The sequence below is a fragment of the Mastigoproctus giganteus genome, chromosome 8, assembly GCF_048544385.1.
Source record: "Mastigoproctus giganteus isolate SK-2022 chromosome 8, ASM4854438v1, whole genome shotgun sequence".
NCBI lineage: Eukaryota > Metazoa > Arthropoda > Arachnida > Uropygi > Thelyphonidae > Mastigoproctus > Mastigoproctus giganteus.
The window spans coordinates 210,258,212-210,380,107 of record NC_143582.1 but is presented as its reverse complement, the minus strand read 5'-3'; the positions used below and the strand labels follow the sequence as shown (position 1 = coordinate 210,380,107).

Sequence of the window (121,896 nt, the reverse complement as noted above, 5' to 3'; positions counted from 1 at the left end):
TCCAGTTACTTTCACACACTAATTGAGAGGTCACTTCCACTATGAGCGCCTGGTCTGAAACTATGAAGATCAGCTACTCATTTCCACGAAAACGAAAGCCTTGCTTTGATTATAAGAGGGTTGCGACCATCCTTTGTCGATACGAATGCAATAGCAATCATTCAAGACCCGATATAATCAAGTAGTATGTGAAATATGTTTTAACGTATAAGAATATTAATCATATCGGAATTTCTGAATTGGAAAATATACTGGCCAATTATTTTCGAGATTGGTTTGGTAAAATTCTTTGAATTTATTCCGAGCTAAGGCAGACAAAATTTTGCATCAACCGAAATAAACGTTTCGGCTCACTGACTTTCACATTTCCCGTAAGGTCACCACGGTTTGATGTTTTTTTTTTTTTTACATTCTGCGAAAACCGAATTCCCTCGGAGGCGGCAGATACTGTCGAAACGGCTGCAAGGATGGTCGTAATCCTCTCATGACACATGGCAATAGCTTTCTTTTTTCGTGGAAAGTTGAATAGCAGATCTTCGTAGTTGAAAACCAGGCCGCTCATGTAGACCTTATAGATATTTGCGAAAAGTTAGCCGTTGCGACTTTTGTTTGCCTTAACTTGGTTTAAAGAAAAGAAAGTTTTAACAATAAACCAATCTCCACTAAATTTTGGTTAATTATAGTCAGCCACAAGAAAGAGATAGAAAATTCAGCGACGTTTAAAACAAAAATTTCATCAGAGATCCAAAATACGTGTTTTAAATTTTATTGTTGTTGGCAGATGTTTATAGATTTACAGTAGAATACACTTATTTTTCTAGTGTAATTTCTTTAACACTTGTCACATATGCTAGCTAAATTTTTGTGAGCATCCTTTGCTTATTATGCTTTGCATATTTCCGTTTTGACTTTGAATGAAACTGAATATGAATTTAAGCCTAATATGCATTCGTTACTATCCTTTTCATTATTTTTTGCATTTATTTTTTGAGTATGAGACTCACCCCGTGGAAACCAAATTGAATACTGCGATTATTTAATTTAATAAGATGACTGGGAATTGTAGTACGAGTTCACAAGATTTCAATTTTAATTTAACAAGATTACAGTGGAAATAATAACTCAAAAACAGTTTGAGGAATGAATAAAGATCATACCAGAAAATTAAGAAAATATTTTATTATAAGTTGTACGATGTAAAGGTAATTAATATACCAGCGACTTTATGAATACGTTCAAATAATAGTGTTATATTTTTTAATGAACCACATTATAATTTCCTGTCTATATTGATGTTTGTTTATAAACCACGAAACCATGATACTATAAAGAAGAAAACTTCAGGACACTGTTTAACTACCGATGGCTGAATTAGTTAGCAAATCCGCTAATTATGAACGTCCTCTAGCGGCTGGGAATGAAAACAGTGATAACAATATGAGTAATATTTATAATAAGAAACTTATACCGTATTTTGCATTAATTTCGTTCAGAATAACCTACCTCCAATTAAGAACTGCGTTTTTAATTTAGGGTATATATATATATATATATATATATATATTTTTTTTTTTTTTTTTTTTGAAGAGTACAGTACAGTAATATCACCACAAAATCTGGCGTTAATGTAAAAGAAGTGTGCTAGTAAACGTTGGCAATTTTAGTTATGTTCTGAATGCTGCTTTATTCAGTAAAATAAAAAGTATTGTGATCATATATGTGCACGATTGTATTTTCCCATTAGCATGCATCGTTGAGTGTCACTGCAAAATATTCCTACTCTAAGCTTCCTTAGTAGCACGAGCGGCAGTGAGAATTAAGGCAGAAGAAAGGTAGAGTAATGAGTGTTAGTTTCTCCCATGTACCTGGGCTGGGAAACCTGATCATTACTTCACTCTCGTTTAGATTTGGCCCCTAGAAGTGTCAGGAAAGACACTCTCGTAGTCCGTCTTGGTTCACTTGTGGCCCTACGTGGACCGATCCCTAATTGTCAAATGTTCGGGTCGGACGCGCTCTGACCTCCCTTGGGTGGCATTCCATCGTAGTCTTCTCCCTCACCTCGATAAGGAGACATTAGGCGTGAGCGGTCCGTTGATCCAAAGTCCAGATTGTACTATTGGAGAGAAGAAAAAGACATATAAAGAAAAATCATGATTGATTTATCTTCACTTAACGAAGTAATGTGCTTCTTTTACTTAAAGAGGCGATAATACAGTAGCCGTATCTTATTTAAAAGTAAACAAAGCAATCAGCAATTAACCTACTTAACTTAATAATTTGTTATATACTGTATAGGTAATTAATTAACTTGTGGAAGTCATTTGGCAATAAATAAATAAATAAATAAATTCTTTATTGCTGATAAGTACAGAACATGTACTAGAGACAATAATACTCATCACGGCGACATGGCCAGGACTTTTACATTATAATATTGAGATTAATTGGCAAAACATTTTTTTACCATTACATGGAAATTATTAGTTACACAAATTAAACATGTAAAAATGAAATTATAATAATGAAAATATCAGGACTGAACGTCATACGGAGGAAGTTATCCCAGTTCCACCGATGTAATCCACTCGAGGAGCATGTGACGGTATTTGTAGTCGGTAGCCATTTTTTGTAGGTCGACTCCAAGACGGAGCAGTGCCTGAATTTTGGGGAGTGCCTGGGCAGGTAGGAACCGACTACACAGTTTCAGCCGGTTGTATTTGAGGGTTAGTGTGGGCTCTGACCTCAAGGATGGCTGAGGATTGTGCCACTGACAGAAATCCCAGATGTTTGGGGCATTTATCACTCCTGTGTACATTTTTACTGAGGTCATTAAACGCCTGCTGTCAGTTAACCTCGGAAGCCTGGGTACATTTAGCTGCTCAGCCATGTCAGTTGTTCTCAATTGAGGGGGTCGGCGATGCTTATTTGTGGCCCATTTCAGGATCCAGTATTCACACGAGAACACCGGTTTTTGAAGAGAGGGCGACGCAGATGCCCAGATCTCAGCTGCATATAAAATAGCCGGATAAACAGTGGCTTGAAGATATCTGGTAGTGGTTGCGGCATCATTGGAATGAAGTAGGTGTTGTTTCGCTCTCCAGCGTAGGGTGTTAAATCGCTTCCGGAGGTATTCCGTGTGAACATTAAATTTCAGCTTCGGATCAAAATAGACACCGAGATCCTTATGGCAGGTAACTACTGGGATGAGAGTACCTAAAACTGAAGGTTGGATTATTGTTGGTTGGTTTTTCAATGAGTATATCATTATTGCAGATTTTGAAGGGTTAAGGTTTAATCCAAACATCTTCAAATAAGTTGAAAGGTCGGTCAAATTCTCTGTGATGGAAGATGTAATTGCCATTGGGTTTGCAGACGGTGGGATTAAGGTCAGAAACTTTATATCGTCGGCATATATTATAGCATCATCACGAAGACGCATGAAAGGAATCAGAATGGCTGAGAAGAGAAGGCCAGACAGGACACCACCTTGTGGGACTCCTGCATTGATTTTTCTTGTAAAGTGGGTCTTCTTCAAAGTGAGGTGGACACTTCTATTCTTCAATAAGGCAGTGAGGAAAGCTAGTAGGTCTCCATTAATCCTGAAGAAGAATTGTAGAAGACTGAGTAGGGCTGTGACGTCTAGACTGTCAAAAGCAGCTTCAATATCGGCGTACACTATAGCTAATTCAGATTTATTTTCGAAGGCTTGAAGAATTGATATCTGTGCGGCCATGAGGTTTGTTATGGTGGATCTATTTTCGACTGCGAAATGGAACTGTTTCAGCTTCTGTGGCATCAGCTGTTTGTTTAATCCTGAAAGGAGTGCCTTTTCTAGAAGTTTCAGGAGGGTGGAAGAAGTTGAGATTGGTCTGAAATCTTTTAGGCTTGTTGGTGCTTTAACCTTAGGTAGTGGCCTCACAGAGTATTCATTCCATTGAGCAGGGAAACCTCGTGCGGAAAGAACTGAGTTGTAGATTGAGAATAATGCATCTAGGATATAGGGGCTAAGGCATTTAATTATGAAATGAGGTATCTTCTCACAGCCTGCGGTACTAGACGGATGCAGGGAGTTAATTGCATATATCAGTTGCTGTCTTGTGATGGAAATTATGGAGAGGTCATCAGTAGCTGCAAATTGAGAGTTTTGGAGAGGGATTTCGGCAGAAGCGGACTTGGTTTTGAATCTTGAAATGTAGTCCATCCAGTTATCTAGATCAAGATTTGAATTAATGCAACTGTGTCTTGATGAGTATGGCGCTTTTCCTTTAGACAAGGTAGTATCGGTGTATCTCTTTATTGCTGATGCCTTGAGTCTGTTGAACATAGCTCTTGCTCTGGAGTATAGGATTCGATCTTGGGTTGTGCCAGAGATTTTCCACTGCCTGTGAAGGTACTGCTTGTTGTGGAAACTGCGCGCTAGATCTTTGGTCCACCAAGCTCTAGTTCTTGGAGAAATGTGTACGGTTTTGGCTGATGCATAGAGGGTGACTGTATTTATCCATCTTGTGATTAGGTCAACTGCGAGGGTTGGGTCACATCCATCAAGCACATGCCATGGAATAGACTGCGCTGCCTCGACGCACTTTTTTGGATCCAGAAAATTCGGATAAAATATGATTTTCTTTTCAACAGTATTACGGCAATTGAAGCTGGGCATAGGCAGAACAAGAAGTAATGCAATTGGGTTGTGATCTGAATTGAAGGACGTTTCTGGTGGAATGTCGACTCTGCAAATTCCAGAACATAGAATCAAGTCAAGGCGATTGGCGCCTCTCGTTGGCTCCTCATTGATAATCGTGAACTTTGATGGAGAGAGATTGTTCATTAGTCGTTGAAGGAGAGGGCTCAGGTGAGGTGGAAGGTTAAAGTCGCCGCAGAGAATGTGCGTAGCAGGAGGGTGTAACTTACTCATTATCCAGCTGGTAGCATCGTCAATTGTTGCAGTATCTGGAGCTGGGGGAATGTAGATTGCCACTAAATCAATTAAACAGGCATTAAACTTCACAGTCACGAGTATTGCTTCATAAAATAAGGAGTTGCTAGATGTGACGTGCACCAATTTCAGGTTGGAATTCTTGACGAAGATGGCAACACCGCCGCCTCTAGATTGAGATCTTGATGTGAAGAACGATGAAAAACCAGCGGCCGCAGCATAGGCTATTGACTCCTGGTCAGGTTTAAGCCATGTTTCTGATAGACAAATTACATCCATGCTATTGGACAACAAGAGTTGTTCGAGAGTTTCAAGCTTATTTCGGAGGCTCCGGACATTTTGGTAGAAAACTCTAAGGGTGAGTTGAAAGGGAATTTTTTTAAGTGCTGATCTCTTTGTAGATGCTTTTGAACACCTCAACAGATTAGGCCTGGTGGAAATTATACTGTTAATTGAAAGTGATTGAAAAGCAGGATTATGTGGTATTACATCGGTATGTTTATTAGCAGTAGCTGGGGCAAGAAAGTGATTGGAGCTGGATATGTGGTGCGGTGGTTTTCGACAGTCGAGAGACACTAGTGTTGTTTCACAATTAGTTAGTCATGCAGGGGAGAGCTGTGTCATCTTTCGGTTTTGGTCATAAGATGAAGTTGCATTGGATGGTTTTGGGTCTTTCGATTCATAAAAAGGCCTGATTAGAGTGCCAACTGGCCATACAGATGTGGATGCAACTGATCTGAATGCCCGACTTTCGCAAACTACTCTAAAGGACGAATAATTTTGCGTTTTCTTGAGTAAATTTGCAGATACTTTGGTATGCAGTTCTTTACTTATTGCAGCCTCAATTTCCTCAGCAGTTGTCAGTGGCCCCAGTCGGGAAATAAAAAGACTTCTGTGCTGGGAGGTGGAAGGCTTGCTCATCGATCTCAGAATAGAGGACGTGGAGGTACCAATCCTAATCTGACCCTTTTCCTTGATATTGGCAGGGTGACTCTTAATTTGAAAGGGTGACCTGGGGAAATGAGGGTTCTGATTAGCTGCTAATTGAGATGAAACAGAACGGGTAGCAGCAATTTTTGCCCAAGATTGTTTGTTCATGACAGGTGAGCAATGGCTGCTTTCAGACAGCAGCACAGATGGTAAAACTGAGGTCAATTTTGAAGGTGGGATGCTAATTTGGTGGGCTGCCACTTGTGGATCGCACCTCTGTTCAGCTTCTTGACACGAATTCATGACTGGGACTTCGCTGCTTGCTACATTAGGGAATTGAGATTCCTCTGAAAGGTGATTGGCTACCTGAGTATTTAGGCAACATTCTAATTCAGCGGAATCGTGTGAGGTCAAAATATCTAACTCTGCGGATTTGGTGGTGGATTGAGTGTTGATTCTGTTAACTGGTTCATTTTGTTTGGAAAACTTATGAATTTTGAAGCATCCGGTTTTGATTTGCGTATTAGTATACAGATCGTTAAGAGCAGACATCAGTTTATCTATAAACACAGGTATGAAATTTCTTTGCAACTCATCTGCTACAGACTTGCTTATTGACTCATTCTGCGTTTCAGGCCTTGGATTGTCCTGTATGGACAGTGCGGCCGTTGACACTGTTCCTGGCAAAGAGATATCAGTTTGGATCGTTGCATTATTAATGCTCCGGGCCTGAGAAACAGTTAATTTGTCTTTGGTACACGACGGTTGCAACAAGCTTTGCGACGAAAAACTTATCTCATCCCTGATACACCCTGGTGTTTTGCAACTGATTAACTTGGGTGTTTCGTTATGACAGTTATTGAGAGTATCCGTAGGGAGGATCGACTTAGCGGTATTACGATTCTTTGAAATTACGTCAGATGGCACATCTCGCGACAAAAGTTGTATACCGGCCATGTTCTTCATATCAGAATTTTCGTTCATGTTGCTGCACATCTCGCGACAAAAGTTGTATACTGGCCATGTTCTTCATATCAGAATTTTCGTTCATGTTGCTATGTTCAGATTGCCTGCTATTGACTGCTTCTATCCCTTTTGAGTTAAGTTTCATTTCGTGCAGGTTGCAAATTGAAGCGTGTTTGTTCCTTGACGTCCGCATCAAATTATAAATTGTGGTAACTTGTTCGCTGAGTTTTTCGTTCCGTTGTTTTTCTTTTTCAGAGCTCATTATGAGTTCTTGCTGAGTTGTTAATATCGTCCGGATTTGCTGTTTTAAAAGGTCCTGGTTGGTAATGACCGTATCTAGTCTGTTTTGTAACCTAACTATATGGGATTCCAAGTCGTAATGCTTTGTGTTGCTTTGACTTATTGACGAGTTTTGCTCTGAACAAATTTTTTTAATTAACTGTAGAGTGTCTGTACAGTTGTTGTCTTGTAAAGTGAGTTTGGGTCCAAGGGTTTCTATCTCTGAATCCTCAAAAGAGACTTCGTTATCTGATAATTCATCAATAATCTTAGAGAGCGCTTCTTTTCGTTTCTTTTCAGATATTTTCTCGGTTCGGTTTGTCTCTGTTGCAGTACAGCCAGCACAAATCCATTCATTTTTTTTTTCTTGCTTCATTTTCTTAAATGTACTATGCGCCACTGAGGCACATTCGAGACAATATTCCATTTTGCAGCTTATACAGAAAAGCGTATTTTTTACCTGATTCTTGCAGATCAGGCATGTCTCTGTTCTCTTCATCTTCAGTTACTGAAAAAGCTTGCTTATTCCCCGAGAAAACTTAAAACACGGTGAGTTCAGTTTTCGTTGCTCTTCTAAGCCGATTTCTGCGTGACAATCACACAAGGGCTGGTCTCCGAGTTTCTATAGCTTTAACGGTGTTATTTGTGGCCGTCAAATTTGTTGGGGCAGGAAAATAATTGTCTGCTTACAATAATGTTTATGGTTCAAGTCTCTGTTGGAGTTCCTTTGTCAAAACGACCTTGGAGTAGGTACCAAAAACGACTCCCGTTCAAGGTCTTAGTGATTGCTTAGTATAAGCTTATGAGCAAGTATACATCACGTGCGTTGAAACTTGGCGTGGCCAGCATTAAAATTATAAAATACAATTAAAAAGTTACCTTTTGACTTCATTGCGGAAACGACATGTTCATCCAAGAGCTCACCAAATTCTGAGAACGGACGTACAAAAAATTATCATACTTTGACAACTAAACACACAAATTTTTGATTAAACACAGAGTACTAAAAATACACGGCAGCGTGGTTACACACCCACGTTCACTTTCAACCGTATTATAGTACCTCTATTACTTTAATACGGTTTCAAAATTTTTGTATATCAAAGAAAACCTTTGGTTATTATGCAACATTTTTTTCAATATATATAAATATTTAAAAAATTAATTAAACTTATTATTAATATAATCCTAATAATTTAATAAGAACGTTATCTCTTAATTGTCTATTTATTTATCTATTCACTTCGGCTATTCTCCGGGCTCTTCATTTTGCAGTGGTGAAAGAATAGCTGAACTAAAGCGTTTTTCTTTTTAGCATAAAAAGGAGAATGTAGAGCTGCATTCCAGGTTGAGATCATTTCTTGATAATATGGTAATTCCACATTTCAATTTCAAAAATGTTTGATGCCGCTATTAGATCTTGTTAAGACGTTGGGTGGAGGCGTATCAATATTACTTTCTTCGACATGCTTTGCCTGCCAATCGTCAAATCATATCTTACTGCACATGATAGTAATCTACCTGAGTACTTTTCATAATCTTCAAACCACTTTGGAAATCCTTAATGTTTCTAGCCAGAGGTCTCCCGGCACACACCATTCGTACTGGAAGAGATTGCATTATTCCATGAATAGACGTTGTTTTCAATGGCCTCGTAGTTGTTAAAGCCACACCAAAATTCCTTCAGTGTTACAGAATCGTCACTAGTGTTTTTTTTTTTTGGCGACCTCGCCAAAGTTGGCCTTTACACTTTAGGGTTACACCTTGATCCATGGGCATTGTGGTTGTGTTCAGTAGCAAGGAAAAATATTTGCATATCCTGTGGCAAGTCATCAAGATAAAAGGATGCCCTGGAATGTTGTCAAGGATAAGCAATTTCCCATGTGTTAGATCATTACGAACACTGATTTCTACCCGATGTGAGAAAGACATTGTTTATACCAACTACGTTACTTACGAAGGCATGCCAACAAATAACTTCTGCCTTGTCAGCCTTCAACCCATTACGTTGGTGAGTACCATAGTTTCAAATAAATGAATTTTCTGTTTATACTCCGTGTACCGCGCCGTCAGAGGAGTTCGCAAGATAGAAAGAATACAAGAAACAGTGTATTTAGCAGTCACGCCCTGTATTAAAACCCAGACAATTAACTGTTTCCAGCCGTCTTCGGTTAGCACAGTGCATATAATCCCCGTTCTCTCCACACTTAAAATGGCCCGGGTTCGAATCCCGTCAGTAACACGAATTTTTTTATGGGCTTTTTTTCAAATTTCAAAACATGGCTGAGTTAGTGGATCTCATGCGAGAGTTGCATGGTTTTTTGTGGCGGAAAGTCGGGTTTCGTCCAGCAAACCGGCAAATCGACTAGAGAACATACGAAATTTATAGATATAATATATACGGGATAATATATTTGTCGCTGATGTATCTTAAAACTTACAACAATCAACCAACTCTCTCTTCTGGATACTCGTTTTCCGTTACCTGTGTCCTCGCGGATAATCTGCGTGGGTATAGTCGCTATTCTCCCCACACCGGGTTCGAATCTCATTATTGGCTGAGTTAGTCGATCTGAAGAGTGGATAGTAGAGACTCCCCCCCCCCCCCTCCAGAAACTTAGGTTTTTTTGCTCGGCAGAACAGGCAGATCTACCAGAGAACACGCGTAGGTGTGTGTGGTTTAGATGCCATTGATTGACGAGTGGAGCCTAAGTTTTTCTTAAGTTTTAGGTTAGATGAGTTATGGAGAGAGAATTGCTAAAGCAGCCTTGGTGTGTCATATTGACCATTTTGAAGTCAGAAATCAGCTTGATTTCTTCTGCCATCAAGTAGTTTAACACGGGGCTAGTAGTGTTTTGCATAATGGAACAGTGAGTTCCTGTTGGACATATGTCAGAGTTGGATTATTTAAATAGGTTCTGTTTTATTTATTTATTTAATTATTAATTATTTATTAATTCATTGATTGCGGATGAATCTTTATATAGGGATACTATACTGAGAAGAAATAGGCAATTTGAAGTAAAAACTAAGGACTTTGTCAAAGAGGGCCGGTAAGTACTAATTTGGTAGCTAGAGTAGAATTAAGTTAAGTTACTAGATGCAGAGAAGGAGATGGAATGGAACTTAATTGGATTGACTCTAAGACCACTGAAAGAAACCCAATAATAAGTTTCTAAGGGCGATCCGGAGATAAATCTGTTTATTGAATATTGTAAATCGGGAAAGAAAAGCATTAATAATATAATACCAACCTTTGTTGCACAAGTTAGGCAGTTGGTGACTACTTTGGAAATGGCATTCATTAGATTTTTAGTTTCTTTAATGACGTTGTCGACCTAAGAAAGCCAAAAGAGGTCATGTTAGTGCCATATTTACTCATAACAGTGCAGTTTCTTTATTTCAAATCAATCAGAGAATATTAATAAAGATTGGAAGAGTCACTGATCCAAGAATGTACATGTAAATATTAATATTTGCATAAAATTAATAGTGATAAAGGTAGGTCTGATTTCTTAATTGTTATTTTTTCCAAAAAATAATTGCTATTTTTAAAGTGATGCCACTGGATTAAGAAACACTGAATAATGTTAAACAGATAATCTTCTCTCGCATTAAATGTGTTTTTTAATCCAACGAGACGATTCTCTGTCTCGTTGGATAAAAATACGGGAAAGGATGCGTAAATCTGATTAATACTCATATAAGATTAGGTGACTTAGAATTATGCAGTACAATCAGGTAATCATTGCATTGATTTTCTGGCCACAGTTGTCGATGCGGAGAGTTTTGTAAAGTTTAAAGCAGAATTGGATAGCCACTGTTTTGCGACGAGGAAAGCATGTGCGCTAAAAAAAGTAGTCATATTAAGTTCCCCCGAGAACCAACTCATCTGCCCATGTGTATTACGTCCATAAACTGCATGTGTTCCCCGGTCGATTTGCCTGTTTTTCAATATGAAAACTCTTGAGTTTCGGGGGGGGGGAGGACTTTGTTATCAAAGCCTGAGACCGACTAACTCAGCCACGGAGTTAAAAAAAACAATGAAAGTTCTTTGTGTCGTTGACGGGATTCGAACCCGGGCCTTTTCCATCTGATGTGAGGTGGACAGCAGTTATAATCACTGTGTGCAACCTTCTCGACTAAGGTAAGAAGAATAGCGAATTTTTTTTGGTAGATGCATGAAATCCGCTTTTCATTTATCCGTTATAATACTAAAAAGCCAACTTTCTATACGTTTGATTATAGAAATAACGTCCGATCATCCCACTCTGCGAACAATTTATTAACTTTATTCATTTCATGTGATGTTTCTTTACTGACATTAGTGCAATAAAATCCCTGAATATGCAATGGGGTTTTCGACTTCGTTCGTCACGTGGGAACGGATTTTCAGTTAAGACGTAGATTGATAATTTAGCCTAGGAATTTTATGGGAATAAAACTGTATGCGAATAATGATGAGAATATTTAATTAGAATCTAAAACGATTAATTATAGATTTACTCTTCCGTCAAACTTCTAAATACCATCGCTGATAGCAGAGCAGATATAATCACCGTCCTCCCCACACTGGGCGGAAAAGACCTTCGTTCGAATCCCGTCATTAATGTGAGGAATTTTTATGGATCTTTTTCTAAACGTGGCTGAGTTAGTCGGTCTGACGCAGGCGTTGCTTGGCTTGTCTCCCGGAAATTGGGGTTTTTCGTCCAAAAAAATAGGCAAATCGACCAAAAAATACAAATAATTTAGAGACACTATATGCTGATGCCTCGTAGCCTTAGTTACTCTGGCATTTAATACACATACGCGTATTCAACCATCTAACTTGATATTTGGTTTAAACACATTGCCAAATTTAATATTCGCCCCCCCCAACCATCAACGTGTCCTTTGAATAGTAGACGGCGCCTCCGTAGCCGGGTGGGAAGGAGCAGCAGTGCGTAGCACACGCTTCTTGATTAGACCTGGGTTCGAGCCCGTCACCACCAAATACGGAGGATGCGGATAGGTCAGGGAATGACCACGGCATATCCCGGAGAAATATGGCCTGAGTTGCTAATGCTCCTAAAAAAAAAAAAAAAAAAATAACAAACATAAATAAATTTGAATAGTACATGCGGTAGCACAGTGTTTATAACCTCGGCACAATGGGCGGAAAAGGCCCGAATTCGAATCTAGTCAATGACGCAAAGAACTTTCATGTTTTTTTTTTGTTGTTGTTTTGTTTTCACTCCGTGGTTGAGTTAATCAATCTCAGGCATGGACAGCAAGGTTTTCTTTCCTGGAAACTCGGGTTTTTTTGTCCAGCAAAACAGACAACTCGACCAGAGAACACACGTAATTTATGGACATAATTCACATGGTAGACGAGATCGTTCTCGAGTGTTCCTAATATGACATTTTTTTATTTTTTGTCTTTAGAATATACTTACCCCATTTGTAATTTAATACTCCATCTATATTTTGAAGGATCAAAAAAAAAAAAAAAAAATCGGTTAGTTTTGGTTCAGCGTCACCAGCTGCCCTTTTAATTCCATTAAAAGAGCAAGCAGCTAGTAGTAATGCTTATTGCTACTGGATTTCTGAAATGCAATCTAGTCGCAATAATACTAATATGATCCTTTTTCTCAAACTCATCCTAGTGTAATCTCTTTTTCCGATTATGTAAAAATGTTAGCTAATTCTGACTCCTTTGAATCCTAATTTCTCTTAGAAAATTTATTCTCTGAAACAGTAAAAAGAATTTGAGGATTAGCTTATCTTATTTATTCTTTCAATAAATTTGCAAATTTCTATCAGAAAGAGGTCTTTTGACATTAGCGTCTCTTATGATAGTATCTTCATTAATGAAGTTGACACTCCCAAGGATCTTGGAATTCAATTTGACCCAAGATTTAATTTTGCTTTCCATATTAATTCTCTTCACAAAACTCACAAAAACTACAGTACAGTATTTCGATTTTAAAACATCTACATGTCTCCGCTTCTCAGTTAATAATTGAATATTTTCATCTTATCGTAGAACCAAACATTCTCTTCCCCTCTCCGGTATGCCCTAAGTTTTCAAATCTAACTTAAGAAATTGTCCTCCCTCGCATATTGGTTCTTTAAATAATCTTTTTTTCTAACCCAACTTTGAGGAAGTCATCCAAAAAACAAATATGACTGAATATTTAACTATTTCTACATTTTAATTCGACGTTATAAAGACAAATTTATCCCTTATCGGTAAACTCTAATTAAAACGTTGGTTTCCTGCTCTTTGGAAAGTAACTGGTTGGCAAAACATTATTAGATTATGAAAGACTACATAGACAAAGACTGCATACACTACGGATTACATAGATGTTTGTTGAGTTTCTCTAGCTTCAGTTCCTTAAATATTGATCTTATTCTGCGCGAATCTCATTTGCATTGTTTTGACCTGACTTGTAAAAGCCGTCCTCCCCACACCGGGTGGAAAAGACCATAGTTCGAGTCCCGTTGATGACGTGAGGAATTTTTATGGGCGTTTTTCACAACCTGGCTGAGTTAGTCGGTCTCAGACGAGGGTAGCATGGTTTTTTTTTGCCCGTAAACTTGGGTTTTTCGCCTAGTAAACAGAAAATCGACTACAGAACACAATTTACAAGATAGTACTGAATATACGGAGCAATATGGCCTCAGCAATATGGCCACTGTTAATGCTATTTTTGTTAATATGCATTTCTCATATTTTTATTTGTTTCGTCTTTTTTAAGATGCAATCTTTCTTCCTCCTCCACCTCCTCCTCCACCTCCTCCTCTTTGGTTGTTTTGGGTATGCAATTTGTTACTTTTTATGGTACCCACTAGTTGTACTTGTAACTGTTGCCCAAGGAATACTTATCTCGTTATATGCTCCAACTAACTCAACCTGTTCTTGCTATTGTTTCTTGTGTTACCAAGTGTGCCACTGTACTTGCAGTCTGAGTCGTGCTAATGATCTATATATTTAATACAGAAGGCGTTTTCTTTCGACACTCACTGTAAACGATAGGCTTATCCGATCGGGCTGAAAGTGGTCTCAAATCGAAGCTATTTCTAACTAGGTGGGCACAAAGTTGTAAAAATTATTTAAAAATTCCGAATAGTTTTATTGTATGAAACGGGCCAGTTTTGTAGTACAAACGAGAATGGTTCAACATTCACTTCACAGATGGAGCCACAGGAAGGTGTTAATTGTTAAACAAACAGTTGTCTAAGTTGATAAGGCGTTTTTTTTTATTTACAATTTGCACTTTTTAACTATTTAACTGATAACAGTTTGCACGTTCGCACAATTGTATCGTTTGTTCCGAAAAAAAAAAATAATAAATAATAATTCTCTGCTAACGCTGCCTACCTTAAAAGAAATAACTAATCGTTAGGATTCCATTCCACCTCTCGCTCTATACGTCCTCATGTTGCGCACGCGAGCTCATACACTCATTGCCGTTCGTTACATTTAATACGTTTAAAACGTATTTGAAACAAAATTGAATTAGATCCTAATCTAATAGTTCATGACAGTTTGATTCCTTTTGTTTTTGGCCACAACCTTACTTATGTAAATACCGTTTCATCACGTGATAACGAATGTGAAAATTTTTGCGATATCCAACCGAATTTCTCGACAGCCTCGGTTTAAGTGGTTAACCACCCAACATTTTAGATTTGAATGCAGGAGCAGTTGTTATTTTACTGAGGAATATGGCAATTTCAGAAGGATTTATGAATGGTACGCGACTTATAGTCAAAGTTACTCATCAGAGTTGTTTGGATCTAGAAATAATAACAAGCGAAGCGAAAGGAAAACGGTTACTCTTACTGCGTGGAGATTTGACTCCATCCGATTCGACTTTGCCATTCTCATTTAAGAGACGGTAGTTTCCTATTCGGCTGGGTTTTGCGATGATTATTAATAAAAGTCAAGGGCAAACGTTTGGTAGAGTCGGAATTTCGCTTACGAACTCTGTATGTAGTCACGGCCAATTGTATGTAGCAATGCCTTGGGTCAGATCATTCCAGCATGTTAAGATAAAGTTACCAGAAGGGCACAAGAATAGAAAAAATGTCTTTTTCAAAGACGTATTATAGAGACTGTACTACATTTTAAGAAGTTGGGCCGCAACATGAGTGTCGCGGTACATTTTTACACTTCCACATCGGTTTTTCCGAAATTTGAGGAAGTTTAAGTGAAGAACAGAGTGAGGAGTTTCAACAGGACATTAAAGACATGGAGATGAGGTACCAGAGGAGATGATCAGTTTGTAAAATGAAAGGGAATTTTTACTATTCTGCCCTTTTTAGTAGTATTTTTAAGATGTATTTGAAAATTGCGAAATTATCGCAATGGGTACTGCCAGTATTGATTCAATGATGTTTATTAAACGTGCATGTGTTTTTCCCCATTAATAATGAATATGGTTATCGATGATATCTGAATCAGCAATTATACAAATCATAGGCATGGCACAAAACATTAAAAAAAAAAGAGAAAACTCAAACCTCACTTTTGTAAACGTGGCTGCTTTTCCCACTGTCGGGTTCTTAACGGTGAACTGCAACTGTTGTACAAACGTTGGTACTCTGTCGAGGTATTCAAGCAGTTCTTTCTTGTGCTGTCCACCAGGAACCTGCAGTGAAAAAGGGCATTGATGATTAAAGTCCAATAAATAAATAAATGACTGCATCTTGAAACAGATTCACAGCAAAACTAAGAAATAAATGCGAGAGATAGGCAAAAAGTTCCGAGTATTTCTGAGAACAGGGTATATAAAATGTTTAATAAATTATAGAATATATTTTGATTGCTTATAAAATAACATGAAAAACTTGTATTTCAGTGTTTTATGCAGTGCCTAAAATTTTATTTTTGACATTGTTAGATGGAATATCTGTAAAATCGAGCATTTTTGCAGTAATCAAATTTTATACCAAAAAGAACAAATAGGCTAAAGAAACCCATGAAAGAATAAACAGTGTGCCATATTGCACCGTATATATTTTCTGTAAATTGCATATGTTCTGTGGTGAATTTTCTGATTTTGGACGAAAAACCCGATTTTTAGGGAGAGAAAAAAAAAAAAAAACTGCCCCTGATTGTGAAAGCCTGGATTGATGCCCAACCTGAAGATTTTTTTTGAAAGATTAAACTACTTTGTACATGAAATACAATTAGTGCATCGAACTTTGGGGTGAATTTAAAAATTGAAAAATAACATTGAAAAATAACAAAAACCATAGAAATTTGTGCCTATATCTTGTGTACTCCGTTCTCAGAACTTTTTTACCGCTCCTCGTAATGTAAGGAGTCTTTAAAAGACGTAATGAATAGGATAAGATAATAAGAACAGCAAGTAAAGTGCCTCCCCAAACACTTTTAAATTAATTTTTCTTTAAGAAATAAGACTTTTAAAGAGCTTTCTGTTTAAATACTTTCCATTAAATTAATGTGATATTAAGGATATTTTCTGTTTTCTTTTTTTTTTTACATCGGACTAAAGTTTCATTTTAAATGGATTGCAGTTTAAGTTTCCAGAAGTCCTTTTAAATTACCTGATAGGAGAAATGCCTCACGACCTTGTAGAATCTGTTAGCCTCTTCAGCAAAAAACTCAGCTTGGGTGAACAAGTCCTAAAAGTCAATAAAAAATTTATAAAAATGGCGTTACTAATAGCCTCTAAATTATATGTACACGGGCGATAAATCATTCTGCGTCTCTTTGAAAAATAGTTGTTTTTTATGGCAGGTAGAGAAATAGTTTTTGCCATAGAGACGCATTAATTACGTTCAGAAAGAAACTTTTTTTAGCCGGTGTACGCAGTTTCTTTTGTATCTCATTATATCCGAACTGCAGTGTCTTAGTGGGGTAATGCGGTCAAGAAAAAAGCGAACGATAAAAACACCTTTTTAATTATGACATGAATTCAAATAGGATTCTGTAATATGAGGAATTTTTCTCAACGAACCAAAACTTACTTGTGTTGTTTTGAGTTCTCCTTCACCTCTGGTAAACTGGTACATGGAGAAAGCCATCTGAGACATACTTCTTGCTCTTCTTACAATATCATTATCCGCTGTTGGCCATTTGTTAGTTTCAGCATCCATTTCTGACGTCAGCTGCTTCATCTCCAGGCCCAGTTTCGCAATGTTGGACTGCTCCTAGTGAAGACCAGTTCACTTTAGGACATAGAAAGTTTCATTTGGCCAGTAATTAAAGTTATGTTTCATATTAAGCAATTTCTGAGCTTATTATTATTGTTTTTCTCTGTGAATAAGGGGTGGGGAAAGTTTTGCAAATAGCGGGTCATCTAAAAATCGGCTTCGGGCCACATTTCAGTTTACTTAATTATACACAGTAACCACATAATATAATTACAATAATGAATTCAGTTGCGAATAACATTTTAACAAACATTTCTTACCAACTGCTTGCTTACATCACGGAGTCGAACTCTTTGACTGGTTTGTTAGATATTGATTGCTACGCAAGCAGATATTGCTTCATAGTGTGCCACCCTGTTATTTAATCTTAGTAGAATAAAACGCTGGAGGTTAACTTTTTTAAAGGTGAAATCGACTCCAACGAATGAGACAAATCGTTTTTCTGTTCACTTCAACCAAGACTTGACACAGTTACTCATGAGCTGGATGTAGGGAACAATTTCCTTATAGTTTACTTGGATTTTAGCAAAGCATTTGACTCGGTCCATCGTGAGAGGTTTCTATATAAGCTTGAACAGGTTTGGATTACTAGTAAGATTCTAAGATGGATTGTTGGGTGATTGCAGGGCAGAAGGCAGAGGGTTGTTAATGGATATTCTTCAGATTGGTGTAACGTCAGGAGTGGGGTCCCTCAAGGATCGGTTCTTGGACCACTGTTTCTGATTTTCATAAAAGACATTGATGAAAGGATAGAAAGTGTGATGTCAAAATTTGCAGTTGACGTAAAGATTGGCAGAGTCGTTAATGATCATTGCCAAGCAGCACTCCTTGAGGATAACTTGAACAGACTTCATAGATGGTCTGAGAAGTGGCAGCTATGTTTTAATGCTGCTAGAATAGCAATCCAAAAATAAATTATAAACTTGGCGGGGTTGAATTAAAAACACTGATGGAGGAAAGGGATGTGGGAATTACAATACTGGAAGATATGAAGTTTTCGATGATTTTTGATTTCGTTATCCTGTAGAGATAGGGAGGTCATAATCCCACTGTATAAGGCAAGTGTAAGACCACATTTGGAATACTGTATTCACGTATGGAGACCTTATCTAAAAAAAAAATATTGAGCTTCTTGAAAGGGCCCAAAGACAGGCAAACTCGAATGGCGAGATCAGCGGAAGGACGACCGTATGAAGAAAGACTCCGATTACAGAGCTTGGCAACCAGGCACCTCAGAGATCACCTGATTGAGGCTTATAAGGCTCTGAGATTAGTAAAATGAATGAAGGTGGAATTATTACTGTTATAATATAACTAGGGGTCATAAATTCAAATTACAGGAGTTGAGGTTTAGATTAGATTGTGGGAAGTTTTCTTTTAGCTAGTCAGTCGTTGATTGTTAGAACAAGTTGCCCTCGCAAGCTAATAGTTTGAATAAATTCAAAGGTCAACTGGATAATTACATATGTGAGGAGAGAAGCATATAATATGTTTTTTTTTTATCTACTTGTATTTTTTTTTTTTTTGACAGTACAGCAAAAGCCTGTGGCTTCCTTGCACTATATGACATATATTATTACTGTTATTATTACTTGACATTCCTCTACATACAATTAAGATTCAAATGTGAGAGGTTTTATTCTTTTTTTAACAACCTGAAGACACGGTGGATGCATTGGATGTGTTTCGCTCAGCCGCACCAATTTGTTTCACCAACTGCTGACTAGAAAAAGAATCAGGCCTCTAAATTGGACAAGAAGTTGACAACCGTTTTTGGCTACGAGCAGTACAGCTATAAACACAGTTGCTACTAGATTGTCGTTTCTGCTATAAGGTTTTTATCATTTTCTTTTTTATTTATTCCAAAAGGATCGCAGGTAGATTAATTAATAATTAGTCTGCTATAAAGGCTCTCCACTGTCTGTGTCTCACAAACGTTCAATTTCTGCTGCGTGCCTTTTTCTGTATAGTTTCATGGCCCCCGTTCTGAACTGGTATTTGTAATTCCACCGCTCTCTTCAAAATCAATCCGAATACGCGTTTCGACCAGCCAGCGTCCATTCACTGCCCTACTCCAGTCGCGCAGGACTAACTTTTTCTCTTTCCCATTTGTTTCTTCTGCTTCTGTTTTATGGAATAACTTTCCTTCACATGATTTCCAAAAAATTACAATCTGCAGAAATTCTAGTCTAATGTCAACAAATGTCTTCTCAAGCTTTAACCCATATACTGCACCTAAGTACTACAGGTTGTAATACCTTTTGTGTTTTGGGTTTCCTTAAGAAAAAGTATGCAGTAGAATCTCATAAAAAAATCCGGAATTTTTTTAAATATTTCTCCGATATTTCAAGAGGGTAGTCGATAATACAAGGACAGAAAGTAAAATAGCCTGGCTAGACTTAAAAAGAGCATTGCAGGCACTAAATTTATGCATCATGTTGTTTAATAATTACCAAATAATAAATACTGTACCAAGACTGCCCGTCATTGTTACTATATTTATTTGCAACTTATAAAATCAATCATTTTGTGAAACGTTCAATCCTAGTTCACAGCATAGTATTTAAATAGAACAGTAGTGTGCATTTAGTTTAGAAGGTGATTCGCTTGCTGAAATCATATCGCACTATATATAAGTCATTTTAGAAAATGTTGGACAGTCGCAACATTTCTTAGACAAGTTCTGATCTCTATAATCCTCAGAACTATCGTTCTGTGGAGATTATAGGGATCAGAGATACGGTTATTATTTAATAAAAATTATCCCTGAATAATTAAGCTATGTGCATAATCTTCAAAAAAAGGGGGGGAATGGGGGATTTTTTTAAAAAATCCAGAGTGTGTCATGTACCCTTTATGAGGTTCTACTATATATTTCCACGGAAACTGGTTTTCGTCCAGCAAATCAGGCAACTCGACCAGAGTTCTCTGGTCGAGTTGCTTACGATTTTATGTACGTAATACACATGGGTAGTTAAGATAGGTCTTGGGTGGTCCTAATATAGCAGTCTATATATGCAGTATATATATATATATATAAATATATATATATATATGCGCCCTTACCCTCATTCAAAATATTTTTGTTAATGTTTATTATACAGGGCGATCGTTTTAAATGAGAACCCACGAAAAGGCTAATAGCGTCGAGTAAAAGAGTGCTAGAGAACTAGCACTCTTTTACTCGACTAGAAAAGAGTGCTTCTGTGTATAGCATCGCCATCTGTTGACAATCTGTAAAACTACGAGTGTACAAGTACAAGCAATAAATAAAAACGTGGAGTTCAGTAGTGAGCAGAGAGGTGCAGGTGTTCATGGTGGAACATTACCCCAGAATAGTCGTTTAAAAATACTTAACGTGATTTCTGTAGGCAATTTCGATGTCGTAAGGGCACCATCAAAATCTGCGATACAGAAACATGTGAAAATGTTCAGAAAGACTGGGACCAAGAGTGACATCATTCCCGAAATGCTGTAGGCAGGGTTTTCGAAAAATGCTTTTTCATGCTCAATTATGTTTTGATCACGACGGTGATCATTTTCAACAGTTTTTGTGCCAAATTAGCTAACATCAATGAATAAAGAATTTTACTTGTTCATGAGTTCTCATTTTAAATGATCATCCTGTTTTTTAAAGACGAACAGAAACTGCGCTGGCTGCATGAAATTGGATTGTAGGCAGCGTGTGATATGTAGGCCTATTTTCCCAAATATTGTAACAGAAATCGATGTTCCAAAATAGTGAGACTTTCTGTGATCAGGCGGATTTGTTAAATCTCTGCCAGTTTGGGAAGGGCTGGACACGAACCTGTCATTGATGAGAGTAGTGTACTGAGACTTTTTATGAATCGAATTGTGTTAGGCCTGCTTAGATGGTTCTGTAGATTTCTTTTGGGATATTCTCTGCATTTTTTCCGTTCGGTATACAGACAAATCGTCCTTAGAACATTCCTCTTCACTTGATTTCGTCCTAGTTCAAGGGACGCTAAAAAAAAAAAAAAAAAATGCGCGTGTGTAGGATACGCACGAAAGGTGTTTTATGTGAAAACATCTTTGGCGGCACCTACTAAATTTCAGTCCGACAATCATTGTTTGGCCCTTTGGCGAAAATGTGAAACGGAAATTATGCAAATTACGTGTAAAAATGTTACAAATTTAAATTGCTGCCAAAGATGTTTTCACATTAAGAATCAACTGAATTAGTGACTGCATTGGCGCAATTTAATTACGTAATTAGTGGAAATGACGTAATTTGTGTCATTTCCGCGTCGCGTTTTCGTGACAAATTGGTTTTACTTCAGTTCGAAATTTAGTAGGTGCCGCCAAAGATGTTTTCACATAAAAAAAAAAAAAACCCTCAACTTTACCTCCTGTACACTTATAAGGAGATGCTGCTTGGCATGATGTACACAAACTACAGTACTTGAGCATGTAAGATATAAGATCTAACAAGTTAATTTAAATGACGATAGCTGGGTTGTCTTTCGCAAACTAAGAGATTAATTAGAAAAAAAACGTTAGATATAGTGATATTGAAAGATGAAAAAATGTTACAAATTTAATAAAATAAAGATAGTGGGTTTTTTTCAAGGTGAGATTAAATCAGGAGAAAATTTAATGAAGGGATGGGGTAAGCGTGAGAATAACTAGTAGCAGACGGATAAACTTGCAGCTCCCAATATACACGAAAACAAACAGGGGCAGCAGGAATAGGTAGCGGGGGTCATTTATAGTCGTGAAAGGGGTTGCTCGGGAGCAAACAATAGGACGGGAGACCGGATTAGTCGAAGCGTTTCCTTTGATCGGTTATACCGTCAGACTAAACAGGAAGTAGGTGCACTTCAAATGTTCGGTTTCAAATTAAGACTGGCGTCTGTGATGGAAGGTTTCTGATGCTTTAGAAGGCAAGGCGCCAAAATGGAAATGAGTGTTTGTGGAGGTGGCCGGTAGACATCAAAGGGGCATAGTGCCTGGGAAAAAAAAATAAATAAAAATAAAAAAAATAGATTTATAAGGGGAGGTTGGATCGTATGCTAAAGGGACAGCATGGGAATTTAATATTAGCGAATGAAACAGAACGTAAATTTAAATAGAAAGGGGAGGATTGGTTGAAGTCCCTAACGGAGGTGAGCCAGTAAAAAGGGGCGGTATGTAGTTCAGGGGAACAAAAAGAGAGAGCGGAAAAAAGAGAGGAGTTCTCTCTCGAAAAACAAGAAAGAAGGAGTTTGGAGGAGAAAAAAAAGTCGGAGGAGAGAAAAATAAAGTAAGTCGGGCAGTGCTGAAATATAGGGAGTGATAGAAAGGGGCCTAGACTGTAATGAAAGAAAATAGTGAATGGTAGGAGTAACGGGAAGGGCAAGAATGATAAGAAGAAGGGGTTATGAAAGACAGTAAGTGTGCCAGGAAAGGTAACGACTTCTTGGAGCAAGATGCATCAGAATGATCTTTAGTAAGGGAGGTTGTTGTTTGTTATTTGGTTTTTAGAAGCATTAGCAACTAAGGCCATATTGCTTCGGGAATATGCGGTGGTCATTCCCTGACCTTTCCGCATCCTCCGTATTTCGTGGTGACGGGCTCGAACCCCGGTCTAATCAAGAAGCGTGTGCTACGCTCTGCTGCTCCTTCCCACCTGGCTACGGAGGCGCCAATAAGGGATGAGTTGCGCATTCAAAACGGAGAAGGGACGCCAGACCCATGCAACCATTAGTTCCGGAAATCTATCTGAAGCAGATATAGGAGAAAGCAGATGAAGGAGAGCCATAGAAGATAGCCTAAGATGGAAGCCTGAAACCTCCCTGGAAAGGAAAGAAAAAGGATAGAAGTAGGTGAGCACTATATTAAGTACACTAAGCTAGCTAGAAGGACTGTTAGAGAAATAGTATAATAACTAAAGGGTGGTTAGTAGTAAATAGGTAAAGAGACGAACGTTTCTCTCTGAAGCAAAAATACTAACAGAGTTTATTATGTTAAAGAGGGTTAGTGTATAATGGAAGGGAAACTAAGGAGTGAATAGTAGATGGGATTGATATAACAGATATGATGTGTTAGGAAGGGTAATAACTTTTCAAAGAAAGATTCTGAATATGTTTTAAAGTTATAGACAAGTAAGTTATATGAGAAACTCTGAATGTAATGGTTTATAATTGATGAAGATTGTTGGTTTATCTGAATGATGACTAGTGACACGTAGAGACTTTAGGAAAGTTAAGACTGGTCTACAAGTATATTGTAACAGAGTGGGGAGAACACTGAGCATAATGATGAAAGTAGCATATTTGATTGTTAATGTAAGAAACGGAATTATACCCAGGAGTAATGAATGAGTATAGTGAATGTATGTGTTAGGTGTTAGTTAGAGCACGACGATTGAATCAGGTGTTTTCATTCAATGGTAAACTCAGATTATCTAGTGAATGGAAATGAGATGGGAATGATTATGCAAGATACCTCTGAGTTGACTTTCTATATTATGAATGTGTGTTTTCTTTTATTCAATTGTATATAATTTTGTATATGTGTATGTAATAAATTTCATGCTTTGTTTTCACTTGAGTCCTGTTAGTCTAATCAACACACGCCTTGCTTGCCTAGTTAAGAGCTTGCTCTCCCGCAATTAGGCGAGAGAGTCCTGGTCTCTGATTAAGGGGAATCAATGGAAATTACCCTCAAGAGCTTGAGAATCTTCTGTGATATTTGCAGAGCATAGCAGTCAGGTGGCAAAGAGTGGGATCTTGTAGGTGTGAGGGCACCTAAGAAAACCTGAGTTAAATGTATAATAAGGTCGATAATAATAATAAATAAAAGAAAAAAAAAAGGAAACAAAAATCCCCCTCCCCACAAGCAGTATGAGAGTAATTCGCTTCCAGAATAAGATCTAAGGTACTAAGTACGCAACAAACTGCTAGTGTTTGTAATACTGAATATATGAAATTCATTTCTTTTTACCAAGATTGCAGATAAAGAAATCGAGAAAAATAATCTACTAATAAAAAGCAATTGTGAACCGCACGTTTCCGGATAGAATTCGTACATTAAATACACCTGTGCGATTCAACTCAGCCATTGATTTTCTCTGCTGGAGTTATTTCTTTCATGTCTATTCGTTTATAGCGTCTAGATTTGCTGTTTCTGAAATACCAAGTGAAGGCTTCTGTTTGAGAGCCATTATGACTTCACAGTATTTTGTTCTTCTCGGACAGTTAAAGGTCAGCCGGATTATGTTCGATGCACATTGCCAAGCTTACTGTTAATGGCGGTGAGCCAATTCAATGTCTTGTGGGTTTTATTCTTCGTCTGAGTTGCCGTTGCATTTCACACTTGTCTGGTTCTGCTGTTCGGATTTTTGTAAATAATGCAACAGCGCAGCAGAACGAAACAGAAACATGGCATAAAATAAATAAAGTAAAATGGATACGTTAAAATGAGCTCTTTTACATTTTCTGTTTTTTTAAGTAAAAGGAAGCTGAAAACCACTGAATGGATTAGAATGGTTTGGACCATTTCTTGGGAATACATATGCATTTGCTGAGCACAGAAAGACAGCTATTTACTTAAAAGATTTCTTGGCATTTCTCCAGAACGTCACTTTATACCATTACAAAACAAAAAAGAAGTAAACGGAAACAAAAGATTTTAATAAGCAGCAGAAATCAGAAAGTGAACGACGTTACAGAATTCGAGGAGGTAAATATGAAATGTTTCGCCTTAATTACTTCATGTAAAACGCATGAGGCGAAATGTCAGCGACATATTTGATCACTCCCACACATTCCTAATAATGCAGTGTTGCAAATAACACAGCAGTGGCATGCTCATCGTAAGGGGGTGCACATTACTCTCATTCGGCTTACCATGTAGTAGCCCTTTTGCTAGTCTTAAACCTAACCTTCAACACTTAGTCGAAAAACAATTACATAAAGAATTTCTAATTTACAGAACAGCGGTAGAATTCTGCTCATTATCATGGATTCCAGAGAACACCAAAACCATTTTCATCTCCGGATGTTCTAATTCTCTGCGGTCCCCTAAGCTCTCTGGTAGTTAAAGGGATAAAAACTATTTTCATAGAAAGCGGGTCATTAAAATAAAACCTTAATATCGTCTTTCCTTACCAAATAAGAAGTAGGGAAAAGCTCTTTATTGCATTATAAGTACACCACTCTCGCCTCTGAAAAGTTCACGGGCTTAATTAAAATTCCTGCCTAGTAATGAATCACTTAAAGTGGGGTGAGTGACGAGCCCAAGCAACCGCATAAAATTCAATTGGTGCGTGTATTCTTTTGATTACATTTAAATACCTAACCTATTCTATTCTCCATTTAATTAATCAAGACGGTTTTCTCTTACCTTTTTGAAACATCCACTATTCGTTCACTCTGAAATTTTTCATATTCGCTCACCTAAGACATGTTCATTAATAAGTCTGTTCTAGTGAATTTAAGTCGATTCATATGCAGGATAAATAATGCTCAGTAATTAGGGATATTTGCAGACTGAAACATGGGGGACTCAAAAAATTTGTATTCACCCAGAAGTAGTTGTGATGAGAGAATTTTTTTTGTTTGATATCTTAATCTCCATAGCAGTCACACAAATTTTAGTTTCCATCTAACAATTCATTTTTTATTTGCAGCGCTAAATGAAGCGAAGTGTCATAATGGATAAAGTGGAATACAGAATACAGATCGGTGATTCTGTTTCTCTTTCTGCAAGGAACACACCCAAAACAGTCCAAGAATAAATAGTCACTATTTATGAATAAGACTGCCCAGGTTACAGTATTGTTGCATATTGGTATAAACAATTCAAATGTGGAAGAAACTGAGTGCATCATGAAGAAATACCAGGATGCCTATCAACTGCTGTAGCAGAAGAGAGAGTTGCAAATTTCTCTTCAGGCATTAATCCTGAAGATCTCCGTATTAGCTTCAAAGAACTAGCTGCAGAGCTCAAAATTAGTGGAAAATGTCATCTTTTTAACAGTTGCATATGAGTAAAGTGTCTGCTAGATTGGTTCCCAGACTTCTGACCTCTTGAAGAAGAAAAGGGCACATTGTGCACATGAAATGTCGATGTGCCAGGGAAAGCAAGAGCAGTTTTTTTATGGCTAGTCAGTCACCATTGATGAAACGTAGATCTATCACAGTGATCCCGAAACAAAACAATGGAAGCATGCAGAAACTTCCCCCACAAAATAGGCAAAGGTGCAGCCAAGTGCTGGCAAGGTGATGCTGTCAGTTTTTTTTTTTTTTTGATTAGTATGGTGTAATATTAACAGATTACCTTTAAAATGGCTGTACTGTGACGGCGAAGTATTATTCCAACCTCCTCCTCATAAAGCTTTATATTATTATTAAAGAAAAAAGACGGGGTAAGCTTTCGTAAGGTGTGCTCCTGCTCCACGATAATGCCTCTGCGTATTCCTGGAATGCTGCAGTGAGGTGTGCCACGAATATGAATTTGAAATATTGCCGCATCCTACTTATTCCCCCGTCCTTGTACCTTCGGATTCCTTCCTCTTTCCTGCCCTGAAGTCTGTTCTTCGTGGAAAACACTTTGATGAGGAGGTGATTTCTGCTGCCGAGTCGTGGTTTGAAGCTCAGTCACAGGACTTCTACAAAAATGGCCTGCGGAAGTGTATTGAGAGGTGACAAAAATGTGTCATTTTGTTTGGTAACTATGTTCAAAAAAGTGTAAGTGTAATATTCCAATCTTCTATTACAACTACTTCTGGGTGAATATAAATATATTTTTTTAACTCCTCTCGTATAATTCTTACGGTTTATAGCAAAATGTACTACCTTGTACGGTGTCGGGCATAAAAAGCTACCCATTTTAAAAATGAAATATACTGTTCAAATTTGAAAAGACATTTATTGTTATAACAGTTTAATAATGTACATCAAAGCATTTATATTACACTGCTCGGTGTTCCAAAATGATCCTTTAAATGTCCACTACCATTGCGAACACAGTCCGCTACTCGTATTCTCACATTATCCATTGCTTTGTGTAATATTTCTGGTGTTAGTCTTTCAGTTTCATCACGAATGTTTTGTTTCAATTGCTCAAGTGTCCGCGGATGGTTTACGCAGACTTTGGAATTTTATTTGGAAACCAAATAAAAATAAATCTGCGATTTATTTTTATTTGGTTTTCTAAATTCCAAAGGATAAGTCTGATGATCGCGGTGGCCAATTTATGTTTCAAAACGAGACATAATGTGGTTTGGAAACATTTCCTTTAAACTGTCCGCGGAAAGGCCCGCGGTATGTGTCGTAGCACCGACTTGTTAAAATCAGACATTTCGAAAGTAGATCCTCTCTTACAGATTCTTGCAGCATGTTTACATATAATAGAAGTTGCTGACTGTGACAGCTGAACCATTAGCATTTTCGTAAAAGTATGGACCGATGATGCCGAAAGCAGACACCCCACACCAAACAGTAACTTTTTTGGCTGTAAAGTGGCTGTTCATGAAGACAGTATATATATACTGTATATATTGCGGAAATAACAAAGCAGCAAAGGATCAAATACGGGGAGAGGATATGCATTGTACCAGTCTTTATTTAACATAGTACGAGTACTTCTATCGCTGTCAGGAATATGGATGAGCCATCCTGGACCATTATTCATGAGACAACTGTTTGATCTTAGTGAATGCATTCTTCTGTGAGCCTCTCGTGAGCACCCCTCCAACCTGCGGTCTGCTATCATTATGTCCGCACCAAATCCTGTATTTATGAGAATAAAGATGAATTTCCTCCTGTCTTATTGTTTACAAAAACTTTAGAATGTAAATAAATGTGAATTCATTCGGGTAATATCGTGATCATTAAAAATAGTATCTGTAGTGACGTTGATGTTTTCAGCGTTTCTGGTACACATTGCTCTCAAAAATGTCAAAAATGAATGAAAATTAAAATATTAAATTGAAAATTAAAATAATAACTAAACATACTTCGGCATCTAATTTAGTTGGCGGTGTTGACTGGGTTGGTTGGATAGGCTGGACAGGCTGGGCAGGTTTCATGGTGTTGATAGTATTTGCGGAATGTTGCCTCTGTAAATAAAAAATAAATCATCGATATATAGATATCCTCATAACAGCCATTACAAATTCACATTTTAGTAAAACAGTTAAATATTCTTTTTTTTTTTTTCAGATTTCGTTTCACCAAACGACTAATATATAAAATTAATGTAACATTTTCATTTAACGCATCATAAAATGACCGAAAAAATACTGTAAAATCAAAAATAAAGGGTGAATCAATTTTTGAGAAACAAAAATTTAATTATTATTATGTAACACATTTTAACACGTTTTTAGCTGTACTTCTTTATAAATAACACTGATAACAATTTCTTAAATATCTATTTTTTTTTTACTTTTCGTTTGCCTTTCGCAGTTGAGCAATTTCGAAAGTTCACTGATCTCCCGAACTCATTACATCGTGATGACCATCTCTCAAGCCTAGAAAATCGCATGTTCTAATGATTCCTCTTTCACCCACTGGTTAGAACTTATGCAGCTTCTGCAGAGATCCATCTCTGCAAAAGGCCCTTCTTTGTCCAATGTAGAGTCAACATTGGACTAGAAAACAGTGGAATGCGAAAGAGTGATGGATCCAGTGAAAGTCCTATTAACTTCTCTTCATATCAAATTAAAATTAATGAAGAAATTTCTAAAGAGTTTAGATAAGGGTGTTAACTGCTTAAATATGAGGGCTGTTCAATAAAGAATGATCATAATTTTTCATGAACAACAACAGTACTACTTATTTCTAGCCGAGCTGCGGAATTTAAGACCAGACCAAGCTTCATCACGTAGTAACTGCGCAGTTGACTCATGCGCGCAGTGTGACCTTGGCGGTCGGTCAAATTTATGCCTGTCCAGTTTCGTGACACACGAAGAAACAGTATGCTACCCATAAATTTTGTTTCCATCTCAAGAAAGCATCAGCTGAAGCGTATGAAATGTTAAGCGCTTATTGTGAATCTCCGCTTCCATATAGCACAGCTCTCAGGTGGTTTAGAATGTTTTAAAGATGGATGTGATTCGATCAAAAAAATCGGCGGTCCTGGAGCTCCACCCACTGCTCTCACTACAGAAAGCATAATCGCATTTAAGACCAGTATAACAGAAAGGCAAATGAGCATGTTGAAAATATCAGTAGGAAGCACGCACGGTGTTCTCCATGACCATTTGCATATGACACGTGGTTGTGCATGCTGGGTTCCAAGACTACTCACACCAGAGCAACAGCAAGTTCTCATGGAGAACTTGCTGTTGTCAAGAGCTGCAACGGGTGGTTACTGAAGATGGCGAGGTTTTGCATAAAGTGATAACGGCGGATGAGACATGGCTTCATCATTTCGACCCAGAGCAACAAAGCTCTGTTTGCAAGTCTTTATGATCGCCAACAGTCTGCGCGTGTAGCACAGTGGTATTGTCACCGTGCGCCCCACACCGGGTGGAAAAGGCCCCGGTTCGAATACTGTCGATGACGCCAGGAACTGTAATGGGCTTTTTTCATTCCGTGGCTGAGTTAGTCGATCTCGGGCGTAGATAGCAAGGTTTTTCCCCAGAATCTGGGGTTTTTCCTCCAGCAAAATAGACAAATCGACCATAGAACACACGCAGTTAACAGACAAAGGACACACAGCACGGCAGATGAATTTAATTATTCAGGTGGCCTAAAAATAATAGTTTTGTTTTTTTTTTTTTTTTGCCATTGCCAACACGGAAAAAAAACAAAAGTTGTGGCTTCTGCAGGAAAGGTTATAATTTTTTTTTTTTTTTTTTTTTTTTTGGTTTCTATGACATTCAAAGAATGGTTTACCAGCATGTAGTACCACTTCGCACAACTTTACTAAGTCGTGCGAAGGGAAAATAATAGAGTCATGGTTAAAAACGAATTACAGGATCACCTAGACAAGACAGCAGTAATAGCTCAGACACAGCATGGGTTTGTTAAGTGGAAGTCTTGTCTGACCAATTTGATTGGACACTACGATGTGGTCACAAAGGAACTGGATGCAAAAAATAATTTTGATATCATATACTTGGATTTCAGGAAAGCTTTTGATACTATTGCACATGGAAGACTGCTGTACAAATTGGAGCGGTATGACATTAAGGGCAAGTTACTGCAATGGATAAAGGGACGGTTGAATGGGAGACGGCAGAGAGTGGTAATAAATAGACACTGCTCTACGTGGACTAATGTTATTTGCGGAGTCCCCCAGGGTTCGGTGCTGGGCACATTATTGTTTTGTGTATTTATCAATGATATCGATGAAGGTATATCAAGCTTAATTCCAAGTTTGCAGATGATACAAAGGTTGGCAGGGTTGTTAATGACAGTAAAGACAGTATGCTACTGCAACAGAATCTAGAAAAGTTAGGCAGATGGGGTGAGAAGTGCCAACTGAAGTTTAATATTGACAAATGCAAAGTACTCACTCCATATGGGTAGCAGTAACCCAAGAGAAACGTAGCAAGTGTGTGGTACTACACTCAGGGAGGTGGAGAATGAAAAAGACCTCGGGGTAATTGTGCAGTCAGATATGAAGTTCTCTGAGCAGTGTAGACAGGCTGCCAGAGCAGGTCATGGAGTTTTGTCAATGATATGTAGGAATTTTGCTATATATCAAGCAGAGACAAGGAGGTGATTATCCCTTTGTATAAGGCAATGGTTACCGTTAGGTCACACATTGAGTACTGTATACAGGTCTGGAGGTCTCATTTTAGGAAGGATATAGAGTTGCTAGAACGAGTACAGAGAAGGGCAACAAGATTGATGAGAGGAACATAGGGCTGCACTTACGAAGAAAGGCTTAAGTGCTGCAAGTTGCGGCATCTGGAGACTAGGCACCTGCGAGGTGATCTGATCGATGTGTATAAGGCTTGAGCAGGTTTGAGCAGGCTCAACGCTGACGGGATACTTCCGCTTGCTCAGATTAAGAACCTGAGGGGGCATAGATTCGAATTGAGGGAAGACAGTTCTAGAATAGATGTACGGAAGTTTGCCTTTATCCAGCGGGTAGTTGATTGCTGGAAAAGACTTCCATCTGTTGTGGAAGTTGATAGCTTAAATAAATTTAAGGCTGAACTAGACAAACATTTGGAGTGACCGGACGGGTGAAATGGGAAGGGTTTTTTTTCTTTTTTTATTTTTGGCTGATGCTATATAAGCTTGCTTTCTTGCATCATATGCCTCAACTAATGCTAATGCTAACGTTTGGATATATTAAATAACTTTTATACGACAGGCCGACTGATTCAGTCACGTTGTGAAAAATAACCTTGATTTCCTCACGTTATCGACGGGACTCGAACTCACATTTTTTTCTCACCCAGTGTGAGGAAGAAGGCGGTTCTACCAGTTCTACTGTCCACGAGGATGATAACGATCGTCAAAATGCTGCGATAATATATATGTTCGCATAATATATATGTCAAAATTCTGCGATAATAATATATACAGTATTATAGATAATTTTCAATGAGTAAAAAAAAGTTGAGCCACTGAGATATCTTTAAGGTACCCTATGATGGATTCAACGTTTTGCAACTTTTTTTAAAGTCTGGTGCAATGTGCAAAGTTAGGTGGCTTAACGCTCCTCAGTTGCTTAATATAATTTTTATTGAAAACAAGAATAAATGCGATTGTTTCTCGTAAATAAAAAAATACCAGTTTTCCTTCTCTAAGGAATTGAAATACAGTAATTAATTACAGTATTCTCTGCATGTCGTCCTCCCCACATCGGGTGAAAATACTTGCGTTCGAGTCCCATCGATGCGTGAAGAATTTTTATGGACTTTTCTCACAACGTGGCTGAGTTAGTTGGCCTCACGAAAGGGCGTCATAGTTTTTCGTTACGAAAACAGAAAATCGACCATAGAACATACGCAATTTACAGATAGTATACACGGAGCAATATGGCCTTAGTTGCTGATGCTGCTACTATTACTACTACTCTTTGTGTTATTTCGACTTTGGATTTAGATTGTTCAGTTCATTTGGTTCATGCACACATCTGGTGAGTATGGGCTTGGCACACCCAGGGTCCTGAGCCGGATATCATCATTCTTCTCTTTCTTGGTGATTCCCTTCTACTTTTGACTTTCTTTCTCTCTCTCTCTCTCTCTCTCTCTCTCTCTCTCTCTCTCTCTCTCTCTCACAGGGTTACTTGGGAACTTTTTTTTTTCCTGGTGCAGCATAAGCCTCAGGCTTCCTTGCATCATATGGATAATAATAATAATAATAATAATAATAATAATAATAATAATAATAATTTGTGGAAGCCCTGGCTTCTGTCGCTGCTGCATGGTATCCACAATTTCCGATAGTTTGTTTACACGTAGATAACGTCAGCCCGTGACTACTAAATACGATAAATATTTGTATTGACGATTTATTGTAAACTCTACTGACTTGGTTGTCGTGCCGGAGTATAAACAGAAAATTTATTTTTTATTTGTTTTCAGCGAGTTATCCCGAGTTTTTCATCCGAATGGCATGCAAATCGTCCTGTGAGTACTACTACTACTAGTTGTAGTAGTATTATTAGGCTCATCAGCGACCTAGACCGTATTGCACTATATATATATTATGCCTGTAAATTGAGTTCTGTGGTCGATTTGCCTGTTTGTTAGACGAAAACCCGGAGTTTTCGGTAGCAGAAATCGTGTTAATCTCTTTTGAGATCGACTAACAAAGCCACATTGTGATAAAAATGCTCATAAAAATTCCTTGCGTCATTGATGGGATTCGAACTAATGTCCTTTCCATTAGGTGTAGAGAGAACGATGATGATATCAACTGTGCTACGCGCGAGGGCTCGTCCCTGATCACACACTTATATAAAGATAATACATAATGGCGCAAAGTTTCCTACGTTACTGATGCGCCTGAAATCCAACAGCGACAACGTCATGTGTCGTGCCCACAAAGCCCATGTGGGTGGTGCGGCTGTGGGTGACGTTATCCCAAAATCTTGTTTTCCCAAAGTCAAAGGGAGCCCCAGAGGGACTTAATTCTCCACCGAAAAGTTATTTATTTATTTTTTTTTTTTGAGTCGGATACACTAAATATGCTAATAATATTTGAAGGCACCGTGGGGTAGAATAAGGTACAAAAGGTAGTATTGTGACGAGAATGATGTATTTTCTTAATTATTAATAATGTATTTTCTGAAAGAATGCGTACATGCAACTTATCAAATTCAGCAAAATCATTTAAAGATAATAATATACAGTATTGCGATGATTGTGAAAAATGGATTTCCCATTAGTTTTAATTTATGAAATAGTTGTACTTTCTTCCCATAGATGGCGCAGCAGTAAAAGATTAAATTTAATACTCGATTCTATTATGAAATGCTAATCCTCCTTTCTCCGTTTACAGTATATCAGACTGAGCCTTTGTTATTCTTGCTGAGAAGTTTGCAAACTTCAGAAAGAGCATGATGAAATATTAATTTGTTTCGACCCAGCATGATTTGTTTTGCCTCTTAGGCAGTACTAACGATCATTTTTCAGGGCCAATATTCTGTCCTTCCTTGTAATAGGTAGTTTCATTAACTGTCTTTCTCCTATCTTGTTACTGTGGATGCTGGACGATGCGATCAATACTCCTCATTTTGGAGCATCTGTTTACTTATCTTTTATTCTTCTCTTCGTATGCTTGTTAAATTACGATTCGCTGTCTTATTAAAGGAAACCCAATTGCGTAGTCTAATTTGCGTTGATACTCTAATTTGTTTGCCTATCCCCGTTCCTGAGCCCGTAAGATAAGTTGTACGGAAATACCTTCAAATTAATTTATCTGTTATAGAAAGACGAGTTATGTTAAATGCCTTGAGATAAAATTAATTGAAGGAACAAAGAACCACGGAACCGAATGCGTACATTGCCTTGGTAAAGTCATTTCCATTGCAGTTCAACAGCTGGTTTAGGAGTGGTGTTATTAACATTATTGCGTTATTAAAGCAGACAATTCTGTATTAGTTCAAACTAATATCGAATTAAGTGACTGTCAAAATTCCGTATCAGTTTTTTCAAATTTATCTCTTCATCGTGATCAGAATCTCCATAATCCCTTTAGGTTATTTTCGTATTTAATATTAATAAGTAGTAGCGGAAAATGATCCAAGAAAGCAAACATATATGGTATCAGCCAAAAAAAAAAAAAAAAAAAAAAATCCACCTAATTTTTCCGTCCCTTATAATAATTTGACTAATTCTTCTTTAAATTTATTCAAATTGTCCACTTCCACAATACACGCTGAAAGCTGGTTCCGGTAGTCAATTACTTTCTGGCTGAAAGCAAATTTTCCCTCATCTATCCTACAACCTTCCACTTTCAGTTGAAATTTATGTCCACTTATGTGTGTACTGCGAAGGAGTAAGGATGCCATAAACATTTAGTTTACTCAATCCATTTAAAGCCGTAAAAATCTCAGTCAGGTTTTCAACTGTCTAATTTCCAAACGCTGCAGTTTGCCGACCACAGAACAAAGGTAATTTGTAAATTGCCTTTGTTCTGTAATTTTTAATATATTATACAGCGCAACATGGCCTGATTTCTGATGTGCCTAAAATCCTACTAAAACCAACCAACCAACCTGCAATTTGCAGAAGTAAAGTCTTTTATGGTAAGAGTACCCTTTATTTATTACCCTACTGTTCCTTGACTAATCTTATTGCTGTTCTCTGCACCCGTTCCAACAAATCCATATCCTTCTTAAAATGAGTCGTCGAGACCTGAATGGAGTATTAAAGATGCAATCTGTTTATTGCCTTATGTAACGAAATTAATATCTCCTTGTCCCTGTTGGAAAAATTCTTATATAACATGAATTCTTGTTTGTTGCCACAACAGTCGATGTCGATAAGATGTTCAAGATTAGCAGTGTTTCAAATGAGTGGGAAGATAAAGCTTGGAATACAAACCTAAATAACTTCAAGGGGTGTGTCCGAGTAGTAAAGTGTAAAGGATTATTTAGTCTTAACTGTGTCTATAGTAATGTCAGGAGTGTCGTCAATAAAATGGCTGAATTTGAACTCCTGGTTAGGACAACTAATGCTGATATAATAGGGCTAACAGAAACTTGGTGCCACCCGGAAATTGGTGATGATGAGTTCCACTACGGTATGTATAATGTATTTAGGAAAGAAAGGAAAGACAGAAGGGATGGTGGGCTTATGCTTCTTATCAAAAGCAGCCTGAGCGCGAAAAGAGCTTTTGCTGAGTCTGCCAGCATAGAATCTGTCCAGCAAAACATAAAATCGACCTTAGAACACACGCAATTTACAGACAATATACACGGAACAATATGGCCTTAGTCACCGATGCTCCTAAAACCCTACAACAACAACAACAACAACATAGAATCTGTGTGATGTGAGTTAGTCGGAAGCGAAGGAACAACGAGAGTGGGAGTAATCTAGAGACCAGAAGATTGTGAAGAACATGACAAGAGTCTTTACATGGAAATGAAATGGGCAAGCAGCGTGGATGTGTTATTATGGGTGATTTTAATCTGCCCCAGATTGTGAGTTTCCCTCCCACAGATAAGTGGCAGGGAAACTCATCATGGAGAAAAACTTTTTAAAATAAACTAGATGATTATTATTTGTACCAGCATGTTAGAGAAAGTACTAGGGGTGAGAATATTCTTGACCTCATCATTACTAACGAATCAGATGACATCACAGGGCTTAAATTACAGGAATCATTGCCAGAAAGTGACCATGCAATCGTCAGTTGGAAGATAAAGAAAGATGTTGCAATAATTAAAAGTAAAGGCACAGGTTTTAAGTTCAGAAGAGGGGATTTTGACAGTTTAAGGTGCTGTATGGCATCTGTGAATTTGGCGGATTGCCGAGGGATGGCGATTCATTTTAATTGTGGAACACTTTTAAAGCAAAAAACACAGAAGCCGTGAACGCATACACTATTAAGAAAATATTGCAGGAGGAGGGCACCGAAATGGATGACTGCGGTGCTGGCTGGTTAAATAGAGCAGAAAAAGATAGCATGGGACAGTTACAGAGCGATGGAAAGTACTGAAGCCTAAACAGGTACAAGTTGATCTGTAGTTAATAGTACCACAAATAAGGTCAGGGAGGCCAAGGCTGCGTATGAGAAAGCATTGGCTAAGAGAGCAAAGAATGGAGACAAGGAATTTTTCATGTATGTGAATACAACAGGAAGGAGACTAATGAGATCGGACCCTTGTACACTAGGTGTTGGAAAGTCTTAGATAAGCCAGCTGATGTTGCGGATGAATTGAATAGGTACATCGATTTTTACTGACGAAAGACCCTTCATGCTGAGAAGAGGCTGAGCCATATTAAATTAGTGATGTGATTACAGATGATTGTTTATTAGAAAAACTTTTGAGCATAAAAGCGAGTAAAGATCCCGAAGTTGATGGCATATACCCTGTAGTTTGAGGGAGAGCGCGAGGGAGTGTATTGAACCATTGAGGTTAATTATGAGGGCATCTTTGGAATCAGGGGAGATTCCGTTAGATTGTAGAAGTGCTATGTATATAACTTTTATACAAATTGTTACATTAGTATGCCTTTAATTCTTGTCATTAACCACCTTGCTGATAATTGTATCATCTGCAGACTTAGACAGTAATCTTGATAAGCCCTCATCAGTATCGCTAATAAAGCAGTAAGGGACCCGATACTGAACTGTGACGGATTATATTAATAACATTAATCCAAGAAGAGCAGTGTACATTTATTACCACACTCTGTCGTCTGCCAGTGAACCATTCCTTTATCTATAGTAGTAACTTTCTTGGCCTCGCGGTTAACCCAGTGAATATAATCACTGTCCTCCCTATTCCAGCTGGAAAATTCCCGAATTCGAATCCCGCCAGTGACGAGGAATTTTTTGGGCTTTTTTTTTCACAATGTGACTGAGTTAACTGGTCTCAGGTAAGGGATGTGTAGTCTTTCTCCTATAATGTAAATAGGGAAATCGACCACGGCCTCATAGCCTTAGTTACTTTGGTGTTTAACACACATTCTGTAATTGTACCAACTGTGCTACCCATGACGGCAGGGTTTCCATGCTGCCTGCATTAAGCAAAGGGTTAATGAAGAATTTTCAACTTTCTCACTTCAGTAGGATCCAGTTAATCTCGATTCACATCTCAGATTGTCTAGGGGTCAAAATAGTGCCATGATTGTTCCTGGTCGCTGCTTGCTGAAACCTGAATGAACTCGGGAGTCTACAATTTTGTGGAGATGTTCTATTCTCCTGTTTTTCATTTTGTAGTTTTCAGAATTAGAAGGAAAATTGTTCTCTTTACTGTCTAAACATGGAGCCCAAAGCTAAAAGGACGGACTGTTTCTTTTTCATTACACAAAAGGACAGAATGATAAACACTAACAATTATACAGTATTTGTAAATTTCATGTAAAAATATTTGCATAATTTGCATTCGTCCAGAAATCGGCAGCCTTGCATTCGTGCCAGTTCGCAAATAAGATAATATTATTTACATCCAATTACACCCCATAAGGTATGCAAATTATATCCATTCTAACGAAATTAAAAAAAAAATTAAAACAACGCTAGTTTCCGTGTTTTTATTTAATTTCCAAGAGAAACTTTCTAAATTAATTTTATTTAGAAAATGCATTTAGAAAAAAAATTAAACATTTGCTTTTTGTATATTTATTTTTTTTTAAATAACGGTAGATAGCTTTTGTAAATGTTTTGATTCAAAAAATTTCATTTTTAAATCAAAATCTTTGCTATGCTGTAAAAAGTTTAAAAAAAAATAAAAGCTAAAACGTTAAAATTTTACTAGTTCTCTTACAAGTAGTAAATTACACATAAAATTAATAAAGCTAAGTTGATTTTATGTGCACTTACAGATGGTTCAGGAACAGAGAAATATTGAGGTCTTTCTGATAGATTCGTATCACCTTCTATGTTTTGATCTCCACCTCTGACAATAGGGTTGCTATCAATTCCACTTCCAACAGTTTCACTGACCACCATACCCGCTTCGCCTCCCCCACTACTACTTATAACATCATTTCCGTTTCTCCCTGTGTTTCCTCGACTGCACAAATCACTGACCTCTTGAGCAAGGGTAGCCACATCATTCACAAGCGATCTCCAGACGTCCATAAAGACTTCAACATTTTCTCTAGCAACTTTACTGCTGGGGTGTAGGAATAATGTGTGACAGGCACTGAGGACCTGAAGAATATGAAAAAGAACGGAATTGAGAATACTTTCTTTTCATTTCCAACTGAATATTTTAAACTTAGCTCTACGCAGAGCCACTTCAGGTATATAAAATTCAAAAGACAACGACTCACCTGGGGTCCGTATACTTGTAGACATGATTCTGTGTTTTTGGAAGACACTTGTAGAGTTTCAGAGCTTGCAACATGGTGCAGAAGTTTGCACACCTGAAATATGAAAGTGTATTCATTTATTTATGTGATTATTATATTAATCTTCACACGTACAGAGTACATCGCTTTAAGTTCAGCCGTTGAAAAACGTGGTATTTTAGTGTCATAAAGATAAAAGGAAGCAAAAACAATGAAAAAAAAAAACCCAGTAATTATTACATCAGCAGAGATGTTAAGAGAAAAATCACTGCAGTGCTGGTTAACTACCTAAAAAAAAGAAAAACAAAAACAAAAGGGGATAGCTGCTCAATTAGCGCAAAGAACAAGTAATTAATAAATATGAATAACATAATATGCGTACAAATACTAAGAAATGAATTTGAGCTAGAAGCAAGATAAAATTTATAATCGAATTGATATAGCGAAAATGTGCCATGGTACTATAAAAATTTCATAATTTAATTTTGGAAAGATCAAAAAAAGCATGAGATATTTTATAATTTCGAGGTATTGTGGTATAATATACTAGAATACAAGGGGACGAGGCACTGTATTAGTGCCAAAGCAACTAAGACTATGACCTTTCGTTCAGCAAATAGACCTTTGTCTATTTGCTGAACGAAACACCTGAGTTTATAGGAGATAAATTATGCCCCCCCCCTTTCCCGAAACCAACTAATTCGGCTACGTTGTGAAAAAAAGCCGATAAAGTTCCTCCCATCGAACGAAATGGCCTGAGTTCGAACCGAGGCCTTTTCCATATGGCGTTGAAGAGCTGCGATCGTAACTGCTGTGTTTACTATGAGAGCCTTACAATACAAAGCAGAAAGCTGAAATGATGGCAAACATTAATGATGGTGGATGAGACAATTACGAAAACAAAGACATCTAATAAATGTAATTTGAATACGCTAAAAGCATGTGGGGTGGAGATATGTTCGAGTAAATGCATTGGACAACCAAATCAGATCACAGTAATCAAAGAAAGGAGGTACGAGTAATATTTGCTTGTAGAGAGAGATAATCACTGTATTGTTATTAAAAATAGTGAAGAACGCTTAACCGCGGAAGCTACAATGTTTAAGAGGGATTTAAAATGAGAAGATGAATACAGAGCCGCTGATAATTCCAAAGGTTTTACACAATTTGTATTCTCGGTAGAGGAAGTGCCTACAAAGTAAATCATAGAAAATAACACCTCTTCGATACGATAGGGAGTCTGCGCGGGTAGCACAGTAGTATCGTCACCGTCCTCCCCACACCGGGTGGAAAAGGCCCAGGTTCGAATCCCGTCGATGACGCGAGGAACTTTAATGGAATTTTTTCACTCCGTGGCTGAGTTAGGCGGTCTCAGGCGTAGATAGCAACGTTTTTCTCCCCAGAAACTGGGTTTTTTCCCCACCAAAACAGGCAAATCGACCATAAAACCCACGCAATTTACAGACACAAATACGAGTTAATGTATTCAATTAGGGGCAACCCTAAAATAATAATAATAATACGATAGGGAAAACACAAGGTTTTTTTTTTTTTTTTTTTTCGTTTTCTCCCATAGGAACATATTGTTCTTTCTCAACCAGAAATGGAGAAAATCAAGGAAAGATTGAAGTTCTGTGCTATCAGAAAACTAATAAGTGACATTGTAGATATTCAAGTCCTGCATATTTGCCTTATTTTCGTAATAGTTATCATGGTATTCGTATATCCAACAAAGAAAACAACACGATTTATTTTAAGTGATTCTAACCCTCGGACGTGCTAACATAAGCATCTTCTTTGGAGCAGACAGTGACAGGTTGCTGTGGTGTTGAGGAAAATTCTTTCATGGTTTCCTCACATTCCTTTCGTAATTCAGTGGAAGATAATGGACAGGTCGTTCGTCTTTATCACACGCTTCACACCTTCTGGTGCTTGAAGAAGGAAATTCTCTGTTCGGCGATCTCAATCATCTATAAAAAAATGTGCAAAGCGTCTAAAACATGCTTTTATTTCCTTTGGGGAATACTTCTCTTCATAAAAAAGTTGATATTGTAGTTGCTATAATGTACAAACAAGTTGATGTCCTGATTATAATAAATACTGAGATTTCGTTCGATGAAGTATCTTTACAAGGACAGTTGATGAACTTAATATTCACTCAAAAACACTGGAGGCCCAGAAATGTGGGCTTTCGCCAGAACATATCCAGAACTTTCTCTTGAAGAAGAAAGCAAGCTGATAGCGTTCCTTAACATTCAGGCATCTCAAGGTTCTTATATAAATCATATTGTTCTGGCTAAGTTTTGTTTATACTACTCCAGCACGACCACTAAGTTGGCTCAACATGGTTGTTCCAGTATTGTAATGATGCTTTTGGGTCGCGCAATAGCGTGCACATGTCTCATCAATTGTGGCACGTTTTTGGTGCCGCACTGGTGAACATCGTTAATGATAATTGCTGTCATTTGTTCGTTGAGCTATTTGCATTCACATCTTATCCCAAATGGGTACATTCCCTAGAATCCATCATCTTAAGTTGCTAATCGACATACTTAAGAAGAAGGAAATGTTGGTGAGACGATATTTAATACTGCTCGTGCAGGGCCGTCTTTTCTAGTAGGCACTTTAAGCCTAGGGCCCATGAAAAAAAAAAAAAAAAAAAAAACAGGAACCTGAAAAATATAATTCAGATAGACTTCAATAATTTTATTTCAACATTAAAATTCAAATTAATTCTACAAACAGATTTTTAAACTGATTTCTAAGATGAATTTTGTCTTCGGCTCTTTCTATTAGCAAAATCATTAACAACGTCATCAAAGTTCGTATTGCGAGTAAGTTAGTGCCGGAATAACTATTGCAGAAATAACTTCAAAACTAAATTTATATAAATGCTTTGAATGCTGCGTTTATGGAATGTGTAGTACAGAGCGACTATCCGATTACTGATCATATTTAAATTTTATTTTATTTTATTACACTCAGTTTGCTAATTTATGCTATAAAAATAAAACTTCGTATTTTTTATTAATCACAACAACAGCTAACAGCCAAAAAGGCAAAAAAAGAAAAAAAAATCGAATTCATTGAAACTAGCTGGAGAAAAAATTTAGTGTAGCAGTATAATTATAAGATAATATAATAATCGTAACAATTAAAAATATTTAATATAATAGAACTACAAATTATTTATAAAAAAATAATTTTCTGGTTTTTTCTTTTTTTTTTGATAAATCATCCCCCCCAGCGCATCTTGGGCTGGGGGGGGATGAATTCTTTATTCCTTGTAAATATATGTCCTGCTCTCCATCATTTTCCTAGTGTATGCTATCTAGCAGTCTTTTCCTGTTTTCTTCTTTCTGTTTCTTCCAACTGTTGGCGATCTCCTGTGAATTATCGAAACTCCCACATTTCTGAATTAAGAAAAAAAAAAAAAAAAAAACATTTATGTGATTTCTTTGGCTTTCAAGTGGAAGCACTCCGTAGAATGGCGTGTAAATGTTTCGAAAACAGATTTTCATTCACAAAAACCATTCCTCCATTTACAAAAACCAGTCCTCCTAATTTCATGTGTTCTCCTTTACCAAATAGAACACAAAACTTGTATAGCGCATTCTCAGCTTCAGAATAAACCATCGATGTAAACTCATCAGTAAAATTCAAATTTCAATTTGAAATTTTCTTCATATCCGATCGGTAAAAACAAATTTTTTGGAGAACACCACTGTCACCCAAAAGTTTCGCTTTAAGGTGAAGTTGTGTTATCTAAATGTGAATTAATATATGAGCAGCCTAATGTCAAGTTTTATTACATTTACCAGGATATATAGGAGAGAACTGGCGCATTTGATTTTAAGGTATTAGTTTTATAATGGCTAGATACGAGGAACCAAACTTTTTTCTGTATCTGCCAAAAAAAGAGAGAAAATTCTTTATCACTCATACGTACTCTGTCGCCAAAAAATGGCCATTCGATTCCGCTTTTAACTTTATCGAACTCTATGCTTCGACCACTGTAGCAGGAAATTTATTGTGGAGAACTACAACACGCTGCCGGAAAGCAAACTTCATCAGATTCAGCGTTCTGTTATACCCCCCCCCCCCCCCACGCAAAATTCTATATTTGTGTCCGCTGTTTCTTCTCTCTTCTGCCAGTAAAAATATACCTTTCTCGTTCACTTTACTATTTTCAGGACCTCATATACCTCTATCAGACTCCCCATCCCCAAGATGTCTAGTTGTCTGTTGCTTAGCTTAGTTAGGTGTGTGTTTAGTAGTAGTAGTAGTAGTAGTAGTGGCATGTGATGCAAGAAAGCAAGTGTATGAGCTTATGCAGCATCAGCCAAAAAAAAATCACACCATTCCCTCCAAATGCCTGTCCAGTTCCTCCTTAAATTTATTCAACCTATCAACTTCCACAACGACAGATGGAAGTTTGTTCCAGCAATTACCCACCCGCTGGCTAAAGGCAAATTTCGGCACATCTATTGTACATCTGTCCTTTCTTAATTTGAATTTATGCCCCCTTAGGTTCGTAATCTGAACAAGTGGAAGGATCCCATCAGAATTCAGCGTGCTCAACCCATTCAAGGCCTTATACACCTCAATCAGATCACCGCGCAGGTGCCTAGTCTCCAGCCACTGCAATTTGCAGAACTTAAGCGTCTCTTGGTAAGAGGATCCCTTCATTCCCCTCACCAATCTTATTGCCCTTCTTTGTACACGCTCAAGTAAATCTACATCCTTCCTAAAATGAAGCCTCCAGACCTGTACGCAGTACTCAAGGCGTGGCCTGACCATTGCCTTATACAGAGGGACAATCACCTTCTTCTCCCTGCTAGAAAAATTCCTATATATCATTGACAAAACCCCATGACCTGCCCTGGCAGCCTGTCTGCATTGCTCGGAAAACTTCATATCTGCCTGCACAATTACTCCCAGGTTTTTTTCATTTTCTACCACCTTAAGTGTAGTGCCACACAGTTGGTACGTTTCTCTGGGGTTACTTCTACCCATATGCAGTACTTTGCATTTGTCAAGGTTAAACTTCAGTTGCCACTTCTTAGCCCATCTGCCCAAATTATCTAGATCCTGTTGCAGTAGCACACTGCCATTACTGTCATTAACAACCCTGCCAACCTTTGTATCATCTGCAAACTTCGACATTAAGCCTGATATATCTTCATCAATATCATTGATAAATATACAAAGCAACAGTGGGCCCAACACCGAACCCTGTGGGACTCCACTAATAACATTAGTCCACGAAGAGCAGCATATGAAGCACGGTATATGTTGTGTCTGTGACCATGCGTATTCTTCGGTTGGTTTGATGTTTTCAGGACAAATAATCCGAGTTTCAGTGAGAAAAAATTTTGCAATCCTTGTCTGAGACCGACTAACTCGACGTTATAAAATAAGCCAGAAACATTCTCCGCATCATTGACTGAATTCTAACTTAACTGTAGTATCAACAAAGGAACCTTAATTCTAGGCATTTAATAAATTCTTAGTTATAAGTTTATCAGAAATATATTAGTTTTAGCTTTGTCTGAAGAAAGAAGGAGACTTGATTGTTGACCTCAATATTCCTTGATCTTTCTTTTATAGTGAATTCAATAAGTTAGCTTCTTCAGGTCACTGCCGTTTTTTTCCTGTGAATGGGAGCTAAAAGGAATGTCTCGATGTTCTTTTCCATACTTCAGGGTACAAGTGTAATGTTAAACCTCTAACATTATTGTTGTGACTAGTAGTTGTGTGTATATTTCTTGTCCACTTTATGAGAATCATCGACAGTATACAGCAATACGTGCAAAAATGTGCAGAGGTCACATGATTTTGACGTATGCAACTCGTGTAACCCGAATGGGCTCATTGGCAGTGGGGAATGACAGGAGCTCACGGAATTTCAAAGAGGTATCATGTTTTTTTTTTTTTTTTCCTGCATATCCTTGGTTTCTCGATTCCACTGGAGGACACCGTGAACTCCAGAACACATCTGAATATAGTTGGGGATCATGTACACCCGGCAACTCGGTATTTCGTGCTTACTCCTATAGACAAGGGTACGTTCAAGATGAAATGCAAACATCCGTATGTGAACAAATGGTTTTAGGAACATGAGAACGACTTCAAGCGACTTTTCTGCCCAATTCTTGGATCTCAGTCCCATTGAGCATCTGTGAGATGGATTGGAAAAACCATGATCATCAGCGTAATCCTCTATCCGTGTTATTCCAGGAATTGAGGGCAGATTTGTTATATGAATGATCCAGTATTCCCTGTGTTACTTTTCAACGTCTTTTTTATTCCATGTCACGCAGTGCCTTCTGGCCACTGGCAGCTCAACACGTGAATTAGCTCATGGTCCTAATGCAATACCAGGTAGTGTGTGTGTGTGTGTGTGTGTGTGTCCGTGCGCTCGCGTTCTTTTGGCATATCTAAGTAATATTTTTATGATATGGTTTTGTACATAGCATAAAGAAAAACTTTATGTATTTTTGAAATACCAGGCCTACCATGACTTTATGTTCTTACCTCAGGCGATGATTCCTGAGGTCCTTCTGATTGAAGAATGTTATTTCAACACTAGACTGATTCTCAATGGTTATTGCGCTTATGGTTGTTTGAATATATATCTTGATCTGGGGTCTGTCCTTGGAGAAAACAGTTTTATTGAGGAAAGAAAGTACAGTGCATCATATAGTATGGCACAAACGATTGCATTACATTGTACAGTGCATGGAACAAATCGGAAAATGATACATTGTACAGTTTACATAGTTTGACTTACAGTAGCTGTTCAAAATATCCTCCGTCAGCTTGGATGTGTTTGTCTGCCTTGTTTGACTGGGGAACGTAACCTCACGAAGAACAAGTGTTATTAACGTGTCAAACGGTATCGAAAATTCACTGAAGCAGTTGACCTCTTGTGTGTGCTTTCATTCATACGCCATTTTTTTCATGTGACTTATGCATTCTAAGGCAAAGGACAGATTCGATGAATGCAGTAGCCAATCCAGCGTCCCACCACGGCATATTCATCGGCCTGGGAACTCTTCATTCAGATATCGGGTTCTAACTGAAAAGCAAGAATGTTCCATCTTGCCGGTATCGTGAATATGTTTGCCGAGTTTTCCAGTATCTCAACGGCAGCATTGACGTTACCAATTCAAAACCTATAAACAAAGTGCATATGCGCATATTCTTTAATGAAAGACGTAAACGACACCACACGACCTGACTGTACCGTTTACTTACCGCATGTTCATGTAAGGCAATGCGCTGGCTTACATGAACATATCTGTGCCTACTACTTTCATGTGCATACATGCGTGCCCTCGCGGTTAGCAGTGATAATCGCCACCCTCTCGCATAGAGTGGAAAATGCCTGAGATCAAATCCCGTCAATAACGCAAGGGATGTTTAGGGGCTTTTTCACAACTTGGCATAGTTAATCTCGGGCGAGATTCACTTGGTGTTTTGCCTGGATTTTCTCCCCTCCCAAAAAACCCCCTCAGATTTTTCATCCGGTAAGCAACAAACCGACCGAAGAATACACGCAGTTATAGACATTTCTTATTAAGACTAACCATGTCCTAACTTATAAGCCCATGTGTATTATGTCCATAAATTGCGCGTCATTTTCAAGATTCGAACCGCGCCTTTCCCACCAACTGTGAGGAGGATGGTGATTATAACCATTGTGCTACTGCGCAGACCTCAGGCAATATACTGACGCCTCATAGCTGTCTTCTGGGTAGCGCAGTTGGTAGAATCACCGTTCTACCCATACCGTGTGGAAAAGACCCGAGTTTGAATCCCATCAATGACGCGAGGAATTTTTATGAGCCTTTTTCAAAACGTGGCTGAGTTAGTCGGTTTCAGGCGAGGGTAGCATGGTTTATTCTCCCGGAAACTTTGGTTTTTCGTCCAGCAAACAGCAAATCGACCACAAAATACACACGCAGTTTATAGACACAACATATATGGCGGCAATATGGCCTAAGTTGCTGATGTACCTAAAACTCTTAACTTAGCCTCACAGTTTTAGTCGTTTTGGCGGTTTACAAACACGCGCGCGCTCGAATACATGTTATATTTCAAATACCCATAGTCACGTAACCGTTGAGAATCGGACTAGTGTTGATATAATATTTTTCACTCAGAATGACCCCAGGAATCACCTCCTGCAGCACCTAAAGTCACGGGATCCCCTGCAGATAAATAATGGTTTATTATAGAAAATATGATTGCAAAAAGGTGGGAAAGGTGATAGCTGTTTTTACCAGAAATGTAGGAGATATTAAATATAGGTCATAGGAAGGCATATTGAGATATAGGGAAGCTGCTGTTTATCATTTGTTTGCTGTCTCTAATTCCGTGATGATTACAACCAGTGTGAAGCGACAAATTTTCTAAATAAATAATTTCGCTAGGCAGATTCTAGAAAAACTATTCGATTAATTATTAACATGTATAATCTAGTGCTCTCCTCTGCTATATTAGCTCGGATTTTCATGCCAAGGGAACACCTGTAATATCCAAGTAACTCGTTCCGTTCATTTGTTTGGACTGATGCTATGTTGACACGGAATCAAAGCTATTGCCTTTAACGACTGAAATCATACAGAAAAATATGGAGTACAACGAACTTGAATCAGCAAGGAAGAATTGATGGAATGATGAAAATTTTGTTGACAGTAATGTTGGCCAGCAACATTTCTTCGATAACTGATACTTGCCTGTTCTCTTTTAGATTGATCACGTGTCAATATTAAAGAACTCGCCCTTACCTCTTGTAAGTGGTCCGAGTGTTCGCTGAATTTCTCTGTATATTCGTCTAACCTGCCGTGATCGCCTGTAATAGAGGCGTGTTTCAGGCGATTTAGGAGGCTTCCTTCGTCTAGGAATTTCAGCAACTCGTCTGCTTGATCTAGTGCTGTCGTCTGAAGCTGGGAGAGGATAGTAGAAATCATTAAAATCACTTTGCTGTTATTTATAAAAGTTATTATACATATACACACACATGTATAACTCATAAACTCACAATGTAGAACCAGGTAAACCAAATATATACATCTGTAATATAATAACCAGTCTGATGACGATAACACATATTTAAGAATTAACGTTAATTTAACATTAAGGTTAATTTAACATTGGATTAAAAAAGTAATCTAATCGAATAATATCGCGCTTTTTTTAATCTCCTATTTTTTCGATATAGGAGATAAAAATGAGACTTCTGATTGGTATGGGTGGTTGTAAATATTAAACGCCAAAGTAGCTAAGGCAATGAGACGTTAATATATTGTGTCCGTAATTGCGTATTTTATTCGATCGCATTGCTTCTTTACTGGATAAAAAACCCGAGTTTTCAGAAAATAAAACTATTCAACCCTATCATAAAACCGACCATCTCGGCCACGAGGACTTCCATATCATCAGATATGGAAGTATTGGTATCATCAGAAACCCGCGACATCTAACTTCTAGTACCATCATCAGCATCGTTCATCAACATCGGCGAGAGTAAAGGAGCCAAGAGTAGCTATTTATAATAGTTTGTCTTCTTTCATAACCATTTACATTCCGTTTAAACTTCATTTTTCTCATATGTAAAATTACTTTGCATCTTTTGTGACAACCATATATATAGCAGTTCATGGGATTCCATCTTTAATCAATAAACGAACTCGTTCTACGACTTTATTTTTATTCCTTCCTTCTTTCCGTCCTGCACCCTACAAATTACTTTTTAAAAAATAGTTTTATAGTTACCTCTTCAATCCTTAGAATCAAATTTGTGAATGAATTTGCGCATCTCCAAATCTTCAGAGACTTTGTTTATGGGTAAAGATAATCTCGGGATTATAAAAGGATTTCGTGACTTCTTTTGGTATGTTCTTTAATATATAACTAGATAAACGACACTATCTCTAGACACCATGATCCAGTCTCGTTATGGTTACCATGAAACCTTTCAAACTTCCGGTGAAATATCGCCTCTAAAACATGTTAATATTCGAATAATTATGCAAAATTTTATTTAGCACAGCGGTTACTACCTATTAGCATTAGTAAGCCCATTCACCTGTAACGCCTTTGCGGTAGCACAATTATAATTGCGCTACCAACCCTTCGATACCGGATGGAAAAGCTTTGATTCGAATATCGTCAATGACGCGAGAAATTTTTATGGATTTTTTCACAACGTGACTGAGCTAGTCGGTCTCAGGCTCACGTTGCATGGTTTTTCGTCTAGCTAATAGCAAAAAAGACCTTAGAATACATGCAATAAACTGATACCTCTAAGCCCTTTTGCTGCTTTGGCGCTTAGCACACACACTTAGCTAGATCACCAACTGTAACAATTCAATCCCAGTGAACGAATTGTCATGATATTTTGTTTGTTTCTAAAGAAGCATTTGTCAGGCCTTTGCAGATTTCATTTAAATCGCCAAATAGAAATCCGACATTTTTACTTATCATGGATTTATCTACATTTCCGTTCATTAATTTTTAAACATAGGCTTGGTTTCGATGAATTTTATTAAATTTTATAATGCATCTGTTAAAAAAGCTACATGAAAACACTTAAGAGTAATTACAAAAAAAATAACAATAATTTAATTAAAAAATTTGAACTGGGTGAAATTTATTTCAATGCGTGTATCTTAAATATGAAGCATTTCATTAGGTGTTTGTGCTTGTTAGATTTGTCAACTGGTCCCACTTGAATAAGACTTGCATGCTAAATACTCTAATCTCCATTGAGTAAAATTCCCTTTCTGTAGAGTCTAGACCAGTGGTTTTCAACCTTTTTTTAATAACGGCACCCCTAAGTAATTTATTTTATTTTGCGGCACCCCTACTCAATTTTCTGCCTGTTAGATCCGATTCTCTCTCTGTGTATATATATATATATATATATATAATATTAAAAAAATATATATGTTATATGATATTTATTATAATAATATAATTATAAAAAGTACATTTCATAATACAAATTATGTATATATACAGTATATAATTTTATTCTTTATATAGAGAGGTACTAAGTAAACATCAATTATAGATCACCACAAAATTAAAAAGATACTGTACACCTTTTTATAATGAAATAAATATATAAATTAAAAAATAATAATAAGTTTAAGTAACTTAAACCCAAATTACGTTGGCACTCCTGGAATGTTGTTGCGGCACCCCGGTTGAAAACCACAGGTCTAGACAGTAGTTAATATTTTAAAATTAAAATCAGTTTAAAGATTTCTCTTTGAATTTATTCCATAATACTGCTCTATGAATGTTACTTGCTAATGATTCCGTTAACTAAAAATGCTTAATATTCGAAGTAGTTAATATAAATCTTTCAAGAGTAGTTGAGTACAAGAGTACTCAAAAGTACTTTCCGCATGTGGCATCTGTAACATACTGATACAGAAACGGTTTTTACCGTTTCTGGCTCATATTCCATTCTCACTATGACCGCGCATACTCATGATGCGATTATGAAAGTTATCCCGATGGACTCCTGTCCATTGGGTTGGCAGTGGGATGTAGTACGTGTAATATGGTACATTTTCCCAGGGAATTAACTCGCAGGCAGCACAGTGGATATAATAACCGTCCTCCCTACGTAGACCGTGTGGAAGCCTTCGCGGGCAGTACAGTCGTATCATCACCGTACTCCCCACACCGGGTTTTTCCACCCACATTCGAATCCCGTCGATGACCCGAGAAAATGTTTCACTCCGTGGTTCAGTTAGTCGGTCTCAGGCATAAATGGCAAAGTTTTTCCCCCGGAAAAACTGGGTTTTTCGTTCAACAAAGTAGGCAGATCGACCAGAGAACACACGCAATTTACAGAAACAATACGTATGGGTAGTTGAAAGTTACTTTCCAGGTGACCCTAATATAGTTCAGTTTTTTTTTTTTCTTTTTTTACATCATGTGGAAAAAGCATGAGTTCGAATCCCTTCAATGACAGGAGAAATTTTTATAAATTTTTAGGAATTTTTCACAACAGGGCTGTGTTAGTTGGTCTCAGGCGAGGGTTGCATGGAATTTGCTCCCGGAAACTCGGGTTTTCGTCAAACTAAAGCAAATCTATCATACAATACACCTCAATATAGTAATTTACAGACATATACTACCGCTCATAGCTTTAGTTGCTTTGGTGCTTAATACAGACTTAACTTAACCAGCATCAATTAAATTATATGTGGAGACAAATTCATTAGCTCGATTCCCTTTGTCCTCAACAAATCGTTCGATTAAATGTATTCGTTGAGGAGTTAGTTAGTTATTTGGTTTTTAGGAGCATTAGCAACTAAGGCCATATTGCTCCGGGATATGCGGTGGTCATTCCCTGACCTTTCCGCATCCTCCGTATTTGGTGGTGACGGGCTCGAACCCCGGTCTAATCAAGAAGCGTGTGCTGCGCACTGCTGCTCCTTCCCACCTGGCTATGGAGACGCCTTCGTTGAGGAATGGCGTTCTTAGTATGGTATGTATGTATGTATGTGTGTATTTGCTGTGGGTGGCACCCGGATTCGCATCCATCTCCACCTGTGTATTCTGTATGCATACTAATCCCTTGATGTTGGCCTGAGTGTATTAAATGTGTGTGCGTTAGTGCGTGTAAATGTTGTAACATCAGGATACTCTGCCATCAGACAATAGCCCCTATATGGGCAAATGCTGCCTGGCGCCTAACACTGGCGCACGGAGCCGAACCTGTGTCAACTAAACACTGTCTGTGCAATAACATAATAAAGGTGCATATTAATGCACCTTTATACCGCACCCACTGGTGGAAGTGCTAGACCAGTGGGTGCCAGCAGTCCCGCTCCCAGGCTGCCCAACCTGGGAGCCAGCAAAAAAAAAAATAAATAATAATAATAAAATAAAATAAGAAAAAAAAGATAAAATTAAATAGAATAAGAAAAAAAAATAAAAATAAAAAAATGAAAATAAAAATAAAAAATATATAATAAATTAAATAAAATATATAATAATAATAATAATAAATAAAAAATATATAATAATAATAATAATAATAATAAATAAAAATATATAATAATAATGATAATAGAACATTTCCACCCATAAACCAGCAGGATATGTCCCGCTCCGGTGATGTTTTACCAGTGTCAACAAAAAAAAAAAAGAAAAAAAAAAAGAAAAAAGGGCACTTCTGCAAGTTACAGGGAAAGAGAAAAAAAAAGGCACTCCTGCAAGTTACAGGGAGAGAGAGAGAAAAAGGCATTCCTGCAAGTTACAGGGAGGGAGAGAGAAAAAAGGCATTCCTGCAAGTTACAGGGAGGGAGAAAAAAAGGCACTCCTGCAAGTTACAGGGAGGGAGAAAAAAAAACCTCACCCCAATTCAAAAGTGGAAACGGGAGCAGTACAACTGTGCAGGAGTAATCTACTACAACAATAATAAAGCATTCAAGTATTTTCTCTTATTAAAGACTTGATAACTAAATTCCTGGAGAGCATTATAGTTCGACTTATTACCTGCATATACATGTTCACAACCTGGTCTTAATTCAAGTATCACCAATAACAGTTGGCTTCTATAATCTGAGTAAATAGTACACTCATAAAAAATATGATGCCAGGTTTCCCCAGCGCCACAACAACAATTAAGGCTTATCAAAAGGCCAAATTTAAACAGCTTGTCATTTAATGATCCTGTCAAAATGCATGACAGTTGCATACGTGGATAAAACCAACTATTCTTTTTACTATTATAAAACAAATTAACATCAGGAATAAATAAACGCATAACACAGCCCGTTTCACTAGCATCCAGCGCGCTTGCCACATCGTGACAACTTTCTTCATAACATCCGTCTTGGTAACTTTAGTTTGATCTTCGAATTCATTTAATAAATTCATATATGAATAATTTAATCCCTTTCTTAAAGAATACCAACAAGATCTATAAATAATATACAAGTCTAAAGGAATCTGCCCTGCAGTAACTTGCAGTGCATTCGTAGAAACAGTTTTACAGACTCTATTAATCGCTAACAACATTGATCTTTGAATAGAGAGTAATTTATTCCTAAATTTTATATTATCCATCCTCTTATACCAAACAATAAATCCATAGGAGACAATGGGCAGAAATACCGCCTTATAAGATAACTGTAACACTCTCCTTTTCAGTCCCCGATCTGTTCGAGTAATATGTATTACAGCGGCCGTGAAATTCTTAATCTTTTTAGTTATAAAAACCAGATGTGGCATAAACAGCAATCTCTTATCTAAAATAATTCCTAGGTGCTTAACCTGTGATACCGTTGGTATCTGTTTACCAGTTAGTAAAACTTTTGGTGGTCTACCAGGATATAGTTTCCCTTTAAATACCATCATTACTGTCTTTGAAGGGGATACTTTCAGCTTATGTTGGCTAACCCAAGTGACCAAACTAGATAAAATTACCTCAGCTCTTTCTTCTAAACTTTTCCTGGATCTACCAGGTATACACAACACAAGATCATCGGCATATGCCACTTTGTAGCAAAACTCATGTTCTGATGATAATCATTGGTGCAGTACCAGGTTCCAGAACCCAGGGCCCAAAACTGAGCCCTGTGGGCAGCCTCTGGACATTGCTTTCATAAACACCCTGTGCTAAGTCTTTAATAATATCTGTCTCTCATTTAAATAACTAAACACTGTACGGTATAATAATCTAGGACAGTTTAATAATCTAAGTGAAAATAAAATACTTGGGAACCAGACACTATCAAAGGCTCCTTCAAAGTCTATAAATATCGCCAATTCATACTTATAAGTAGGATTGTGTATATGAGAAGTCAGATCTCCAATAGCATCAACCGCAGAAAGTCCCTTTGTGAAACTATATTGGTTTCCAAACCTGAAGTTTAATTCTCCAAACAGATGATTTAGTCTAGATAGTATTAGCCTCTCATACAGCTTTCCTTGATTTGCCAACAAAGAGATTGGCCGGTATCCCCGGGGATCACTCAACTTTTTCCGGGTTTCCTCAATAATTTCAGCCGGGCTAGCTTCCAGAAGTCAGGAAAAACTCCATCAGTATAATATTTGTTGTATGTATTTAACATCACAACTGGGAACAGTTCTGCCAGTTTAAGAATCACACAATTTTCTACCATATCAGGTCCTGGGCACTTATTAATAGTTATCTGTGAAGCAGCCGCCCTTAAATCATCTGCAGTAAATAAACAATCATTGCCTGGCCTGCAATAAGTTATATTATCCTATCTAATCTTAGTTTGTTCTGCAGTATCATTATGTATGTCGTCCTCAGGGAACAACTTGTTAGTTACAGCCTGAACAGTAGTATCCCAGTCCACTGTCTCAACATTATCAATTATTACAGTATTAAAAATATTAATAGAAGATAAGTTATTCCTCAAAATCTTATAAGCAATACCCCACAGGTCTGAGTTGCCTACAAGCAGAACTAAGTTCCTCCAAGCAGCTGTTTTAGATTCGAAAATCTTTTCTTAACTTTATATAGTTCCTTAAAGTATGCAGGTTCATAATCCCCCCCCCCAGCTTCTATACCTCTGATAAGATTTCTGTGCATTAAAAACTTCTTTCCTTAAGGATGACGATTCTTCAGACCACCAGGGTACTTGCGTTCTTAGTATTTCATTTTATTCATTTGTTAAAATTAGCGGCCCCCAGGGTTCCACCATTAGCCGCTCGTAAACGTCTTGTGGTGAAGCAACGCAAATTCCGGCCATGCAAGGCGGCCAGGATCAAATTACATCTTGCCACACTTAGAGGTCAAGATTCTGTAAGTGCAATTGCGAAGAAATAGAAAAGGTATATATACAAGCTAGGTAAAGGAAAAGTAGCAGTATAGAAAGTGGAAGTTGTCTTCCTGTCACTTCTTCAAATTCTGAAGAAATGAAATTGTTTACAGCGTATATTTACATCATATAAAACAGCAGAAAACAAAGAAAACAAAGATGATTGCTTTTCTTCAAGCTTTGAAGAAAAGCAATAATTTACAGCATATTACAGCTCATATAGCATTTACCATTACATAGTAATTCCTAGTAACAAACGAGACATCAAACTGACACCATAAGACTGTACAAAAATGACAAGTTAAATAGACAATTCAGTTACATCAGTAAACTTCAGATGTAAGTAATTAACATATAGCAGTTAACTGAAGTAAAAATGTAATAAAGAAGTTTAACTAACAAACATCATATCAATTCAATTAATAATTCACAAAAAAAACCAACAATTGTGGTCCAACGATTAGCCCAGCCAGAGCTAGCATCATGATCAATTTAACAATATTATGTCAATAACATTTGGAAAAACAAATAAAGAAAAATTGATTGTAATACATAGCAAATATATCATCTGTATAACACATAGCAAAAAATCCTCGGCTTCCAAAGTGAAAGTTCGAAAGGTCGCCAATTTCCCATAACTTCCAGTAGGTGAAAGTTCATAGGAACCCGAGTTAGAATTGTTATAAAGACCGTTAATTAACAATATAAATACATAATATACATACAGTAACAAGGTATCACAAGATCTAGAAGGATCAATTCAATAACTTATAAAACTCATCAAAAGTCCTATAATCGACTTCCAAATGTGAAAGTTCGAGAGGACGAGGAGTACCAGTATATTCAGAGCTATATGACAGCAGTAATGACTTCCAGTAGTCACAAAAATTCACGCTCACCGTGAGATTCACTAGATCAGTATAGTAGCCGTTTAACTTTTCGAGGATTTCTGTTTCACTTTTCCGTAATAAAATTTTGATGCAAATTCGTTGCATTCTCAGAAAAATCACTCATTTTAAAATGCGACGAAACACATAAAATACCTTTTATTCAACTTAATAAAATTGAGACTGACTGTAAGTTAAACGGATGATTTATGCGTTACTATGCCAAGATGAGTTACGAACATTTCGCAACAAGTCGCAACCTCCTAAAACTCTGCAGATTCAAGGTCAGATCATTCTTCATATATTGAAGTATGATCAAGATACTCACCTCGTTTTTTAGTTCTCGGCAACACCTTTGTGTATGATGGATGGCAGTTTCCATTTCTTCGTTTGGCGAACTCCTGCCTGCATGGTCCTGAAAAGACATGAAAAAGAAAAAAAGAAAATTTATACAGATGTAATTATACTCTGAAAAATTATAGTTGTAGTGTATGAACATTACCTTCCTGATATAAGTGGTTAATACTCGCATAAGACATAAAAACGACATTATGATCCACTGAAATTTTAAGAACATTGTCGGATATCATCAATAAATTCACGTAAGCATTTAATTTTAAAGAAAATTAAATCAAAATTCATCAGAGCAAACTACCCAAAGTGTCATCATGCAAAGACTTTATCCAGACTTATCAAGACAATCCTAATATCCTCGACTGTATTGTCGCTGAGATGAGTGTTGGGTGTTTCAGTACGACCCAGAGACGAAGCGTCAGAGCATGCAGTGGACTTCAAAATAATCACCAAGGCCCAAAAAGTTTCGTTTAGAGAAGTTCAGGATCAAGACAATGCTGATCATGTTTGCCGACAAACAGGGTGTGATTTACAAGGAATTTTTACCTGAAGGGGAGAGAGTCAATACTATGTTTAACGTATAGGTGTTGTAAAGACTGTCGAAGCGCATTTCCCGGGTTTGGCCGATTTCGAGAGAAAGGCAGCTGGTTCTTGTTGCACGGCAATATCCTTGCCCATTCCGCACTTGTTGTGAAGATAGCATTATAGAGATCAACCATCCACCCTACTCTCCCTATGTAGCACCAACAGATTTCACTTCTTCCTCGTTTCCAAAATGAAAAATCTCAAAGGAAAGAGATTCCAGGATGTTGAGAACATAAAGAAAAACGTAATCTCGGAACTGAACATAATCTCTTTGGACGCTTTCGTTGACTATTTTCAGAAACTTTTAGAACAGTATAATAAGTGCCTTCAGTCAAGTGTGATTACTTTGAATAGAAATAAAATCATTTTTGATCTCCTTCACCTTTTGTTCTTTTTATTGCACTAGTCAAGGAACTTTATTGCCACACCTTAAATATCTTATATGCATGTAATTAGAAAACCACCAAAAAGAATACCCTAATATTTAGTGGAAAATTCAGTATAATGGTATTTCAAATTTTGTCATCCAATTTTGTTGGATTATTGCTACTTTGAATAGCTTGGCTCATTTTGTGACAGCAAGTTCGGCACATCTTGAGAATTCCCTATGTTCGATAACGGAAGTTTTGATTTTCGTGGTGAACAGTACAGGGTGTGTTTATACAGGGTGTCTCAAAAATACACGGCATAACTTCAGGAATGAGTTCCTCATATGTAGACAATAAAAATATTTTATATCAACATAGTTCCGGAAATGATTGGTTCCCAAGTTATTAACCGGAATGTCTTATCTCTTGTAGGTGATTTCCTTCATCACAAGGTACTCATTTAATCAAACTAAACCAAATGGCCACCTGAGCCGTAGCTCATCTGCCACTTACAATCATAACTGTTTTATTTGTTAACAACCTTGGTCAATCAATCTTTAACAAAACAACAAACAATTACAAAAGTCTAACTTGACTAATGACATAAATCAAAGGACAGCACAACCTTTAGCCTCGCGGCGGAGTCGGCATCTCCGCCCCCACCACGAGTTTCCGTCCCCACCACGAGGAGGTAGGTTGCCCTATCTAGTGAAACATAGTCTGGTACCTGCCAGACTAAATAATAATAACAATTGATCTTTCAAAAATTCATAATAACAATTGATCATACAGTACTCACACCGGTCCAGTTCCTGCGAACCCCAACACTGACGTTACTGTGACCGACGACCCCCAGTCACCACCGGGAGAAGTTTTCCTACAATTACTAAAAAAGGGGGTACCTCCACATGATACCAACTAATCCTGTTCAGTTCTTCTCTTTAAAATATCAACCGCCTTTAAATATTCTGGACAAGTTCGATCGTTAGCACCATGTGCAGAAGGCACCTTCCTCCTCCAGCAATTTACACATTTTGGAGCATCCGCTCTTTGTGTACAAGACTTAAAAGTATGACCACTCCCGGCACAGTGACTGCAGAACTCGCCCGCATCACAGTACCGGGCCACATGGCCATACGCCATACATTTATAACATTGTGTCGGTGTCCACAACTCCCGAACACGGTGTGAGCTCCAATTCAAAAACACTCTTGAATATTTTAAAAGGTATCTCCTTACACGTGGGGAAACCTCCACCACTACATTGTACCCTGGAGAGTTCGTTGCCTTATTTTTAGCGAGTATTTTTATCTCGGAAAGAATTTGGTCTTTATTGACGAATCCGTCAACCAAATTCCTTTCCCACAATTTATTTTTTAGGGACTCTCGATCTACATCTGAATCAACATCAAAAATTACTAATCTTGGCAACCGACGAAGGGGCCTTTCAACCTCCATCCCAAGCTTTTGTACCTCCGTACACTCTTCGATTTTCTTGACATCGACTTCAGAAGCAGTTTCGATCATTACCCTTTTATTTCTTATAGGTCGAACTGATACTATCTTGACGTCAGTTAAGACAGGGGCAACTCGTCCCATCAACTCACTCTTAACTTGGTCACTAGTACTATATTTGTCCGCCTTTGCCTTCACTATAATCATTTTATTCTTGGACTTTACCTCACTGGAACTGACAGCCTCTGCATATGATCTTTGAACAGCCACTTCTTTTTCTTTCTGTTCCATCAAAGTGCTCAACTTAGTCTCAAGGAGCACATTTCGAACAGTCAAAGACTGCACCAACTCAGCCATCTTGTTCCAGTATCCCATTACAATATCTAGATCGTGTACACTTGGCTTTTTTAAAGCCGATACAAAAAAACCTTAATTTACTTCTATAATGATCCAAATTCTCCAAGGTGGTAGGTTCTAACATACACCGTGCATATTCCGAGGACTTCTCCTGTGAATCTAGAGGTGTCTTCTGTCTTGAACTTTTCCCATCTGGAATTCTTTTCTTTTCAGGTGGTCTACTGACAGAATCTGGTGGTTTTCCATTCCGACCATGTACTCAAATCAGGAGCAAGCGGATATGCACTTTATGTGCGGTTTGGTGGACCGCAATGCTCTGGAGACTGGTCGTTTGTACCACGAAAGGTTCCCAGAACGAAGATGTCCAGACAGGAAAACGTTTGAAGGTATCCATCGCCGCCTTTGTGAACATGGGACCTTTACACCTCGTGCTGCAGACAGAGGACGACCAAGATCTACGACTCCTGAAGTAGTGGAGATTTTGGATGTTGTGCATGCCACTCCTGGAATCAACACACGCAGAATAGCAATGCAACTGGCTGTTCAACGTACAACTATTTGGAGAGTGTTACGAGAACATCAACTGTATCCTTACCATCTGCAACGGGTACAGGCCTTGTCACCAGCAGATTACCCTGCGCGAGTAATGTTCTGCCAGTGGTTCTTGCAGCAGTGTGGTACAACTCCTCACTTTCCTGCCTTAATGATATTCACAGATGAAGCACAGTTCACACGAGACGAAATCCAAAACTTTCACAATCAGCATGTATGGGCTGAGGAAAACCCACATGCAATTCTTCCATCACATCACCAACAGCGGTTCAGTCTCAACATCTGGGTGGGTGTTTTTGGTGATAAGTTATTTGGGCTCCATGTACTTCCAAACAAACTCACAGGGCAAGCGTACAGAAACTTTCTGGAAAACAACATGCCTGATTTCTTGGACGACACGCCACTGATCATTTGTCAGCAAGCACACTTCGTGCACGATGGCGCTCCCGCACATTTTAGCCACCTAGCCCGCAATTACCCGAATCGAAGGTTTCCTGGTCGGTGGATAGGTAGAGGTGGCCCAACTTCCTGGCCTCCACGCTCAGCTGATTTAAACCTACTAGATTTCTTCTTGTGGGGCCATTTAAAGTCATTGGTGTATTCCACTCCGGTAGCTGATGCGGAAACTCTCCGCAATCGAATTGTGGCAGGTTGTGAGACAATACGAAACATGCCAGGAATTTGGCATAGTCTTCGCGAGTCCATGAGACGTCGATGTGAGGCCTGTAATTCAGGCAGAAGGTTGACATTTTGAACAATTACTATAAGGTGATGTGAACAGTTAAAGTGTCATAGACAGACCTTCAAAACTCGGAAACCAAGCATTTACGGAACTATGTTGATATAAAATATTTCAACTTAAGGAATGAGTTCCTTAAGTTATGCCGTGTATTTTTGAGAGACCCTGTATATGTGAAAATTCGAGATTACAACTCATAGGAAGGTGTCATAGACGCGACTGAACAGATGAATGAGAACTTCTACTTTTAAAAAGTCGTTTCCTTCGCGCGTTATTTCCGTTAAGAGATAACTACCAATTAAAACACTGTAGGATCACAATTATTACCTTTGTTAACAGCATTACGTTTCTGAACTCTGCCTATCCTTTGGTCACGTGCATTACTTCTCTCAGTGATCAGAATTCTCGAAATGGGAAGAAAGAAGACACCATAAGAGAGCAACTGACCCCTGATTGGTCGTTTAGAGGAATTCCTCTGATTGGTTATAACAGAGCGATAAAAGTCGTCTTATGGGAGTGGGAATTCCTCTAATTGACCAATCAGGGATAAATTGCTGTCTGTAAAGTTTATTTTAATGACAGTATCGAACTCCATTTATTGTGTGATTTTTTAATTAAAAAGCTTCCATTCTTAGAGATAATTCCGAGTAATGCAATATAAATTCACTGGTCGATCAGATGAATTTCAATATGTATCACTCTCCTGAAGAAATAAACACATTCTAGTGTTGCAAGACGTCTATAGTATTCCTTAATGAAGGTAAAATTCATCAGGCTATGCTAATACTAAGATGCATTAGGGGCTTATGTCTCAGGCTGCAAGAGAATTGAGCTACGTACAAGTTTGTGCAAATGCATCATATTAGTACACAGCTAAACTCTGAATTAGCAAAGTTTTTGCAAAGGCGGCATCGTTTAAGTTATATCTCATATTGTGAATATCTTCACAACGAGTTGCCATGATATTGCGCTACTTTCAATAAGTAACGCTTCACCAAAGGAGAAGACTGTTGTTACTTATTCTAACTTAAACGATGCCGCTTTGCAAAAAAATTGCTAATTCAGAGTTTAGCTGTGTACTAATATGATACATTTGCACAACTTGTACGTAGCTATGCTAATATTAACTCTGAAAAATATTTAGCCAAATCATTTTATCTCTAAATTTCTAGGTCAGCGGCCATGGTTGTCATAGTAACAAATGCACCATCCCACTGCTCACTTTAGCATTAGCATTAGCATTAGTAGAGGCATATGATGCAAGAAAGCAAGCTTATTCAGCATCAGCCAAAAAAAAAAAAAAAAAAAAACAACCACTACTCCCATTTCACCCCTCAATTCGTTCGAAATACCTGTCCAGCTGAGCCTTAAATTTGTTTAGGCTATCAACTTCAACAACAAGCGATGGAAGTCTATTCCACAAACCAACTGCCCGCTGGCTAAAGGCGAATTTCCGCACATCTATCCGACATCCGTCCTTCCTCAATTTGAATTTATGCCCTCTCAGGTGATTATTCTGAGCAAGAGGAAGAATCCCATCGGCATTGAGCATGCTCAAGCCATTCAAAACCTTGTACACCTCTATCAGATCACCTCGGCGATGCCTAGTCTCCAGGCTCTGTAATTTGCAAAATTTAAGCCTTTCTTCGTAAGAGCAACCCTTTATTCCATTCACTAATCTTGTTGCCCTTCTCTGTACTCGTTCCAGCAGCTCTACATCCTTCTTGAAATGAGGCCTCCAGACCTGTATACAGTACTCAAGGTGTGGCCTGACCAATGCCTTATACAAGGGAATAATCACATCCCTGTCCCTGCTAGAAAAATTCCTGTATATCATTGACAAGACACCATGAGCTACTCTTGCAGCTCGTCTGCACTGCTCAGAGAACTTCATATCTGCCTGCACAATTACCCCCAGGTCCTTTTCATTCTCTACCACTGTCAGCGTAGTACCACAGAGTTGATACGTTGATCTGGGGTTACTGTTTCCCATATGTAGTACTTTACATTTGTCAATGTTAAACTTCATTTGCCACCTCTCAGCCCATCTGCTCAACCTTTCCAGATCCTGTTGCAGCAGCATAGTATCAGTAGTGTCCTTAACAACCCTGCCAACCTTTGTATCGTCTGCAAACTTGGACATTAAGCCTGATACACCATCATCAATATCATTTATAAATACAGAAAACAACAATGGACCCAACACTGAACCCTGAGGAACTCCACTAATAACATTAGTCCACGTTGAGCAGTGTCCATTGATTACCACTCTCTGTCTTCTGCCACTCAACCATCCCTTTATCCATAGCAGCAATTTGCCTCGAATGCCACACTTCTCCAATTTGTGCAACAGTCTTCCATGCGCAACAGTATCAAAAGCCTTTCTAAGATCCAAATATATAATATCAAAGTTATTCCCTGCATCCAGTTCTTTTGTGACTACATCATAGTATCCAATCAAATTGGTCAGACAAGACCTGCCCTTAACAAACCCATGCTGTGTCTGAGCTATAACTGAATTCTTGTCCAGATGATCCTGCAGTGCTTCTTTAACCAGTGCCTCCATTAATTTTCCTGGAACCGAAGTTAAACTAACAGGTCTATAATTACCTGTGTCAGCCTTTGATCCTCCTTTGTGAATTGGGGTTACATTTGCACATCTCCAGTCCATGGGTACCTCCCCTGAGTCCAAAGAAGCTCTCATAATTATGGCTAGGGGTTTGCTTACTTCCTTTGCTGCCTCCTTTAATATAACTGGATAGATCCCATCCACCCCGGGTGCCTTTTTTATGTTTATCCTCAACAATTTCTCCTCCACTTTCCTCTCAGTTATTAGAAAATCATCTAGCTCACTGCCAATGTTTACTTCACCTACGACATTCCCCTTCCTGAATAACTCCTCATGTGTGAATGTAGATGCAAAATACTCGTTTAGATTGTTAGCCACCTGAGCTGGATCCTCAACTGTTGAACCATCAACATCCAGTAGACCAATCTGATTCATCCCTTTCCTTCTTGAGTTTAAATAGGTAAAGAACTCTTTTCTGTTTTTCTTTGCATCCTTTGCCAAGGATTTCTCATAATCTGCCTTTGCCTGCCTAATCTCCTTTGTGACTTGGTTACAGACCAACTTATATCTATCATAGGCTTCCACGTTACCCATTAATTTGTATGTATCCCATGCATTTTTCTTCTCTGCCATATGTCTCATTAGTTCATCTGACAACCATTTAAGCCTGAACCTTGAACAATATTTCTTGGTTGGTATGTAAAGCCTGGTAGCTTCCAAGATTAGTTCCTTGAATGCTTCCCATTTTGAATTTGCTGTTGGTAACATCATCAGTTGGTCCCACTGTATAGAATTTAAATACTGTCTCAGACCAGCATAGTCGCCTTTACGAAAGCAAAAACCCTTCCCTTTACCTCTGATGGTAGTTACCTCCTTGAGTAAATCCCCCTTCAGCACACTGTGATCACTGCCACCCAGTGGTTCATTTATCTGCAGATTCCTAATGCATGAAGAATCACTACTGATAATCAGATCAAGAGTATTACTCCCTCTAGTTGCCTCCCGAACATGCTGGTGTAGAAAACAATCATCCAGTAAATCCACAAAAGCCTTGCTAGTGTGTGAGTGACCAACCCACAAATTCCAGTCAATATCTGGGAAATTGAAATCCCCCATTATAAGACTCTCTGATTTACTGGCCCATTCTATTTCCCTGTACAGTATCTTATTATACTCATCAGAGTCATTAGGCCTATAGCACACTCCTACTCTCAATTTTGATTTACCTATGCTTATGTCACACCAAACTGACTCAACACTGCACTGTCCAGCGATGTCAACTGGCTTCACTTCCTTGGATTTTATGTGTTTTTTAACTAATAGCATAACCCCTCCTCCCTTCCTATCCTGTCTATCCTTTCTGTAGACGTTGTACTCCCCAAATTCCAGTTCTGCATTCCTTATATCTGTGTGACACCACGTCTCTGATATCCCAACAATATCTGCCTTTGATGTTTTGAGTAATACCTCAAATTCATCAAATTTATTTACTAAACTCCTAGCATTAGTGTACACGCAAGTATACATGCACCTGTTTCTATTCTTAGCTACCCTAACACAACCCATGTGTTTACTTGTACCGCAATGACTTCCAGCAGTCTCTGAAATATCCTGCATCTTGTTTTTCAGGCTTCTGCTCATTCCAATAGAAGCAGTGCAAGAATCTCTTTCACCTCTGCCCGTGGCTACTGTTAATCCATTAGTCTTTGTCTCCCCCCAAGCTAGCAGTTTTCCGACCCACCTAACACTGCCTCGATAGCATCAGCAAATATTCTTGCACCCTTTCTATTTAAGTGTATCCCATCCCTGTAGAAGCAATCTCTCCTGTTAACAAGTACAGTCCAGGCTGAAAAAAATTCTACCCCTTCAGCCTTGCACAATCTTTCCAGGGCCGAATTGATCGACAAGGCTCTCACTTTCTTCCATTTCAAATACTACAATTTTTTAAATGTTACATTGAGCGATTCTTTGTAATATTTGGCAAGAGCCCTCGTGGGTAGCACAATTGGTAGGACTGCTGTCCTCCTCACACCGGTGGAAAAGATCTGAGTTCGAATCCCGTTGATGGTGGGAGGAATTTTTATGGGTAGCATAGTTTGTTCTCCCGGAAACTCGGGTTTTTCGTCCAGCAAAAAGAAAATTGACATCAGAACACGCAATTTACAGACAATATACAATACACATTTGTATATAAATTGCGTGTATCCGATGCTCCTAAAAGCCCAACAACAACAATCTTTGGCAGGAGCCTTTTGTCTATATATACTGCCTATCGCAGTATATGGACAAAAGGCTGCTGCCTCATCGCAGTCAATTATGAACATTTCACTCATTCTAGCCATCGTTAAGAATTCGACCTGATTGGTGTTGTTCTGAATAAATGTAACTTTTGTTCATTTTAATCAATGTAATAATTTATTCTGTTAATTATTAATCTTACAGCAATAGGGTATTGGAATTCTTTCGCATTCCTCACATAATGAGCGAATTTTACATTCTAGTTTTTTTGTTTTTTTTTTGTCTTTTTTTGTAATAAATATCTTGTATGTTTTTTTTTTCTTTTTCTAAGCTGTCACTTATAATCATTTGCGTCTAACAATAATGTGAAAAACTATATCAGTTATTCCGTAATCCAGATCAGTCGATTAAAGCATAGTTGCGTAAATATGCTTCCATCTTACACTTGGAATATGAAACCAAGTAGTGTATTTTAGCTAACTACAGTATTCATAAATGGAAAAGTGTGCTTATGTGTTTCTCTGACTCTTTCTAGCTCTCTGCTTACAGTCCGAGCCAAACGAAATATACAGACATGTAAGAGAAGTCCCAGGAGTTACCTGATGGGAATATTTTTATTTCGATCTGTCGTCATAAAAGAAGATCGCAGTCATCCAAATTATAAGCGTAGAATTCTCATTTTTACAGTTCGATTCAAACCAAACTTGTGGTGTATTGGTCCAAAAAAATCAGGGAAAAAGAGCAAAAACACTTCAGAATTTCCAATTGTCTGAATCACAAATTTTTGTGAATTAAGTTTCGAAGAATTTTAATTATGATATGTGTGTGATTAACTCTTTATTCATCATAATTGTCATCTGGACCTTGAGTTTACTTTTATGCTTTTCCAGTTAATGTTCTTGGTAATGTGGAGCGAGAGAGAAGGTCATAGTACTAGTACTTGCGAAATTCGCACAGCATGTATTCACCCCCCTAAGTAAGCAGATGTGTATCGATCTGTCTGCGAAGCTTTCTGGTGGATGCATTTCATTCATCTTTTCCATGTTGGGCACGTTTTCCATTAATGGAATGGAATAGAATAAAATCCAGAGTCGGTCTGCTGTCATTACTATTTTTTGTCTTACTTTAGCCATTCCCAGTCATCAAAAGATTTATTCTAAATTGTTTTCTGCATGAGTTCACGTATAATTGAACTTTCGAAAGCAAGTCTCTCGCACACTGATGCTTCTATTTTTAGCAGAATCTTTAGCGTAAGTGGCCTGTTTAGTGCATGTTGAGTCTTCTGATTGTGTTACTTATGTATTTTACTCCTTTTGTATTTGTCTGGTTTCTACACTGCTAATAACTACATCAGCGCATCGGCAAAGTTTATTGCATTAACTCGAAAGTAAACTACCAGTTAATGTAATCAGGGCTAAGGCATAGGATTATACTCAAAGAATAACAAAAACTTAACATCTTACAACAACGTACCTGTCTTATTTCTGTTTATTTTGATGTCATTTATCGTATAGAATTTTTTTTCCACAAATACATTATACAGGGTGTTTCAGTTAAACGTTTCAGAACTTCTAAGAGGGGTAGGGTACATCCTGACAACTCGAAATCATATAGCAATGTGGGGTCGGAAATGCTTTCCTGAAGCGGTGTTGTACACAGAAGCACCATAAAGAAAAGAGACCGTAAGTGAGAAATCGTTTTAATAATACATGAAAAGAAGCAAAAGGTACATGGATTAAAGTAAGTGTTCGAAGTTTCTTCCACGGGCTACAATGCACGCCTCACATCTCCGACGCATGGACATCCGAACATTCTGGAATACTCCAGGCGAATTTCGAATTTCTTCGGCAGCTACTGTGATTCTTGCAACCAGCTCCTCAGCATTGTCAACAGGGGTGTCATAAACTAGCGATTTCATATGACCCCAGAAATAAAATTCAAGACATGATAGGTCGGGTGACCGAGCAGGCCAACGCACGGGACCACCACGTCCGATCCACTGTTGACCAAATGTGACATCCAGGTAGTTACGAACATCTCCGCTATAATGGGCAGGGGCTCCATCGTGTTGGAACCACATTGTCTGTTGGGTCTATGCAGAAATCTGTTCATCTCTCAAAAGTTGTGGCAATACTTGCTGAAGAAAGACCAAGTAGATAGATCCGGTTAGACGACACGGTAACAGGTAAGGCCCGATGAGGTGATCTCCCATAATACCGGCCCATACATTGACCGAAAATCGAATCTGTGCTGCACGACGTCGCACGACGACTTCTGTGTACAATACCGCTTCAGGAAAGCATTTCCGACCCCACATTGTTATATGATTTCGAGTTGTCAGGATGTACCCTGCCCCTCTTAGAAGTTCTGAAACGTTTAACTGAAACACCCTGTATATATATACCAGTAAAAATCTCTGTTTGTGTCCGATTAGATAGAGAGATATAGCGCCAGACTTTTCTTGGAATATTTCTTGAAAAAATAAAAACACTAAATGAGCATTAACTGTGCTCGCCTACTCCCTTCTACCCTCTCTATCTTGTAAGCGCACTTTGATGTTATTCAGATGAAACCAGTCTCAAGATATCAGTGGCTAATTCTGACATTGTCTTATTTTGTTTCAGAATTCTGCGGGCATTTTTTAAGTATCTTCTTCGAATGGGATCAGGGTAATCTCTGGCGGAGGTGAAAACTTTTACAGTTGCTTTCATCCTACAAGCGGATAAAGGGGATTTTAGAACACAGAGTTTATAGACACCCACATTTAATTATCTTTGGTTCTTCTCTCCCTGTATGTGTAAAGCATATTTCATTCATTTCAATTGAGCTAATAGCTAGTCGCTCCCTATGCTTTCGCATATATACGACTAGGTCTCGTCTGTTTTTAACATCTTAAAAAAATTAATAGTCCGGTTGGTTAACGATTCAATAAACAGAGATGAGATCCCACCTCAAAATGAAACAAGAAATAAATAAAAAAGAGATTTTGAGAGCGACCTTTGGCTTTGTGGAGGAGACGGGCCATCACGCCCCTCACAAGTTACCGTCCCCACCACGAGGAGGTAGGTTACTGCTATCTATATCCCTTAATTTATAATTCAAGTTACTACGTCATCGCCAGTAATGGTCTTCTCACACCACAGGCACTACAGAACGCTAAAGTCCTAGTAGCAGATTATAGACACTGCTGCACAGGGCCAGGAACACCCTTAGCCGCAATAGTGTCTTGTCTGAAGCATATGTAATAAATGTCACACTAGGGCCTCCTGGAATATCAATTCTTCTGCCCAAGGGTATTATTATGTTCGTGAATTGCGTGTTTTCTCTGGTCGATTTTCTTGTCTTTGCAGGACGAAAACCCGAGTTTCGGGGAGGGGGGGAACCTTGCTATCTGCGCCTGAGATCGACTAACTCATACACAGAGTAGAAAAAGCCCATAAAAATTCCTCGCGTCATTGGCGGGATTCGAACGCGGGCCATCTCCAGGCGGTCTGAGAAAGACAGTGATGTCACTGTGCTAACCGCCCAGAGTCTGATGCATCTAAGAAAAGAAGCCTATATGTCTTAGCTTTTCACCAAGCAGGTCCACAACAACAAGCGTAAACATGAACATATCCACTTACTACAACAGTGCTCATTAAACTGTGAACTGAAACAGAAATTCTCTTTATAGATATAGCTAAAGCTTTTGCTAGTGATTTATTAGTTACAATTCCGCGGAATAATCCCCCTCCATTATTAAATTAGTTCACTCAATACTTATCTAATAGATGTGTTAGTAATTTTGAATGGTTCTACCTCTGGTTCTTTTCTATCGTGTTGTCGGGAGTTTCCCATAGCTCTCTGTTGAGTGCTTTCTATTTTAAATCTACATCAGTGATCTTCCAACTTGTACGTATAAATTTCATTTAATAGCATTAGTATTATAATATTAAATATAAATAAGTATTATATTATTAATATAATATTGTAATATTAATATAATATTATAATATAAATTAGTATTACACTAAGAAGCGTCGAACTACATCTGTTTGCCGATTATATGAAACTGGTGAAAGGCATGTCTGCTTTTGATGACTCTTTATTCTTTCAAAGTGTAAGTATACTTGACTCAATCAGTAAATGGCTCGCATAAAATTGCTTGCAACTTACTGTTTATAATAGTGAGTTGCAAGCAATTGACGCACAGGGGGTTTATAAACATGTAGCGATGTTTTTTTTTTTTTTTTGTTCCTTGCAGATAGTACTTGAAAGAAAGACGATAAACTCGGATGTTTATTTAGAGGTGATATAAAAAGATACGTGAATAAAATAACCGATCCGTCTGAATTCCAAAGAGGTCAAACTGTTGGTGCACGTTTAGCAGGGACATCGGTGATTAAAACTGCTGATTTGTTTAATGTATCCAGAGCAACTGTATCGAAAGTGATGTTTGCATTCACCAAATAAAAAGAGAGGAAGTATGAAAAAGCAAAATCTGATAGGACGAACTGTGGCAGAAAATCTAAACTAATCGAAAGAGACCACCGGACACTGAAAAGGATTGTACCCCGAAAACATAAAACTACTGCCTCAAAAAACCACCGGACACTGAAAAGGATTGTACCCCGAAAACATAAAACTACTGCCTCAAAAAACCACCGGACACTGAAAAGGATTGTACCCCGAAAACATAAAACTACTGCCTCAAAAATAACTGCAAAACTTAATTTGAGTCTTTGCAATCCAGTTTCTAGCCAACTAGTTCGGCGAGAACTTCATAAAGCTTAAATTTATGGCAGAGCTGCTATTATAGTTGGAGAAATCTAGAGCTGCTATTGCCAATCCGCTCGTTACTGGTGATACTACTAAAAACGGGATGCTTTGGTGTAAGGAGCACAAAACAAAACTGGACACTGATTGGAAACGTCATATTTTCAAAAAAAAAAAAAAAAAAAAAAAAAAATCACCATTCACACTTTTACCATCAGGGTAAGTTTACATTTCGTTAATGCCAAAGGAAGTGTCTTGTGCTAACCGCCAAAGAAGGAAGAGGAGGAGGAGCGACATTGGGCAGCGATATCTTGGTATTCTTTGGGTACTATCATCACCATGATCGAGCGAATTACTGCCACCGATTACCTTGATATTCTGAGTGACCAGGTTCATCTCATGGTGCAAACATTGTTTCCTACAAACCATGCTATGTTTCAAGATGATAATGCTCCAAAACGCACAGCCAGATATGTCCAATCTTGGTTTGAGGAGCATGAAACTGAAGCTAAGCATCTCTCATGGCCTGCCAACCACCGGACTTAAACGTTATTCAGCCACTGTGAGCATATTTGGAGAGGAGATTGAAAAGTAGATTTCCTCCATCTTCATCACTCAAGTAACTTGAAACTTTCTTCAATGAAGAATGGTCTAATATTCCTCTTAAGACAGTTCAAGATTTATTTGAATCTGTTTCACATAGAACACAAGCTATTTTAAAAGCAAAGGGTAGCCCAGCACCATCAATGGCGCAAGGAACTTTTTATGGGCTTTTTTGTTCCATTGCTTAATTAGCCGTCTCACGCGCGGTTAGCGAGATTTTCACCCCGGAAAATCGGGTTTGTCGTCCAGTAAAACAGGAAAATCGATCAGAGAACACGCGCAATTTATGGACGTACTACATATGGGCATATATGATACATATAGGACTACATATGGGATCCTAATATGACAGTCTTTTTTATACTTATAGATTTAACAGCGTGAAAACTGTTACCTATAATAGTCATTCTCACTAGTCTCAATATACATTCAGGAACTCTTATAAACAATATGATCTCTGTCTCAAGGCGCATGATCGAAAGATTCAGGAAACCTCTTCATTTGATAAAGTTCTTTCGCAATCTACAAAAAACTTATTAGTCTGGGTTTGTCCCTATTCTGTCGATTTGTAATTAAACAAATGTAGGTTTGGACTTCTTTACGAAAGTAAAATAACAATTTCTCCCTTTTTACAATTGTGAGTAAATGATTCTGAGATTATTCATATGACTGGGTTAGAATGAACAGAAAGGCAGTCCCCCTAAAACTAAATTTTGGGGGACTGCCTTTACACTTTTTCGAGTATTTTAATGTTTTTAGTATCTCATCAGAGAAAAATCAAGAAATATTATGAAATTTCTTAATAACTCTCATCTATCATTTTTATAGAAATATAGTTGAAATATCATAGACGAGTATTAAAATTAAAAGTAAAAATTGCGTTTTCTGAATTTCAAAAATGGCTTAAGCCACTATCATATCTAAGATTAATAAAAATGCATAGAAAAAAACCTAACACTTTATCCTAATTTTTCTAATGAAGATTATCAAAAAAATCAAAAAATTTAATAGCGAAAAAAATTTTGAATAAAATATAACGGAAAACAGAACATAACTAAATTCTGTCTGATGGCTTTTAAACCTATTCTTCTGCTTCATGTAAGTCTAAAGGTCCTTCACTTTCTGCTTCTTCAGTCAGTGTGGAACACAGGAAGAATTAATGGCAAGATTTCATTATATTTTTTTATTCGACTTCTAGACTGGTTATAAATTTTGATTCTCTCGTGGATAGCACTGTTGGTAGAGCCGCCGTCCTCCCTACACCTGGTGGAAAAGACCTGAGTTTCAGTCCTGTCGATAACGCCAGAAATTTTTATGGGCCTTTTTCACAACTGAGTTAGTCGGTCTCAGGCGAGGGTAGCATGGTTTTTCTCCCGGAAACTCAGGTTTTGCGCCGATGCTCCTAAAATCTACAACAACGTCAAAAACATCAAGATTTGGAAATCCATAAAATCTTAAAGCGTCTCTTTGTGCAAAATTTCACAAAGACAACTTTTTTTCTACTCAAATTTTTTGAGTAAGAAACAAATTTTTTGAGTTTTTTTCCTAGTGATACTCTTTTCCTTAGTGTTAACAGTAGGAAACAAACCTCTTCAGACCTCATTCAACCGATAATAAACTTTTTCTTGTGATGAACTGACGCCATGTTTTTTATTTTAATACTTTTTGTTCACATATATCCACAGCAGTAAAACTAAGCTTCAAATAATACGAATGTTATCAACCGAAGGTTTTACAAAAAAAAATTACAGAAAAGTAATTTAAATGCGATATAAGTTGGTTTACCAAACTTTAAAAGTTTTAAAATTGCCTTTGGAAAATACAATAATTCTTAAACCTAATTTCCTCTAACAATAGTTACAATAATACTTAAAACGTAATTTCTTCTAATAGTAATTGCAATAATACTTAAACGTAATTTCCTGTAACAATAATTAAAATAATGCTTAAACTTTATATCCTCTAACAATCAGAACACCTATTTTGACGACGTGAAGTTAGCCTTATACCATTCTTTTCACAAAATAAAAGGAAGAAAAGTTAGGAATGAATATGAACATGGATGTAAGTCATTTTTTTTTTTTAAATAATTACTGGCTCATATATATATATATATATATATCTGATAATTAAAATAATACGAATGTTATCAACCGAAGGTTTTACAAAAAAAAAATTACAGAAAAGTAATTTAAATGCGATATAAGTATATATATATATATATAGTATTAATTGTTAGTTATATGTACTGTATTAGTATTTGGGCGATAGTAGTGAAAAAAGGAAGACATACTTACATAAATCTATGGAGAACGCCTAGGCAAAAAATGTCAGATCGTTAAAGAATGCAAATTCTTTGTCCTATCTTACTATATATACGGTTTTTGTTTTATTAATTTATATTTTATATTTATTTCCCCTTTTACCTATTTTATGATTATCTCTGCATATACGTCGTCTCACTTAAGTTCATAGGCATAATAACTTGCAACTTCATAGGCATAATAACTTGCAACTTCATAGGCATAATAACTAATAACTTCAGCTCAAAGTCCTTCTATAGTAGTAGTAGTAGTAGTAGTAATGGAGGCATGTGATGCAAGAAAGCAAGCACATGAGCTTATGTAGCATCAGCCAAAAAACAAAAAAAAGCCAATTTCATACATCCATTCCCTCTAAAAGTTTGTCCAGTCTTTCCTTGAATATATTTAAGCTATCAACTTCCACAACGACTGATGGAAGTTTGTTCCAGCAATTAACCACCCGCTGGCTAAAGTCAAATTTCCGCACATCTATTCTATAACTGTCTTTCCTCAATTTGAATTTATGACCCCTCAGGTTCATAATCTGAGCAAGTGGAAGAATCCCATCAGAATTCAGAGTGCTGAATCCATTCAAGGCCTTATACACCTCACTCAGATCACCTCGCAGCTGCCTAGTCACCATCCGCTGCAATTTGCAGAACTTGAGCCTTTCTTGATAAGAGGAGCCCTTCGTTCCCCTTCTCTGTACACGCTCAAGCAACTCTACATCCTTCCTCAAATGATTCCTCCAGACTTGTACACAGTACTCAAGACGTGACCTGACCATTGCCTGATACAAAGGGATAATCACCTTTTCCCTACTAGCAAAATCCCTGTATATAATTGACAATACCCCATGACCTTGCGGGGGTTTTGTTTTTTTCTTCCCTTTTTCTTAGACCTCCACCCTACTGAAGTCTCTAGCCCACCCCACAAACGCAAATCCGACTGCAATTCACAGAAAATTCTAGATTCTAGGGTGTGTAAAGCGGGTTTTAGCAGAACATTAAAGACACATTTATTTACAAAAAATGCCCAACCTTTAATGAACATTATATACAGCATTTACATAAAAGAAACAAATAATTACAAGCAAGCATACCAATTTCCATATATTTGAACCATACTACAGTATACTACACTACACTATCTCTCTCTCATCAACTATTCTCAATTTACAAATTATTAACATCAGTTTGTGTCAGTTGTATCTTACTAAATATGAATCCTTGATGATTACTCAATCATTCTGTTACATTACCAAGTTCTATCACTTACATCAGAAAAACTCTTTTCTACTCTTATTATTCTTTTTGTATATTTGTTTCTAGCCTTTAACACATGAAATGTATTACAACTCTATTACCAAAATGTATTACCTCTTACCTCAGTAATATTCACTATAAATCACCCATCCTACCTTAATTACTCTCTAGTTATCACTTAGTCATCCCCTTTACCACCCTTACGTTATTTCAAAATCATTTACATTCATAACAAATTAGCTCACCCTTAGTAACTAACTTGCCCGATATAACATGAATGTTCTTTTTTAAAAGGACTATCACTCAATTCCTTACAGAGCTAGGTTATAAGTCTTTGCGTTCAGGATTCAAGAAAAAAAATAGCAACAGACTTACGTTCCGAAATGGCCACTACTTTCAATCTCCTTGCGTTCAGGCTTCCTTCCTGGCAGACAGGCTTTTTTTTCCCTTTCTTGGGCACTTTGCTTCCTTAGTGGCTGACAGGCATACGTTCTGGGCACTCCCGTTTTCCTTCGAAGCTAACAGGCTTGCGTTCACTTCTGGGGCACTCTTGACATGACGCACCTTCTGGTGTAGACGATATATTCACAGGTGTACATACTTCGCTCATTCTCTGCGGTCGGAACCAGAACCCATGAGCAGTTCCTTCGCGAGTTTTCCTTCAGACTCTTTACAAGGTCCTACATTACTAAACTCTCCTATCTGACTCTTTCCCCCGCACTCAAAAAAAAACCACAATCCACTCTCTTTCACGTATCTTCAAGAACCCTCTCGACCACACTCCCCTCTCCTTTCCAACCTTTTTCTTTTTTTCCCCTCAAGTTTGGAATGCCTTCCCAAGACTTCAACCAATCCTCATACTGTTTAATTTTTTCATTCCTTCCTATTTGCTAAAACAACTCATCCCAGCTGTCTCCCTAGCGCACAAACCAACCCTGCTTTAGAAATTTCTTATTTTTTTTTCACACGGCAGTATGGCCCTTTCATATTTGCCAGTAACTTCCAAAACACTCATTTTCGTTTTCACACTTTCTCTGCTAAATATGGCCAACTTGCCAATATATCAGCCATCCTGACGCCGTTTCTTTTTGATGCGAACACTGGACGTCCATTAATTTCCTGTTTACTTCCTAACGGTGGCTTAGATCAAAAGAGACGCTTCTTAATCCAGTTTCACGGTGCTATTGTCCTTACCCTCAGCAACCCTTTCACGCCTATTCTCAAATAGTACCCTCTACCTAGTCTTGCTGTCCCTGTTCCTGTTTGCTCTCTTGTATTATTTAAATTACTTGTTTCCATTTAGCTGCTATTTTAATTCACACGTCTAAAATTGTTCATTCCCTAATCCAGTGTTTTTCCAAACTTTAACCTTATTTACATTAAAACTAAATATCCATTCTTAATACTTACTATCTTTAACTTAATATTCCCTTTCCACCGCCCTTCCTGGATTTATTCTAGCCAAACTAATATTTAAATTTTATTTGTAAGATCTACATCTTACAACCTGCTCTGGTAGTCTGTCTACATTGTTTAGAAAAACTTCATATCTGACTGCACTCTCAGATATTTTTCATTTTCTACCACCCAGTTGGTGGTAGTACCACACGGTACGTTTCTCTGGGGTTACTTCTACCCATATGTAGTACTCTGCATTTGTCAACGTTAACCTTCAGTTGCCACTTCTCAGCCCATCTGCCCAAATTTTCTAGATCCTGTTGCAGTAGCACGCTGCCATTACTGTGATTAACAACCCTGCCAACCTTTGCAAACTCCGACATTAAGCCTGATATACCTTCATCAATATCATTGATAAATATACAAAACAACAGTGGGCTCAACACCGAACATAGGAACGGGCTTGAGATCCCGGCTTACCCAAGATTTATCTTATATCGTGCATTACACTTTTAACTATCCTGTACTCCATTTTTATTTCTCCGAAATTATTAGAGTTATCGAGGATGGAGAAGAAACTGTTTCTAAACATACTATATCTTCGTCTATGTGGGAGTTCAGGTTCTGTCTATCCTACTCCATCAGCCTTTTGCACTACTTCACTATCGCTAAGTTATTATGTCTGAACTTAATAATTAACACATTGGCTAATTTCATGCATTAATATACATTTTGCCATGTCCAACACACAGTGTTTGCCGCTTTCCCAGCTCTCAGTCCTCCCTAGAGGCCGACACTTTATCCACTCCACAATTTCTTTTTCAGCTACATTAAGGTGCATACTTAGTTAATTACCTTCTGTATGTTAAGTCTGCTTATATATCTTAATTTAGATTTTAGTTTTATCTGTTTCGTTCTCTGTCGGTTCAACGATGATCAATGTACACTATGAATACATTTTGTAATTTTTTAAATCTATTATTATACTATTATATCATTTTATATTACCTTAAATGTCTATAAAATTGGTATTGCCATACTGAATATTGATCATCACAGAAACAGAGAACTCGTTATGGTTGTTTTTACCTTTCAATTTTGGTGGGTGACCCCAGAAGTCACCGTCACCCAAATTGTAGATATACAACGATGAGTTTTGTATATTATCTTATGTATTTGTTTTTTTAGCAATCTAAGACCTGTTACTGTGGTACAATTATTGTGGCAAAATTTTGTAACGAAAAGTATACCGAGCACGAAAGAAATGATAAGAAAACTCAAATAATTTTTTAAATTCGTAAGTGAGATATTCAGCGGATGAATTTGAGAAACTTATTTCATTTAAATTTGGGTTTTATGTTTAAGGGATAACTATATCTCAGTCCTTATAATCCAAAACTCGTATAAACCGAGGTGGTCTGTTTTATGCATGTAATAATGAATAAGTATTTAAATTTTATCAAAGAATTTTGCATATCAAACGTCTGGGACAATTTTATGAACAAAATATGTATTTATTCAAAAAAACTTAATTGCATGGTGGCCACCTTTTGAATAATGACCGCTTCAATGGGTTGTGGAAGATTTTCTACTAATTTCTGGTAGAACGTTAGTGTTCTGCACCACAAACTGTTTTGGCCTTGCTGTAATTTTTCTTTTCAGGTTCATCCCAAATACGTTCAGTTGAGCTCACATTGCGGTTTTGTACTGGTGACTGCGATGTTCCGATGGTATTCCAGAATTATTCAAAACATCAATGTACATAAGGAGCAGTACTCATAGTTTACATCTTTACAATAGATAACAGTTGAAGGGTTATTTGAATCTGGGAAGAAGGTGATAGGGAATATCAAGACATACAAGTTAAAAGTTGTTGATTTGGATATACTGTATGGATAGAACTGCGACATCACGAGGAAGCTTCGTCATTGAATAAGAGCTAGCACATCTATATGGCTGCGACGGGTTTGGCAGATTGGCAGCTTAAATTTATTGCCTTCAATAGAAAAAGAAGCCTCAAAGCTAATTAGCCCGGACGTGGTGGTATCTGCAACCAACAAGATCAGCTGATGACGACATATATTAAACTAGCTACACTCAATATTATTACATTGTCAGGAAAATTTGAGGAGTGTGTGGACATCTTAAAAGGACAGAAAAATAAACATGCTTGGATTGAGTGAATCAAAATGGAAAGGAAATGGGTGTAGAGAGTTACGAGGAGGCTATTACCTATATTGGTCTGGGGGTGATGTAGCGAGGAAGGGTGTAGCCATCATTATAGACCACAGGATTAAGGAAAGGCTACTGGAGGTGAATAATATCAGCGACAGACTCATGTCAATTAAACTGCAAATGAATGACAATGAAACATTGAAGATAGTACAATGTTACGCGCCGCAAACCGGTTGCGAAGAAATGGAGAAGCTGGAGTTTGGGACAAGCTCGAAGAGAACATCACAAGTGGAGATATAGTTATCATGGGTGACCTGAACGCAAAGGTCGGATGGAGAGACAAGAAATAGAATACAAAATGTTCTTGTTTATACTCCAACACGACCACCAGGTCAATGGAGTTTACAATAAATCAATCAATACAAATGTTAATCGTATTTAGTAGTAACGGACTTGAACCCCGGTCCACTCAAAGAGCGTGTGCTACTGCACTCGCGCTCTTGACCACTCGGCTACGTCAGGCCTCGTTATGGGTTCGCATGGTTGGGGACCTAGGAATGATGATGGTGATAGGCTTTTGGATTTCTGTTTACGGAACAGCTTGGTCATAGGAAACACCTAGTTCAAGAAGCGAAAGAGTCACAAAGTGACAAAATACGGTTGAGACAGTCAACAGGAATTCCTCTTTGACTATATACAGTACTCGTGGATAAAGAGTGACACAGAAGACTAGTGGACGTCAAGGTCATTGCTAGTGTCTACCCAAGGAGACACTAGTGGACGTCAAGGTCATTGCTAGTGTCTACCCAAGGAGACACTAGTGGACGTCAAGGTCATTGCTAGTGTCTCCTTGGGTAGTGGTCACAGGTTAGTTGTTGGAGTTTTAAGATTCCCTAAATTTAAGAGGATCAAAATAACAAGAGAGAAAAAACTAAGGGTGTGGAAGTTTAAAGAAGATGAAAAAGGGGCGATGTTCAGAGAATAGTTCCGGAAGGTTATACCTAAGACAGTGGTGAACAGCGTGGAATCAGAATGGAAAGCATTCAAAGACTGTATAGTAGGACTGACAGAGCAGGTTTGTGGAAGGACAAGCAATAGAAGGAGATGGAAAGAAACTCCATGGTGGAATGATAGGATGAGATAGGCTGTGAAAATCAAAATAATGCATTCACGACCTACTTTCAGAACAGAAATGATGAGAATAAAGAGAGATACGAAACCGTGAAGAGAGAGGCTAAGAGGATAGTTAACGAGGAGAGAAGACTGTGGTTGGAAGAATGAAGTGAAACTCTACGACAAGATATCGACTGTAATAAAAAGGCGCTGTGTAATATGGTGAGGAATAGAAGAAGAGATGGTGAACAGAGCAAATACTTGATGGATGAGAATGTGAACTTAATAACCAAGGATGAACAGATAAGAGAAACATGTAAGAAGTATTTTGAAAATCTGTTGAACGTGCAGGACGGCCAGCAAAAGGGAAAAAGGCAGGTTGATCATAGAAGAGGGGATGGAAGAGAAGATACGGAGAGAGAGCAGACAGACTTGACGTGGAATGATGTAGTTCAGGCATGGAAATATATCAAGACAGGTAAGTCTGCTGGTATGAATGAGATAAATGGAGAGATGCTGAAGGCTACAGGCGAGGCAGGGATAGCGTGGACATACAGACTGTTCCGTAAGATCTGGGATGAGAGCCATGTGCCGAAGGACTGGAAAGAAGATTTGATCATACCGTTCAAGAAGGGGAACAGGAAAAAGTGTTCCAATTATAGAGGCATCACACTGACATCACATGCGAATAAGCTGTATGAAAGAGTGTTAGAGCGGAAGATAAGAGGAACGATTGGAAATAGGATGGCCGAGGAACAGTATGGCTTTAGGCCTGACAGATCGACGGTGGATCTAATTTTCTGCATCAAGTAACTGATGGAAAAGTGTTATGTATACAATAAAGAATTATGGATGGCATTTTTGTATATAAAGAAAGCGTTTGATGCTGTAAAGAGAGAGAAAGTGTGGGAGGTTTTGAGAAACTTTGGGATAGAGGAACATCTTGTGGAGAGAATTGAAAATATGTGCACCAATACAGTGAGCAAAGTAAGAAAACTGATGGGGTTGACGGAGAGCTTCGAAATAATATCAGATTTGAGGCAAGGAGACGTCCTGTCACCACTGTTATTCATAACTGTCATGAATGATGTGCAATGTAGAGTGGTGGAACAACGTGGACAGGACCAGATGAAAGTCATGCTCTTCGCAGATGACCTCTGCATATGGGGAGAGAGCAGGGAACAAGTGCAACGGCAAGTTGATGTATGGGCTAGTATGGCCACAATGAATTTGGACTGGTTTTCAGTCAGGAGAAGAGTAAAGTACTGGTTCTAAAGAGGAGTGGCGAGCTTGACGGATACATTACTATGGAAGGGAAAGAGCTAAACATGGTTAACAACTTCAAGTATCTAGGTAGCACCATTACAAAGACTGGAGTGATAGACGAAGAAATAAGTAGAAGGATACAAGCGAGCGGGAATTTCTATAGGCAGACAAGAGATCTGATCTGAAACAGGAACATACCACTGAAGTGTAAGAAGGCTATATATTAACCCTATTACATACCAATTCTGACGTATGCATCTGAAACTTGGACTGTGAGGAAAAAGGATGAAAGCAGAATTCAGGGGACAGGAATGAGATTTCTGAGGAGCATAGCCAGAAAGACAAGACGCGACAAAATCAGGAGTGATGTGATTAGGGAGATAATTCAGATTGAAAAACTCCAGGACAGGACTGAAAGGTCCCGTTTGAAATGGTTCGGACATGTAAAGAGGATGAACGAGAGGCGTTTGGCAAGAAGATTGTTTGATTTACAATTAAGGGACAAAAGATCAAGGGGGAGACCAAGAATGAGATGAAAAGACATGATAAAGACCGATGTCATTAAGAGAGGAGGAAACTGGAGTGAAATCAACGACGGAGAGAAATACACGGACAGGGCATGGTGGCGAGGCTTCATACGTCGACCCGTGGAATAGCCGAACGATGACAGATGATGATGACTCATAGTTCTGTGCACTGTAACCAGTGGATCTAATCCTACCAAGAGAACTTTATCCAGACCATGGCACTTCCACCTCGCCCCAACTTTACGCTCGTGTAGTAAGCTTTCTCTGGGAATCTTTCATACTCCAACATGTCCATGTCCATCAACTGAAAGAAAGTACAGGATGATTTGTTTCTCCACAGAATTGATTTCCACTGATCCACAGGCCGGATTCGGCGCTTTCACCATACTGCTACTCGATGGTCTGCATTTATTTTCGTCCCCAAAGGCTTGTCAGCTGCATCTCATGACATTTCATGACATGGAGCTTTCTATACGTTTTGGAAACACACAGATTTGTCTGTGACCGCTCATAGCTCCAAATTGAGATTATTCTCTCTAGGTTCTGACTTAGAGACGAGATAAAACTTCTCAAACGTTGGCGCCTACCACCTCTGGACGTGTTGCCATTTGTTGATTTCAGGATGTTCCTGCGTAGTAACTACATGGCGTTAAAGTATTATACCCCTCTGAAACTGTTAGTTCTCCTTAGTTCGGCGTATACGTTAGAAACGAATTCAGGACTAATATATTGTGCCTGGAGCTGCATCAATTCTTTGGTCGGTTTGGTTGTTTGCTGGACGAAAACTCGAGTTTCCGGAATTTAAAACCATGCAATCTTTGTCAGAGACCGACTAAGTTGACCGTATTGTGAAAAATGTTGATAAAACCTGTCCTTCTTTTGAGAGAGTCTTATAGCCCAAGACTTTTCCACATACTACTAAAGGATGCTGATCGCACCACTATGCTAACATCGATGACGCTGTTAAAAGAATCTTACAGTTTTCTTTTGCACTATTCTGTATATTTCATATATGCTGTTGTTTCACAGTGTTTCACACTTGGCATCTTCCCCATTGTAATCCGTTAGCAGAAATGCATTTATGATGTTGCACAATTTTCACTGCCGTTGTCTAAATATTCACGCCGCTAAATATGTACGTAATAACCACTAAATACTGTTGCTGCAGCTAATTACTGCCTAATCTCTTAATATGGACGGTGAATAATTTGTGCACAGAGAAATGGGTGTGCGGTTGTATTAGTTCGCTTTTGGGACTAACTTTGAGGAGTGAAAGCTACAGAATTATTAATGGAATATTCAAGACGCGTTGTTAAATAAATCTATTTTAATTACAATACGTTTGCTAAAATAGGAAATACTCGAACATCACAGCAGTAATGGAAGCATCCCAATGAATTATCGGCAAGTTGCTTAGTCGAATCCAATAATAAAATTTTCCGTTAAAATGATTTTGTTGTTTTTTTTTTCTGAAGAAATGGACTCACATCAGTACCAATTTAGCAAACTTTGACAAGGCTCCAAAAGCGTACATTGTGACTAGCTAATTGGCATCCAAGAATTATTTGAAATGTGTGTTTATTTAAAGGTGAGAATATATACAAGGGGAAAAGTATAGAAATCTAGTTCTAGGACAGACGCAGAACTAATTAAAGGAAATGAAGGCCGCATCTAAGCCAGCGTGGACATTAAAATAGTAACGAGAGCTATTACTTACAACTATAAAGGCAGATGAGATGCAAATTGGATTCTCTGTACGAACCATTACGTTTTCTGGAAGACAACGAAATATTAAATTGGAGTTTTTCGCGAGGCCATTCATCTATTGCATAATTCAATGGAATAATGACCTCAAGGAAGGGGCCAAGGAGTAGATGGAGCAGCTCAAATGCGATACATTAACCAAATTAACTTTATGCAACACTTGCTCATAATTTTCCCCTTTAGCATAACAAGGAAAAATACATTATCTCGACGTTGATTAAAGATACTTATCAAGGATATAAATTAACTTTATTTACTCCACTTAACAACAGCAATTTTTTGACTTTTGGCACAAATGAAATTTTAAACTCTAAGAGGTTGGGAGTTTTGCAATCAGAGCAGAATATCTGTCTTCAAAGCCTTCATCCATTTTAAATGTCAAGAGGTGCAAGGGGAGACCTTTAACACCTGTTTCATTCATTATTCATGTATGCAAAGTGTGGAAATTTAATTTGCTCATAATTATACGAAATATTCCATCATGTCAAAGTTATTAAACGAAAAAAATTACAAATGAGTATTAGAGAAACAAGGATTTTAATGTGAAGAAAATTCTGAGCTTGCAGACATAAAATTCATTTCTCATCTACAAAAAATAAATTTGTTATTACAACATGCAATTTTAAGGGATAAGTGGAAGAAAAAACTGGAACTCAAAAGGAAATGAGAGAATGATGCGAATAAGAGATGTACTCAACATGATGCGTGCGTGCACTAGCATCGTAGTTCCAGTACGTTGTTATTAGGTCAGTAGTAAACAAGAATCTCGCGTGTAACAGAGACCTCTTAAAATCATGGATTGTTTTTGTAAAGGATGAAGTGCTGTAACTTATCTTCCTAGAGCAACTGCATGTCCACTGTGAAGCCTTAATTGTACTTAATTGTATTGATCGTGCTGTTCAAACCATGGAAGCACTCATGATGTTTTTTTTTCCCTTTTGTGGGTGTTCTTTGTCCACGTCAACTCTGTGGGAGAGCATTCTCGCTTAGAAAAACAAAAATTTTTCCAGAAATAATTACAGAGGGAATTGAACGAGAGAGGTTACGAGGTCGGGTCCCTGTAGCTCAAATTGTTGACGGTTCCTTTTTCGAGTACGTAAATTGGTGTCTTCATTCGAATAAACAGTTCTGCCCATATGACGAGACGAGCTTCTGAACGCGCCAATTTCAATAAAGTTTTCAGATTAGTTTCATTTTCTTCATTATTCCATTGAAGATTAATTGTGGATTTTTCTGGACATTACTGGAATGGATCCAATTCCAGTAATGTTCAGAAAATTTTAGATCCATTAGCTGGGACAGATTACTCCCTGATTAAGCTCTAAATGCCAGGGTTCTTTTCCTGCTTTAGAAATGTTTGCATTCCTCTGGAATCTGTTGCAAAGCTTCCACACGACGTTTCCGCCCCTTGAAGATATTTGGGTAACTCCTTCCTGTTGCTCTTCATTTCAGATCATCAAGTAAATGTCATCTGGGAACATCTATGAGAGTATTATGACAAAGCTGTTTATAGGAATATAAACTGAAAAACACCTTTTATGATAATACGCATCTGTCGCTTGGTTCTAAAAGATCAAATATCAAATTTTATGCATACTGTGTTTATAGTATGAACTGTTTTTTTTTAAATATTTTTATGCTAAAACATGCACTGTTATTATCTTGTTCTGGTAATAATGGAAGAATATTAGACATTAGCCGTTTCAACATAAGAAAAATGCAACAAAATAGTAGCTCAATTATACTATAAACACAATATGCATAAAAATGCCTTTGGCCGTTTTAGACCTAAGCCGCAGATATCACATCAGTTCAGGAGGTGAAGGGCATATATATAAAATGGTAACAAAAAATTTGTCTAAATAATAAATTAAATACAGGTGTTTCAGAAGTCTAGACTCATATTATTATGTGTCTAGACTTCTAGGAAATATTATCAATTCTTTTTTCGAAATTTACTCTTAAATTTCGAATCCATTAATAGCCACGCATTTTGAACCAATGATTCTTCTCAATTTTATTTCCAAAAATATTAAAACTGACATCACAATAAGTTTATTTAACTGGATTAATTATGCTGAAAATTCTTGATGTTCGTGGAGGATACTTTCCAGGAAATCGCTGCGAATATTAAGACGAAAGCCTTATGGAAAAAAGGAATTTAAATGAATCTTTTTTAAGGAAATCAAAGCTAAGGCTCACAATCGATAAGAATTAATATGAAATATATATAATAACTATTCGTATTATCTGTTATAATAAGGATAAATGTGAATACGAATATATGAATATATTTTTAACCTTCGCCTTTACCTCTTATTTTGAACTTCAATAAGAAAATACGAATTAAGAGGTGAGTGCTGAACAAATTAAGTCTTTGCTATAAATTAATTATGAGTAAATAGACAGCACTTTAAACTTTAACTATAAATTTTTTAACTGTAAATGAATATATTTTATAAGAAGAATAAATAAAAAATAAAACGCAGTGAAGGCATTCAACTCACAGACGGTGGTGGTATTGGAAAGATGAATAGGGTGGTAGTGATACTGGAGGTGGAATGGAGAGGGCTCTCCTGAAGAGCTATCCAGGAAGGTGACTTACATGGGTCTGCAGAGAAGATGCAGCTGCGATGCATGCGCTTAAACTCTTTATAGACCTTTTCTTTGTCTTTTATTACAAATCGCTGCTCCTCTCTTAATTTTAGAACTTTTGACTCCGTTCCATGAAAGGGTTGGTTTCAAACACTTTATCAACTAGAGCCTTACACATGTCCAAAATCTCCGTCAATGCCTTAAGCGAAGGCTGAAGCTTCAGAATCACATTACCTTCTTCTTCCGTACTGCTTTTTTTTGAGATCATCGAAACCCTCTTTTCCCATATCATGTAGCAAAATCGTAATCTTCAGTAGCCCTACTTCTATCGATGAAATGCCTTTCTGGTCTTTCGCCGCATCAGAAAACTGCCAGGGATCTTACCTGACTAGGTGCTAGCACGAATATGAAATACGGAACATCAAAAATCGGCGAATAAGGAAACAAATGTGAATGAAAAATACTGCAATACAAAAGGCGAGCAGTAAAAATTAGATTGTTGCATGTTTAATAAAGTAAGACGAGCAATAAGAAAATCCATTGAAATGGAAGAATATGTGGTCGAAAGACAAAAATGGAAGATCTAGAGAAACAAATGTATGGACGCCTTTTAGCTTTAGTTGACTCTGCGCATCTTCCGTGTATTCTATGAGTTTTGCGACATGAGAAAACAGTTTCTGAGAATGGGATGGAACCATTCACCCTAGTCCAAGACCGACTAATTCGCCCACAGCTTGGAAAAGGTTCATAACAGTTCCTCCAGTTCCGACGGGAATCGAAAAGCTCTTTCCACACATTTTCGGAGCGCAATCGTGCTGCCACTGTACTAGCCGCGAAAGCTTTGCAGAGAATAGAGGAAATATGATTCATACATCAGTACGCTCTGCTATAGTGATTATAGCTGCCATTCTACAACACTTGCGGAAAATCCTTAGGTTTAAGTTGAGGGACACCAGTCCCTTCTCGTCGAGGCAAAAAGAACTTTTGTGGGCTTTTATTCAGATTATTGTTTGGTTAATCAGTATCTGGCGAAGACTGCATAGTTACAATTTTTGGCGGGGGAAAATTCTCCTATGTGACATGAAAACTCCAATTTTCCAGAGAATGATTTCCCACAAAACTTTGGATGTTTTATCCAGCACAAAAAATCAGCCATAGAATACACACAATTTAATACAGAAAGATGCATTTTGCTAAACACATTGTTATTGTTCAATACTATATGTGAAGTAATTTTTCTTGTATTACATAAAAACGTGTACAGAGTACATTTCTAGTCGTTAAAATTACCCCATCTAAAAGAAATGCATTCTCTAAGCTAAAAATAAGGAGTGACAGATATCAATGTAGATAATAAGTGATTAAGTTTGTGCATCAATTCAGCAGCATTTACTTATTACTGTTATCTCCAAGCAGCTCTCTCGATGTACCATTACAGACGCTGAAGACGATAAAATGGCGCCAGATACAGACGAGGCAACAAGTGGACGGCGAGTAGCAGCCCCGCTTTTCACAGTTATCTGCTAATCCTGTACCCCGGCAGAAATGTTGTTGGAGTAGGGTTTTAGGAGCATCAGTGACTAAGACCATATTGCTCCGCGTATACTGTCTGTAAATTTCGTGTGTTCTATGGTCAATTTTCTGTATGCTGGACGAAAAACCCGAGTTTCCAGGAGAAAAAAAAAACATACTACCCTCGCTTGAGACCAACTAACTGAGCCACGTTGTGCAAAAGACGCATAAAAATCCCTCACGTCATCGAATGAACTTGAACTTAGGTCTTTTCCATCCGGTGTGGAGAGGACGACAATCCTACGAACTGTGCTACCTACGAGGGCCCGACAGAAATGCAGCCTGTGCTAGTCCCGAGATCTGCCAGCCCCCTTCTCCCCACCTTCCATTTTGGCGTTCTTCTGATGCCTCAACGATGCATGGCCCTGACGACATGACCCAGTATTTTCCTGTACCTATTATTTCCAGCAGTGGCCAATCGTTCGGCCATCACGAAAGGTACTTTTCCGTGTTGACTATCCAGTTTCTGAGAACCCAGTGATCCGACCTTATTTAAGTCCTTCAGTACATACTGTTGTCAGCGTGTTAAAAGAATTTCACATTCTTAGACGTTCATTGCTCACGTTCAAACGCATTTTTATAGGATTTTCAGATTTCTATGTAAGAGCGGTAGCAGACACGTTATTGGACGTTCTACTGCTCCCATGAGCTTGATATTTTAACTGTTTATGTCAATATACGTCACAGTCATGAAAATATTCATGTTAATCTGTCCATTCTTTCTAGGTGTGGCTATTCCATTGACGAGCTGTGTATTTACTGGGTAGTTTTCGAAATAATTATTTGGGAAATTGGTGATAGAATCAGAATAGAAGTACAAGTAAATGTGACCAATATTTTAATCACCGAAAAATACCTTAGTAATACCTGAAATATGCATTTAATGGGCTATGCAACGAACTCAGTTGATAAATTCATTCTTGTTAATATTTAATTAGCCGATTAGTAGTTACCTAAAAATCTTGAATCCTTGCTTTCTGTTTTCAATAAATTCATTAACTAAAATACAATTTAGGATGCAAATAAAGTTAGTGGTACAACATGGCGAAATGGATCGTTGTACTTTTTAAAAAAACGAACCCACAGCTATTCTTATTAGGGGTATTTGATGCATGCAAATTATTTAATACTCAAAATAGAACGACTGCACTTGTATACGTTATTTACGAACATTTATAAAAACGTATTCAACATTATACAAACTGCCCTAATAAATACAGTTACATTCTGAAAAAGGTTTACATGAATACGCACTGCAAAAATAAATTACTGAGGCATATGTTACGGATATCAACTGATTAAAAATAACAAGTATCGGGGAATTTTAGTCTGTGGAATGTTAGAGTATGAATAAAGTTTTAAGGTATTAGATGCTGTTGTCGAAACATCATTTGCGGACATGAAAGACATTGTTCTGTGTGCATGCATGATAATATATTTAAAGAGTTTTTATCCGATGTCGATTAGTTATTTAAAATGCGAAATCTGATCATTCACGTTCACATTACCGGTAAATTTGACCTTTGATATTTCTTCCTGAAGCTTTGAACGTAACTGCGTTTCAGGCTGCAGTTCATAAGCTAGGTTTTGACTTCACTGGCAAAGAAGACAGTTACATCTTAGTATATTTTTTTCAAAAAATATCAGTCATGCCATTCCATGCAAATAAGCGATCAGCAAAGCAAGAAATCATTGACAGCAGCACAAACGTAAATCCAGCTTCCCTGCATAACTGATGTGAAACACAGGGGAGCCATCTTTACGTATGAATAAATAGAAACGCAGAGAAACAAAGCTCATTTAAACAATGTAACTTGTATTAAGCAAAAATTTCAAAACTAAATTTATTGCAGAAAATAATTAGCGTAAACAGAACAAAAGCAAGTTAAGACGCAACCACTCACAAGGCTCACTCCAATCCTGAGTAATTGGTTCAGTTCTAACTTCACCCGACCACAGAGCAGCAGTATCCTTTCCCTGTGCTCGTGCGATGTGTATGCGGAGTCTGTAAAGTCCTGAGTGCGCTCTGTAACGGTTTCTAAGGCACTGGTCAGCTGTCCCCTATATGCTGGACCGACGAGGGTCATTCTTGTCATCTCTACGTGGTCCTGAAAAAAGCCACGTGATAGGGTTTTCCGTTAGTGAGTCTCTGTTAACTAAAGCGCCTTTCAATTAGCGTTTGGAAAGCAAGAGAATGTCAAAAAAGAAGAAGCAAACAATATGAAACACCGCTAAAATAAAAGTAATAATAAAAGTAATAACTAAAGTTAACTTAAATTTGACTGGAATGTAGCCATGGATTTATATAGACACCTTTCTTGCACAGACGTATATATTTAAGAGAACCATGGTAGTGTGTTTATTAGAGAAATTGGTGCCAAGATTTCTCAACGAATGTGTGAAAACTTGCTGATCAAATTTGTCATTCAAATTCTGCAATGTTCATCGGGCTTTATATGATCAAATAGCCAAAATGGGTCCTAATCAGAAAATTCGTAATTTGAAATTAACTCTCCGGGCTAGGATTCAAGCATAGTTTGATTGACACAGAATTCGAAGGAAAATATTTATTTCATTGAAAATTCTACGTCATTTGTTAGTAAAATCCTTATATTCTTGTTTACCAAAATTATATAAAAATGCTAAAAATACTTTAAAATAGCTAAAAGTATCAGCGAGACAGCACCGCCCAAGAATTTACGTAAATTTTATTTCATCATCCATGCACATGATGAGGAATATTTAAATATTTTTTGTTTAGTTCGTATTTTTCAAACTCTTACCTCAAACCTCTTTATGGCATTGTACACCGTGAGGCACTGTTCCAGTTCTTCCATCCTCCAAGCATTGCTATATCCAGATTTTCCTCTTCTACAACCGTGACTCCCGTTCCGCCTAGGCTCCCAGTTTGCTGATCCTGCTAGGTCAGGAATGACTCCTTCTTTCACCACGTAATGAATCAAGTCCATTGCTCTTCGCATTTGGAGAAACACGGTATCTCTATTTTCCCGGGCAGTGTCGCAATCTGGATGGCGTAGGCAAGCCTGGAATTACAAATACAAAAATAATATTAAAAAAATACTGCAGAAACATTCATAACATTAAAATATTTAAATTATTTCCATTTTGTAATAACTAAGATTTTGAGAAATTTTAATAAACAAAAAATGAAATGTTACAACAAATAATGTAGAATATATTCAAAGCTAAATTTAAATTTAAAATTTATAATTTTCATTTTTTAATTTATTTTATCTTGTTGCTAGCTGTACAGTTTGCGGTTATCTTAAAAGTGCTTAGGCTTTGATATAGCTTTGCTGGGTCAATCAAACTCCTCTAGGATCGTATTAGGAGCAGACTGTTCGACAGCCCTGATTTTCAAAATATGCTACCATTTTTATTGTAGATGCCACAGGAAAGGCTTTAATTTTCACAGTTTGTAACTTTGTGACAGTATAAGTTTACTATCATGCTTATTTGCATACACTTTGATATTACCTTTCCTGCTTTCGCTGAAACGAAGGAAGTCTTATTAAGATATTGATTGTGGAGCAGATGTTCTTCAATTCTACATAGCTACAGTCTTCTCAACTGCCTTAGCTTCATCATTCTCTTGAATATATGCATATTTAAATAGATGGATCCAGATGCCAACGGAAAATTGAGTGTGTATTCCCTGTAACGAACTATCCTTCTAAATTTCAACGTCTCTGTGTATCTTAACTATCTTTGCTGTTCGGGAATGAAGGAACAAATTTAAAAATTGAAAGAAATAATTTAAAATGTCAGAAAGTTTCACTGAATGCAAGAATTCTGTTGTCATGCATTAGGCAAACAGTTCTTCGAACTAATGACGTGTGCTTTTAAAATAATAGGTCATAAATCTATTCAGACATATTCTCCTAATATACCATATTCATTAAATTTGCATTTCGAGGTATTTTTCTCATATTAAGCCTAAAGTTAAACAACTATATAATTTAGGATAAGATTATTATGAAAGAATTAATACGTGCATTTTTTATTAATGCAAATTATTACTACTAAAAACTTTTCAATGTTACGGATAATAAGTAAAAGTTGTAATCTAGTTACCTTAGATGATGTTAATAACATCATTGTGGATCTTTCTAAAATTTGCCTTGCTGCCCACATTTGCGCCCTTCTCCTCTCATCTTTCAGTTCCTATAATATATATAAAGAAAAATCCAAACAATTACAATGTTTTTGTACGTATTTACGAAAATTTCCCGAAGAAATTGGAAATCTCAGTGGGAAACTCTTCTCACATGCTGAACAAGATCTGTTCACAAATTCTGTATAGTTTACTTCGGAATTCAGCAATAAAAAGTTAATCTTAAAAATAATTCTTACTTACGTTATGGCCTCTCCCCATAAGGTGAGCGAGCTCTACCATTTCTGTCCCAAACTGGCTGAAAGCTTTGACAAACTCCGTAAAATTAGCAACATTCTCCAATCGGTTCAGACTTATAGACACCTGGGTTCGTGAAAATAAATAGTTAAAAGCAACTCTTAAAAATAAAGAAAATTGAACATTTTAAAACTTCAATAATGTTCATTGGGTTGTTATGTTTGAAATTGCAGGCCTAGAATAACCATATAAAATCTTATTCGTTGAGTTTGAAAATAAGTTAATTAGTTGATCTACCCTGTCTTTCGTGCTTAGGAGCTGCTTCACCACCACAGTGTCAGCCAGTAAAAGAACCCTCGTGATAGATGAGAGGAGTGCACGTCCTGCCCGAACAAGATGGTGTTTGTCCGCATAAGGCCGGCTTTGTCCAGCGTCATCATGTTGGACCTCGCATAGATGTTCAATCATAGAGCCTGGAAGAAAGAATATTACTTTCTTAAATGAAAACACACACAGTGAGTGTAATTTTATCTTATTCTTTACTATATGTAAGCCGCTAAAGAATCTCCTGTATCGTAATCTCTATTCGCATTCAGAATTATACGTCTGATTTCGCTTTAATCTCTAATACTTTCTGCAAAGGTTATTGGAAAATGGCATGTCTGTGGCGAAAAACAAGCAAATGTCCATTTATTTCTTTATATGTTATATGTTATAATATAACATATAAAGAAATATGTTATATGTTATATGTCTTCTTGCTTTATATGTTATAATAGTTTAATCATGGTACGTCGATGATCCCTTCTTTAAACCTGTACAGACTGCACTGAAGGTGATGATTATAGAGAATGACTGCAGCTAAGCATCCTAGCAATGTTTGGAAGCTATGCTAATAAGGAGCTCTGTTATTGGTGGACTCTCGGCTTCATTTTGGTGTGCTTTGCAATATTAAACTTGCCCTTCGTTTGACTTAATTGATGCCAGTTGACTGACATTCATGACTTAGTGATTATAGGTAATCCCCTGGTATTAATTTATTATTTAGGCGACTTTTAGCTAAAACAACACACACGTATTCCGTTAATTATTAATAAAATGAAAATAAAATGGCTCCGTTTTCGTCAGCACAAAGGAGAAACAATTCGTTTATCTCAAGATCATTCTTGGCGGACTTCTTTTACTTGGAAAACTCTCTCTCCCTCGGCCATAGTTTGCAACGTGGCGAATATGAGTTCGAGAGCTCACAGCTCCTTTTAAGCCTTTAATTAAAGTGGTTGCTAAGAGCATCTCATCAGACGAAGTGTGACGCTGTGTGGAAGTCGCGTGTTTGTCTAGTCAGGGGAGAAGCAACTAAGCCTTTGCTAACTAATGTGCAACTCTTAATTTCTTCTGCGCGGTGCGGTTAAGTAAGCATCTAAGACGAGGTGATCCATCAAACTAAACACCTCTAATGAGCCCGAGACCGTTTTATAAAAAGGTGGTCAAGTTCCTGTTTTGATCATTGGTCTCAGGGGCCGTGTGACTCTGCATACTCTATTTAAATACTATCACCGACTTTAGTACATCCCAGCATGGCAGAATAATCACAATTACGGCTTTGCATCTTTTGCTTCCTTTGGGATTTGAGAGATTCAGTACGGTGCCATCTTAAACGATTAGTTCCGAACTTCTGGTAGCTGTTCCATAATTTAGCTTCTTCTATTCTGTTCACAGTTTCCTATGATAATCTGGACATTAAATACTTTATATGAGAAAATAAATGAAGAAATGAAAATAAATACGATCTCGCTTTTTACGAGGATGAGTTAAATGAGAAAAAATCTATTTGGTTACCCAATTAGGGTGCATTATTTTTCATAATAATCGCTTAAGTGTTTAGGTAAAAATTATATATGCAAGCTATCCAGCTTGCCTATATAATTTTTCGCCCTGGTTGTACCAGATCATAATTAACGTAATTTTTATTTCATTGTCATATGCATATTTCTGTGCTGATTTGTATAGACGTTGGTCTTTTATTATTATTATTTTTTTGTTGTTGTTACACCAAAGAAACTGAGGAAACATGGCGTTAGTATATCGTCTGTAAATGCATGTATTGTATTTATGGTTGGTCTGTCGATTTTGAGATCAACTGACTCGGCCACAGTGTAACTAGATGAAAAACCTGGGTTTTTCATCGTTGACAGGAGGTAAAGGATTTTCCGAGGGATAAAACTGCAGAATAAAAAAAAACAGTAATTTCTCTTGTCATTTCGGGAATCGAACTTTGGGCATTATGTTAGTTGCCGATAGCCACACTTTAAGAAGAACATGTTATTTTTGAATAACTTTGATCAATTTCATCATTTTTCAGTGAGGCTGGATAAGGTGCCAAAATTTGGAAAATGTTTTAATTAGTGTTGTCTTCAGACAATCGTACAAAAGAGATAAATATTTTCGCTTCATTGCAAGTGCTGTTATTCCGAATTGTCTCATTAATGGTGGTTAAAACCAGGTACTTTATCACAATGCTAAGCCTCTTAAAAAGTGGACTAGAGAATCTGCTACACTGCAAGAAAACCTCCTTGGGATGAAGACCAACACAGCCAAGTGGTGGTCTTCATTCCAGGAGATTTCGATGTGTACGTTGTAGGACATTCAAGATATGTCTTTGAACTCTTTAAACCTAATGAAACCATCATAAACGAACAATACCACTGTATTGAGCATTCCCCTGAAAGGAAAAAATGCCTTCTTATATTGCTTGGATAATTTCTATCAAAATTGAGGAGTTTGGTTGGGAAAGATATTCCACATTCCGTGTATTCGCCAGACTCAGCAGTGGCGGATCCAGAAAAAAATGACAGCGAGGGCACCAGTTGTGACAGGGGATCACCATTTTGTGCACTAGAATGGCGATCACTTTAGTATCAGTGTTGCCAACTCTAGTCAGTTGAAAATAGCTGAAACACAACGCAAAAATAGATAAAATCCTATGTTAACAATGAAAAAAAAAAATTTTTTTTTGTAGCTAAAGGGAATTTAAACGATTGGTGTATATTTTCCGAAAAACGACAGGGGAGGCACATGCCCCGGTGCCCCTACCCTGAATCCGCCACAGCGCCACAGGGTTGCTAGCTTAGTAATCCAGAGGGCCGCACAAGGTAAACTTCGTAGGTTTGAGAGCCGCAAGCCTTCAAATTGCGTAAAGTGAATTTTATTAAAAAATATTTTTATAAAGTAAAAATTTACTTTTCAGCTATATTTTACATGCCTATTTATAAATACAGTAGCATATTATGAAAATGCCTGTCTTAAAATGACAAGGAAATATTGTATATGAAAAAAACTGGAGTTGCATTTCTCAAGTCATTTTCATAAAGTACAGTCCGCATTGAGTTGCTTACAATACGAGGATGTCTAAAAAGTAAATTAATAGATGTTCGGGGGAAATAGTAGTAGGGTTTTAGGAGTATCACTGGCTAAGGCCATATTGCTCCGTGTGTTCTGAGGGCGATTTTCTGTTTGTTTGGCGTAAAACCCGAGTTTCCGGGAGAATAAACCTTGCTACTCTCGCCTGAGACTGACTAACTCAGCCATGTTGTGAAAAGGCCTATAAAAATTCCTCACGTAATTGACAGAACTCGAACTCGGGTCTTTTCCACGCGGTGTGGGGAGGGCGGCGATTCTGACAACTGTGCTATCCACGATGCCGTTTTGGGGAAGAGTTCACTTAGGTGTGCGTGTTAAAGGCCAAAGCAACAAAAGTTATATGCTGTCTAACTGCATGCATTCTTCAGTCGGTTTGCTGTGTTGTTGGAAGAAAATCTCGAGTTTCCGGAAGAAAAAAGCAATGCAACAATGCAATCATCGCCTGGGCAGTCGCTTGTGCGAGGGTAGCATTGTTTCCAAATCTTCCACGTTTTTTGCATTGTTTTTTCCTCGCGTTGAAAATTTTTCCTCACTTTCAGAATTTTATGTACTTTTCTCGTTGTGAAAAAGCCCATAAAATTCTCGCGTCATTGACGGCCTTTCAACTGGGGCAATTTCCACCGACTGTGAGATGGCGGTGGTTATAACAACTGTACTACCGCTAGGGCTTTGGGAAAGAACCCGTGCCTTTCCCAATAGTGAACATCACATGAATAAAGGCACTGATTGTTTCTCTGAATTTTTGGTATTTTTCTAAAGCATGACACAGACACGTATATCTTTCTTAAAAATGAAGGAAACGTTTCGTATATTTATTGAAAAATGCCAAGTAGTAATTTTTTTCATTAGATATTTGGTTGGGTTGTCATTAGCGTTTTTTAATTTTTTTTCATTCTCTGTTAAGCAAAATATTATTCTTATGTCTCTAGATTTTTCCATTCCATATTTCTTTGAGTGCTACAGCTGAAGTGTCAAAGAGAATGAATTTCGCGAGCCACAGTTTGGTCATGGCTGCTTTACACCATCAGATTACTACTTATTCAGTTATCTAAAACAATATCTTGAAAAAACAGTTGTAAACGTTGAGGGTGTCAAAAATTTCCTGTCCGCATTCTTTGTGTCAAAGCCTAAGGAATTTTATAAGCATGTTATTGAAATACTTGTAGGAAGGCAGAAAGTCATAGAGAAAGAAGGAAAATATATACAGTACATGATTAAAACTTCATTTGATGTAGTTGTGTATTTATTTAAAAAAATGGAAAAAACGACATTACTTAAGATGACCTGGAGAATGTTCGATCACTTCCGAGAGACCTCTCGGGTTTCTATGGTGCATTGAGCAGTGTGATTGCAGTGTCTTTAGCAAAATGATGTCTTCAATGAAACGTCCGGATCTCTTATTTTTGTGATACTTCGTAGATAATTTTGGAGGATGTTTGATTATGAACTCGACGTGAAGATTTAACCTTGACGCTAATAGAATACAGCAGTAATCCCAGGGACGTGAAGAACAACATGAACATGATCTTCCTTGTGCTTTTGATATCCTTGATTTTTACTCCTCTGTGGTGTTCAAGACAGATGAAAGAATGCATTTTTTTCATAAACTCATCAGGTGCTTTAAATCATTCTCAGTTGTTTCTTGCTTTGCACCATCCACTTCCCCCTATACTGCAGCCAGATGTGATGACATTGGCAGACCCCGTAACACCTGTAAATCAGAACCAGTATTAGCCATTCCCATAGTTAAATCTGTGGTGAGGGGTGGTGGGTAATATCTTCAGGTATCAGAAATTTCATAATTTTTTTTTTTCAGCTGCATTGACCTGGAAACAGATTTTGGTAAGTTAGCAAAGACAGGGAATTTTTGTCTCCAGCGCTTTTAAGATAGTGAAATGCACATAGTTACTCCATTCTCCACTTACTGGAAAGGGGAAATATGTCAAATTCTCTTCTCATATTAGTTCCACTTCCTGTTGACATGGAATAAGCAGATAGCACGCTCTCTTTCTATAAAAAAAGGTTAGCACCATCCTTGGCGGGTATAGAAAATTGTCGAATGAAATCTCAGCGATTGAAACGTTATGATGTTCATGTCGCAATGCATGTCATGATTTCTTCATGAAATGAATTGCGTTTCACAGATGCCTGAACAAAAAAAACACCTTCAGTTTTTTTGTTTGCAAGAGTGTAATGGTTTATTCAAAGGAAGAATTATTTCTGTAAACTTTTACCCGTTTTCATGCGACGCGACTTTATGATGAGTTCACTCACAAAGCACAAAACCCTTGCAAAGCAAACCATAAAAATTCTTAAAATACTTTTCACGTTGAACAAATGTCATATTTTTATGAATCGCCAAAATACTTTCCTGAAAGTGTACAGAATAGCGTTTTTATTTCCACTATATGAAAGGTAGTTAAAGTTCCATTAGGTATCAGCTCAAAGGTCAGACTTCATGTTCTTTGCTTGGGCTGCAGTTGAGCCTCGAGCCATAGTTTTCTAAAAAAGAATTGGAGGCAAGTTTATCTCTAGAGGTGAGAGAAAGAGAGGAGGTACATGCATCAGCTGTAAAAAAAATGCTCTTTCATTACGAAACATCCACAAAAACTGAGAGGTTCATTTATTTTGCTTCTCCTGTGGCTTGCATTGTGTCTATACTTACTATATATTTTCTACCTGGGAAATCGGCCTTGATATAGCAGAGCATCTCACTCATAGACAATGCATTGTATTTATGAGTCTGTCGATCCTAGATGTGTGCGTGTGCGCCCGTCTGACCGTCTTTTAAGCACCGAAGCAATAAGCAAATGAGGAGTCAGTATAGTATGTGCTAATAATTTGTCTAATCCTGTCTTCAATTTATTCAAACTACCCTCACAACACCCGATGGAAATTTGTTTTGTTTCAATAGTCAACTTTTTAAATGAAAGTAGATTTTCGCACATATATCCTACACCATCCCTTTTTCAATTTAAATTTATGTTCCCTTATGTGTATTGTCCTATAAAGAAAAGGATGCCATCGTATTTAGTTCGCTCAGTCCATTTAAAGACGATCTATTTAAAAGGGTTGAGCGAATTTAAAGATGGTCTTTCTTCATTGATCTCCTCATAGGGGCTTAGTTTCCAGATGCTGAAATTCACAGAACTTGCTTGGGTAAGAATACCAGTTTTGTATCCTTGACCGTCTGATTTTTCTTCTCTGCATCCTTTCCATCAAATGCACATTCTTCTTAAAATGAGGTTTTTCAGATCTGTGTGCAGTAGTCAAGGCGTGGCCTAATCATTGCTTTATACAACTGGATAATCACCTCCTTGTCCTTGCTGGCAAAATTCCTGTATATCATTAACAAAACCTCATGATCTGTGCTAGCAGCCCGTTTGCACTGCCCAGAGACCTTCATATCGAACTGCTAAATTACTCCTAGATCTCTCTCGTTCTCCGCCATCTTTATTATGGTACTACCCAATTCTTATACTGTTCTAGGTTTACTGCTCCTCAAATGCTGTACGCTGAATTTTAACAATGATAAAATTCAGTTGCCACTTTTCAGTCTACCTCCCTTTTATTGCTCTTATTAGAGTGGTATACACTGAGTGTCACTAATCACTCTTTCAACCTTTGTAATCAGCAAACGTTTTTTTTTTTAAGTTAAGATAGTTTCCGGGTGGTTTAATTTATGGTAATGAAAACCATGAAAACGTCTTCGAAATCGGCCTAGCTGCGGTCCAAAAAAGCCTATAAAATTATCAGCCCATTTTGTGTCGTTGTTCAATGTAATATGTTTTTTAATTGATGCTTAATTATGCCACCTTCTCAGTTTAGTACTGTCCAGGCTGTGATTCCATAAATTTAATTAAACAGATTTAAAACATATTTATTAAACAAAAGATGCTTTTTTGCATATATTTATCATATTCTATTAATCACTCCATCGTTAGAAAATCCTGATAGTGAAATTATGATTCCATATAAACTTTGTGTTTTTGTTATAATCTCGAAATTAAAGTTAGACTTAACTTATAGTTAACTTAACTATTAGATCTAATAAAAAGTTGGGGAAGGGCATTACGTGGTGATGTTCCATAGAATTATAATTCATGGGGAATAACAGTGGTCATTACTAAGATTATAATTAACTATTAGAGTTTGATTAACGTAAAGTAATAATAGTAACGTGCAAAATAGTAATGAAATGTTAACATTTGAGTCGCTCACCTGCTGCCCTGGCATCCCTGCAAGCTTCGTACATATCTACTTTGATCTCTGGATTGTCATCAGCAATGGCTTCACCCACGGAGACGAACCTGTCCACCGACAAATAGACTGCTTGTCCCACCCTAAATACGGCATTTAAGGCTTTGTCAGCTCTAAGCGATCTCTCTCTGGAGGTGTAGGAGATCTAAAAAGAAGTCTGAATTTTATCGATAAAGATAACATAAAATGGCTCTTATTAAGAGGTCAAAAGTTAGAGAAAGTTAAAAGTTCTAAAGTCTTTATAGTTCTAAGTTCTAAACTAATAATTTATAAACACTTGTACTCATAATAATACCCAATTTGTAGGAACTCTGAGATTAATTGTTTGTGAAAAAGATGTTTCTGTTAGGAAATGATCTACTCAAATATACTTTAGCGAATGCTAAAGTTCATTAGCATTCTCTTTGATTACTTACTAATTGAACTTAAACACAAACAGATCATGCACATTTAGAAACAAAACTGAAATCTAGGATACGCCAGTAAACCGTAAATAGAACACTAGAGGGCGTGGCATTGAGAGTTTAGCAGGGATTGCATACACAAGTGGGTGGGTCCACCGAAAACTTTAGCAAAGGGTGTGGCTTGAAGAGTTTTACAAGGATAGCGAATGGTATGGTGAGGTGCTTCAAAGCGTAGAGATATAAATAAACACCGGCCCACCATGAAACAGATTTTTCGGCTAAATTTTAATTTGTCTGTACAGTAATATTAGGAGTATTGAAAACAAAGTGAGTTTGAGCTTTTCAAGACAGCTAATGCCGATGTAGTTGTACTTATTGAGACACGGTGCCACTCATAGATACGAGATGAAGAATTTTATTTCGGTGAATATTTTATGTTCAGGGTGAATTTTTTATTTTATTTTTTATGTTGATGTTCTGATCAAAAAGTGTCTGGAGGTGATAAGAACGCTCTCTGAGTTAGATCAAGATAATGTAGATGTTAAGCCAGTGTGGCGTGAAATGACTTGCAGTGAAGGGAAGATGATAGTTGGGGTCTGTTACAAGCCAAGTGACTCTGAGGAGTATTGACAAAAATCCCTTTTAGGCAGATTGAATGGCCTAGTAAATGCGATTATCTCATTACGCGCGACTTCAACCTACTTCTTATAGACTGGAACACGTTAACCGGAAAATGCGCTATATGGTAACAGTTTGTTGGACAAACCGGATCGTTGCTACTTATCCCAACGTATCCGAGAGAGACAAGAGAAATTATAAGGGACACTAACGTCCTAGATCTGATTCTCACTAACAAGCCTAACTTCATAAAAAACTTTACAGTGGGGAAACCAATAGCAGGCAGTGAGTACAATACCATAAAATGTATTGTATTTTAAGAAGCCTATGTAATTAAAGTTAAAGGCAAGAGATTCAATTTCAAGGGATGGTACTACAATGAAAAGAAATATTTCTTGCGCTTCATTAGCTGGAGTGACTACCGTATGGGGTCGGGTAAAAATATGCTGTGGGAAATATTAAAGGGATTTATCCTCGAAACTTCACACGTATTCGTACCAGGTCAAATTTCGGAAACTTAAGATGCCAAAAAACATGACAGGTGCTGTTAAGAGTTTAATTGAGCAAAAGAAGCAAAACATGAAACAGTTACAGACATTGGCGATTGCGATTTGCATTACATTTGTATGAGCTATGTAACAAAACCACATATGGAATAGAAGGGCGAAAGCTGATTACAATAAAGTACTAGCAAAGAGAGCAAAGACCGGGATAGGGAGTTCCTCTCATAGGAGTGTATGAGAGCTCCCTATCCTGGTTAATGGCTATAGAGAAAATAAATAAAAAATAGGTCCCTTCAGTGGTTGCACTGGGAGGTCCATAGAAAGATCGGAAGAAATGCCAACTACGTTCTTTGAATTCTCCAGAAATTCAAACTCGACTTTCTGGAGAATTGTAAAGGATTCAGATTGCTGTGAATTAAGTGATATAATGATCTCATACAAATATTTGTTAGAAAAACTAGAAAAGAGTTTAAAGAAGGTCTAGGCGTTATGGGAAGATAGTATATATTCAATTATAATTAAAAAGGCTGCATGTGAGTATATTAAACCTTTGGGAACGTCGATAAGAGCGTCATTAGACTAGACTTTGGGAAGGTCCCCTTGGACTGAAGAAGTGTCTTCCTCCTAGTCCACAAAGGTTGTGCTAAAGTATAGTTGGGTAACTATAGACCGGTGAATTTCACTGCTGCGATAGATAAGATGATGACGTCCTCAGTTAAGGATGCGATTTAGAACCATCCCCATAAGAGTGATATCTTGAATAGATCCCAGCACAAGTTCGTTAAGGGGAGGTTATGCCTGACCAAAATGGTAAATTACTATAATGTAGTCGTTGAACAGTTGGATACCGGTAATTTTGACACAGGGATATTATCTAGACTTTGGTAAAGCTTTTGATATCGTCTCATGGAATGCTGCTATGTAGAGTGCAAGAATTTGGAGTTACTAGTAAGATCCTACTCTGGATTTGAGATAGGAGACAGAGGGGTTGAAAGATAAAGAGAGAGAGCTGTCATAAATGGCTAGCCTTCAGATTGGACCAGTGTAACAAGTGGGTCCCTGTGTGAATGGTGTTGGGTCCCCTCCTGTTTCAGATTTTCATAAATGATATTAACGATGGTATTCAGAGGAAATGTCAAAGTTTGTTGTTGATTTTAATGCGGGAAGGATGGTTAACACTTGGAGCCTGACCACTTCGCTTCAAAAAAGACCTGAATTAGTTGCATATATGGTTCGAAAAATGGCGTTTAAAGTTTAAGGCTTCTAAATACAGTATAAAGTTATGCATTTAACGAATAGAAATCCGGGAGTTACATGTAAACTAGGGGGAGAGGAGCTAAAAATAGTTCTAGACCAAAAGGACCGGTGTATAGAATTTTTGCTAGTAGGGAGAAGGTCATTGTTATCCCTATCTACAAAACGATGGTTACCTCTATCAATGTTACGCTTTGAATATTCTATTATTCCTGGAGACTGCACCTAATAAAATACACAGAACCTTTTAAGATTATTGAAAGAAGGGCGATCAGATTAGTGATGAGTGCAAATGGATGCACATATGAAGAACGGTTTAGAGAAAGTGTGAATTGCAAAGTATTTGATGCAGAAAAGTCCATCTTCATTCATCATTTGGCCTTACTAATGCTATGTCGGAATCCGTAGCGCAGTGTTAACCCGAACACTGCAATTTGAAAAGGCTACGAAATTAATATATCGAATCTTTGCCTTATTAAACAACCTTATAATGCTAGTTTCCAGAAAAGCTTTTCGTTTTTTTTTTTTCCATTTGTGCTTTTATGAAAGAAGCGAATGTTTGTTTATTTATTTACATACTTTTTACCCACTGGGCAAGCAGAGTAAACTTCGGTGAGATAGCTGAGCATTACATTGAAGTACATTACAGGGAATCAATACAACGCAGTCGTTTGTATTTAAAATATGTACAAAATTAGGATTAACAAAATAGTAAGAAGTAATTTCACATACATAGATGAGTTAGGCATATAAACAATGAAGTAATTATTTAATACCTGAAGGAAACGGAACAGAGCACTAGCAAGTAAATGATGAGTACGAGAGACAGGCAGTGAGAAATAAGTTTCATAATGAGAATTCAAGCGAACTGTAATAAAAGATATTTGTCAAAGAAGAGATGGAGAATCAATAACAGAGTTTATGATATTTTAAACAAAACAGAGACCGATGGAGTTTTCAGTAATGTTGTTAGGAGAAAATGGTTTACAAAGGACTTTACTTGCAATGCAGTCCGTCTTTTAATCACCATGGTAAAGCATTCACCATATGTATTGAATCAATGTCTTGTTTAACATTAAATTGTACTTGGGAATAAAAAGAACATTTTACTATCAAGCAGATTGTACTTGGCTAATGAAAGCGACTCGATCCACAGACATGGCGATAAGCTACACCGAACAGGAGTTGCTGTCCTTTGGGATTTTCTTTTCTCCTGAGAGTTTGGCAGTCATTCCACTTCTTAACGAAGAGACACACTCATTTGTTCAAACGAAAATAAAATTCCTTTTGTGTGCATAAACGTCAATGAAGTTTATAAAGATACTGAGTTCTCTTTCAGTAATATGTTGCTCATTATATTACCATTTCTCCTTCACAAAAGATGCGAATTCTTGGTTTGATGTTTATCTCTCGGAAGTGTGGCGCCATCTGGAGTTGTAACTGTGCATTATTGTTACTCTAAATTTTTCATAATTCTAAAAACAAATAAGAAAGTTGTCTGTGTGCAATTTGGACATTATATGAGTATTTTTGCAATAGAGAATTCATTATCTTTGTGGGAATGAATAAGTACTATTCATCGATTAAGTAATTTAAAATTAACTTTTAATTTTTCTTTAAACGTATAGAACCTATCGAACCCCACAAACCGACGGTCATTCCACACGACCTTTCTCGTCGACAATGTTTAAAAAAGTTGATGAATTGAGTAATCCACCCGAGAATCAACAAATTTATTTCTTAGACCAGCCATTCGTCAAATACTTATTAGTAATAGCAATTATATAATTTTCACCCCATGCACGGTGCAGATTTCACCTCAGAGAAATAAGTTTTTACGACCCAATGACATGAAAAATTTGTTGTCAACTGTCCAATTGCTGTTTGTGAACAAAATTAGTGACTCATTGAAAATAAACATTAGATTACTCACTTACCGAGTTTTAAGATACGTACATGACGCATTAAAAAAATAAGAAACTGAGTAGTTCAATTCTGTCAAAGAAGAAGCTACACTGGTGTGCAAAACGTAAAGACCAGTCAGATTTTCACCTGTAGCTTCTCATAGGAGTGGCCTGGATATGGGAAAATTATACCAAAGGAACCTCGTGAGGTACAGAAATGATGAAGTAAACAACACCGACGCAACAACGGAAACAAAACGGTACAGAGGGACTTTCTTCAGAAATGGCAACATAGCACTGGTTGCCATGATACACATGCATCACTGTAAGATGGAACAAAGGGAAGAGGTGGTCCTCAGTAGAAGATATGGCCACCCCTAATGTCGATGCTGGCTTTGCACCGTGTTGCCCATACTTAGAACAAAGTTGTTGATAAGTTCTTGCGGAAACATCGTCCATTCCTCTGTCAGCGCCAGCGCCATCTTCAGCTGGTGAACATTTTCTGGTGGGTGTGGACGTGCCGCTAGGCGTCTCCCCATAGCGTCCCATATGTGTTCGATGGGATTTAGATCGGCGAAGGAACGGGCAGGCCAATCCATACGAACAATGTCCTCACTTTCCTAAAGCATATCACAGCTGCAGTGTGATGGGGTGTGGCGTTATCATCCATAAACACGAACTCGGGGCCAATGGCACCTCGGAACAGACACACATGGGGAAGGATTACCTCAGTACAGTAGCGTGCACTGGTTACAGTACCTGGAGTTGTGTACGTATCCTTCCAGTATCTGGAGTTGTGTACGTCCATCCAAGATAACTCCTCCCCAGACGAGAACACCTCAACAGCCATATCGATCTCTTTCAGTGATGTTTGCGGGATGATACTGTGTGCCAACCTCTCGCCAGATTAGCTGACATCCAGAATCGCTGCTGAGACTGAATCTACTCTCATCGGTAAAGAGTACCTTACCCCATTGCCCTGCTGTCCAGTCCTTGTGTTCGATGCACCACTGTAAACGGTGTTCTGATGGGCAGCTGTTAAAGGGACACAGCGTACTGGCCGTCGGGCAAACAGTCTACCTTTGTGGAGTCGCCTGGCCTCAATAAACCGCAATACCCTGCGTCCTGTGCAGCTGGTTTGCAATGGATCCCGCTGTATAGTGTCGGTCCCTATTGGCCTGTAGGAGTATATAGCGGTCATCATTGGGCGTTGTTTTTCGTGGGCGACCTCCACTGGTCCTTCGAACAGCTGTACCTGTCGTTCTAAAGGCCGACCACGCACGTGAGACGATGCTATGGGCGATACCGAACTCTGCAGCCACACTCCTTGCACTTCGACCTTCCTCGAGCTTCCCAATTATTCTACCCCGGGTAAAGTCATCCAGATGTTGTCTACTGGCCATTTCGTTGTCTGTAGCACTGTATGAAACCAATCGAACGTCTGTAACAATCGGTAATTTGCACGTAACTGCTGAACTGCTGCTTTTATCTGTTTATGCGAGCTCTCTCATCACGATTAAAAATTTTGCACGTGCACCAGCTTTCTACTGAACGGCCACAGTTATGCAAATCTCCACAGGCTGTTTCGTTTGATTTTGTGGTTGTAATCTTTAGAAATAGTGTTGATCCTTAAGTTTTGCACACCAGTGTATGATCCTCAGCCTACTCACCAAAAAATAAATAAATAATAAATTCCTGGGTGCGCCACTGCTGATGTTATTAGGTGTTGGGTTTCTCATTCTAAAACTGCGTAAGTAAAGCTTCCACTTCGTTCTTAAAAATAATTTCCATCAATAATTCATGTGCTGTCTAAGGAATTTAGGGCCTTCGTCGTAGCATAGTTGGAATAATCACGGTCCTCCCCAGACACGGTGGAAAAAAACCTGAGTTCGAATCCGACCGATGATGCTAGGAATTTTTATAGGTCCTTTTCACAACGTGGCAGAGTTAGTCTGTCTCAGGCATGGGTAGCATGCTGAGAAAAAATTGGGTTTTCCTCCAGCAAACAGCAAATCGACAACAGATCACAAGCAATTTACAGACATATTATATATGCAAAATATAGCCTAAGTTTCTGATGCGCCGAAAACCCTACAACAACAAAAAGGAATTTGGGAGAATTCTGGGACTTCTGCAAATTGAAGTCGCAGTGTCAAGAATATTATTTCTCTCCATTCCATACATTTTACATAATATATTTTGGAATGCTGAAACTTACATTTAAAATAAAAAAGTTAAATGAAAGTAAAAATAAACTTATTTCCCCTATCAAAATACACTGCCCTACCATTAATATCCGGACGCCTGTCTTTAGACAAAAAAATAGCTTTATTTGTGTCATTTAATATTTTGTACTGAAACCTTTTGCTTTTAACGGCTTCAATCTTCCCGGCATACTCTCAACCAGCTTTTTATAAATGTCAGATGATATGTTCCTCCACGCGGCCTTTAACGCAGCCACCAGTTCGGCCTTGTTCTTTGACTGATCTCGACCTGCACGTACCCGACAATCCAATACATCCCAGAGATGCTCGATAGGGTTCAGATCAACACTTTGGGCTGGCCAGTCCAACTTTTCCACACCCACATCCTCAAACACTTTGTTACGACCCGAGCAGTATGGCATGGCGCATTGTCTTGCTGATACAGGTATGAGCCTTTCCCAAAGTATTGCCATAATGTTCGGAGTGCATAATTGTCCAGGATGGCCTGGTATTGCACAGCATTTATGGTTTTGTCGATAAGGACTAATGGATCCAAGCCAAACCATGAAAGGAACCCCATACCATGACACTGCCTCCACCAAACTTCATTGCTGGGAGGATACAATCAGGATGGAACTGTTCTCCTGAAATTCGCCACACCCAGAACGGCCATCAGACTGGTAGAGTGCGAACCTCGACTCGTCTGTCCATAGGACTGTTTTCCACTGCTATACAGTCCAGGATTCGCGCTCCTTACACCATGTTAATCGGCGTCTAGCATTTGTTGAGGTGATCAATTCGTTGAATTGTTGAGGTTATTCTGTTGAACGTGTCATCTTGCATGTCCACTTTTGCAATTGTCTGTTCGAAGCCCAGTGTGCATATTTATAGCAAGTTCTGTGGCGTGTTGCATGTATAGGACCTGTTTCCCCATCCATGGGAGGGGGGGGGTGTCCTGATATTAATGGTAGGGCAGTGTATACTCTACACAGTATGCTATACTTTAGGAAGGGAAATAATTTTTATTTTTACCGTACTGTACAATACGTAGCGTATATTTACTGTACTTTCCATGTACTGTGTGCAAAGCACAAAAAATGAAAGGCTACCCTTTATTATGTGCTATAAGTTTCAATACGGAAATGCAATATTTTTGGCGTTTTTCAACTAGTATGACCTCCAAAAATTCCGAAAATTCCGTGAACTGGCAACGATCAGGTTTTCCGGTTGCTTTATTTGGGAGGTTCGACTGTATTTGTTAACTGCTAGTGAACAGAAAAGCATTGCAAATGCCCAAAGAACATTACCTCTTAAACATTCATGTTTTTATAAAGTTTATTATGTTTAATTGTCAGTGAGACGTGTGATAGTTTTCTAAAAAAGGGTTCACAACGCTGCCGAGTTAGTCGGTCTCGCCCAAGGGCTGCATGATTGAGGTGATCAATTCGTTGAATTGTTGAGGTTATTCTGTTGAACGTGTCATCTTGCATGTCCACTTTTGCAATTGTCTGTTCGAAGCCCAGTGTGCATATTTATAGCAAGTTCTGTGGCGTGTTGCATGTATAGGACCTGTTTTTTCTACTACACATATTCCAGAGAATTTTGATGGAGGAGAACTTCCCGAAGCTGTGTAAAAGCTATATTGTAAAACCTATCCCCAAAATAAAAAACCCAAAATCTGTAAAAGACTTCAGACCAATCGCTATCGGATGCTCATTGCAAAAAATCTTTGAAAAAACAATCCTGCACACCATCATCGAACATTGCTTTAAGCACAGGCCAGAATACCTGCACTCAGTACTTCCGCAGAGATCGACCATCACCAACCTCATGGGGACACTGCTAAGGATCCAGCAAGCACTAAACAGCAAGCAGCAGGTGGACGTAGTCTATTTAGATGTGGCATCCGCGTATGATAACATATCCATCCCAGCTCTCATAGTCATTCTGCGGGACTACTTTCACATTACAGGAAATGCCCTCCATTTATTTAAGAGCACTCTTTGGCGCAGACAAATTGCGGTGACAAACGAAAACATGTGCGCAACGTATGAGGTTGATAAAGGTGTCCCGCAAGGAGGAGTATTGTCTGCCACACTTTTTGCCATAGCCCTCGAACCCTTCTTAGCCCAGAATAAGAAGCACTTCATCACATACGCCGATGATATAAAATTTTTTATTACCTCAGGAGATCAGAAATCAGCTGACTACCACAACCAAATGGCTAATACTAAAATAAAAGAACTTCAAGAGTATCTTGATTGTATCGGACTGCAGTTGAACGAAAAAAAGACGACACAAATGACTTTCACAAATAAAATAAAGCCAAACAAAATGGCAATATTTGTGAACGGCATCCTCGTCCAAAAGGCACAGTCACACATTGATCTTGGTCTCAAGTGGGACGAAGGCCTGACCTTCCGCCCGCACTTCGCATACATCCGTAACAAAACATACGCGGCGCTTTGGGCAACCAGGCAGGAGATCACCGGTATTAGAGACCCCGGTCTGATGAAGCAATACATCAACAGATGTGTTACTCCTATTCCCCTATACGCGGCACAAATCTGGTTTTCAGCTCCCGAATGCAGTATCAAAGCCTTTCTAGGACTCGAATACTGGCTCTTGAGATGGCTGAACAGAATTTCAGCTAAGCCTTTTACCATCTCAAGAGCTATACTATACTCCAATTTAGAGGTCACACCCTGGAGACAAATAATCACGTCAAGGAACATAATGACCCTCGCTCAGCTTTTAAAGGGACGACTGGACGCACCGAAAGCCCGAGAGTGGATAAAAATACCCGGCGAAAAATCAAGACGAGTTGCAGATAAGGAACCGCAACTCAAAGCGGCATTTACGCAGTTGGATAGCCTCGGAAGATTCTTTCCAGCAAACACCATCCAGCTATTCAACAACCTAAATATCAATCCTGAAAAGCTGTGCACTTGCAAATCCTACAGAAAGGAAGTTCTCAGAAACTGTTACTCGCAAATACAGATGTAAGAATACAGTTTCAGCACCTTGTTCGGCCAGACACAAGCCACTGGGCTTTAGGAAACCCGACCTCATCAGGAAATAGATGTCAGGATTGCCCTACCTACACAACTCTAATCCCCACAGAAGAAGACGACTGCGGGAAAATTGAACTTTCAAATTTTTTATTCTGCTGTATCGCTGTCATTCCTGTTGTTTCAAATGCTGTACGTTGTCTGGCTGTAAATATTTGTGTTTATGTAAATATGGTGAAACTCCCATTTGTGTGTGTGTTTAAGCAGAAGTTATGCTTCAATTTTCATGATATTATGTTCTTACCAGTTTACGGTAGTAAAAGCCTTTGCGAGTAATCAATAACTCAATTATTCTATATTCCAGATAATTATAAATCAGATATTATGTATTTCATGTATTTTATAACTGTAACATATTTGTATGTTTTGTAACATAGTTGTATATGTATGTTCACCCTCTAGCCTGTGGCTGTAACCGGGTGTTCTCCTAAGAGAAATAAACTGATGATAATAATAATAATAATGATTGTATCTTCCGGAAATTCGGGTTTTTCGTCCTGTAATACCATTTATTCTTTTGTCAGCAAACCTGCTGAAAAATACACAGTATTACAGACACAATATACTGATGCCTCATGGCCTTCATTTCTTTTTCGCTTAACACATACCATCATCGAGGAATAACCAGTTCGATTAAAGTGCGTTTCACTTTAATCGACGTGAGTGTGCAATTCCTTTGAAAATGTCAGAGATAAGTTTCGGTTCCGCTAAAGATGCCGTTGTGGGTAGCAGAGTTGATATAATCACCGTCCCCCCCCACACTGGGTGGATAAGACCTGAGCTCGAATCCCGTCTATGATGGGAGGAATTGTTATAGGTCTTTTTTTATAACGTAGCTGAGTTAGTCGGTCTCAGGCGAGGGATGCATGGTTATTTCACCCGGAAACTTGGGGTTTTCGTCTAAAAAACAGCAAAGTGCCCATAGAACACGCAATTTACAGACATATTATATATGGCCTAAGTTGCCGATGCGCCTAAAACTCTATAACGACAACAACAACCTCTAAAGATTCACTTGGATTAATTGAGTTCCCTACTGTACGTAATCATTACACGCTACCGACACAGATGTGTCTGTTTCTTGTCCCATAACAACTTGCATTTATCACCTTCTCAACCATCACCGGCAAGGTTGTCGCAGTTTTCTCATCGGTGAGGCAAATGATCACTTGCAGTGCTGTAATGGTTCGTGCTCAGGCAGTGATCCTTAGGCAGTTATGTCGATGCTATGTGCCGAGTCATGCCACTGACCCCAAAGTAACACCTTTACTCGAGTGAATATAAGGCAATCACATGGGGAACCGACAAATAAGAAGAGTGTGCCAGAACTTCCCAACTAAACGTCTTGTCTGCAGCGACTATGGAGTGATAAAAGTAAACTGCAGCCATTATCAACCCACTGCAGGATGGAAGCCTCCTCAAAAATTCACGTTGATGGAAAATGGACCATAATCTGCCATGCTGGTCCAGTGCAGGTTGATAGATCGACCGTATTTAGCAGTCAGGGGCTTGAACCCCGGGCTACTCAAAGAGCATGTGTTATTGCACTCCCGCTCCTGACCACTCGGCTACGGAGGCCAATTGTTGGAGTGATATATTGTCGCAAAAGATAAATAACGCCATATGCCTGCATTTAAGTTTGCTTGCAGTGCAGTGCGGGTTGTAACTTATCTCGTAATAACTCAACTTAACATGCGCCATTAATGGTCGCTTGGGATGGTGAAACACGAAGGCCTGATGGGTAAAAAATAAGAAGTACATCGCTTTCGGAGTACGTTAATTGCATTTCCGAAGTTAGCATTCACCTATCTTCTAACCATTTTTTTTAAATTATTTGTTAAGGTTATGGGGCGTCAGTATAATGCGTTTGCAATGCATGTATTCTTCTGTCGGTTTTCTGTTACTGAACGAAAAACCCCAGTTTATAGGAGAAAAAAACATGCAATCCTCGTTCGAGGTCAACTCATCCACGTCGTGGAAACATCCGATAAAAATGCCTCGCGTTATTGACAGATTTGAGGTCAGGCCTATTCCAGTGATTATAATTAACCACTGGGCTACGCACGAGGATGCAATAGAATTAGTGGGTCACTAATTCTATTGTATATACATCAGAGCTTATTAATATGCCAAGTAATACAAAAGATAAAGAGTAGAGCGAGTGTTCATCGACTGGAAGAATTTGCAAAAGCTTCTCAATCTAAAAGCTTTAGTTAACCGATCTCAGGCGGAAGGAACAGAGTTTCTCCCAGTGAGTTATTCCAGGGTTTTCAATCTGCACTACATGCAAATCAGCCTGCGAACACACTTGTACAGACACAATACACAATGGCACAATATGGTTTAAGTCGCTGATGAACCTAAAATCTAATAACATATACTTTTGAATGTATATACTTTTAAGTGAATACATGGAATAATTAAGAAAGTACGGAATATGTATAATATTTTTGAAATAACTTTTAGGAAAAATATATATTCACATGTAGACGTGAAACTCTTGCACATTTTTCACAAACCCCAGATGAGGACTGAATGAACATATACACACTTTCTCCACACAGTGTTTCTTGTCTCATAACAATTATCCCTTGTATTCAGTGTTCTTCTGCATCACATTCCTATTTCTTATATTACATTATTCCTTAGGTGAGAAGGCTTCGGATTTTATTTTGGTAACGTGCGTAATATGGCTGATGACATATTTCGTTTTCAAAAGTGATGTACAGACCACTCATGCATTATTCAGATTTTATGCAATTCACCCATGAAGGTTATTCAAAGTCAACGAGTTGTGCAGATGACTAAAAATTGCATTCATTTGCCCTTTATTTCCATTATGGCAGCAACCGTTGCGTGACAGGCACCTTGTCAAACTCTAGTTTTTTTATTTCTTCTGTCGCTGTCCTGTGCCAACTGGCACCTTTCAGAAAAACTGAAGTTCCATGAATTTATCCAACTTATTTGTAGTTTTTGTTCACTTTACTTTGATACCACTGTAAAATATTAAACCGGGATGGCAGTACAATAATAGCATTACATTAGTTAATCCAATATCAAGGTTTTAAAGCTCAAATTTATTGAGTAAGTATTCTTCTTGCAGTTATGCAAGTCGAACGTTTTAATCCCATAACAAGCAGCAGACGTGACGTCATGCGATGTCTTTCAACAGCAAGCTTAAATCCTATTTATTCTTGCCAAGAGAATCCTTCTGCTAACGCCTTCCATGCGGCTGGAAGTGCGTCATTCTTAAGCATTTTCGAAAACCTTCCCGACTCTGCATTATTAACCGTAAACACGGCTTTATTAATTATTTATCTGCCGCTTAGCTAGGAAAACTTCACGCGAGGTATTCACGCCAATCTGTTTGTAACCATATCAACATCTTTAGATTTTCCGCGGGCTTAAAATGAATTTAAATAATCTGCAACAGCCAAATCTGGCGTAAACTTTGATACTAAATATCTAATACCTAATACAGATTGTTACTTAGGTCGACAATCAATATTCGTTTTGGAGAATGATTTTTGAATGTGAGATAGTATTCTTGATACAGAAAATAGTAATTGAAAACGTCATAAAATTATTACCTTTATTTAAGGGGGATCCATATTTCTCTCAGTGCATTCCTCTGAAGCTTAAAAACTTACGGCCCAATCATCCTAGCTTCTTTTAAAATTTGTTTCCAAACATATGATAAATAATTTCAAAAATAATTTTGAAAATTTCAATAATAATTTAAATTAATTGAATTTTTTTCTGTGATTAATAGACGAGAAAAATAAATAACTATTTAATTTATTGCCAGTTAATTAGTAACTAATTAATTACTAAAAAAGTAACTAGTTAATTAGTAACTAATTAACAAATAATGCATGCAAGCAATTATTTTCACTTCACAGTACATACAGGTTTGTTAAAATTAAAGTATCCCTATGGGCTCTGGAGCGAGTTCTAAGGCTCGTACTGAAGAGAAATTTGGACAAAAAAGGTACAATAAAGAATGCGCTCGCCATTTATTGGGAAAAAAATTAGTTAAAAAATTTGTCACTATATGGCAATACAAATCACTTGAACAGCGCGACAATTGTTCAACGTGTCTTCCATTTTGGTCAACAACAGTTTCCATTCGAAGAACAGCATTTTCTACAGCAGAACGTAACATGTCAACTGGAATAGCCAGCACATGACGTCTAATGCTGTCCTTCAGATCTGTCAGAGTTTGGCATCCTTCCCAATACACCTGGTTCTTCAAAAAACCCCACAACCAGAAGTCGCATGGGGTGAGGTCCGGTGATCGGGGTGGCCAAGATGTCTGAAAACAACGGCTGATGACCCGTTTTCTGTAAAGTGTTACCTTAGCAATCTTTGGACACAACGGTGGATGTGGGGTGGCGCACCATCATTCATGAATATGGTATCCTGAAGGCACCCACGTTGTTGCAGCTCTGGTATTGCGAAATTTGCCAACATTTCATAATATCGCTGTCCAGTGACGGAACAGGTGCGGGGTCCAGAAGGTGTTATCTTTTCAAAAAAAATATGTCCCAATCATGAATGTGGCCGTAAATCTACACCACATTATTACTTTTGGAAAATGCGACGGGACCTCTTGGATAGCTCGACGGTTTTCTGTTGCCCAAATGCGACAGTTGTGCGTATTCACTTGTCCGTTTAAGCAAAAGTGGGCCTCATCACTCCAAAGGATGTTCCATGGCCAAGTGATATCCACTCATTCGCGCCAGAAACTGAAGTGCATATGTGAAACGAATATCTGCATCACCGTGCTGTAGCATGTGTATCTTATAAGGACAGTACCGCAACACCTGACGCATTACTAGCCTTACAGTGGAATACGGCATGTACACTTCACGAGAAACAGCTGGCACACTTGCGCTACCACATGGAGATTGACTTGATAAATCCACGACAGCCATAGCCACATCTTCAACACGAGATGAGCCCATTCAGTTTCGACCTCTACCTGGTTGAACACCAAGATGTCCTGTCGCTTCAAATTTCGCAATCATTTTGCGGAGAGCACAAACAGTCCACGCCTTCTGACGCCGGAATTCTTTGATAGCCGCAGCTGCATCGTTGCTGTTCTGATAGTACAGCTTCACTAATAGCGCCTTTTCCTGCAACATTATTGGCATTGCTGCTGCTGTAGTGCAGGCAAAATCTACTGTATGATTTCGAAGAGACTGCTTTGTTTTTATACAGTACAGTAGATCTGAGTAGTGGCAATAACTTACAATTATGCAAATAACATAAGTTATTTGCATAATCGTAACTAAGATAGTTACGCGCTATACAGTGGCACAGCGCCATACAGTGACAAATTTTGTAACAAATTTTTTTTCCAATAAATGGCGAGCTCATTCTTTATTGTACCTGTTGTCCAAATTTCTCTTCATTACGAGCCTTAGAACTCGCTACAGAGCCCTCTACATAGGGATACTTTAATTTTAACAACCCTGTACTTCAACATAATATTCACTAAATGTTTTGCAGTGTACTTAACTTCCTCGTGGATTTTGATAAAAAGGAAAATACAGCATATATTTCACGATCTTCTGTGATTTAATAAAATAAACAAATATTAACACGTCCTTCATATCTTAGTATGCTGTCAATACATTTGTAATGTATTTTACTTATTTATTACTGGATTTTAATTATATAACGTGGGTAGACGGACAATAAGTGATATTCGCATATATGCGAACACGCCTTAAAAAACGAAACGAAATACATCGTATGGACTATCTATTAACTTTTGGTTTAAGTGCCCTCGCGTCCGTTTCTGCGCTCTGTTGAGAACTCTAACACATCAGACGTTAGTATTAGCATTAGCATTAGTAGAGGATTATGATGCAAGAAAGCAAGGTTATATAGCATCAGCCAAAAAAAAAAAAAAACCTTCCCATTTCACCCATCTATTCACTGCAAATGTTTGTCTAGTTCTGCCTTGAATTTATTTAAGCAGTCAACTTCCACAACGACAGATGGAATCAAGTTCCAGCAATCAACCACCCACTGGCTAAAGGCAAATTTCTGCACATATGTTCTACAACTGTCTTTCCTCAATTTGAATTTATGCTTCCTCAGGTGCGGAATAAGCAAGAGGAAGAACCCCATCAGTATTGAGCTTGCTCAAACCATTTAAGGCCTTACACACCTCAATCAGATCACCTCACAGGCGCTTCTTCTCCAGACTCTGCAATTCGTAGAACTTAAGCCTATCTTGGTAACAGCAGCCGTTTGTTCCACTCACTAATCTCTTTGCCCTTCTCTGTACTCGTTCTAGTAGCTCAACATCTTTCCTAAAATGAGGCCTCCAGAACTGTATACAGTATTCTAAGTGTGGCCTGACCATTGCCTTATACAAGAGGATAATCATCTCCTTATCCCTGTTAGCAAAATTCCTGTATATCATTGACAAGACCCCATGAGCTACTCTTGCAGCCTGTCTACACTCTCAGAAAACTTCATATCTGACTGCACAATTACCCCCAGGCCTTTTTCATTCTCCACTAACCAGACACGATAGGAGGGAGTATATGATGAGAGCCTTGTCGATCAATTCGGCCCTGGAAAGATTGTGCAAGGCTCAAGGGGTAGAATTTTTTTCAGCCTGGACTGTACTTGTTAACAGGAGAGATTGCTTCTACAGGGATGGGATACACTTAAATTGAAAGGGTGCAAGAATATTTGCTGATGCTATCGAGGCAGTGTTAGGTGGGTCAGAAAACTGCTAGATTGGGGGGAGACAAAGACCAATAGATTGACAGTAGCCACTGGCAGAGGTGAAAGAGATTCTTGCACTGCTTCTATTAGAATGAGCAGAAGCCTGAAAAACAAGATGCATGGTATTTCAGAGACTGCTGGGAGCCATTGCGGTACCAGTAAACACATGGGTTGTGTTAGGGTAGCTAAGAATAGAAACAGGTGCAGGTATACTTGCGTGTACACCAATGCTAGGAGTTTAGTAAATAAATTTGATGAATTTGAGGTATTGCTCAAAACATCGAAGGCAGATATTGTTGGGATATCAGAGACGTGGTGTCACACAGATATAAGGGATGCAGAACTGCAATTTGGGGAGTACAACGTCTACAGAAAGGATAGACAGGATAGGAAGGGGGGGAGAGGTTATGCTATTAGTTAAGAAACACATAAAAACCAAGGAAGTGAAGCCAGTCGACATCGCTGGACAGTGCAGTGTTGAGTCAGTTTGGTGTGACATAAACATTGGGAGATCAAAATTGAGAGTAGGAGTGTGCTATAGGCCTAATGACTCTGATGAGTATAATAAGGAACTGTACAGGGAAATAGAGTGGGCCAGTAAATTAGAGAGTCTTATAATGGGAGATTTTAATTTCCCAGATATTGACTGGAATTTGGGGACTGGTTACTCACACATCTAGCAGGGCTTTTGTGGATTTATTGGATGATTGTTTTCTACATCAGCATGTTCGGGAGGCAACTAGAGGGAGTAATACTCTTGATTTGATTATCAGCAGTGATTCTTCATGCATTAAGAATCTGCAGATAAATGAACCACTAGGTGGCAGTGATCACAGTTTGCTGAAGTGGGATTTACTCAAAGAGGTAACTACCATTAGGGGTAAAGGGAAGGGATATTGCTTCCGTAAAGGCGACTACGATGGACTGAGACGGTATTTAAATTCTATGAAAATTCTATTGGAAATTCTATTTCCAACTGATGATGTTACCAACAGCAAATTCAAAATGGGAAGCATTCAAAGAACTTATCTTGGAAGCTACTAGGCTTTACATACCAACTAAGAAATATTGTTCAAGGTTTAGGCCAAAATGGATGTCAGATGAACTAATGAGGCATATGGCAGAGAAGAAAAATGCATGGGATACATACAAATTAACACATGACACAGAAGCCTATGATAGATACAAGTTGATATGCAACCAAGTTACAAAGGAGGTTAGGCAGGCGAAGGCAGATTACGAGAAATCCTTGGCAAGGGATGCAAAGAAAAACAGCAAAGAGTTCTTTACTTATGTAAACTCTAGAAGGAAGGGGATGAATCAGATTGGTCCACTTGATATTGATGGGTCAACTGTTGATGATCCTGCTCAGGTAGCTAACAAACTAAATGAATATTTTGCATCGACATTCACACATGAGGAGTTATTCAGCGAGGGGAATGCCAGAGGTGTATTCAACTCTAGCAATAAGCTACAGAATCTTGAAATAACTGGGAGTAAAGTGGAGGAGAAACTGTTGAAGATAAACACAAGAAAGGCACCCGGGGTGGATGGGATCTATCCAGTTATATTAAAGGAGGCAGCAAAGGAAGTAAGCAAACCCTTAGCCATAATTATGAGAGCTTCCTTGGACTCAGGGGAGGTACCCATAGACTGGAAATGTGCAAATGTAACCTCAATTCACAAAGGAGGATCAAAGGCTGACACAAGTAATTATAGACCTGTGAGCTTAACTTCTGTTCCAGGAAAATTAATGGAGGCAGTGGTTGAAGAAGCACTGCAGGATCATTTAGACAAGACTTCAGTTATAGCTCAGACACAGCATGGTTTTGTTAAGGGGAAGTCTTGCCTGACCAACTTGATTGGATACTATGATGCCGTCACAAAAGAACTGGATGCAGGGAATAACTTTGATATTATATACTTGGATCTTAGAAAGGCTTTTGATACTGTTGCACATGGAGGACTGCTGCACAAATTGGAGCAGTGTGACATTGGAGGCAAATTGCTGCTATGGATAGAGGGGTGGTTGAGGGGGAGAAGACAGAGAGTGGTAATCAATGGACACTGCTCATCGTGGAGTGATGTTACAGGAGTCCCTCAGGGCTCAGTGTTGGGTCCATTATTGTTTTCTGTATTTATAAATGATATTGATGATGGTATATCGGGCTTAATGTCCAAGTTTGCAGACGATACAAAGGTTGGCAGGGCTGTCAAGGACACTACTGAAACTATGCTGCTGCAACAGGATATGGAAAGGTTGAGCAGATGGGCTGAGAGGTGGCAAATGAAGTTTAACATTGACAAATGTAAAGTACTACACATGGGAAACAGCAACCCCAGAGCAACGTATCAACTCTGTGGTACTATACTGACAGTGGTAGAGAATGAAAGGGACTTGGGGGTGGTTATGCAGGCAGATATGAAGTTCTCTGAGCAGTGCAGACGGGCTGCAAGAGTAGCTCATGCTGTCTTGTCAATGATATACAGGAATTTTTCCAGCAGGGATAAGGAGGTGATTATTCCATTATATAAGGCGATGGTCAGGCCACACCTAGAGTACTGTATACAGGTCTGGAAGCCTCATTTCAAGAAGGATGTAGAGCTGCTGGAACGAGTACAGAGAAGGGCAACAAGATTAGTGAATGGAACAAAGGGGTGCTCTTACGAAGAAAGGCTTAAGTTTTGCAAATTACAGTGTCTGGAGACTAGGCACCAGCGAGGTGATCTGATAGAGGTGTATAAAGCCTTGAATGGTTTAAGCATGCTCAATGCTGATGGGATTCTTCCTCTAGCTCAGAAAAATAACCTGAGAGGGCATAAATTCAAATTGAGGAAAGACAGATGTAGGATAGACGTGCGGAAATTTGCCTTTAGCCAGCGGGTGGTTGGTTGGTGGAACAGACTTCCGTCCCTTGTGGTGGAGGTTGATAGCCTAAATAGGTTTAAGGCTCAGCTGGACAGGTATTTTGAACGAACAGAGGGGTGAAGTGGAAGTGGGTTTTTTTTTTTTTTGGCTGATGCTGCATAAGCTTGCTTTCTTGCATCAAATGCCTCTACTAATGCTAATGCTAATATGTATGTGACGGAGGTTTATGTGTATTCTGTGTGTGTTCTGTTGTTATGTTCTGGCCACTTGGCTACCCAGAAGCATCAGTCACCTAGACAGATGATTCTGGGTACTCGTCCACACCACGGGAAGGTGGGCCAGTTCCAGTAGATGGAACACCTATGGTCTCAGAGCAGGAGACAACAACAACAAAAAAAAAAAAAGATTTCTTCTCTGGGGCCCACTCCAGAGGGAAAAAAAAAAAAAAAAGGTGAAAAGTACAAACTAAAATAAGCAAAAAATTCCCAGTGAACAAGGGGCGCAAATGAACCGTTTTCGAGATAATGCACATTTTGTGTTAAGAACCGCCACTGACTATGAGAGCACTGGTTCAGCAAAAAGCTATGAATCCTTTGCTAAGGGTGGTTTCATTAAACATAAGATAATACATTTTTAATTGTTGGTTTCAACACCACAGGATTTTACAAATATTACATGTTACAGTATGTTACAAAATGTTTTCAAAATGCTGTTCTTGCATCTGTACGCAGCTTTGTAGTCTTCTCTGCATTCAGTTGCGAATCCTCTCAGGCATTCCTGGGTCATTTCTGATTTGCTGAAAGGCTCCTTCATCCTGACGCTTCAATTCCTCAACTATGTTAATGTCAGAAGTGTACAACAAGCTTTTTACATGACCCCAGATACAAAAATCCATAGGATTTAAGTCTGGTTATCTGGGAGGCCACATTACAGGCCCACTTCTACCTATCCACCGTTGACCATACCTTCTAGTTAGATACAGTCAACTCGAGCATTTTGTGTTAAGATCCGCCACTGACTATGGGAGCACTGGTTTAGCAAAAAGCTATGAATCCTTTGCTAAGGGTGATTTTATTAAACATAAGATAATACATGTGCACCATCATGCATAAACTACATGTTCTGGCGTTGCTGAGGTGGAACCTTTTATCTTCATCAAGGAGATCTGGAAGAACATTCTGCATTAACTGAAGGCACAGCTCTCCTGTTACCTGTTTGGCAGAAAGTGTAGTCCAATTAGACGGTCTCCTAGTAGTCCTGCCGAGACATTCGACGAGAAACGTTGCTCATGTCGTGACTCGTCAATTGCATTAGGATTTTCGTTGGACCAAACGTGACAGTTATGAAAATTAAAAAGACCATCACGAGTAAACCCAGCTTCGTCAGTGAACAAAATGCTGTTTAAAAATTGGGGGTTCAGGACACACTGTTGTTGCATCCACTGGCAGAAGTTCACTCTGGGAGGGCAGTCTGTATTTCTGAGACCTTGTACACTCTGAATATGGTAGGTATACAGTAATTGGCGATGTGAAATTCGCCACACACTGCCTATGACTCAGTACATGCTCTTGCAGAGCACCCCTCCTTGTCGAAATTCCTGAATTTCGTTCTATTCTTTTTTAATTTTCTTTTTTTTTGTTTTATTATTAATTTTTTTTATTATTTTATTTTTTTCCATTTTATTAATTTATTTTTATCTTTATTTTTACTGAATTTTATTTTTATATTTATTTTTACTGAATTTTATTTTTATTTTATTTTATTTACTTATTTTAATCCTTAATTTTTCTGATTTTTATTAATTTACTGTTAAATTTAATTTTATTTGCTCATATTTTGAATGATTTCGACATTCAGTACGTGACACTCGAGGTTTGCTGCGGTTCGCGCTCAGTTGTGGGCCGCCTCCTCGCGGCGTAGACGGGTATCAGGACGCACTACCCTGGTTCTTGTTGCTTCCTGATAGCAAAGCGGCCAGAAACAGCTAAACAACATAACAAACACATACACGGCACAAACATAGCATTATACACATTTCTGGCCTTTCTGCAGAGTTTTTGTAACATCACAGTGTAACACGGCGGAGTTGAACTAGGGTTTGAGAGCCGGCTTACATAAGATACTATACATGTCTACATAATCTTTCTAACAGTCTGCGCATGTAGCACAGTGGTATCGTCACCGTCCTCCCCACACCGCGTGGAAAAGGCCCGGGTTCGAATCCCGTCGATTACGCGAGGGGCTTTAGTGGGCTTTTTTTCACTCCGTGTCTCAGTTAGTCGGTCTCAGGCGTAGATAGCAAGGATTTTTCCCCCGGAAACTGGGGTTTTTTCGTCCAGCAAACAGGCAAATCGACCAGAGAACACACACAGTTTACAGACAAAATAAATATGGGTAGATGTAATCATTTACAGGGGAACCTAACATCATAATTTTTTTAAAAATATAATATTCCTTCTAACACCGTTTCCTCAACATCAGGCGTTATGCTTCTAGGCCTACCTGCTCATACTCCCTGTGCGAATCGCCCATGTTCTCAAAGGCGTTGATGTACCCTGATGAATGTGCGCCTGTTGGGATGCCTTCGGCGGGGAAATGCTTCTTAGTACAAACGTGCAGCCTCGAGTGCACTGCCGTTGGCTTTACATACATGAAGTGCATGCCCGCCTACTCTTCGTAGGCGGGCATGCACTTCATGTAATCTCTTTCCATATTGACTATTCTTTGACAAGTACTGGTATGCCTGCTACGTCTCAGAGCGTTGAGAGAGGGGAAAGGGAGAGAATGAGCATAACCTAACCTAAACAAACAAGTCAGTGGTGGATCCCAGCTCTGTACAGTTCACCTTGTCGGTGGAGGATCACAACTAGAAATGTGCAATATCTCGAAAACGATTCACTTAAGGACCGATGTTTACTAGGCTTTTTTTGCATATTGTAGTCTGTACAGTTCACCTTTAAATTATTGACCATTACTTTTGAAATAACCTGTATAAGAAAGAAGTCTTTGTTGTTTTTCTTTGCATCCTTTAACAAATATTTCTCGTAATCAGCCTTTGCTTGCCTAACCTCCTTTGTGACTTGATTGCAGACTATGTTATATCTACCGCAGGCATCTTGTGTCTCCTGATAATTTCTATGTGTCCCATGCATTTTTCTTCTCTTCCACGAGTCCCATTAGTTCTTTAACCAGTGCCTCCAATATTTTCCACGAAACAGAAGTTAAACTAACAGGTCTGTAATTACTCGTGTCACCTTTCTATCCCTTTTGTGAATTGGGGATACATTTGCACCCTCCAGTCCGTGGGGACCTCCCCTGAGTTCATCTGACATCCATTTAGACGTAAACCTTGAACAGTATTTCTTAGTTAGTGTGAAAAGCCTAGTAGCTTCCAAGATTAATTCCTTGAATACTTCCCATTTAGAATTTGTTGTTGGTTACATCATCAGTTGGTCCCACTGTATAGAATTTAAAAACTGTCTGAGATCACTGTAGTCACATTTACGAAAGCAAAAACCTTTCCGGTTACCCCTGATGGTAGTTACATCTTTAAGTAAATCCCACATCAGTACATTGTGATCACTGCCACCTAGTGGTTCCTTTATCTGCAAATTTTTAATGCACGAATAATCACTGGTGATAATCAGATCAACAGTATTACAACCTCTGGTTGCCGTTCGAACATGCCGCTGTAGAAAGCAGTCATCCAATAAATCAACAAAAAATCTTGGTAGTGTGCGAGTGACCAACCACAAATTCCAGTCTATATCTGGGAAGTTAAAATCCCCCATTATAAGACACTCTGATTTACTGGCCCACTCTATTGCTCTGTACAGTTGTTCGTTGTACTCATCGTAATCATTAGGCCTGTAACAAATTCCTACTCCCAACTTTTCTTTCCCAGTGCTTATGTCGCACCAAACTGACTCAACACTGCACTGTACACTCATGTCAACTGGAATGACTTCCTTAGATTTTATATGTTTCTTAATTAACAGCATTACCCCTTCTCCCTTCCTACCCTCTCTATCCTTTTTGCACACATTGTACTCTCCAAATTCCAATTCTACATTCCTTATATCTGTGTGACACCACATCTCTGATATCCCAATAATATCCGCCTTTGATGTCTTCACGATAACCTCAAATTCATAAAATTTATTTACTATACTTCTATCATTAGTGTACATTCAGGTATACATGCACCTATTCTTACTCTTAGTTACCCTAACACAACCTTGTATTTACTTGTTCCATGATGACGCGGAGCAGTCTTTGAAATTCCCATTACCCCGCTTTAAAGGCTGCTGCTCATTATTTCAAGAAGCATGCAAGGA

General features: G+C 38.1%; 1 protein-coding gene across 1 annotated transcript; it reads right to left on the bottom strand.

Moving 5' to 3' along the window:
* Positions 1–1,744: 1,744 nt before the first annotated feature.
* On the bottom strand, positions 1,745–98,071 carry LOC150082240 (alpha-catulin-like). The gene is made up of 16 exons (XM_090380072.1): positions 97,944–98,071; positions 90,603–90,778; positions 90,312–90,431; positions 90,029–90,118; positions 88,717–88,977; positions 87,838–88,041; positions 55,709–55,795; positions 47,462–47,620; positions 38,649–38,741; positions 38,194–38,526; positions 28,242–28,343; positions 17,093–17,275; positions 16,670–16,747; positions 15,625–15,747; positions 10,363–10,446; positions 1,745–2,113 (listed from the first exon to the last, which is right to left on the bottom strand). Exons 1-16 carry the CDS (start codon positions 97,975–97,977, stop codon positions 1,991–1,993), a joined length of 2,250 nt encoding a protein of 749 aa, XP_090236198.1. The 5' UTR covers positions 97,978–98,071; the 3' UTR covers positions 1,745–1,990.
* Between the last annotated feature and the right edge of the window lie 23,825 nt (positions 98,072–121,896).

What these genes read in the sequence shown, in the direction of transcription:
- LOC150082240 (XM_090380072.1), bottom strand. Translation starts at nt 97,977, where the DNA reads ATGTACGAAGCTTGCAGGGATGCCAGGGCAGCAG. An exon ending in TGTTATTAACATCATCTAAG is followed by an intron (nt 88,978 to 90,028) that starts GTAACTAGATTA and finishes TTGTAATTCCAG; the next exon opens with GCTTGCCTACGCCATCCAGA. An exon ending in ACTCGGACCACTTACAAGAG is followed by an intron (nt 38,742 to 47,461) that starts GTAAGGGCGAGT and finishes TTCATATTTCAG; the next exon opens with GTGTGCAAACTTCTGCACCA.